We start from the raw sequence: 142001 nt of genomic DNA, 5'->3' as shown, positions 1-142001 counted from the left end.
TTTTATTTTCTAATACAAAAGTGAAGAGAATTGGCTAATCAATAAAATTTCAAAAATTACTTTCCTTTTCAATTTATTTTTTCGTACCGAATAAGATGAAGTATTTAAAATTTACTATCATTCCAATCATATCAACTAATTTATAAAAAAAATATTATTATTTCCTCCCCTCGTCACCTTTTCACTTCCCATTTCCTTTTATTGAACCAAATATAAGCTCGAGTCGACTATGAGAAACTTATTATGCAAAATGTTCAAAGCTTTAAGATTTAAATATAAAATTTTGAAAATATCTTATATGGTGTTTTATATCTTATAGCATGCTTTCTGGTACTTGGTATGTCTTTAGAAAAAAAAATAAATTTATAAGATCTAAAAATAAGATACTATGAATTTATAATTTCTTTTAAAAAAATAATAATAAGGGTTCCCAACATATTTTTAAAATTTTAATAAATTAGTATTTTTTAAAAATTAATTACAAAATTGCCATTAACGATATATTATAAGTCCTATAATTTTATTTTATCCCTCCACTGGAAGAACTTCCTTTTTAAAATAATAAGATCTAACATTTTATAAACTCAAAAAATATTATATAAGATGTATGAGTTTATAAGCTCCGTAATAGGGTTTTCATGTCTTTTGTATTTGACTCGTCGTATTTATTATAAAATTTATGGTTTTTGAAATAAAATTAAAAAAAAGTATAAATTTACAAGATGTTTTAAATAAATTCGGCCAAACAACCTCTTAGTATATGGTAAACTAGGCTTGTTAATGGTTAGGTATTACCCTACCCATACCCAAAAATAACTTTGAGATCCATACCCATAACCTACCAAATGGCTAAAAGACCCTATCCTACCCTACACCCATGAAATTAAATGAGTCGGTATTGGTAGGATTTGAATGCTAAAATATCCAGGGGTATGGATAATGGCTTAATACCCTAAAATACCTATAGGTACTGATATTGTCTAAGCCCAAAGATGTTCATTTATTCATTATTTAAAATTATTGCATTGATTAATTTTTAGTAAATCAATGGACTAAATGTATTTAATATTTAAAAAAATTAAATAGTATGCAATCATTTAATTACATATTTTATTTATATTGATTACGTATTTTGACCAAATATGTTAGAGTTTTTTATGTTGATTCCGTAATTGCTCAAATTATGATTAAATTAAGCAAAATTTAACTTGATATTTAGGAAATAAAAAAAATATGAATTAACTTAATTTAGTTACATTTGACTAATACATGGAATAAATAAAATTTATTTGAATTCAAATGATTAAAAATTCATCAAATCAAAGCTGAAAGTAAATACAAATTCAAATGATACAGAAGAGATCTGGATGAAAGTTAGATGTATTATACTTAATGTATTTATTTTTACCAACTCTTATGTCTTTATTTTTGTTTTGAACTAGTCTCGATTTCATAATAAATTAATTGGTCCATTATCTGGATAAGTTTAAAATTCTTATTTAAAATTTTATTAATATCGAGCCGTTATTTGGATAAAATCAAGTTTATTATTTAAATCTCTAAATTTGTACCTATTGAAATTTAAGTAATTAGTTTTAGTTTATTGACCGACGGGTCATGAAAATCCACTAATAAGTTAATTTAGTAACATATATTGTTTGACTTGAATGTAAATTTAAAATTTGAAAACTTATAATCTTTTAACCATATTGTAAAAAAAAAAAAGAAAAAAAAAAGAAGATGGGTCCCAAATGGGTAAGATCCAAGCTCTACCCTATTCTTTTGGGTATAAATTAGGTAAAATTGTATGGGTCTTTTATAGAGTAGGGTATGGGTAGAATATAAAAAATTATCATGAATATTTATTGAATTTGAATCCGAATAAAACAATACCTATCCATTAACACGCCTATGATAGACTTTACATCATTTATTATTATAAGTGTGGTTGGTTGGAACCAATCTAATTTGAAATGAAGCTTCCCATCTTCCAATTTTACCTAATCCTTGTTGCTATAAAGGCTAAATGTCATTGTCTTAACAAATATTAGCTCAGAGGAGTACTAAACATTTGGTCAAAGTAGGGTGAGCCAACGGATGTTCAACTTCCACTAACCAAATTGTCAAAATTACAAAATTCATCTTTTCTCTCTCTCTCTCCCCCCCCCCCCCCCCAATTTTGACGTAAGATCCCATAAAGTAGTATTATTTTATTTTCTTGTAAGGTTTAATACATTTACGTGTATATTCAAGTTCGAATATAATATTTCAGGTAGAAAATTTTAAATTCAAATTATTGAATTGTTCCTACTATGTACTATATGTGAGATTTTTTTAATGATCATAGATACACCACTGTGTTGAAAAGTTATCTTTCGAGAACAAGTGTAGGTTTTCTGACCTTACAAGAAAAGAAAATTGGATTGCATAACTTATTTGGTAGAGCAGGGATCTTGGGTATGTTTGCGATAGTTTCTGTTTTTTTTTGTGAAATTATGTTGTAGAGGAAGCTATAAGTTTATCTACAGTAAAAATTGAGTATGTTTGGAAACAAAATTGAAAAGTGAAAAACAAATGAAGTTAAGAGTATTTGTAATCAAAGTTTGATGTCTATACTATATATTAAAGAAAAGTACCTTTTTTATATCTTCAATTTTTTGTCTTTTTTTTTTTTTATACCCACCAACTTTTATATTTCCCCCACTATTTACAAATAGTAAAAAAATATTTTTTAAAATAGTTATTTATACTAACCAAAATGTATATGTGGAGTATAAAGTATGATTTTACCTTTTAAAAAAATATTATAATTTTTTATGAATTAAGTGAGTATAGTTTTTATAATTTTTCAGATTTTTTCAATCCACATTATCTGATTTTTTACAATTTTTTTGATTATTTAAAAAAGATTAAAAAGAACAAAGTTGGCATTTTCGGATTTCTATTCAATTTTTACATAATATAAACATCAAATTATAGATAATTTTTGAAGTAAAAAGTATTTATAATTATACCAAGAAAAGATCGTTGTGATTTATTTAGAAAGATTAAGGTTGATTTGGTCATTTTATCTCAATCGGTTGGTTGGTAGGGATTAACTTTGTCATTTGTGGTGCTCAGATTGGCGGTGCTTACATATATATTGACAAGTGACCCCCTCAACTTGACAAGAATCACAGCATAGCCCTCTTACCTACTACTACTATAGCTGTTGCTGCGATCCCCATTCCTTTCTTCCTCTGCCCATGGATATAAGAACACCAATGCCCATAGCCCAGATCTGATCCAACTTCAACTTCCCACAATTGATCACACCCATTGCACAAAAGGGAGCTCAGGTAGAAAAACAACTGTATTCACGCCACCCCATGTTCTCATTTCCCTTAGTTTTTTCAGTTTATATCAGCTTCTGTTGTGTGGATGTTCTTGGACAGTTGGATTTGTTTGAATTTTGAGCTGAATACTTGGGTATTTGAATTTTCTTTTTGATAAAGGGAGATGAAGGTTATCGAGAAGATCCGGGAGGCGACGGCTGCCAATGACAACCGGGTCGTGTTCTCTTTCGAGTTCTTCCCGCCCAAGACGGAGGATGGTGTTGACAACCTCTTCGAGAGAATGGAGCGGATGGTGGCGCACAATCCTACGTTCTGCGACATCACGTGGGGGGCTGGGGGGTCCACCGCGGATCTGACGCTGGAGATCGCCAACCGCATGCAGAATATGGTGTGCGTCGAGACTATGATGCATCTCACCTGCACCAACATGCCCATCGAGAAGATCGACCACGCCCTTGTGACAATCAAGTCTAATGGCATCCAGAATGTGCTCGCTCTCCGCGGTGACCCCCCTCACGGCCAGGACAAGTTCGTCCAGGTCGAGGGTGGTTTCGCCTGCGCTCTTGACCTCGTACGTATAGATTCAATTACATTTGCAGTTACATAGATGATGAAAGAATGAATCAATAAGTTCACATTTCGTGATCTGTGATATTGTTGCTGCTGTTGGTTAACAGGTCAAGCATATCCGTTCCAAATATGGAGACTACTTTGGCATTACTGTTGCCGGTTATCCAGGTTCGAGTTCTTTGTCTCTGTCTGGCTACAGAAGTGTATATATTATTGTTAATTCATTCTCGGTGCATAAAGTTTTACGTTGCAGTTGTTTCACTGTTAAGACTTATGGGTTTCTTTGCTTATTGCTAGCTGAGTCCCTGTTGGGTTACAGTTTGCTAAAGTTTTCTCTTGTTCCGGTACTAATTGTACTTGTCTATGATGCTTTTTATATGTGTTTGCTTCACATTTATTCTTGCTGTCAGTTGCATTGAATATCTCTGTGTCCTTTGTGGAATTATTAACCGTCCTGCTAGGATTCGATATTAATGGATCTTTTTATCATTTGTTTTCAGAGGGACATCCTGATGTTATTCAGGACGGTGGTGTGGCGCCGCCAGAGGCATATGAAAATGACCTTGCTTATCTGAAGAGAAAGGTCGTCTACTTCATCGAATTTAGTTCATCTAGAATTTTTCCTGTAATGGAAATGATTTGTCACGATTGTGTAAGTTCCATATGAAATGACATCAATTTGGGGCTGTTTCCTTTGTAGGTTGATGCTGGAGCTGATTTAATTGTAACTCAACTCTTCTATGACACTGATATCTTCCTCAAATTTGTTAATGACTGTCGTCAAATTGGAATAACCTGTCCCATCGTTCCTGGTATTATGCCCATTAATAATTTCAAGGGCTTCCTCCGCATGACTGGTTTCTGTAAAACTAAGGTTTGAGCAACACTGTCTTACTGTTTGTGGTATTTTTATGATTGTTTCATTCTTTTTCCTGATAAATATGTAATAGTAGTGGTTGCTATGTCCCGTTCATTTCTGGTTATGTAAGTCAAAGCTCCATTCCATTGTTTATAAGTATCTAATGTTTTATTGCAGATTCCACCAGAGATTATGGCTGCCTTGGAGGCTATCAAGGACAACGAAGAGGCTGTCAGGGCCTATGGAATTCACCTAGGAACAGAAATGTGCAAGAAAATTATGGCCAGTGGGATCAGAACTTTACATCTCTATACATTAAACATGGAGAAATCTGCATTGGCAATATTGATGGTTGGTTTTCCTAACTTAAGTTTTTTGGCTTCAGCACTCCCAATCTTTATGTCATTAGTTGAAATGAGAACAAGTTACTTATGTGGACTTGCAAAACAGAATCTTGGTCTGATTGAGGAGTCCAAAATTTCAAGGCCCTTGCCATGGAGACGTCCGGCGAATGTTTTCCGTGTAAAAGAAAATGTCCGTCCGATATTCTGGTAAGCAAATTTATCTTCAGATTTAGAATTTCAATTATTTTGGTTTTGCCTAAATTCTACTAAATAGACACCTTACTTATTTTGGTGAATTATGTTAGGGCTAATCGCCCTAAAAGCTATATCTCACGTACTGTTGGTTGGGACCAATACCCACATGGTCGATGGGGAGATTCTCGAAATGCATCATATGGAGCACTCGGTGATTATCAGGCATGCCTTCTAATGAACCCTAGTATTTTCCTGGCTGTCAATTATTGCAAAAAAGAATCTACTTTTCTTTGATTTTGCCTTTCTTCTTCAGTGGTGCAATAGACCATATCCTCACATTGACATCTTCTTGTTGTTCAGTGTCAATTTTGACAAATAAGAAGTCTGACTTTCAAAAAAGAAACGTTCGTTGAGATAGAGAATTAAGATGAGAAAACACTGAATTTTTTAGTCAGGTTTAGGTCTTATTCATTTTTTGTTTAATCTTTGCATAACCCTTTAGTTCTGTTAGCTATGACAAAAGCTTCCACCATGTTTGAACTCTGAAGTACAATAGTTCATGTCTGACACCATATATGAATTCTTCTAATTTCCAAACACGCCAAATATCTTGTTGGATATGTGTCATTATAGTGGCCATGTCTATAATGTGTTCCATATTGGCAAGTGAGCCAATTAAAAGTGAAAGGCTTGTAGTATGAATAATGAACTCGAGGACCTTTTTCTTTAGAATATGTTGTTTCGATATATAAAAGTCTATCACTTTATTCATAGGAAAATCTATAATGAACTGTTATGTTCAAGAAACATGAATATCACAAGAGATCAAACCTCGGCACTTGTCCTTCTGTGTCTGCTGACTAGCATTTAGCTTTAGCACATATAATTTTGTTAATTCAAACATAGAGTACTCTAGCCATGTCATATCTGAAAAAAGTTCAACAGAGCCCTTTGTCTGTATCTTTCAGGTCATGAAAGTGACAGCTTGAAAGATTGATCAATGAATGGTAATAGTGTCAATTTATTAATATTACCTACACAATTCACCAAAATTTTGGGACATTTGCAATTGGGAAAAATATAATGCTGAACATTTAGAAAATGGCACTTTAGATAATGCATATATTTGATTTCTTGCCTGTCAAAGGATTAATAAACCCACAGAATCATACGCTGATTTACCTTTCTTATCCTGTTGTGTCATTTAATTTGTGATGTTGCTTCATGCCTCGACTTCTGAAAAAATATCATTTAATTCACCGTTTGTGTGAATGTATCCTTATTCCCTTAAAGGAAAGGTGCAAAACTAAATGATTTAAATCCTGTAACTTCCTGGCAGTTCTTGAGACCACGTTCACGTGACAAGAAACTTCATGAGGAATGGGCTGTTCCTTTGAAAAACGTTGAAGATATTTATGAGGTATGCTTTTCTCTTACAGTTTATGCTAAGTTGAAAGATTATTTATGATCACAAATTCCAGTCCTTATGGAGTTTCCAATGCATCAGAACTTTATGAAATTCTGCCTTGGGAAACTTAGAACCAGTCCTTGGACTGAACTAGATGGGCTTCAACCAGAGACCAAAATCATTAGTGAACAGCTTGGTAATATTAACTTGAAAGGTTTTCTCACCATCAACAGCCAACCTGCTGTTAATGGAGCGAAGTCCGACTCTCCATCTGTTGGTAAGTGGAGAATTTTTACTGTGATTGGATGCTTTTGCAATTTCCGAAATTAATGTTATTTAACACGTACCTGTGAAGCCATGCACCTTATAAACATATTATTCTTCTTTCGTGGATTGTCATGGTGTGTGCATATTACCCGCAATCATATGCCAGTACATGTTTCATGTGCTTTTATTCTCCTTTATAAAGCAAGGAGTTGGTTGCTTGTTTCTCAACAAAATTAAGATGTTTTAACATGACTATGTTTTTATTCTGTGATATATAGCTGCCCAATGTACTTTCCTTAAGCTAATTGTCCGGGGACGTTAGGTGTAAGCATTTCCCCACCATCTTTTTTTGTTTTGTCATTACACAAACACAAGCATCATCATTCATGTTCTTCATGCACTATAACATGAAAAAAGGAACAAAAAACATCCATCCTTGCATTAAAGTGAGAGGTCATATGTGGATGTGTGACATGTACGAAGAAACAGCTACTTATTTCTTTGCCTCTGAATCTACAGGATGGGGAGGGCCAGGTGGGTATGTTTACCAGAAGGCTTACCTAGAATTCTTCTGTTCTCCGGAGAAGTTGAATGCTCTAGTTGATAAATGCAAAATCTTCCCATCTCTTACCTACATGGCCGTCAATAAAGAAGGAATTTGGAAATCTAATGTTAGCAACACCGATGTAAATGCGGTCACATGGGGAGTTTTCCCTGCAAATGAGATAATTCAACCTACCGTTGTTGATCCCCAGAGCTTTATGGTATGGAAGGACGAAGCATTTGAAATATGGTCTAGGGGATGGGCTAAACTCTACCCAGAAGATGATCCATCTAGAAAATTAATTGACGAGGTAGAAACTTTATATATATTGATGTCCCATTTCTTGGAAACATTTCAAGTATCCGTAGTTATATAGTCTTACGGTGTGGTGTATGTGCAGGTGCAGGGCAAGTATTACCTGGTCAGTTTAGTCGATAACGACTACGTCCATGGAGATTTGTTTGCTGTTTTTAAGGACATATGAAATGCTTTCATTGTTGTCTTGCTTTTCGATTTTGCTATTCTTGTTGTAATTTATTCAGCCATAATTTACTGCCATTTGGGATTTTGGAATTCCCTACTTATTATGCTCTAGCGGAACAAGATAAGAGTTGTCATTGTATTTGAATTATACAAAGCATGGGCAAAAATTCTTCAACGAATGTATGAATCGTGCTTTGTTTGGGCAACATGCTTTCCATTTTTTCATAGCCAATAGGTGTGTGTCTGTCTGAAAAGAAAATCGCTTGTATAGTTGATATTCTGACACTTGAGGTTTTATGTGTCAGCTGAAGCATGCTTTGGCAGTTAACAGTTGAAAAGGAGAAAAGCTATGTGTATAGTACATGCGACATACCAATGGGTTGGTTTCTGTTTTTCCAATACCGGAAAAAAGTACCTAACTGAATTAAGTGGTAGTAATGGTTTATGAGTATTTATGTAGTTTATAATGATCAGAAAATATAGTAAGTTATTGATTTGTATTTGGATGTAAAATATTTAATTATTTTTTTAGAAAATATCCTAAAATAAATCCAAGTGGGTGGGGGTAGAAAAGCTCGCGTGGGTCGCGTGTACTCTCTCTCAATTTAATATGTGAGGGACTGATCCCCACGCCTGTGCTTGTGCCACTCTCTTCATTCATCCTCTAAAATCTAACTAAATCAATTATTATTATTATTATTATTTAATAAAGTATTATAACACTCAACAAACCCCGTAACTTTTAATTCTTATTTTTTAAAAGTCCATTTCACCCTTACAAAAATTATTTTATGAAAATAAATAAATATATTTTTTTTTAAATTTCAAAATCTTTCTTTATTCGAGTTTTATCTAATTCTAGTGTCACTTGTTCATCGAGCTTTTTTATTTTTATAATCTCCAAGCTCACAATTCTTTAGTTTCAGTTGTTGGTCAAATTAAATAAAAAGAATTTGATGAATAAGTAAAATTAGAATTAAAAAAAAAGTTTGGACAAATGATGAGTTGGTATTTTAACAATAAAGAATAAGATGGGAAAATGTAAACTTTGTTTTATTCCATAAGCTAAAAAAACATTCAAGACTCTTCACCAATTACAATATTATAGAATTTATTTGAATAATTTTAAATTTTAAATTATTCAATTCTAAAGCTATTTTTTTATTCAAATATAAATATATTTTAAATTTATAAAAATTAAAGTATTTTGATGTTACTGTTTTGTCTCATTTTATGTAAATTATTATAATTAATATATTATTTTAAATTGTATTAATATATGAGATATTATTAAGAAACAAATGCGAAACCCCGCACAAGATGAACACTTTGTATCGCCTACCGCCGAATCGCTTTCGCGTAGCAGTTAAATAGAGAAAAAAAACAAGGGACCATCAACGCATTTAATACAAAAGATGGAGGGGTCTTTTGGTCATTCCATATCATTTGGTTGGTTGGTGGGATTTGGTGGTGATTGGATTTGTGGTGGGGTTAAATATGAATAGACAATTTAGTCCCTGATCGTTCACAGGAATACCCCTCGTATCTTACCTACTACTTTCCAAGTTCCTTTTCTTCTTCAATGCAAAGCTGATGGATATAAAAGTGCAGCAATGCTACGCCATAGATCTGAATCTACCTTCAACTTGCCCTAATTTCTGAGGGGAGGTGAATTATTTTATTGTCGGCATCCCCAAATTCCATTTTCCCTTTGTTTTTTTACTTTTTATCGAGGTTTCTAGTATATATATACAGATTCTTGGGCGATTGGGTTTGTTTGAATTCGACTGAATTCAGGGGTGGTTTGGTTTGGTTTCTTGGAGTAAAGGGAGATGAAGGTGATAGAGAAGATCCGGGAGGCTACGGCTGCCAACGACAGCCGGGCTGTGTTCTCTTTCGAGTTCTTCCCGCCCAAGACGGAGGATGGTGTCGACAACCTGTTCGAGAGAATGGAGCGGATGGTGGCGCACAACCCTTCCTTCTGCGATATCACATGGGGGGCTGGCGGGTCCACTGCGGATCTGACGCTGGAGATCGCCAACCGCATGCAGAACATGGTGTGCGTCGAGACTATGATGCACCTCACCTGCACCAACATGCCCGTCGAGAAGATCGACCACGCCCTTGAGACGATTAAGTCTAACGGCATTCAGAATGTGCTCGCTCTCCGCGGTGACCCCCCTCACGGCCAGGACAAGTTCGTCCAGGTCGAGGGTGGCTTTGCCTGCGCTCTAGACCTTGTATGTTTACATTGCAATTCTTATTATGATTAAACAGATGGATGAAAGAATGAATCAGTATATCCCGTTTTCCGGATCTGTGATATTGCTGCTGCTGCTGATTGTGTTGTTTGCAGGTCAAGCATATCCGTTCCAAATATGGAGACTACTTTGGGATTACTGTTGCTGGTTATCCAGGTGCCAATTCTTTGTTTGTTTGGCTGAACAAATGTATATATCCTTCTTGTTGTTCATTTTTGGCAGTTATTCCGCTGTTGAAACTTATGGGTTCTTGCTTAGTGATAGCTGAGTTTGCTATATATACTCATGTTTCAGTATCAATTGTACTTGTCTATGGTGCTACACACGTCTGTTTGCACCGTGTTAAATCTTATGTCAGTTTAACATTAGATATGTGTGTGTGCTCTGTGATATTGTTAACCATCTTGTTAGCTTTTGATCTTATTGGTGCCTTTCATCATTTATTCAGAGGGACATCCTGATGTTATTCAGGATGGAGTGGCACCTCCAGAGGCATATCAAAATGACCTCGCTTATCTCAAGAGAAAGGTCATCTATTTCTTCAGATGTAGTCTGTTAGTCATTTTACTATAATGAATTTGGGCTGTCATGATTGTACAAGTTTTCCCTTGAGTTAACACCAATCTGGCGGCTGTTTCCTCTGCAGGTTGATGCTGGTGCTGATTTAATTGTAACTCAACTCTTCTATGATACTGACATCTTCCTCAAATTTGTCAATGACTGTCGTCAAATTGGAATAACCGTTCCCATTGTTCCTGGCATCATGCCCATTAATAATTTCAAGGGCTTCCTCCGCATGACTGGTTTCTGCAAAACTAAGGTTTGAGCAAAGCGTGCCGTCTTAGATTGTTTTGTGAAAAAGTCATGTGGAGAACTATTTTGCATGTTTTGTTTTGGTAGTAGAATTTTCAGCTGAAGTCATAAAGCTTGCCTCTTTGCAAATATAAAACATTCAGGCATGAATGTTCAGAGTAAACTGCATCAAACTCATTTAGAACCTGTGCTGGTTATCTACTTTTCTTTTAGTTTCTTGCTTTCATCACTCCCCATTCTGCCAGTAATGATGTAAAATATTCTCGTGATATATATTCAGATGAAGCTAGAAGAGTCGTGGAACTGTCATCACCTTTTATCGAATAGTAGTGGCTGCGATGTCTCATTTGTTTCCGCTTATGCCATTCTAAGCTCCACTCAATTGTTAATATAACATCTAATGTTTTAATGTAGATTCCACCTGAGATTATGGCTGCACTGGAACCTATCAAGGATAATGAGGAGGCTGTCAGGGCCTATGGAATTCACCTAGGAACAGAAATGTGCAAGAAGATTATGGCCAGTGGAATCAGAACTTTACATCTCTACACATTAAACATGGAGAAATCTGCATTGGCAATATTGATGGTTGGTTTTCCTGACTTCAGTTTTTGTTGTTTCAGCACTCCAAATCTTTATGTGAACTAGGTGAAATGATAACATGATGCTTATATATACTTTCACATGCAGAATCTTGGGCTGGTCGAGGAGTCCAAAATTGCAAGGCCCTTGCCATGGAGACGTCCTGCAAATGTTTTCCGTGTAAAAGAAAATGTTCGTCCAATATTCTGGTAAGCAAAGTGTTTTTCATATTTAGAATTTTCAATCTTTTTGCCTCAATTCCATAAAATAGACACCTGATCTATTTTGGCAAATGATATCAGGGCTAATCGCCCTAAAAGCTATATCTCACGTACTGTTGGTTGGGACCAATACCCACATGGTCGATGGGGAGATTCTCGAAATGCATCATATGGAGCACTCAGTGATTATCAGGCATGTATTTTAATTTAACCTAGTTTTTCTTGATTGTCACTTTTTGCAAGAAAAATATACTTTTCTTTGCTTGACCTATGCTCTTTTGTTCCTTTATTCTTCCGTGGTGCAATAAACTTCCATATTCTCACATTGACATCTTCTTGTTGTTGAGCGGCTATTTTGAAAAGTGAATTGAGATGAGAAAATACTGATTTTTAATCAGGTTTAGGATTTATTAGTTTTTTTGTTTCTGTTCACAACTGCTAATGCTGTAAAATGCGAAAAAAGCTTCCACCATGTCTGAAGTATCATAGTTTGTGTTTGACCCATGCCTATTATCAACTATTAAGTTCAGGAAGCATGAGTATAACCAAAGATGAATTTGAATCTTAGCAATAATCGTTCTCTGTTTCTACTAATTGGCGTTTAAGCTTTAGCACGTTTAAGAGCATCAAAGTGGCAGCTTGAAAAATTGATCAGTGTGTGGCAATACTATTAACTTATTCATAATGACCTATATAATTGATAGAAAATGTGGGTAGCTACTAATTTTTCATTTGCAATTAGGGAAACATCAAATTCTGAAAAGTTCTGATATAAGGATTTGCCACTTAAAATATTTGCATATATTTTGAAATAAACCCACATAATTGTGTGCTGGATTTACCTTTCTCATTCTTGTTTGTCTTTCAAATCTCTGTGATCTTTCTTCATGCAATTTGGTGATTGTTGCTATCACCACTATGAAATTGGATCATTTGCTTCATAGTCTGTATAAATAATGTCCTTATTCCCTCAAAGGAGAGTTTCATATTAACGAGCTAGACCTTGTAACTTCTTGCCAGTTCTTGCGACCACGTTCACGTGACAAGAAACTTCATGAAGAATGGGCTGTTCCTTTGAAAAACGTAGAAGATATTTATGAGGTATGCTATTTCTCTTACAGCTTATGCTAACTTAGAAGATGTGGTGATCACAAATTCCAATCCTTATGGAGTTTTCAATAATGCATCAGAAATTTATGAAATTCTGCCTTGGGAAGCTTAGAACCAGTCCATGGACTGAACTAGATGGGCTTCAGCCAGAGACCAAAATCATTACTGAACAGCTTGGTAACATTAACTTGAAAGGTTTCCTCACTATCAACAGCCAACCAGCTGTTAATGGGGCGAAATCTGATTCTCCATCTGTTGGTAAGTGAATTATTTTTCTTTTCACTGTACTACATGCTTTTGCAATTTCTGGAATTAATAAAACGCCTTTACCTGCAAAGCTGTCCACTTATAGGCATAATGTTCTGGTTATAACTTTGGTTAGATCCTGCTGGTGTGTGCTTATTATCTGTATGGTTGTATGCCATTATGTGTACCATGTGTATCCATTTACCAAGGAAGATTTATTTCTTTTCATCTGAATCTGGTTTTACAGGATGGGGAGGGCCAGGTGGGTATGTTTACCAGAAGGCTTACCTAGAATTCTTCTGTTCTCCGGAGAAGTTGAATGCTCTAGTTGATAAATGCAAAATATTCCAATCTCTTACCTATATGGCCGTCAATAAAGAAGGAACTTGGAAGTCTAATATTAATAACACCGATGTGAATGCGGTCACATGGGGAGTTTTCCCTGCAAAGGAGATAATTCAACCTACCGTTGTCGATCCACAAAGCTTCATGGTATGGAAGGATGAAGCATTTGAAATATGGTCAAGGGGATGGGCTAAACTCTACCCAGAAGATGATCCATCCAGAAAATTACTTGAAGAGGTAACAAATCTACCTATGCTGATGTCCCGTTTCTTGGAAAGATTTGAAGTATCTGCAGTTGCATATATTTACTGTCTTGTGCTTATGCAGGTGCAGAGCAAGTATTACCTGGTCAGTTTAGTTGATAACGACTACGTCCATGGAGATCTGTTTGCTGTTTTCAAGGACATATGAAATGATTTCATCCACGTCTTGCTTTTCAATTCCTTATTCTTGTTGTAATGTAATCCAAAGGTTATGTATTATACTTTCCTGCCATGTAATAACGGTATCCCCCTTGGGATTTTGGCATTTCATAATTAAAATGTAAGCTAAGCATGAATTCTCGTTATGTTGGAACTTTATACGCCTAGGAATCTGTTTCTTCCAAGTGATTGCTACTGCATTAACCAAGATATCATGAGTTGTTTTAGCCAATTCACACTTTTCACTTATTTAAACTCTACCAAACCCTACCTTATGGCAGTCTGGCTGAAACTTCATAAGCACTCAAAATTACCATTTCTGCTTATCTAAAATAGATTAATAGAACCTAAATTCAAATAATCTTTTGCTCTGATTTAATTATCGACGGCTCTTGATAGATAGAATGCGAATCATTATTTTAAGGTTCTTGACTTCAATAACTAATACCTTATATAAATAAAGTTGAATATTTGGTCAGTTGTTTGTTGATTGCAAGTCCTGTCACAAGGCCCAAGTTAAACACCCAAGTCCAGTTCTGCATAGAAGATACCAACCACAGCTGAACTTATTTTTTGAATCTTTGAAGAAATAATACTCTTTCTAACCCCAAACAACAAAGCGTACGTTGTGGTAGAGAGGTGAAACTATGAAAAGTAAACAAACTTCTGTTCCTAATTTAACCCCAAGGGCACATTTCTATAGTAAAGATGAAAATGAAAGAAATCAGAAATCTGTGTGCTAACTTTTCTTCCATAAAATTCTTTCAACATACTTGTTTGTTGGTTTTAGCAGTAGCTTTTTTCCAGTTAAAATTTGAGTGAACATAAACTAATACCGGAGTTCGAGTAAACATAAACTAATACCCGAGTATGGGATTTGAAATACATCAGCCTTCACCTAATCACATGGGGAGGAAGAAGCAATTTGGCCTAACATAGCTTCAAGTGTATGCAAATCTCAAGCAAATTCCGCCCAAGTAATAGTAGTGAATCAGACATATTTGGCAATGAATCGCACAACAGGGAAGATGTGTGCACGCTCGTGTGTGTGTGTGTGTGTATTAATTCCAATTCTGAAAACAGCAAGCTGGTAAAATTTTGTTGGGAAAGTACAGACAAACGAATTGAAGGCCCTGCTCCTTCCAGGTGTACAGCAAAAATTACCACTTATACTGTAGGAAAAAGAAATATAAAAGAAAATTCAACGATTTCAGTTGATACCAACAAAGAGCTAGAAAAAAATATATATGTTGATTTTCATCAAAATACGAGATCAAACAACACGAAAACCATGAGGAATGAAGTAAAGTCAGTGGAGGAAACTGGTATAGTAGAAGATTTAATTAGCTCTAAGATCCTCCTGGAATCACAGCCCTTGTGCACATTCGGTTCTTCATCAGTAGTCATCTCCTCTTGATACCACTTCTTTGCAAGTTGGACGAAGTAAAATTGTATGCTCGAACTGAGATACATAGCTGCCCTTAACATCACAAAGAGGAGGGTATGGCTGCCAAAGTTTACACAACATAATATACATCAATTAGTAAAACTGTAAAGGAAATGAGTAGATAATATAGGCAAAAACTAAATTGCCATTCATGCTCACAGAAGATTCATGTGATTTACAACATTGACATCTGATGAAAATCCAATCTGAGTAACCAAGCACCAGTAGTGTCCCCTCATCATTATTTGTAACTTATGGGGAAAACATATATAAAAACACGCTAAGAAAACACCTAATCCATTTAAATCTTCAGAATTCAGAGAACATCTTCTGGTTGATGAAACGACAATAAGATCAAAGAACAGTGTCAAGTGCAAAAATATAAGAAATTTTCACTTACATGGTAATAGATCTATACTCTTCATGTCAGTCATAAATTATACAGCTACTATAAGAATTCAAGATCTACTGCCTGAATATTCTGTCTTGGGCATCACTAATTTAGCAAAACTAGATAACCCTGATGATTATGGAACAACAAGAAAGCTTTCATTGTGCTGAAATGTCAATCAGAAGTTTCAAGCCTTAATATGTTGGCTTTCATTCACCATTCTACCCTGAGACTGAAACTTTGACTTCTTTTGAAGTAAGATGATTTCTGGACCTCTACTCATGCCGGAAGCCAATTATTCTCTAGCATGAGCAAGTGAATTAAGCCGAAATTGTATGTCACAGTCAGAATGAGAAAGCCAGTGCCAATGGACACAATCCCTTGTCCTATACAGGGACAAAGGCTTATTCGTATTAATATTATTTTTATAAAAAAAAAAAAAAAGCGCAAGACCACCCCCACAATGGGGGGAATCGACAATTTACTGCGAGATGTCATCTCAGATGACAACTTGCAACTTTTCTTTTTTAATAAAATTATAGAATTCGTCATCTAGATGACAACTCGTATAATTTTTAAATTTAAAAAAAAAATGGCTGGAGTCATCATTTGAAATGACAACTCCAGGTCATTAAATGAGATACAACTTGGAGTCATTAATTTAAACAACTGTTAATGATATTAATATTAAACATAACAATAATATTTTTTTATTAAAAAATGTAATATATTATTAAAAATAATTAATTATTAAGCATTACTTAAGAATTAATTAGCATCAATTATTGCTTATAAATTAGTAAAAAAAATGTGAATTAGAGTCAGTAAATGAGGTAATGACTCCAAGATGTTACCTCATTTAACGACCTGGAATCGACATTTAAAATGCCGAGTCAAGCAGTTTTTTTTTAAGTATTAAAAATTATCAGAGAGTTGACGACTCGCAGACCCTTAGTCTTGCCTTTTCTTGTTTTATAATAATATCAATATAAATAAGCCCATAGGTAAGCGAAGCACCATGCTGGAGTTGCCCCATCACACCAACATGACAGCAGGAAATAAATAATATGACTTCACTTAATTCAGATCATTTGTTTCATTAAGTCAACATCTTTATCCAGCATAGCTACACTTCTAGAACTGCCTTGAGACCAAAGCCAGCTTATAGTTCACAGGCAGTGAACTATAAATCTTTGATACACTCATGTAATGACCTATCTACTTGTTTCACTTTCAACTTCAGGCCTCAATTTAAGAAAGGAAGGGAAGAAACATCCATTCTATTTCAAGCCAAGAATGCCTTAACGTAAGCTCAGTGCATTAATCCTGATTGACAGCCATGCATTTGAAAACAGTATCTAATCTTGAATTGTCATTTTTAGTTACAAGACAGCCTATCATGACATGAAATCAAGCCTGAGGAGTTGTCAGTTTCTCAATTCACTACTGATGTTTAGAATCTCAAGGCAACAATATATCTTTTTCCTTACTTTAGGAAACAACATCTGTTTTGTGCTTCTAAAACAATACACCACATAGACATACCTGAACAATGCCAGCATCACACAAATTCTTCAATGCCATCAAATATTTAGTTTCTCCAAGGCGATCGAGATAACGTCTGCAGAAAGCCAATGTAGAGAAATTTTTATTAATTGTTGCCAATAGTTGTTTCGCTCTGGGCAATCGCAGCGGGATGTGACCAACATCAAAATTCTTCATGTAATGGCTGCATTCTAGATCTTCTCTAACATATCCCTTCCCTGCACACCACAAGAGACAGGTAAATGTAACATGCATCCACCACAATAGATTCAAAAACTTCTCACTCAAGACTCAACAGAAAATGACATACCTGTCGATCCAAAAGTCTCGATTGCATAAAATTCACCCTCTTCCATTTTTGTTTGCTCGCCTCCTTTAACTATAGGAACAGATTTCCCCGCATGGATTTGATAGGGCCCGATACTATGCCCATTCAAATTTCTGATACTTTTAACTGTCAGAACAGCCAAACCATCCCGATCAATAGGATAACTTCAGCCAAAACGAGCGCATGAACAATAATAAAAAAGGCTACATCACTTCTAAGTACTTTTGACTAGATATTGCGTTATTTTGCAAGCTTCACATCTTTAACTGAGCAACTAAATTATCTATGTTTTGTTTCTTTCAAGCTCCAAGGAAATTATAACCAAGAAGCCCTTCAATTCTAGAAGTTGAAAAAGTAATTTTTTGTCTTATCTCCCACTACTGCAGGCTTATGGTCAAGCTTTCGAGTGAGAACAGGTGAAGAAAATGAGAAGACATCCTCCGCAACTGAACTTTATGAAATCCTGAATATCAGACAAGTTGCAGCATGATGATTCAATTTCATAGATGTCAACAAAATACCACCCCACGTCAACGGATCAAACAGATTGGCTTCACCAAATCAACTTTACATTCTAGCAGTGCCTCATTCCTCATATAGCAGTTAGCAGGTAAACATGCTGGCCGGAGTAAACAATAAGAAAGCAATGTATTCACCTAATTTAGTCCCTGATATTTGTTATTTGAAGTAAGAAAAGGTTGTGGCAACCAAACAAACTGGAACATCTGCTCCTCAAAAAAGTGATCTCAATCAAGTTGCGCATGTTGTCAGTGAAGTCTATACCTTGGAACACCTTGCCATTAATTTCAACCTCGTACGATTCCATCACCTCCTGGATTGCAGCACCAACATCACACAGGCGTACATCGATTCCAGCCTCCTGTTTTACAAAAACAACTTACGCTTAGCTCACTTCTTGTTACAAGAGATTTTACCAATGTAAGTTTACAATTCACTCTAAAATTGGTCATAAAATTTCATGCTTGTATAAACATGTCAGCAACTAACCTTAATTCCTGTATTCGTAGCCTCTCGTGAGGCCTCAAGCAGTGGATTGAACATGGGGTTGAACGCCACAGTAAATGCACAGTCCACAATATGCCCTGAAAATATAGTAGCAGCATCATAACCAAAATAGGAATACAAATTTAAAGAGCATAAATTGTCTTACAAAATCATCCCTCGACCTTAAACTAATGAAGATGCATTACCATCAATGTGAGTACCAAAGTCCAGTTTCATCACATCATCATACTGAAGCACAGTTTTATCGCCAGTATTTGGTGTCCAATGAGCAGCAACCCTGCAATAAGTACAGAAAGAAGGAAAAATTAAAAAAAAAAAATTATTGAAATGAAGAACATTCTTAAGCCTCAAAAACTAACACAGACAAACTAAACAAGATTAGAGTTCCCTATACCAGTTCAATGAGCATCCTGTAGGAAATGCAATGCCAGCTTGTAAACCATTTTCTGATATTAATTTACGAACTGTATTCTCCAAGGTCTCACAGAGGTCAGTCATCAGCATTCCAGGCTTCAAAATTTGCCTAATATACTTTCGAACCTATCAAGGAGGTGATTCAGAAGATGAAAAACTCTGATTTAGAACTAAAGATTGCTCATATTTCAATATGAGCACAAGAAACACTTGCATATGCTAAAAACTAAAGCTACCTGACGGTGGACTTCTGCTGCTTGGCGAACTGAATTATAAATTGGTTTTTCCAACCGCTCTAGTTCTCTTTTTTCCTCAGATGTAGTTCTCCACAAATTACTACAATGAATGATCATTTATAAAAACACCTCTTTTAGGTTTCCCACAATACCAAGCAAGAAGGAACTGTGTGAAAAATAAACACACACCTTCAATGTATTCAATGAAGAGCTCTGAATATCAGAACATAAATAGTATATGAATTTTAGTGATGATTGTAGCATATGAAAACGAAAAGGTGAGGCCAATCCAATTTAATAATGTTGATAGCACCCAGAGGAGAAGAGAAAAGAAAAGAAGAAAAGTAAAAAGGAGTTGTTCTCACTCTTGGTTAGTCTCCAGAAAAAGAAACGAAAAAGAATAAAACATTCATTGACTAGCGACAAACTTTCTCCACTGAGCCAAGAGTCATCTATTTAGATTCCTAGACATTTCAACTTTTCATATGCTATATATGCAATATTATTTTCTAAAAAGGTAATTCTTTTAATATCTTTCAAATTATGAAATGCATCCAGCATGTCTAACAGGGCCAAGCCACTGTGGGCCAGGGCTGTAGTTCCAAGTCCACAAAATCTTAGGACTCGGATCCTAGGCTTTGCCAAACCCGGCTGAACCAAACATACCCCCATCCCTCACTTTTTCCTTTTTCATCCTGACTGATAAAGAAATTAAATGATGTATGTGGTAAAACAACCACTGAAAGGTATATTTGATCTTAATCAGACATACTCATCCTTATACTGTTGAATTTCACCCTCTGGAAACTCGCCAGATGCAAAAAGCTCAGCTACAGGAATTGATGGCGGATCAGTCTGCTGAGGGGGTTCTTTTTTCTTCCTGCAAATTGGGAAAACAGTAGTTAAATATGAAATGATTTTAAAAGAACAATAAAAACATAACAAAGAAAAGGGGGAATATGTGAAAGGTTTTCATCTCACTTGCTTTTACTTTTCTTCTTCTTCTTCTTTGCTGCTTCTATAATGATGAACATGCAATCAATGTCAAGTATACACAAAACGGAAGTTAATACAAATCCTAGACAGAACTAGAAAAAAAATCCAAGAGCAGAAATGGTATGTACCACCCTTTAATCAATTTAATAGATGCAAATTAAAATAAGAGAATACAAATCACTCACCCTTGCAAAATCAAATAACATTCTCCTTCCGCCAAAAAAATTAAGTGTAGTTTTCAGTCCTATTTGTCCAAAAATGCTTGTCATCTACTATACAAATTACAAAACCTATATTTATGGAGAATGTAACTACTTTACCCTTCAATTCTAATTTTAAAAAAGGAGTCAAATCATTCTTGCCACAACACAATGCCGACAAATTTGGAAAAGATTTACAGGCGATCCAAGTCGAATTATTCTAATTAACAAGCTCTATCACAAGTCTATAATCTTTCCGAAGATATAAGTTTGAAAATACTCAAAAACAAATCATACAAAAAGGTCACATGATTGTCACAACACCAGACTTCAAAGGAAAAACACAACACACCTAGAAAACAAAAAACAAGTACAGACAGACCACCATTCAGAAAAAATAAATATCCAATGACCATTAGAATAAGGTTACCTTGGGGCTCATCCAAACTTAAGCCATCAACTTTACCCTCAACCTCTTCTTCTTGCACAACCTTACTGCTCGCTTCACTAGAAAGCTCCGGTCCTCCCACCTCCACACGAATATCAGTGGAAACCTCTTCCATCGTCGTACCAATCACCACTGCGCAAACAGCAAAAATATACACTACATATGGCCGTTCCTTTTACTGGCGAAAACAATTGACGCATGCAAAAAAAACGTGCATAAATACATAAAATAAAACTAGGGTTCATGTGACTTTAGGGTTTTGAGGAAACCTGAAACCATGAATCAGTTAAATTTACAGAAAACAAAAAATGGAAAAATCAAAAAAGACAAATTGTTTGAGGGAAGAGCATACAAACCTTACGAGCAGGAGCAGCTGATGGAGACTTCCAAGTTGGGGAGTTGCGACACGGAGAGCAGAGTGACGACACGGAGAGCGGAGTGGCGATTTCGTTCAGCTTTGAGTGTTTCCTCCGTTTCTTCTCTATTCTTTTATTTAAGTGTGAATTACACCGAAGACATTTATCGTCATTATAATATGATTATAATTATAAATACTAAAAGTTGCTCATTTAAAAATTATAACTTATATTACGAACTATTTGTAAAATTCTATATATTTAATTAAAATAATCACAAAATTTATAAATATATAGATGTATAAGTAAAGATACACACGCATCGAGTATATAATATAAGTTTTATTATATTTATTTAATTAAATAAAAAGAAAAACATAAATTAATATAATAAATTGACTTTGTTTGGATGTGTATTAAGATACATTATTAATTAAATTAATTAACTAAAAAGTATGATTATTGTGAAAAAGTTAGCTTAATTGAAAGTCATATTTTGCCAGCCAAAATAGTTATTATACGAGTCTCCCCTCATATTAATAGTATAAGTATACGTCCTGAACAAAAATAGAATAAAATATTGTTATATTTTAATGATAAAAGATCTCTTTTAAATTTTCTTTTAGAAAAATAAAAAATGATTCCTCGTCTCTTCCAAAATTTGAATTAGTAATTTATCTTTTATAAGAACAATATGCCACAGTTAAGTCACTTAATCAGGGCCAAGATATGTCCAAGGAATTCTTCCAACCTAAACGTAAACTTATATCATAAGACATTTTTTGTAATGAACAAAAAGGTAATAAAGGATGTAATTGTAATATTTTTAACAATTTCAATATTTCAATTAATAATAATTAGGAGTATTTGACTTAGATCACAGTCCTTCGTTGAATATATTTAATATTTATGGGGGTTATTCATAAATATCCTAAAAATAGTCCATTATTCTTAAAATCAATTAAAATTACAAAAAATAAATAAATAAAAATATGACAATACTCATGTGTTTTTTATTCTGATGGAGTATAATTGAATTCGACTCAACCTAGATACTCAAAATTAAGTTAAGTGATTATTGATCACTCGAAATCAAATGCCTAAAATCCTAACGTGAATCTATACACATTCAAATATTTTGAATCATTTATGTTTGGTAAGAGTAGTTATATTTATGATAGTCGATTTTAACTTTTTTGTTTTTAGCTTGGTATATGAACTCAAATTCAATATGATTAAAATGTTACAGGATTTAAATGAAGAGTGAAGTGGACAATTGTAACAAACGCTCTACCCCCTCGTTTATTGTCCAAGTTGAAATTGTAACAAATCATCACAGAAAAAGAATCAATTTATAAAACCTTAATGTGTGCTTATTCTACTAAATTATGTGTCATCCGAGTCCTTTGCGTTACCTTATACTAAAGTGAACATGTTAATAGCAACATTTTTAGTATATAATAATAAATTATATATCAAATACAAATCCTTTTGTTGAACAATTAAATTATGAATTTTTTGTAAAATATTTATATTTTTTTCTTTAAAAACAAGAAATTTCTCAAATTTTGTCATACTACTAATTTTCTTTTTTTAACTTAAAAACCTTTTGAATAGTGAAAATATCTCCATACATTATATTATGAAAGTTCTGCAATCCAACAATTTGTTTACAAGAACCCCTTTTTTTTTTTAAAGAACATAAATAGAATAATTCATAGAAATAGCAAATGCTATAAATACACTTAAATTTGTATTTAAAATGAATTAATCAATTTGATCCATCATATCTATTCCTAGCTTTATAAATATCTGAAGCGCATATTTTGTTTCATTCCAGTCCACAGGCAAAGAAGCCTGCAAAATCTAATTATGCGCCCTGCACATCACACGCAAATTATGCTCTATTAGACTTCACTTCATTAAGCACCATATCTAATACCTAGAGCCCTTGATAGAACATATGAGGATGAAATATGCAGATATTCTCCGCAGAGTTGTCAGCTCCATTCAACACTATAGGCAAGAAGGATTTTCAATTGTTCATTGATAATATATATAGCATAGAAGGATAAAAGTGGCATTAGAATCAGTAAAGCTAAGCTTCTAACACAAGCCCTCAAGACGATAGTTTCACCACCCCCACAACCATTTTTCTCGCATCCTTAAATCATACCCTTTTAACTTGAACAAAAGTTGAAATCAAGCTTGCGTTTTGATACTGCTATGAGCATACACATGATTTCAAACAAACATCAAAAAATAGTCTAAACAGTTGTTAAGTGACACCACCTGCAAAAAAACAAAGATACAGGTCCGATGTTATAAGGCGAGCTCTTTCAGTGCTTCTCCTAAAGACACTGGCGGGATAAAACGGGCAAGTGCAAGGACAAGCAACAATGGTATCTCATTCTTCAGCAGCACTGGCAGCACTTAAGTCCACATTAAGATCGAGAACCTGAGAAGTAACAGGAAAATATCACAATTATATTTCTGAAAATAATAACACTAAAATTTAGATGGGCATCTAATGGTGCTAAAAGAAGTATAAAAAATAATAGTAAACAATACAATCAGGGAAATTAAGATGGTAAATTGGTGGTTCTGAAAGAAATATTAGTTGTAATGGCGAGCAGTAGCCCCCTCATGAAACTTTCAGTGATGAATCATCCAATTGGTTCAAAGAAATAGGTCCTTCTCAAGTTAATAATGGTTTCCCTGAATTAACAATATCTTCGCCATCAAATCATCCATACAAATGTCCACAAAAGAGACCGCTCCTGGTTTTGGTCCCACAATGGAGCAGGAAGCAACGGACTAGTTTAAGGCTCCATTAATCCAGACAATATAGCCCGAATATCTATATCTGTAGCCACTTCCTCTAATACTACATTTCTCGCCTAACTGCTGTAAATTTGGCACACATGTGCCTTAAAATTCTATAAAGCCAAAAATTTAGTCACTACCGTTAATGACATGGTGCTGAGACATTTACACAACATAGACACTCTTCCTAGAAAGGTAGAAAAGTTAAGGAGACGCAGAAAAGGGCAAGTAACAGCTAGAAAAAAGATGGCCAGTAAACAAGCTGAAGCAAATAACTGGAGCCAAAACAGTAAAAAGAACTCCTGAATTTCTGGATAAGCTGGGTGCATCATTCCTAGTACCACAAGTCATTAATCATAAACCAACAAGAAGTTTCTAATGTAACACTATCACATGGAAGGATCAGATTAAAGACTTACAGTCTTAAAGATTTTAAAGTATTGAGAGGCAACACGCGGAAAGATATTTCACATCAGTAGTCAATTAGATAACACACATAATATTCGAACAAAGCCAAAATAGCCAACTATCTTCCAACTAATACTATCTGAAAGCATTGTTGTCAAAGAGAATGGGACATATGTGATCAAACAGCAACAAATAAAATTCCATTTTACAAGTTTATGTGCTGCTTGATTAGAAAAACATGGAATCTTCAGAGTCTCCATAATGGCCATTTACACCAAAATCTCATAAAACCCACACCAAGCAAGAAAGAAATAACTGGATAATTGCTGCCTCATAAATCTAATAATACGAATTTATTACTTTCAGTGTAGAAGCACTACAGCAAAAATTAAAAAATGCAAAATCCGACAGCAGAGTTACATCTCGAAATAAAGGAATGCAGTTCTCACCTTTCCAGTGATTGAGGTATACAGATTCAGCACATCCACGACGGTGGATTCAAAGTGAGTTGTGGCATCATAACTCTGTCATTAAGACTTGCATAAGAGCCTATCTAATAGGAAAGCATATATGGGATAAGAAATGTGAAAGAATATTAATTACAGAACTTACTGTTGATATAAAGCAATTGTCCTGACCAGGCTCATTGACTGGTTCATATCTGTCGTAAGTCTCAAAGAAAATCTCATCCACAGGACCAAGAAGGTCAATACCTGGCTTCAGTTCGGTCTCAGGGTTATCTGTTTCCGCTTCAGTCGAGACAAATGCAATAAATTTCCCCTTTGGAGCAACATTGTGAGAGTAAGAGCAGCAAAACAAATACCTGCAAAACCAATAAACTACATCAAATGTTAAGAAAATTTTGAGATGCGATCTTATGTTTAAGGTATTGCTGACAGGAGCAACACACATCACAACTGATAAGAGACATTACCCTGGCAAAAGCAAAATAAATGGAACAGTACAGTGAAGAAATAGAGTCAGTCATGAAACAACAACTAAATTCGCAGCTTGCTTCCAGATACCATTATCACCATTCCACTCTATACCTACCTTATTGCATCAATCCTACCTAAACTTCTCAACTCTTCTTGATAATGCAAGGATGCCAACTAGCTAGTTAAAATAAGTTTATTGGACACTTATCAAACAGTTGTTCAGATACATAATCTTATGATGTGAAGAAAATGGAGAAACCCATCTTTTTAAGAGCCTTTGCTCTCCCTCACCCTTTTCCCTCCTGTGGCGAATAGAAAAATATGGAGAAAGTGAGAACATTGTTACTGCAACCATCCAAGCCATTCTTTCTACATTTTCAATGTCAGGTATAAGCAGAGGGCCTCTGGCAGAAACATGAACCAGATTTTCCTAATTACCAAGGTCCGCCCTAAATACAATATATTTCAGGACACAAAAAATTTAATTAAAACCATGTAATCAAACTTACCATCAACAGCAAGAATAAGCATTTTCACAATTGAAATCTTAATATGCCACATAAAAACCAATTGCCTGATACTGATTTGACTTTAAATTGGTAATGTAGTCTACACAATCGCGGACTAGGCTGCTTCCTGCTTGATCACCTTTTTATCCCATAGAATAACTATTACATGCGGAACAGTTTTTACTGTTCCCATCTTCTGTATTGTCGCCCAAATTCAAAGTACAGTACCTATTTTGCAAGATCAGAGAGAAGTCACTCACATGTCTGATTTACGACCCAACTGCTTCTGAGGTAAAATAACTTGCACTGAGTGAGAATCGTTGGTGCTAGGAATTGGGTGGCTCATGATAGCAATAGCTCTAGCAACTTTACCAACCTTCTTAACCTGTAAAGCACCACATGTTATTGTTTACCATAAAAGCAAATGACTAATATAGGGAGAGACTTATAAAATAAAGATCTCAACTTTCCTGATCAGTATAATGTGCCTAGAGAAACAATAGCAATGGATACAATATCTATGACAGACAATATACATACATTGGGGTACAGAAAGACTTCTGAGTGCTTTTAAATATTGGACAAGTACATTAAGGATTTGTCACACTGTCACATTATGGAGTAGAATATGAAACATAATCCAATTCCATATTCAGAAAGAGAACTACCTTGTCGGGGAGGTAGGAAGGATCACATACAACTTTCTTGCACTTAGCTGTTTCCCCTTCCGATGTAACACCACAAGCCTTGCCGTCACCATCAAACTCTACCTGACATTTAACTAATCCATATCAGGGGCTTATTGCATTCTTTTACTTCAACAACCGGCAACAAAAATAGCAAGAACAGAACAGAAAACATGTCAGGATAACAAAAGAAAGCATACATAGACAGCTATTATAACTGATACCAAGAGCAACTACTTAGAATTGTTATTAATAATAACAGCCTAGTATAATGACTTACAAAAGATGAAATGAATAAAAGAAAGACAACAGAATGAGAAGAGAAAATAAGGGTAAATGTGTCCTATTTATTACCAAAGTAACTAGAGTCACTTCCCCTTTTGACTTGGGAGTGGTGACGCCCCCGAATTATAATCAAGAGTTCTAATGAAAAAAGTCCATCTCGTTATTCTGAGCCTAATCCTCTTTAGAAACACGTCGGACACTAGTGCATTCTTTTGCAAATGTTCTAGCACAAGAAACTGAAAGTACACACTTTATCTGGTACAAACTCAATTTGTTCGTATGGATGAGAATTATTTCTGCATATACACCAGATACAATTGAGAAAGGAAAAAAAGTGAGCATATCCGTAATATGTTATATCAAAGAGGAACCTTTATGCCTTTCTTTTTTTCCCTTTTTTTTGTGGGGGGTAGGAGGAGAGAGAGGAATGAACTTAATACCTTGCACTCGGGTTTGTTCAACATGTAGGTTCCACCATAGACAGCACTTAGACGAGCAAATGCCTGGTGTATGAATAGGACCACAACTTCAATCAGAACTGTAGTTTATTATTTAGTGGGTTTCTTTTATTTATTTATTTATTTTTTTTGGTGACAACAAGATACTGAAGGCCTTATGAATAAGTGAGTAAACAATTAAGCAAACATTTGATAATTAGAAGGCAGATGCATAGATGCTGAAGAAAGCACCAGACCTGGGGAAGCTCTCCAAGGCCATATAAAGGATAAATGTAAGGTGATCCTCCAGCAAAACGCAATAAGGACTCTGCATAGAGCTACAATCCAAAAGAAAATGTTTCAGTAAGGAACATCAGGAATCCCAAACACCATTGTCTCTTCCTAACAAGACGTACTGAAAGTAAACTGATGCTTGCGCAGAAAAAAGAAAAGTTTACCTTCATCCTTTTCACGGTATCCAATGCTGGTTCATCCAAGTAACGGTCATCTCTGTGAAGAGCTAATGCGTGACCAATAAAATCCACAGTATTGTCATCAAGACCATACTTTCTGTTGGATGTTCAAAATATTAGAACCGGGTAGCAGAGCAAGTTCAATTGGTTATGAGTCAACAATATAGGTAAACAAGAGCAACCAAAGTAATGTAGTTCTTCTTCGGTTGATATATATGGTTCAGCTAAACAGTATGTTATATTATCATCAATCCTTCTTAGCACGGATATCAAACTTCCTTGGGGGGCGGTCGCTCAAATTCCTTAGAAAGCAGAGATACTCATGCTGACAATTGACAAAATTACTTGGAAGGGGACACCCTATATACAGCCACAACTGTGGTGATATGCACATGGATTTGACACTATTTATACAGCCACAACTGAAGGTTCTGTTCTCATCCATTGCTCTGGATAAGCAAAAATATCAAAAGCAGCCACCACATATCCCGATCCATCTTAGTGAATCCTTTATTGACAAGTTTTCATTTACTGACACTGCAACTATTGTTCACAAGAGTATGTTCAAGATAGATCCAAGCATTAGTTCTTGAAAGTTGAAACCTAGATGCCTCTCATTCCAAATATTAATAATATATCAGATTTAATGGATTCTCTGAAACATATAAACAGAGAGGAAAATTATTTGAAATACAAAGAGGGCATACGCAATCAGCTGCCTTGTTGTAACTTTAGTCAAATCCATTCCTTCATGTGTTTTTGGTTCACTTTCATTGTAGTCTTGGACATAAATGAAAAATTTTCGGGCCCGTCGCTTTTCAAAGATGCCCATGAGAGGTGATTTCAGAGCCTCCATGTCAGTTGCAGGCACCTTGTGAACCTATTGCACAAAGTTTACCACAATATTCAGAGTGAATCAATATTTATTTGTCAACCAAGAAAACATGATGTTCAAAGAAAAAGGCAAAACATCAAAGCCAATGATAATACCTTTCCTTTGTTGTATACAAAGCTTCCATCAACAGCTTTGAAGTACAAGTACTTCGTAACATCAGTGTGAATGAGAACTCGCACAAGTTCACCATTTGCCATAATATACTGAGATGGGATTAAAGCAGTATTGTTACTAAACAACCATCAGGAGTGGAACCTTCTAAAGGACATCAAACAAGGTCTAAAATAAGTTAAATAACAAAACCTTAGGGATCATGTCGACATTATAATCTCTACTGGCACCTAAGTGAGCTGGAGGCTTATCACTTCCTCTAAACCTCTTCCACAGCTGAGCATAAAAGAGATATCCATCAAAACACAACATATACAAGGACTTGTTCAATATGAGTATTGGGGAGCTTAAGTCGCAGTTGATATCAGTCGCAAATAAAAGAAAGGAATACCTGGATAAGGTTGAGGGAAGTTGATTCACCACCATAATAATCATTGCGATCCATGTGTAGAACCTATTTCCAAAATGCATGACAAGGTCAAGCCAAAACAACTCTGAAGTAGAAATGTAACATCAGGGCAATGTCTAGAAAGAACAAAAGAAATAAAGGGAATCCTTTCCAATGCAGAATCCAAACAATTACATCACGCAGTGGCTGTTACAACAATTTTATACAAATATCAATCATAACTCTATTACTATGTTGACCCTGCTTGGTTTATGACAAATTAAGAGACTTCTTGGAGATGATAAAGAAACTAGTCATCAGACTTTTCAAGATATTAACGAGATAGTTAACTTATGAAGCATGATTGATATCACAATCACAAAAAGGAAGACAAGCATGCATAGACATAAGCAGATCACTTAAGACAGACATTTGTGATAGCAGGTTAGATATAAATTTGAAATGGTCGCAACACAAAATAATCTTGAACTGCACAATGGATGAAAGTGCAAAAGAAACAAGAATTCTGGACTGAGTATTACAATGACAAACAACCCATGGCAGCATAGACATAAGATACAGCCAGTGAGCATTATCCTTCATAGGCCCAAAACTGAAATATTCCCCTTGGACACAACTAAGAAACATGTATATCTATACCTTTTATATAATTGAAGAGCACACTTTTGGTTTCTCAATTTTTTGGTTTGTCACTTTATTTTAATTATTTTATTACCCTCCATCTCTCTCTCTCTCTTCTCAACTTCCACATCCCTATTTAAAATTTAAAAAAACGAAAACATCCACATTCCTTTTTCTTCTTTAATTTTTTTCAATAATTTTTCATGACTTTCTTATATTTTTTGTTTAATTTATCAATATATATTTTTAGAATTATAATGTTTTATTAAAATCTATACTTTATTATGCACACACATTTGAGTGTGTCACATCATCAACTAAAGACAAGCCTGACTTAGTATCATCATAAACCCCAAGATAATGCCAACTTGATAACAATTTCATACAAAATAAAGATGTTGCTTTACATCAAAATATTCCAATCAAAACTCACAAACATCAAACATGATCTGGTAAATAAATGATGAGTTTGACATCAAATGGGTCCTAGCTGATTCATGCAATCAAATGCGTAGAATCACTGAATAATTTGACGAAAAAAATAAACAAATCAGGATTCATTGCATACAAAAATGGGAAAATTCAAGATCACCCAGATCAAAAGAAAAAACAGCAAGCATTAGAACTAAATCGAGAAAAAAGAATAAAAGAGAAGACGAACAGAGGACCCATTCCAGCTAACCAAAAAACAGATGAATCAGAAGAATCCCATGCCATATCACCACAAACTCAAAAGGACATGAGAAACAAAAAATAAATCGCCGATCACAGAATACTTGAATTATCAACAGAACGAAAAAGAAAAGATCAACAATGAGGAAAACCTTAAGGCCATCGACGGATAGAAGACCGCTGAGGATGCACTCCTTGAGACCCGTCCCCAGCACTATAACATCGTACTCTTCATCCATCTTAATTGATGCCTCAACCGAAATTCACCAATCTAACAAAAACAAATAAATGATAAATATACCCACACAGATCAACCAGATCACCAAATGATTAGGGTTTTCTCCGGGAGAGTGAAGAATCCTTCTACGTGTGTCAATAAATGTGTCGAGCAATGTGTACAATGAGATTTGTCAGGCCTGTGTATGTATATATAGGCTGAAAACGCAGGACGAAATGAGAAATTGTGGAAATGGAAGATCATTGACAAAATTGCAATTTTAGTACCTTAATTTAGGGTCCCTTACAATTTCGACACCATAATTTTAAAATTAACTTCAAAATTATCACAACATAGCCTACTAACAAATTATTGCTAGTGAATTATGAAGTCCAAACATTTATAAATACTACCAATTTTTTACTATTTCAATAATAACTAATTAGATTTTTGGATAATTACTAATAATTGCGATAACCATTAAGTTCTGTAACAAATTTATCTTAATAACTAATCGGATTTTTTTAAATAAATAATACGAATATAAATTTGTCAAATCCCATGTGGCGTAATTGGAGCTCATTAAGATCGTCCGCGTCTATAAAATATGGAGCTTATGTGGTAGCTCCCATGTTTACATTTTACTATATAGATTTTTTTTATTTAATATATAATATATATTGCATGTACGAAATTATGTTCTTTATTTTATTTGATATAATATCTGGACGGACTAATTTGATTTTGAAAAAATAATATAGATAAAGGATTTAAAATAGCTTCATATTAATTTCAAAATGGGAGTTGAACGATTTGAATTTGTTTTAAATTGAAATTATCCATACAAATGGGAAAATATTATCATTAGGGATTTGAAAAAATATTTATTTTTAAATACATTGATCCAAATATAATGTAATGAATAATTCTATACATGTCTCGTAAATATATTATAATTGAAATATAAGATGCAATAAGATTTAAAAATAAGAAATCCATTACAAATAGACTATACTCTTCTAGTTTTTAGTTTTTAATTTTTAATTTTTGAAATAATAATTAAAGTGAAAATATTTTTGTTTAAATATATTATTGCAGAAATATGTTGATTTGATACCATAATTCAATATAAAATACAATATAATTAATTAACCCAAATATGTTATCATTTCACACGATAATTTATATAAAATTAAAGATCCATTTTCTACTGAAAATTGAAAATAAAGACACAAACAAACAAGCTAATGACACAAATTAAATGTACCCGACTACAACATACTTACAGGTAAATTACAACAAGTTTCGTTATGATTTGATATAACTATGATTACTCTATTTTATTTACCAAATTATCAATACATTTTGATGAAATTATATAATTATTTAACGGGTCAGAAATTATTAATTTTGATATTTCCGCCTCTTTATTTAAATTGAAAAATTATAAAAAAATAAAACAAAGTGAATGGTAATATTTAAAAAATTATAAAAAGATTGTGAATATAGTCTATAAAAAAAATTCAAAATACCTAAAAAAAACAGCTAAATCTTATAATTTATAATACACAATGAAATTTTGGTTAGTTCATAAAAAATATAATAAAAAAATAATAGAAATTAACGAGTCGGATTAGTGGATGAGCAAGTATATTAATTTTTCTAAACAACGAGAGAAAAATTATAATTATATCAAATATGAGGGGCTGGTTGTAATTTATCATTTTAATATAGCTTTTATATTGTTTTGCTCAATAATATAAATAGGCCTTTAATAAGGAACCAAAAGAAAAAGAAAACTGACTTTGGTTCTCCATCTACAAACTTTGCAAAGGCCGGCCTGACGGCGGGAAGCTGCCCAGAGAGAGAGAGAGAGAGAGAGATGAAATTCTGCGTCAAGGCATGGAGCAAGGGCGGAGGCCGGGCGGGCGTAATGCAGGTGGGAGGCTGTGCGATTGAAACTCCAGCTCTCCTACTGACTACCCGCAAGGGCCTGCCCAACTTCATCCCTCCCGACCTTCTCTCTTCTCTTCCTGACCCCGACTCTCGCCTCCTCCAATTCAGTCCTCTTCACTTGTACCTCCTCCTAACCATGTTTATTTTTATTGGTTGTTTTAGATTTGGTTGGGTGTTCAAGCTTTGAATATTGCTCTGTTGAGGTTTTTATGTTGCAGACTAGATGTTTGTGATTATGCCTAGCTGAGGCGTTATGGCGAGCAATTTTGTTACTTCGTACTGATTATTTTCCATTTTTGTGTTGGCTTTTTCAGTTCAGAAGGTATCTCGCTGAAAACGATATCCGAATTGGGGGGGCTGCACCAAATGCTTGGTTTGAAAGAACACGTGTTTGCTGCTGTCCCTCGGGATTCCATTATATCACTGCCGGAGTATCAGAGCGCTAACAAGATGGGAGCTTCTTTTGAGACTCCTTGTGGGCGCCTCCTGGTGAAACTATTTTTCCTATCTTATTGCAGTGTCATAAGTGGTGTAATGGTATGTGTAAATTGACCTTTTGATTTGAGTTATAACAGATAAAACCAGCACAGTACATGGAAATGATATCTTCCATGAAGCCCAACATGTGGGCCACGCTGGCAGACGAAGTTCCAGCATGGGTTTCTGAGAAGAGGAACAGAGCATCGGTTGATCGTACTGTCCGATGGCTTGATGAGTGCATAACGTCAAATGTTGTTACCAATGTACTCGCCACTTTCTTTCTTTATACATTTCTCCTTTCTTTTCTGATAGAAATTGTTTTCTCTGGATCTGGATTATGTTTCATTTCCAATAGAAAACCCCAAAAATGATGAGAAGTCCATACACGCAATCAGTTTAGTAACTCAACATTTAACTATGGTTATATTTACGTCCGCTCATACTTTTCTTGATTGAATCATAAGCTAGTTATGTTAACAATATCATGCCAAAATGTTGAATAAGGCACAACGTGAGTTTGGAGAATACATACCTCTTTTTAATGGTGAGGAAAATTTGATTTTCCCTAATTGAAGCTAATATACCACGATAACCTTAAACAAAACAGGGAATTCTTTAACATTGACCAACATCTTTTTAAATTATATATTACTGGGCAGTCTCCAGTTTCAAAATCTGTCTATACACGCCGGTCCGGTGGATGCACCAAGTTTAATTATTACTTTTTTATCTTCTTTTCCAAGCAGTAAGCAATTTGTACAAACCACTATTGGATGTGGTTTGTTTGATCTGAAATATTCAATGGTTCATGTTATTAAGTATGTCAGAAATTTTCAGTCTGGTGCCACATGCATTTTGTACGCTGCTAGTTACCAAGAAACAAAACCATCAAAACTATTCTGTGTCCCCATTAAAATATTAGTGGGTAATGAAGGAAATTTTGCATAAGGTCTTAACTGTTATATACTTTTCATTCATACAAGTATATGGGAATAGAAATGATACGCCATTTTTCCAAATCTAGCCTTCCATGTGCTCGTGCTACATTCCGCCTCTCTCCAGCCCCTCTCTTTGTAAGATTTTCGTCATGTCTACACTTCAAAAGGCTATGAGAGTGGTTCATGGGCGCATGGGGAAGTGGAAAACATTGACTAGGGCTCCTCTGCAATTAAGGAACTGATACATATTCCATGATATTGGTGAAATCTTTGGTTGTACTTGACTACTTGTGCCTCATGAGTTGTTTAGAAGCTTATTTTTGCATATACTAATTGCTAACGTGTAGACAGGTGGAGCTGTATTTGGATCCATTGTAGGAGGCTCTAAGATTGAGGAGCGGAAACGCTGTGCACAGGAAGTTGCTAAGCGAAATGTGTCAGGTGTTATAGCTATTACTTTTTGGGTCTTCTGACAAATTGAATATGGTGCCAATTTGTGAATTAGTTTCTCGCATAATTCGAGGTTCAAATGTTTGAAGCTACTTTCAGTTTAATTTCCATAGTAAGAGAATTTGTCAACTGAATTGCAAATAGGATGTGCTAGCAAATGTGAGGAAATGAAAGTATTTGGTCAGTTAATGTGAAAGTGAACCTATTTCTGGGATTGTTGATGTGATAGTTTTTGGTTTACACACTCCCAAAGCTTGGAAGAAATGCATTTTGAAAATGGACTTTTTTCAAATGAAAATGGGGGTCAGGGTGAACAAGGGTAGAATAACTTTCTGTGTATTTGAATTCCGTCATGTGTATTTCAAAAGATTTTCAGGATAAGCCACTTGAGATTAACTTAATATAAAAATATCTCACCTTTTGGTTTCTGAAGATATCAAAACTAGATAAGTATTGAAAATTGGGATCAATGTTGCTTTATCATCTTTATTTTTAATTTGTTTTGGGGGGCGGGGGTGGGGTGGGGGCATATGTCACATTTGGATTGTACATAGCGCAATAAATATATAATATGTATCTTAATGGATTCTAAGTACCATTTTGTGTCTAAAAACAGCATTTTCTTTATCCATCCTCAAGACTGATTGTGTTATGCAGGTTTCTGTATTGGTGGCTTTGGCCTTGGAGAGAGTATGGACGAACGCCCTGCTCTTCTCAACGCTATTACTGTAAGACTTATAATTTTTCAGTAGAAAGTCATTAGTCCCGTGGTGATATCTTCTTTGCATTACTGTTGTACGATTTAAAAGAAAGGCATTGCTTCACAAGAGAAGCGGTTTATGACATCTGTGAACCTCCGAGATTATGTATAGGATAAAAAGTCCATGTCATCAATAAATTTCCTCAAAGTCACGTATCATGTAAAAAATTAGGTGTTCCAGATTTTTGAGATCGAGAATTTCAAGAGAAAAATGGTGTAATTTGTAAAGGAAGCATTAAATTGGCAACTTCCATATTTAAGGCGTAGTATAGATTCAACTTTGCTCATGCATATATTTGTTCTTTTTGGTCTTTAGTTTCATTACTATCTCTTAATTCACTCTTATAATTTGATGCAATCTGGTTAAACTACTTCAAAAATCTATATGCATAGCCTTTTTCATCTTTGGTTCGTCTTGGGATTTCAAAAAAATATTAATATTTGTATATCCATGTATTAGTCTAGTGAAACTTCCTTGTTAAGCCTGTTCTATAGATGATGCTGTGCATTAGTACATTGAAAGTTACATGTATTATTGCAGGGAACTATAACGACTCTCTCTTCAACAGGGTTGTATATGTTAACTAGAGTTGCAAAGTTACACTTGGCTAAAAACATGGCTGCATCAGTAAATATTTGTTCTTTGGGTTTAGCAAGTTCCTACGGCAAAAATCCATGACATAACTTGAGGAATGGATGAATTGCATCCTTCGGTGGTTTACATATTAGATTTTAAATATATGTCTAGAAGGCAAAACCAAAAAACTGTTCATACATTGTTTCTGATATTAAAAGTGAAGTTAACTAGCAGTAAGACTGCACGAAAAGCAATTCCAAGCCCAGAAGCATTGTGTTTTAAGTGGTTCACAGAGTAACTGTTAAAGATGATTTTATTCGAAACTATTCTGATGAAGATTTGTAGAGGAACAGCCCTTGAAGAAAGTAAGGTTCTCTGGTTGACCATATTGCTTTGATGCAGGGTAGTATGACAGCCTAGTGATAAAGGGAAAAGTAAAATCTGCTAAGATATTCATATTGATCCTAATTGATAATTGATTTACTTCAAATGATGCTATTGTTATTTTAGTGACATTCTACTCTTATTAATGCATTTGTTTATCTGTATAAGTTGGCATATTCTTATGAGCTTAGTTATTTCTTTTCTTGTGACTTCAGGAAAGTTTACCAGAGGAAAAGCCACGCCAAATATGTGGTCTTGGACTTCCAGGTATTCACTAGTCTTATATTTACCATTTGTTTGCCTCTTTCCTTGAATCTCTCCATCTCAAAGTTTTGCAGCTTGAGTAGGTCCACAGGTTTGTATTTGATCCAACATATAAGACCAATGTTGTGTTTGATCCACCATATGGACTCTTACGCACCTGCTCTTTTGGTTATGATGAAATAATTTTTTGCATGGACCCACCTTTTCTAGTTTTTAGACCTTGACTGTCATTTTACAGCATTGATCTTCATCTGCTTAGCTATTCTGCAGAGGAAGTCTTGCAAGGTGTTGCTGCCGGCGTTGACCTATTTGACTCCACGTATGTATCGAAGCTTAGCAACACTATTACATCTCTCCTCTGCTCCCCCAAATTATGTTTTTATTTTATTTTATATATATGAATAATAATTTTGATATTAGTAATAATTCTCATCATCATTATTATTATATTTTAAGCAAAACTCTGAAATGATACAATGTTTCACAGATATATTTACCATCTCACACTAGGAGGCTTCGCACTTACATTTCCTTTGGATGATATTACAAAATGTTGTTCTGGTGATCAACTATGTGATGATGGTACAGATGGCACAAAGATCAATTTAAAAGCAACTGTTTACAGGTTAGTTTCTTTAATATCCTGTCTAAGTCTGAGCTGTCCTCACTATAGTTGACACGTGCTGCATGCTGAAACAAGTATTGCTACATCAAAGTCTACTTTGTTCTGAAACAAACATTTGGTGATATTATCTTATTTGCGTACGGTCCGTTGCCTCTTAATATACTATGAGGTCTGTACAATTATGGAACTTTATACGAGTGCTCAACTGTGGTGCAGGAAACAAGAACCTAACCTTTTATCTGGTTTAGAGTCCCACTAGATGAGTTTATTAGAAAGAGGCTTTCTCGAGGAGTGTCCCCAGTTATTGCTTTGTCCTGCTAGATTTTCCTGTTATTACTTATTCATCTACAGTATTCTTGTTGAAATTGATTGTTACCATTTAAAGATGCTTTTCATATTTCTTCTAATTTGTTTTTACAGGAAAGACACATCGCCAATTAAAGAGGGATGCAAGTGCTACACATGTCAGAATCACACAAAGGCGTACATAAACCACTTGTTTAACGTACACGAGATGTTGGCACAGATTCTATTAGAAATGTAAGTACTGACTCCTTGCCCACTGCAGTTGCATTATTTGCTGGTAATGTATTCCTAACATGATGTCTCTTCCATATATCCAGTCATAACACTCACCACTATCTGGGATTCTTCCATGTGGTAAGAGAAACAATAAAGAGAGGAACATTTCAGGAATTTCGCCAAAATTTTGTAGAAAGTAGGCGTGACCATATATTTGCTGTTGCTTTGGGTGCATGATTTTCACTGTTTGGATGCTGCTAATGCCTCCTTCCCTCCTGACAAAAGGAGGATAAAAGGCATATGGATTGACTGCTCAGTTGTTGTAATGTTGCACCAAGACAGTCTGCTGCCAAATGAATGATAAGTTGTAGTAGACAAGTCATGATTAGTTTGTCAGAGACTAGTAGTTGTAATTTATTCCAACCTGATTTCATTTTTGGATTGTACTAAGAATCAATTCTCTTTAGCCATTTAACTTTGTCAAAATGACAAAAGAGGTTGTATCTCCCGTGATTATGTCAAAAACAAGTCTTGCAACACTTACTTGGCAAGAATTTTGATATGTTATCTTATTGCTTCATAACTTTTACATTAATTGAAGACTGTTTTGCATTTGTTTAATTATATTTTATTTTATATTGATATCATATTCTCCATCATAGTGTGGTGCACACCAATTCAGGAAATCAGCTTCTGATAGTAAATTTTTTTCTGAAGATTTATTGCTGTATCAATAATCTTCAGTCTTTTCCATTTAGAGAGATTTTTCTTTTCTATATTCAATTGAGTATAAGTGTTTGACTAAATCATTTCTTATGTGACAACTGCAAGGACAATTGTAAGTCAAGAAATGCAAATAGGAAAACAATAAACTCCAACAGAGGACATCTTTTTTCTAGTCCGGTGATTTGATTCAGCTATATAATCCCATGCTGGCATTTCATTACATTTACTCATTTGTAATTGTACTTTAACTGCCACTTTCCAAGATATTATCAAGAGTATGTTGACTAGTAAAATATAACGATTCATGAGAAGAATGGCACTTGAAACTTTATTTAAAATCTTCGGCATGTGATTGTTTGTAAATTCAATCAGTCAGCAAAATTTTTATGATTCAACCACAACTGAAGGTATGCATATTTTTCCCAACACAAACCTGTCAACTAGGCAACTTCACAGGCAAAATTGATCACTCACAGGCCACAACTCATGGTTCACAAGCCCAGCCCAAGCTGACTTCATATCTCTCCTTTCTTTTATCTTTTCCATTTTTGTACGTGATTCAACACACCATGCCTGTTATGAAACACAAAAAAGATACTAAAGGGAATTCGCACCTCCAACGAGTGGTAAGCATTACTCAAGCCTCACTAAGACAACATTTAGCAGAAACTGCAAACAAAATTTATGAGAATTTAATCAAACACGCTGGGATACTTCCTCCCATCGTCTCTGGAACTATATGAAGACCTATTAGATATTACATGGCATGTATATATATAGGCTGTGAGCAAGGGGAAGCACACATAAAGCATGATTATCTTTGCTGGTTCCCTTGACAGCCACCACTGGAGCAGTATGCACACGAGTCTCACTGCTGGTTGAAGTGTGCATGCAGCCTTACATAAGTCTTCATTGACTCCGACTCCATTCAGTAACCATTTCTGTGAATTCCCTTCACTCTTAGTTATAACTTACCAGCTACTTAATTGTTTTTGGATCTTTGAATTGCAAGAGGACCTTCCACCTTTGTCCTTGTAAGCGTTTCTAGAAGTTATAACCTTCCTCCTACCACGGGCTGCTTGGATGGCTCGTTGTCTTTGTTTACTCAGACGCTTTACGAGTTCAGGGTCATCATTAGTCTGCTCATCTTCTTCAGAATCATGGGCACGGTTTACCTGTGTCTCATCCCCAGCATTATTCTCATGCTCAAGCCGGCTGTTTTCGTGGGGCTTATGTCCTTTTCCGCTATGTTCCTTTGAAGTATCTTGATCCATAATATATTGAAGGTTGTCCAAATTACCTTCAGGCAAATCATCTTCTCCCTGCAAATCCAACTTTTTCTTTCAAGAGAGAAAGATACAATTCTGAACATAGAAAATCGAAAACAAACCCGTGGAAAAAATTGTAAAGTAATTGATAACGACAGAATTAAGTCTGTAAGAGTGTTACACTTCTGTCATGAATCTGTAATAAATTTCTGAATTACACCTTTGGGGTTTGAATTTTTCGAATATAAAATGAAATTTGGTCCTATAAATAAACTCATCCAGCCTTGTTCTGAATGACACCACTGCCTAAGTTTGTGGCAGCTTGGGTGCTATTCATGCATTTTTTTGTGCTGTAGGTAGAATGTCTAACAAATAACCAAATAGCTTAGCATACAGGTGACCATAAGAAATAAGTAGATGCCAGCTGCAGATGACTAACTGTTAAAGAACACAAGGAGGGAAGCCTTTTGCCCAACCTACAAAAATTCTTTTCCTTTTCCTTGTAGATATTGTTAAGTTGAACTTTATTATGATCATCATCCTTAAGTATCATATTCACGGTTACTTTCCTTCTCTTTCTCACCTTCTCATTAGGACCAGAACCTCATATAGTTGAAAGGTACAATAGTTGACATCATGAGCTTGAGCTCTATAAGAGGATGATTATGGGTGGCGCTTAGTTACAGTTTTCAAAATTATAAAGTTCATTATTTCTGAAGCATCATTTCAATCCTGTCACGCATCAAGCAGAAAACAATATAAAGAGATGTGTACAATCTACAAATTTCAACTACGCCATGTAAAATGACAGTCTTTGAGGAAAAATGTATAAATGTTTACCTCTCTAACCAAACTCAAGGACTCAAAATTTTTTATACTGTCATCATTTGTCTGATCAACAATTGCTTGTTCATCTTCAGTTTCTTCAGAATCAGATCCCGGATCTTCCTCGGCATCCCCATCAACAAACTGCATGATAAAGATCAAAATAGAAGCCATTTCAGCAGCCAAAAACGGCATGCTTTAGCACCAAATTCCATGAAGCATGCCAATACTACCAGTGACAATTATACGACTCCAATTGAAAATGGTAGAGTTTGCGTAGTCACCAAAGAGCAAATATGGTTTATGGCATAGAATCACTACTAATAGAAAAGCTGCAAACAACCATAATTGGCTACAGAAATATATCATTTATATGAAAAGGTGAAACCTTAAATTTCAAATATCATACCTCAGGATTTTTTGACAGAAAATTTAACCTATTGTCTTAACAAAAAACTACAAGTAGAAATCGAATACCAATGATGACAATAGAAATGAAAATCTGAAATTAGCTGAGATAAGACTCAGTAAATATAGGGTGATACTAGTTCTAATCAATATAATTACTGAAGAAATGCCATGTGAAGTATATAGGTCAGAAATACCCAGAAGAAAATAATTTTCAATCATCCCCATCATAATAAATGGGTTGTCTCTGAAGTGGCTTGAAGGACCAAAGCTGGTTGAATGAAGCAGAAAAGAGCATGCAGAGTTCCAGCATTGACCTTGAACTTAGAACCGAAACCTATAGGACAACTATTAGACTAGCTAAGTTCTTCGAGCCTTATATGTTAAGCTATTCAGGGGAAAACATTCACATTGTAATTTAGATTAAGAAATCAAACAAAAGTACTAAAAGGAAAAAGGATACAGGAAGCAATGATATAGGTAAGTTAGCTGATTTAAACAGTATATCCCTTGCAATGGACTGCACATCTTCCATAAAGGTCTACTGAAGCACCATTTATTATTGATAAATCTCAGGAAGAAGGGCAACTGTATTGCATCAAACAAGATAGTTATAGGACAAGCAAGCCTTTAAGCTTTAACTTATGCAATGACTCTATACAGCAGCGTGGGAGATATTATAATAATGGATACTGTAGTCCGAAACATTGAAATTTAAATTGTATAGGATAAACATGTATTTTTGTTGCTACTTTATAGCAAAAAGCATTCTCTTAAGAGACACTTGACAGAGGAAAGACTAAAGTTGTACCTTCTCCATATCATCTTGATCCTTTCTAGTGAAACCACTTGCTTCAAGTTCCTTGTCCAGGAAACCAGAAGCTTTCTTTATGTCCGAGAACTGAGGCCTGCAATCTTCATCAGATTCGACTTCTGAATTGTCTTGTTCAACTTCATTTTCATCAGAATTGATGTTGAACCTAATTGAAATACCAAAATGATTTAGGACCATAATCATATTATGTACAGGGATGGAACTTGCATTTCATAATGAGGAATATATAAAGACCATGTTTGGATTCTAAGACGAATTTAACTCCAATTGTTTGAATACGATATATTTCTTTCTTCTCCTTTCTCTTCCTTTCTACTCCTATCTGTAAGCAAGAACTACATTGTACAAGATCAGAGAGAATATTATCCTTCTTAACCGAATACTTAACTCAGGGTTCACAAGGTGCAACCACTTGCAACAATATATTCAACATAATTACCAACTTATTAGGAATTAAAAATGTTTCTCTAAACCAAATTAATTTGTCAACCATATTGGTTGCACTAAGAAATATGATTCACAGCATAGCAACAAAAATCAAACAAGTCATTGCCTTTCGCCTGAGAAGATGGAAAGACCACAAAGACAAGCTTGATTAATAAGGTAGACCAAATTCTTTGCATTTCAGTCATCATTGGATGCTTACATGCATTACTGGATTCTATCAATTTAGAATGCACAACTATGATGGTGTTTGGATCAGCTTATAAGTTTTTCAAACTATCTTATAACATCTATCAAATCAGAATGCACAACTAAGATGGTGTTTGGGTCAGCTTATAAGCTTTTTAAATTATCTTATAACATATTTGAAGCTTATAAGATATTACAAAGTGTTTGGTAAACTTTTTTAGAAAAAGAGTTTATAAGTTGGTATCTTATCTTACCCAAACACTTCAAGAACTTGCTTTCAAAATAAAATTGGACATCTTATAAATCTTATAAGATGTATAAGCTTATAAGATCTTTTAGATAATCTTAGCCAAACACACTTTAAATGTTGGTGGGTCACAATGCCATTGAGCCAATACAACACATTTAACTGGTCATGCTTCTAAAAAGTTGCCAAATAACATGAGATAAAAATTGTACTATCTGAACAAAAAGAAAAGAGAAAATACTCATTTACTCATTTTTTCATGTTACCACTCAAGCATTGGTTTTGAAATAATCCACTAACCTCTTTCTAAAGAACTTAAAGATGCACTCAACATCACGATCAAAGTACCTGAAAATGAGGAAATTAGTTTCAGATATAGATAAAATGCCCATAAGAATGCACCGCAATCTTAGCATAAACAACTAGCATAAAAGGGTAGTGTGGATGGTGAGCATATCATACATCTTGGCGTTTCGATGAGAAACTGAAACCATTTGTGGAAAATCAATCATTGTAACCTTCTCATCGTCATCAATCTAGAAAAAGGAAAATAGGTAAAAGGAAATTAGATTCCATAATGCATGAAAAATTGTGTAAAACTGATGCCTTGAGAACAACAGAAAAAGTCTTAGCCAACAGAGAGGAGCATGTCTTAAGATACTGTAACAGTTCCAAAAAGCCAGGCAGACTGAGTATGATGAATCAACTACAATAAAATTCAAAAGAACAAAGGAATGTGCTATGAAAGTGCTTCAGTAGTGTACCATGATATTAAATTCATTGAAATCGCAGTGAATAAGTCCATGCTCTGCCAGGCGAACAATAAGACCAAGGATTGTTTCAAAGACTGTGTCTGGGTTTTGCAACTGCTTAACCTGCACACTGTATGAAGCAGGATCTTACATGCTGTGTGAATCCAAGCATCATGAAGACCTCAGTAGAAATGATTGGACAAGAGAAAACAAGTAGTTGTCATTCATTTTATTTCTCCCTTGGAGAGGTTGGTTTGGAAGGAGAAATCACAGAGAGACACATCACGCACCTAAGCAAATTAAGAATAAATGCTCCACACAACAAGTTCACATACGACACAGTCAATTCTACTTGGATAACCAGCAAAAACAAGAAACAATAATGATATTTTGTGATTCATGGGATGACATCTTCACCAGTTCTGTATCATCCCTACTGCCGAGCCACACTTAGCCATCTGAATGCATCAAACAGTCACTATGCAAGTGATTAGGTCCTAAAATAATATTAATTCACACCGCTGCAGTTGCCTGTCCTCATTCAAGAGTCAATTTCAGCCCCACTATATTTTGGTTTCAGGATTGTTTCAGATTATGCTCAAGCAATCACTAGTTCCAGTTTCGGAGACCACTACTCCAGAAAGCTACTGTCAACATCATTACAGATCTAGAGTATCTATAAAGCCTCTATCATCCACATCTTTCCGGAACAAACTTCACTACGCTAGTACTTTATCAGTCAACATCCACAGCAACTTGGTACAAGATCATATAATCCTTTAAGGTAATTTACAAAGTACAAACCAGCGCTCATGAATATTATTTCAAAATCAGAATTACCCTCTCAAGATTCTCATTCTCCTAGCTTATAGACCACGATTAGCAAATATAAAAAGGTATTTGTTCTTTGAAATGGTAATTTAGTAGCATCCATCACAATAATTCACTCGCCATACATCTATGTGGTCATTTTTTACTTAGAATGCGATGGAGTTACTATATACATGACAACAAAAACCTTCATTATATGGTAGCATACACAAGGCATTCGGTGCTTAACACTTACAGCGGATAACCTTGGATGAGTGACATGATGACACAATGCCGATTGCAATCCACGGCATGTGGAACAGGAAAACCGTGTTCATCCAAAGCCTGCCCAGGAGAAGCCAACCAAAATAAGACTAATTTGATGCAAGCAATAGCACTTTTTTTCTTACTTCCAACAATGCAAATAAGTTTCAACTAAAAGAATATCTAGAGTAATCAAACCTTCATAAATGCAAACTCCTTGAGAGCAGCAAGCCGTGACAAGTACAGCCAATTATAGCTACTACGGTGCCTCAAATAATCACGTTTAGACTTGACTGCCCTGAAAGATACCCTACCAAGCCTATGTAGCTTCATGGCAAGAACTGTGCCATCTTCCGTGGCAACCTCGAAAATATCTTGAAAACAGGATCATAAATAAGAATGATTTCCAGACTGAAAAAAATATATAAGAAAACATCAAAAAGGATGCAAGGCAATGATACCAGATTCCTTTCCCACACCAATTTGACGTCCAACCGCAGCAAAAACTCCACGGTTAACCAATGTCTTAATTGCAAGAAAGTCATAGCCCAAGTATGTTAGCCGGAAACCATCATCTACACCAAGTGTATGCTACATTCAGATTTATTCGAAGTATATAAACAGCAACCAAAAGAAAAGCTCAACTCAAAATCTGGGAATTATCAAGGAAATTTATTCATACATCTTTAGGAAAGGAATTAATTACGTGATCAAGAAATCACATTTTGAAACAAAGGACTTCCACCAAATTAATAAGAAAAAGTGCCCATTAAGCAATAACATATATGGTACTATTCTCAACAAAGATAGCAGCAAAAGTAACCTCCAACAGTTGCTTACAAACTACAAAGAACAGAGTAAGAGTTGAGAACTAACATTTGGAAGAATCATGATGCAAGAGCTTGTGCTTAAGCAAATTCTTCAAAACTTTATAGGTGCCACCATGCCTACATGTGAACGCATACAGAAGCTCGGCATATTTAACACAAGACTAAACTTAATCAGAAAACTAACGAAGTTAATAAATGAGAAATCAAATATGAACCAACCAATAACTCACCTGAGGGATGCAATTCTGTCAATCAACTCCGCCGGTACAATTTCATGCTAAACCCACCAATCACATTAAAAAAGAAACATATTTTATTTTCTTAGCAGTAAACAAAATCATGGTAGTAGATATTCTACTAGGAAAAACTGGGGAAAAAAAACACTTGTAGGAGAAAAGACACAAACATTCCGCATGCCCATCTCGACGGCGGTAAGAACCCTGAAATCATCTTTGGAGAGGTATCTCAGCGCGTCCACATCCAACTTCATCTTTTCTTTTCAATTTCACTTTCACAAAGCAACTAAACGCTATTCAGAGAAAATCAAGGAGAAGTCGACCTCAACGAACAACAGTGGGCCGAAGAATGCAGCGACACAACGGTGGCGGAGGCTGCGGGTAGAGAAGGGAGTGTGGTTGAGCGATATGCTTCTTTCTTTTAGTTTATATATATATATATTGAGGCTAATATCAAACATTATTGGGTTGAGATGGAAAACGGGCTTTGTGGTGTTATTATAATAACATTATGGATAGTTAGTTAAGAAAAATTGTTTAAAAAATGTTTAAAAAAAAAAAAAACATTACAGAAGTAGGTGTATTTGGAGAGTTTTAAAATTCTAGGTCTGAACGCGGTGCCGCAAAATTTAAATTAAAAAAAAAATTAAGAATTTTAGTTGAAATTAAAAAAAAAATATATTGTGAAAAATTTAATAATTCGAATCTTGGTGAAAATATTGACGAAAATGAGTAAACTTGGTCACGTTGGAATCGTCTGGATGAGATGATTCAAGCAGTGATGGTTTTAGACTGTGATTCCTGACGGCGGAGAAACGATCACAAATAATTTCAGCGCAAACGTTAACGGTGGAAACTGCAAATTTTCAAATCTCAAACAAATACTTGATGAAATTGAGCAAGACTAGTCTCGTTGGAATCGTCTGGACGAGAGGATCGAACGATAGTGGTCTCAATCCATGATTCATCCTGACAACGGAGAAATGGTGGCAAACAACTTCAATGCGAACATTGGCAGCGGAAAAACTTCAAATTTTCAAAATCTCAATAAATACTTGATGAAATTAAGCAAGGCTGATCTCTTTGGAATCATTTGGACGAGACGATTCGAACAGTGGTGGTTTCAGACTGTGATTCGTTCTGACGGTGGAGAAATGGCGGCAAACAACTTTTGCGCGAATTTCCGACGAAAAAATCTTCAAATTTTCATATCTCAACAAATACTTCATAAAATTTGAAATTGTTTGAGGAAAAATGTTCGTCTCATCAAGGGGAGTCGAATGATATATTTGACGATTAACAACTCAAAGTGACGATGCCGGAATTTTAAAAAGAAGTTGGCAGCGATTTATCACCAAACAAAGTAATATTGTTTTTTTAAAAATTTAGTCACCGCAGTTTAAAAAAACGGTGACTTGAACAAATTTATTTTTTTCTTTTAAAGTTAGTGGTACCGGTTTTGACATCGCGGTGCCACTCAAAATTTTAACAACTTCAATTCCACTTTATTTTTTTAATTATTCTTTTTACATTTTAAAAATAATTTCTCCTTAGTTAATATATAAGTATTTTATAATTTAAAAAATTAAATTTAGAATTCTTAATTTTAATTTTGTTCAATAAACAGATTGTGTTTTATTTTTTTTTACAATCTAATATTATTAGTAAAATTTAGGGTAATTACAACCACCCTTTTAAAATTTGATAAAATTATAAATATATTTTTATTATTTAAAAATTTATAAATACTCTCATAATTTATCATCCGTCTAATAACGATCCCATTTCGTTATATTTTCATCTAATTTAAGAATAACTGACCAAAATGCCCTTTTGAATCATAAATTATAATTTTATATATATTTTATAATTTTTTTAAATATTTTTATGAACTAATACTAAAAATTATTAATTTTACCCACCCTCAATTTTTTTTATATTTATTCTAATTTTTTTTTTAAAAAAAATCCAACAAAGATAAAATAATAATGTCAACTTCACCGTCTAGAAACTTCATAATTATTTTTCATTTGAGGAGAGGGGTACTTGTAATTTTTCAACAATAAAGAGGTATTCTTAATTTCCAGTCATAACTACATTGGCATCAAATTCATTAGGAACACTCTAAGAGCAACACACACCTAAGTTTTCCAGCTTTTTACCAGATAAAACCTCCAACACAAACTTTTACCACATCAAATATATTACAAATACTCAAAAGATCAAGAACTCTACTTGATTAACTATTCCAATTGCCAAAATTTGGACATGATTCAATGCCTTCGAAACGAGACATGTACTGAATAAGAGAAATTTTATGCTACTCATTTGAGCTGCCTAGGCGAGTCTACCAGCCATTGGACGTGTGAATGATGATGTCATAAAATGAAAAAATAACATCATCGTGTATCATCCCGGCGCAGTGGGAGTGGATATAAACTGATCCAGATATCCCAAAATTGTGGGCAAGTTCTATATCTAAGCATTCATCTAAGAACAAAAAATTGTAAGGCGGAGGAAGGAGGCAAATGAACGAGCCAGATTTCTGCAGCATCTATTCACGCGTTGTAATAGAGTGCTGACAAAAATATTAACAAGTCGCCTAGAAGAAGACCCACGATGTCAAAGACGAACTTTGGGGCAAATAATCCCCAGACCTGCATTGAATATTATGGAGGAATATTGTATTTTAGTAGCCAAACGGTATATGAATGTATTGATTCAAATGCAAGTAAAACGCTTAGGAGGATACCATCAAATGCCGCCTGTGAATTGTGACGCATAACATTGTGAATGTGACTGGTACGGCTGTGATGAATCCATAAATCAGATACACCTGAAAGACAATAGGAGATCTGTAATTTACGGCTCAGGACGCAGTAGAGAAGTTAGAAGTGAGAGTTGTTGGAAAGAAACGTACTTGACATAATCTCATTGAAAATACTTGTTTGTTCTGTCTTTGCGGATAACAGAATGCAACGAGGAGGGGAAGTCCGAATATAGGAAGAATGTGAGAGAAACCAAATGTGTCGATTGCCAGAAGGATTGCTTGACGAAAAAGGTTGAATTCATCAAATCTGAGATGGATAAGAATAGTAAGCTGATATGCAATGTCATGTTTCTTTGGCCTTGAAAGAGAAAGGCGAAGCAAGGGCCATTAGGCCCTCAAACCACAAATAAAGTGAAATAGGATGTTCTCACCCAATAAATGCGGCTGCATATCTGAGGCCATCAAAAGCACACCTGCATAAAGTAACTGGTAATTGAAAGCATCATCATAGAAAAAGAGGAAAACAGGAAAAAAAGCAAAAAACCAGTGATAGCTCATAAACCAACAGTACTAGCTTAGTCATTTCCTGAATTTACAAGATAGCTACAGCTACTAGAGCCTCCAAGAACAAATCAACGATCACAAAGAAGATCTATGACTTAAACAATGTGCTCAGACCTTGAAAATGGTGCAAAGCATCTTACCAATGACCTGTACTGAAGAACATGCAGACAGCCAGAAGGCTCCATTGGGTCACAGGAAGTACATAAGAGAGTGAAGATCTAGAAGACTCACTGCGAGTATCCTGTTCCAAGGCCATTAACCTAGTTAAGCACCAACCTACAGAGAAACAATCAAAGACAAACATATTGGTAACTGAAACAACAGAGACCTAAAATTGCCGGTCGTTATTTTTCAAGAAGAAATTATAGAGCGAAAACCCATCAAATACGGAAAAACATAAGAAATCAATGAAGGAAATGTAAAGAAAAGCTAAGGATCAAGGTTGGCTCAATTTTATTTGCAATAACAAGAAAAAATTACAAGGCAGAGCAAGCACCTCCAATTGATGATGCTAATGCAACCAAGGGACCTTGTTTTCCAGACAGAATAATGATCGTTGAACTCCAGGCAGATAACAAGGCCAACACTTTAGCAACCGTACATTCTTCCAAATTCTGAGCTCTCTCCCTAACAACCAGTTGACTTATTGCCAATAACGACAGTTGTAGAAGTCCAGCAGCATAGGTTACTCGAGGAATTATGTTTCCTTTTATCCCCTCAAGAAACGGGGGCAGACTAAACAGGCTACTATCTGAGGCCCAATGTAAAGGTATGAGCATATAATTACATAAAGTTACTGCAACCACATACTTCAAAATTCCCTGAGAGGAACAAGAAGCAGTGCTCTTGTACAGCAGACATGCAACCATAATAAGAGCTGATATAGGCAGGACTTCAGCAACATACATCCAGAGCTGAGAGTCATTGTCAATGCCCAGTGTCCTTGAAGGATCAACTTTCAAGAATAATGAATTCACAGCCTGCTTCAATTGCCCAAGTTCAATACTGATTCTGAGCATAGGAACCAAAAGACAAAGCCCAAGCGCCTGCAGGTTCCAACAAAAATTTTAGCAAATAGCTAATTGCTGCTGCTAGTTTCTATCAGCATCCACAACGAACACATCGGAAATTCAATATATTCATGAGCGATAGAAATCGCAAATGTCAAAGTACTCATAACAGAAACCTACTTCGAGTAACATTATCTTCTTTGCTATTGCACAACGTAGTTGATATATTGCAATTGTTGCCAAAAGAAAACTAGCCACTCGCCCTTCTTCTACTGCATCCCATAGTAATATGCATGAGGACAAACACCAAATAAATGAAAAAAAAGGATTAAAGATGTGTTCGTTAAGCCATGAAAGACAGTATCAGAATCAGATGGAGGACTTACAAATAAAACTGTTAGAAAGGAAACTGCAGGCACGTATCAGAACCAGAATACAAGCAAAAGTAACCCCAAAGAATTCCCTAGAATAGCGAGACAAACAAGATTGAAGTCCACATTGCTTGTCCAACCTCCTGATAAGAAATAGATGCAGATAGAGTGAACTTAACATAATGAAGAAGCCTAAACCCATCAGCTTCAAATTAAACTCAGTCCAGTTGGATCGCGCTAGAGCAGCAACACTTCCCAAAAATTTAGAGTACGCATCAAGTTGCTGTTTGACGACAGGTAAGGGTGCAAACGCCTTGTGACTTTTGTCCAGTGAAAAATTCTTTGAAGTGCTTGACCAAAGCTCCTGTGCTTCAGCATACAGCTTTGATACGTGCAGCAAGTCTTTCTCTGAAAATCCAATTAATGACAAAGATGAATAGACATCAATGTATTTCTTCACCTGCATAAGTAAATCCTGAGTTATAGAAAAAGGTGCAAGAACTTCAGATCTTCATAGTGGCTGAAGTTTATCTCCAAAACCATAGAACCAGCTCACAACTCCAGTTACAAGATATCTTAATTCTGAATCTACTTCTTGAAGGAGAATTGTAAATGTACTACTACTCAAACAAAAATGTCACAATCACATCCCCGTACAAAGAGCCTCCAAAGTCCATTTCCCAAGGATATGAAAAGCTCAGAAAGTACCAGAACCTTTCTTGGAAATGAAAATGGAAAAATCGTGCTTACTTGACTATGTTATTCCGATCACACAAGTAACTGCGAAATTTGCTCAAAGGGGGCGAAATATAAAATAGATGGGAAGACAAACTAAAAGATCACATGTTTACTCATCAAACAATAGCAAAACAAAGAGAATAAATGATCCCAAAAGCAGGTCGAAGATGATAAGGAAAACTTAATGGAAACTAGATACTATACCAGGTGGGATTGCCACCACATCACCTTCTACAATTATATTCATTTGTAACCCAGTTTTGCCTCTAAACCAAATTAATAGTTTTCTCATCGTCACTTCTGCCTCCAAATTCACAAGTTGAGATGGCTAATTACATAGGGCTAGTGAGTATGAAATGGGGGAAATTATTTAAAAAATGCAGGGAAAAAAAAATTAAGAAAATGGGGTTTTCTGAAAATGTTTAGAAAAGTAAGTGGCACCGCAGTGCCACAATTTATATTTTTTTAAAAAAAAAATTTATATGCCACCGCGGTGAACTGACCACGGTGGCTGCTTTTATTTATAAAAAAAAAATATTTAATTCGTGAATTGCAATTCACATTGTGAATTCCAATTACAATTAATATTTGTGAATTGGGCCAATTTGGCCCAATTCACAAATTATATATATATTTTTTATTTTTTAATAAATTAATTATATTTAATTATTTTTAAAATTACATTAATTTTTAAAATACAATGAAACATACAAATGTATTTTTCTATACAATTCTAAAAAAAATACAATGAACCATACTGATAAGTTTGCGACAATGTTGGAATCCTTCGATTGAAACTCGAGGCCAGAATTCAAAATTTAGAAAAAAATGCAAGTAATTCTTGTGATACTATAAATGTATAAATTATTATCTTATAAAAAAAATGAGCAATTTATTATTTTTTTTATTTTTTAGAATACAACAATTCATAAAACAATTTATTTTATATTTAAAATATATTATTTTTTAAATATAAAATAAATTACTTTATTTATTATTATATTTTAAAAAAAAAATAAAATTAAATTGCTAATTTTTTATATAAGATAATTTATAGTATCACAAGAATTACTTGTATTTTTTTCTAAATTTTGAATTCTGACCTCGAGTTTCGATCGAAGGATTCCAACACTGTCGCAAAACTTATCAGTATGGTTCATTGTATTTTTTTAGAATTGTATAGAAAAATATACACTATTAAATTTCTATGTTTCATTGTATTTTAAAAATTAATATAATTTTAAAAATTAATTAAATATAATTAATTTATTAAAAAAAATAATAAATTTGTGAATTGGGCCTATTTCACAAATATTAATTGTAATTGGAATTCACAATGTGAATTGCAATTCACAAATTAAATATATGTATATATTTTTTTTTTAAAGAAACTTTGTCACCGCGGTCAGTCATACAAATGTTTTTTTTTTAAAAATATAAATTGTGGCACTGTGGTGCCACTTACTTTTCTAAATATTTTCAAAAAACCCCATTTTCTTAATTTTTTTTTCCTGCATTTTTTAAATAATTTCCCCTATGAAATGCTACTCGTATCACTAAATACTATTGTAATACATGAACTAAATTATATGACAAGCACTAAGGATACAAGAATCATCATAATCAAATTAACTCAATGCACTTAGAGATGAATGGAACATATCACCGTATCAACGACAGATCTGAAGTCAATCTTTGGTGATAAATGAAAACATGCTCAAAATTGTTCTTCAATATAGAGGGGATCTGTTCCTGATACGGTGATAATGTTGCATTCAAGACTATGTGTCTAAGAGCTAGTACATATCATATTAGAACAGCATGAGACAGGTATAATAACTTTTTTGACAGAAATGAATTGAAATTGTTAATGCACTATTAACTACCACCTCATCTAAAAGCTTGAGTTGTAGAGTGGACACAAATTTTATTTATTTAGGTGATGTCTTCAACAGGCACTCTCATCCTAGCTGAATTCTTTTCCTTAAGCTAAGTGCATGTACTTTTTTAATGAATGGATGGTAGCAAGACCTGAACTCCTTTCTGAATACCGTTACCAACTATGAGTCCAATTGTGCTAACTAGCATTGATGTGCCATAGGACTGCACAAAGAGGCGCATGCTTTTTGTGGGCAAAAAATGGCAATTCTTGTTAACAAATTCTTCTTGATGTGATATAATAATCACTTAGCTCATAGCAACTTAATTACTGTCAGATACTTCTATGCTTAAATGAAACATATTTTACCAGTCCTTACAGTAATTGAATGACAACTATGCTTCACTTGGTGAAATTTCAAATGTTAATTTTGGGTTGTTATAAAACCTAATTACTTTAAGTCTGTGTGGACCAACTCCGTACCCAATTCAATTTGATTTTGCAGGTTCTTCTTTTTCAAATAAAACAATGTCCTAATGAGACAACTAAAACACAAAGAATGAAAAGCTGTATGCAACATTATCAAACTCTTAATAAGGAGAACATTTTTATTCTTACTGCATAGGCACCATGATGATTTATCATTTTATTGGAGAACAGAATCAACAAGTACCGCGGGAAGCAGAAACTTCATTATGTGGTGCGCATAAGCTAGAGGAGAACATGGTGCTATTCTCTTGTTATGGAAGAAAAAAAAAAAGATATTATCTTAATCAGAAAATGCCAGGCCTTTATACCAAAAAGAGGTAAAAATATAAGGAAACAAGAAAAGATGTACCTGCCAAGAATTAATACAGAGGACATTGACATAGTATTGCATCCAATTTTCAACTTCCAATGGACTGCTATCATCACCAGTGGTTGACTTTTCCTGATTCAATGTTCCACCAGCTAAGGAAAAGAGTTGAGAATTAACACGCCCAATACTGAAAATAGATGAGCATCATTAGAATTTCTTCACCCAAAAGACAAAATAAAAAAAATACAAAGCACAACAGTGCTCTAGAGAGCCAGTGGCATGCAGTTTTTTCCCATGAAGGATCTTTGCACGGAGGAAAAAAATGTGAAGCCCAATTTACAGAACGGATAGCCAAGAATTTTCTTAGATCAGAGTAGTCGAGAAGCATCAAGCAATGAACACCACAGAAACCAAGTGCGGCAAACTCAATTGATCATTACAGATTTGTGAAATGCCTCATCATAGTCCAGTTGTCTTGCATTATTGGCATTAATCACAAGCCATCCTCAATGCTCATCATGAGCATAAACTCATGCAATAAGCAATTGTCTTTTTTTTTTCTTTTCTTTTTATGTTAGGCTATTGTATTAGATTAACATTTTAAAAATAAATGTTGGTGAGAAACTGTAGGATCTCCATGATAACTATCAACAACATATAGGTAGGAGATGGAAAGGAAGAAGTACATGAACAAAAAGATGTCACTTTCTCCAATCTCAAAAATAATCTTTCCTTCTCCTGTTTCCATCAACTGGATGCAGAGCAGAAGGGAACACCACATTGGGAATGGGAGAAGATGGTATGACTTGGATGTTAGGCTCAGAATATGCACAAGTAGAGCAGCATTTATCAAATCTCTGAGTTATGTGCTTATATTTGAGAGTGGAAGTGGATTTAGAAGGGACAATAACTAGTGTGCAATGCCTAGTTTATTATCAATTATACAGACTGTATGAACTAAGTAGGCAAATTTGACCCAAAAGGGATTGATATGACCTGAGAAGTCGAAATCTTTGATCTTTAAAGACTCAAGAAATATTTTCTTCTTTTACACTCCCTTTTCCATCAAAGGGGAAACAACAAAGACTGCCAAATGAGATTCTAGACACCACCTTCCAACCATGTTTGGCTTCAAAGTACTTTTAGATCAATAGTTTTTCCAATACCGACTTCCAACCATGTTTTGCTTGAAAAATAATTTTAGACCAACAGTTTTTCCAATTGAAACTGACATGGACGGTTCTTTTTTATATAATCCACCATCCAAGTTATGTTGTTGTAATTTGTTACCCCCAGTTCTGGCAGTAGCATATCAGAATCTGAAAATTTGTTCCAGTTCTTGAACCACCCACATACTGGACTTAGTGTTCTAAACACAATTGTCTTGCATAACTTAATTTTCAATTTTATCCCAGGATCAACCTTACATCATGCATCCCTATTCTTCTATTCCGTGGTTCAACTGTTGGCATATATATTTTACTCAACTGGTAGCCAAAGAGAAGCTCCTTTACAGTGTAATTTTTACAGCTGATAGGTAGCCAACTCCAACAGCAATAAATGAAAGCTAAGCACTTTAGTGTTACAGTAATTCTTGACTAAAATACCTAAAAGTTAGTCAAATACCAATAACTACATTAGTTTGACACTCTGGGTACGTGTTCGGACCATAGGGCATGATAAAATGCTTATTAATATATATTCTTTTATTGAAATGAGTACTGGTATCGAGATAACAAAAACATGTTTCATCTCCACGAATATCTAGATATATTATTTTATGGAAATGAGTACCGGTTTCTCCTTCCCTATTCTCATATTTAAGTAGATTATAAGACCATCCTCATTTAGCTTATTACTTTCATGAATGGGATGTTGTCTCCGAGGTCAGAATCCCTTTTCCTACAAATCCCATGGTGCTTTTGCACAAGTTCACATAATATGGCTTAAGTGATCTGTTTCTGACCATGATGCTCAAAAGCGCAATATGGCTTGGAGTCTTGGACCTTCAGAAGTTGAACCTTTGATCTAAAATAAACAAGTTTCCTTCGACAAACATTTAGCTAAAGATGTTTATATGAAAGAAAAATCTATCTTCTCGTATATTTTTTGTTTCTTATTATAATTAAAGCAAAATATATACTCTAACAATTTCATTTCTCGACAAAGCAGTTCGGATGGTTCCTGAAAGTGAAAGATGATATGTTTTCCTCAAAAGGCTACACAAGCATGTCATTCTTTTAAAAAGAAAATGGGGGAAAATATCAGGGAAGAAGAATAAGATAAAGAAAAAGCCTTCAAAGGGTTCTTGTACTATGTACCTCCCAAAGGGAAAGGGAAGACCAAGCAGGGCGGACACAGTGGCAGCGAAATCAAGCTGCGAAGATAGGCTGGATTGAGTGGATTTCCAGAAAATCTCATGTTTAGAAAATCTAGAGCATCCAGTGGTGAGTCAAATTAACAGACCTGTGGAATAGAGTTAATGCAAATCCTCCTCCCATGCTGTGCATAACAACAGATCATATAGATAAGAAGGATGCCATATACTTGATGATAAGATGTTCACAAACATTGGTAATCAATATAGAACAAAGGCAAAAACATATTGTGCATCCAAAACATCTTATTGTAAGAGTTTGAAGAAAAGAATGACCAATGGACGTATTGACATCTATCATGATATTTGACTAGGATGTTTGGACCGACTTAATTAGAGAAAAGCATGTGAACGAAAGACCAACTTTTTATGCACTATATTTTTGTAGAAACAGAAAAACCCTAAAAAAGTGTAGACAGTGGCTAACATATTGTGTTGAAACTCATAAAATATCAGTGAGGTGAGATAACGTTCATACATCCTCTTCTTTTCTGTTCGACTGGTTGGTCAAGAATAATATTGGAGATGAAAGTTCTTTTCTTATTTTCTGAAACTGGGCAAGTGTTTCCTCCTTTAAGAGAGCAAAGAATCAAAAGGCCACCTTTATCTCGTTCAAAGAGAAAAACCACAGGGACATGGAGTTAAGTGGAGGGTTGTGTAGAACAATGATCTACGGGAACGTAGTATTTTTCTCCTTTTTGGTCTTATGTAGCTTTTTTGGTACTTCAAACTATTCCCGACACCCAAATTTTTTTTTCATAAGCTGATTACATGCATTCTATCAGTGTTGTGATATGATCAGTGGGCATACCATATCCAACTTGCAAGACGAGCTATCAGCTGCAGCAGGTGGTGGGAGCGGAGGCTTCTTTAAACTCAATGCAAAAATTGCTGTTTCCACCTACATAACATGCTTGTTGGTAAAAGTTGTTACAGCTATAATATATTCCTGGAAGAACTAAAGAGAGGCGGTACCTCCTCCGCAGCACCTCCCCCATGATCCCCATTGATGGTTTGCCCATGATCTCCCATAACAAGAAGCATTGTATTTTCATGTAAACCCCCAGGTCCACTTTGGCTCTCAAGCACTGAGACAACTTTCTGGAGTATTAGAAAAGTGACATGTCATTATAATAAAAGAAGAAAGAATTTTGCATACAAGGACTGTTTTACACAAAAATTCAGAATACATAAGGAGCATGCCTTATCCAAAATGATAGAGTAAAATCAGAAAAGGGGAAGCTGTTATTGGCATTTCTCCCACGGATCTAGTTGCTACTCTGTATTGGCAGAAGATTAAGTACCTCTATAATTTCATTGTACTGCTCCAATTTTTGTATCATTGGGGTAGAGTCGACACCAAATATATGGCCAGCATGATCCTGTGTCATATATACAAAATAAAAAACAAAAATTTTCCTGTTGCAACATATGCAATCAAATGCTGAGATTACAAGTTATTACATAAAAATGCTTTGGTATAATACATATACATACATATATATATATGCATGCCAAACAAGGTCTGGAAATAATGTCGGTCGGAAAAAGTGAATAGAGACAACAAAAGGTGGCACATCCTAAAACCTAATCAATCCACCTAATTGAGAAAGAAGAAAATATAAGTGCCATAAATGGAATTCAGTTGAACATGGTCTCCAACAGTTGAAGTGCCTCAGAAGTAAGCACCCAATGATATCAGGAGCAAATTCATACCAATTAACTAAGCCCCTGAATTCTACAAAATTCTGTTACTGCTACTGGCTTGATTTTTAACATACAGTAAAAACTGAATGTCCTCCACTCAAATCAAATTTTACAAGTTTGGCATTGGAAGTTTAGCTCATTTTTTTCTCAAACGAAACCATTTATAAAGATCAGGAGCCATTTTTCATGTACATACGGCCCTAAATGTTCTGGAACAGATGATAACTGGAGCTTTGACTTTGAGAGCAAATGTCTCTAGGACTGCTTTGCTTATCTTTGAATATCTTTACTAGTTTACCCTTCCAATTTGCAGATGCAGTACCCACTTCTACTTTTGGTACCCTTGAAGGTTTCTGACTCTCTCCTATATTTGGTTGGGCAAACTTCTATGACCGGTGGAAGCTGTTGAGGTGAGTTAAAAGGAACACATCCCTGCGTCCCAATAGTTCAATTGGAAATAGAACGGCAATATATTTATCCAAATCACAAACATGTTTTCTGCTTCATGAAGTAAAAGTACATGGTCTAAATAGCAAAAGGATGTCCTCATCAACTATGCTTTTAACAGCACCGACACTAGAAGAATGTTTAGCATGTGTTTTGGCCACTGGAATTCAGCAAGCAAATACTAATATCGATTTCTCCATTGCAAAGTCCAAAAATGGATGGTGGGACTTAGACGTGTTTCAAATCATGAATTTGATCAAAATCAGTACATCCAGAAAAATGTTGACTAGAGAAGCAGAAACATTTCTATTACTGATATGCACAATAGTGATCTTGATGTCATCAGAAACTCGGAGTGACGACTGAGATTGAAGAAATACAAGATATTTCTACAAGTTAACAGTTGAATATTATTTAGAGGGGTTATATGGAATCAACATTAAGCATAAAAATGTGACTTTGAGCAACTGTTTCTTAAGCTTGCAACTCTTAACCGAAAAGGGATTTCACATGTCAACTAAAATTAGTATGACAAGCTGGAAGATTTGATTTGAAGACATGATATGGTGGAAGAAATGGTCCTATGTGACTTCTTGCAAGGATATCAGAATTTTTAGGGACATCACTATATTATTGCTGCCGATAAAAATTCCTGGCTTAACTGCTACATTATGTTCAAGCGCTGAATATGGCTCAGTGTTGTTTCTTTTCACATAAGCAGTCCAAAATATGCAGCCCCACAATTCCTTAGAAAACCGCCAAGAGTGAGGACTGAACATTGGGTGCACATTTCAACTTGTAGCAAACAAGAAAAGAAAAGGATGATATGCTAACAATATTCATCCTTTGCTATATGAAAACCCAGTGCTGTAATCTGATGTTGATGACTATTCAGGCTACTGTAGCTTTCCTGGAAGGTTTCCTTTGATGCCAATATTCATTTAAGAGATATATAAAATTATAATTAAAAAAATAAGTATTTTCATATTTATTTCAATATTAATCGAGTTTTTTGCCACCATAGGTAGCAGATATGGCTCATTCCCTACAACTGGTCTCTGATTTTTCCAAACTCAGTTGAATATTTTCAAACAGTTGGATGTTCATATTTTCCCAAAAAGCAGACAAGCGAAAACATCCACTATTTCTCAGCACGGCTGAAGAAAGGTAAGTGCAATCAATCTCACGGGAGACAATAAAACAAGGAAACAGAGAAAAGTAAAAATAACAACAATAGTAATGATTATGATGATGATGACAAGAATAATAATAAGATAAGGCTTACAACACCCAGAAAATGTGCTATTAGCACATCCCAATCTTCTTCATACAGAGTGGGGAATAAGTTCATGATGCATCCGTTGTCTACCTGGACAAGAAAATTTCATGGAGAATTCAAGATCCAAGGAAAACAAAAAAAAATATGTGAAAACATTAGGAATTTCAGATAAAAGACCAACTTTATAGACAGGTATATCTCATCGTGATAACAATTATAAAGAACATATTTGAAAAGAAAGGCATACCGTATCAAGGTCTTTGACATTGAAAGACGGGAAGGGATAAGATCTGACGAAATGATGTGGAAACAATTGCAACCATGTGTCATCCCCCATCATCACCACCCGCTTTCCATTTTGAACCAACTATAAGCAAGATTATGAGTTATAATGTATCAAGAACCAACAGCAACAAGAAGAAGAAAACTAAACACCGGAAACTTTAAACACATTAACTAAGTATTAATAAGAAATAGGAGCAGACCTGATGTATCAAGTTATCTTCAACAATTGCTGGAGCACCAAAGCTGTTTCCTACATCAATGAACGTGGGAAGCCCACCAGTAGTCAGACCCTGCAAGAGAGTTTTATTAATTTATGGCACAAACATGCATCTAAAGTTAATTGAGGAAAACTGGATATCAATACTTTTGCTTAATGTATCAAATCAGGAGGTTTCCAATCTATATATGCAGTCCTCGACACAAACTTATGATTCGTGAACTGTTGTATAATAACCACATGGGACAAACATTATAAGTCTTAAGATAAGCAGCAAGCTTGCAAACAAGTAATGAAGGGATTCAGTTTCCAATGGAACATGAGACAGTAAAGACACTATTACAGCTTTGTTTGACTGAAGAGAGTCACATGGAGTGAAGAAAGCAAACAACCAATCTACTTCAATGTATGACATTCACACCGCTAGTGCTTCCATGACCAAGAATGAAGCTCCTGTACTGTATATTCAAGGAAACTCAGTAATACATTGGAGATTTTGTGGTTACTTTTGTTGTCAATGATTCTTTGGCTGGGTTTTTCTGAGCATTCTGCAGCTTTAAAATTTCATATTGATTGCAAAGAAGTTACAAATCAATCCAATATCATAAGCCAACACGTCTCCGAAAAAAAAAAAACAGTTTAGGCAGGCAACTACATCTTGCACAAGGGCAAAGGCAATCTTATCGTGCGTAACACACAGCAATCCTCTCTCACTGTCACCCATTTCATTAATCATCTTCTCCAACTCAGTCGACAGTTAGCAATTAGAATCCAGATGGTATAATTATACCTCCCAAGCATGCAGTACAATTTCATCTTCCAAAATATCACCCTCCACTAGAGGCAGGTCAACAAGTACCCATATATGCCAACACACAACTGAAAGAGGCCCAAATATAATAGTCCAGCACATTATAAATCTTTATCAGAGCAACACGTGCCAGCTAAGGTCTATAAGAGGAGTTCTCAGAGATTAGTTATTAGTTTGCTCAACCAAGCCGCCCATGTATCAATCTTCTTGATGTTTTATTCATGTGTCAAGAAAAATAAGAGAATAAATTTTTATGACTAGGAAAAACAGAATTTGGTGGGCTATATACATTAAGGGTAAATTACATGTAGACTACATGAGGTTTTCCCTAATTACAAATAACTAACAATTAGATTGAAACAATTAAAATTACCTTGAGATTTGTAATGCATTACAGGGTCAGTTGGAATAGTAAGGAAATATCCTCACTTTTTCCAACTGAAAAAAAAGAAAAAAGAAAAAGACATAAATAAACTTTAAGGAAATGATTAAAAGGCTCAACAAATGTGTTAATACCAGATGGAATTTTTGCCACTATCTCAATCATTCTCCTCTCGGTTTATTTCACTGGACAAAAGCACTCCAATTCTGGCTCCAAATCTCGTGAAGGACTGTTGGACAGAAGAGGCTATGTCCATCCTAACATTGTCCCGGCGGTTTTTCACTCGTTTGGAGCTTTTAGTTGGATCTAATTTCAACAAACATCAGAATAAACTCAAACCATCTGCAGTGTTGTTGATATCGGCTCAGTCTAAGCCGCCATTATCGCTTTCATCACCACTGATGGTTGTGCCTCTACCCCACTGTAAGCCACTGACATCCGCAATGGTTTTACTAGTTCTTTGCCTCAGATGCGTCCCAGGCCGTAGCCAAATATGGATGAGTCCTACTTCAGGAGAAATTATTTAGTGTCGGTGGACAAGTTACCATAACGGAGGATGAATTGGGTGTGGAGGAAGACAATGGAGAATTGGGGAGGAAGCAAAAGGGAGCAAGAGAAATACAGCTAGTCTTTACTCGTCTTCCCCATATTTCTCTCATAGATTAGACGGTAAAATTTCTCAAGTGATAGAATGTGTGAGTCTAAGGGTGGATGCTCTTATACATTGAGAATTGGAGGTTGGAGGACCAAGTGGAAGGGCATTTTGCATTGTCACTTGCCAAATCGAAGTTCAGCCCTTGAATGTTAAGACATGTGCTTAAGGTCAAAGAAGACATAGCTTGCTTTGCAATGATTAAGTGGTCCATGCTCTTCAGTTCAAATGAATTGAAGTTGCATAACTTGGAATTTTGATTTTGATTAAATTCAAATGGATTAGGAGTTCCATTTTCATTAGAATACAAAGTGCTTCATAGAGAAGACATGTAACGAATTGTAAGGAATGCTTAAAATTAGCATCTAAATATATAGAAAAATGCCAAACAGCTAAAGAAGTTTAGCTTGTAAAGTAGATTAAAATATAACATGTAACTACCTACATTTTGTAAAGTATTATATTTAGGTCAAAAGGGTATTTTCTCCAGTAAAAATGGTCACATGAAAGTAAAATCAATTCCCTTTGCTTGGAAGGGTAATTTACACACAAATTCTACCAGAACCCTATTAGGAATAAGATATAAGTAAGATGGAGCGAACCTCAAGGGAGGTAATTGTAATTTCTGGTCTAACAAAGATTTATTTGTAATTAGGACAAACCTTAGGGGTGTGGATGTAATCTACCTATATTTAATTGGCATGGATACATGGAACTGTGTCAACCGACAACCTTTGGTACAAACTCCATGTTTTATTTTAACGAATACCACCTAAACTAGTTGATTAACCTTATAGATCCTACTCCAATGTCAGACCAAAACCCATGGAAAGACACAAAGGTAAGGAGGGCATATAGACACACGAAATGCTAGGGCCTAGAGAGGAAGTTACTCCATGAGAATCACTAGATGAACAACTAGTGCTCCATATTGGACCCTAGCTTTTCACTAGATTTCAAAGTATTGAGCAATCCTTGTTCAATTAGCAATTCTGGATGCAATCTATTTTAACAAATACACGGAATTACTTTCTTCATATACTGAAACTTCCTAATGTAATCTTATTAGCATACAGAAATAGCCTACAAAGATTAGCAATGGTGCCTTTGTCTGTTACACTGAACTAATATAACTCATGAAGATCCTATAACTATAAGCGAGATTACTTTCTTTATATACTTAGATGTTCTGATATATTCTTATTCCTTAGCATATTTATGCAACCTATGAGATTCCGAATGGATTGAAGATGCACAGACACTAAATGCTAAGGCCTGTATTCAAATTAAGTCTTGTTAACCAAGCAACGAGGAGTCAATAGTTTGATCCTAGCCTTTGGTCAGCATTCGCAAAAAGCATTGAGCAGTTGCTCTTCAGTTTACAATTCTGGAAATACGCAGAATTACTTTCTTCATATACTGACACCTCCTAATATATCCTTATTACTTCACATACAAACATAACCTATGAAGACTCACACTAGTTCTCAGGAAGTATTGAACTCAATATAACAAAAACATGAGATGCTAGGGCCTAAACACCAAAATCTTACTAAGGATATTCAACCGACATTAGCAACAGTTTCTTTGTCTGTATTCTTTTCCGCTGCAATAGTGAATCACACTCAAGCCATTTTAACTTTTGCAAGTAGTTTTTGAACATGAGCAATTATTTGATCAAGCTCAAAGAGCAAGTTTGAGCACCCAATTCCAATATGACTTTCCTCACTCTAATCCAGACAAGAGACATGGAAAAATGCAATATAAGTTTATTTTGTTCCACATCTTATGACAGAGATGGTCTCTTCAAAGTCTAGGAGATCAAAGTTTGACTAATGCTCCTCTATTCTATGGTGTCTAAGTAGATTTTCATTGATTTTATATGGAAAAGTTCAATATTTATGAGCAACTACTATACCTACTGGAAAAGAGGACGCTGAAATTTCAATAACCTGATAAAGTACATGAAAGGTTGAAGTAGCCTCATCAAGTGAAGCATTCAAAGAAGATGCCCTGGAACGCCTGTAGAAAAATATGCAAGTCCACTTACTGCTTATGGAAAGAGTAACAAAATATTCACCTTTAGACGCTGCAAACTGGTGGTAGGGGGATCCGCTATAGCTTTGAAAATTCCAGCTGTAGATTGATTCTGACTAGCGAATTTGTGTATTGCTTGTAACTTATCCATCCATGGTTTCTTCTCTAGAAGAAATAACAGATATATTTAAGAGAACTGAAAATAGAAGATGAAGCAGTTGGACAAGACTACTCAAAAGCTACATATGCAAGTAAAAATGCATATTAATGTAGAGCATCAAATGAAAAGAAAACTAATTCAACGAATCAAAGTTACTTGCCTGCAAAAAATGCACTTGGAGCAACAAAATCAAACCTACAAAAAGAATAAATTATAAACACTCAATATAGACATAACCACAAACAGACCAACTAAAAGGTAAAATATTGCCAGAGACTAAATGCAAAAACTGGCCAACCTTAGAGCATCTAGAACAATGATAACAAGACGATCAACAGCCGGTTTGGTCCAACAACTTCCGTTGGCATTTTGATCAGGAGGAGGAGGGAAGCAGGGAGAGTCCGCAACATCGTTGCATTGACTATATTGGGAAAGCTCAGAGCGGGTGAGAAGGAAACCCCTAGTGAAAAGCAAAATGGACAAGCTGTGAAGCAGCATTATTCCCAGGGAAACTGCGATAGCCCATTTCCACCCACCCAAGTCCCCATTCCTCCCGGAAGCCCATTTTGCCGGCATTCCCATTTCAGCTCTTCCAAAACTATATAAAAAATAAAATAAAAGACAAAATTCAGACTCTAACAACGTTAATTTCGACAGCGTTTCGGTGATAAGTTCATCCACACGCAACCTGGTGAGCAATCTTCAATACAACGTGAAAGGGACTTCCTGAAAAATGAAACAGTACGCCTCTTGATCCAAGTACTATGATCATCAGCAAAATCGATGATATAGAATAGAATGAATCTGACTTGCAATTCTGGCTGTTCCGCGGCGTGGGTATGACTCACCGGCGTGGCGGCGGAACTGCGGCGGAGAGGTGGCGACGACCTGGTACAGACAGAACGATTGACGTACGGAAAATACTTACAACCCGAGTTCTAAATTCCCAATTAAGTCCTCTGAAAAAAAAAATTCCCAATTAAATTAAACCGCTCTAAAAATATAAAATTATATTTTTCTTGAAAAAAATTTAAGTTTATATTTACCATCTTTTCGAAAATTGGTCTTTTGCACATAACCCCTTTTAATTATTGTTTGAACAAAAAAATATCAGTATTAACAAAAAATTATATATATTTTAAATTTCACTTTTTATTTAATATTCATAAATAGAAAAATTGCATCTCACTCTATATATTTATTACATTTGTCTCCTTATAAATATAAAAATATAAGTATAAATATTGAATGAGACACAAAATTAAAGTTTATATAATTTTTGTTGACGTCAGCATTTTTCTTCCAAATCTAATTAAACAGGTCAGATGTAAATGGAGAATTTTCAAAAAGTGTATAAGTGTAATTTTTAATTTTTGGTGGGAAGTGTAATTTCATATTTTCAAATGGGATTTAAGTGTAATTAATCTTAATTATAAATACTCCCTATTTGTTTGAAAAATTACTAATACTCTTAGTTTTTTACGATTATATAATAACTAGCCCAATTAGCTAGTATTCATTAAGTTTTCAGCAACTTTTTATAAAAAGCAGAAAAAAAATGTCCTTATGATTTATTAATTATAATTTTTCATTTTTTAAAATTTAATAAAAAAATTATGGACTAATAAGTGCATAATTTTTTTCCTCCATCTTGCTCGATATTTTTTATATTTTATTGTTTTTAGTTTTTAAGAAATAGAATAAGGTTAAAATTAATAGTTTCGGACTTTGATTCATAAATTAAATAATTTCATCAAACATCGTAAAAAAAATAATAGTCTTATAAATAATAAGAAGATATTTATAATATTAAATCTCATGTGGACTTATTGTATAATAAATTGAGAATTTTTACAAAAACTTGAATTGAAATAATGAAACGATATTAGAATGAAAGCAAACGCTCCTTATTTAAATCAAGTTCTATTTTGAATACATCATAACATAATTGATAGTCTTGAATTTATAGATTTTCTTATTTAATCGGACTTTGCATATAAAAGAATAAGGGTAGCAACTATTTATAGGAGAAATGGAGTTGAAATTCCCAACCTGCCATTAATCAGCTTTTAAAACCGATGCTAAATCAGCAAAATTTACGTACTCGCTAACCGATGCTAAATCAACATATTCTCTAATTCAGTGACTAACAAATTTAAGGGAAAATGTAGGAATTAGTGTACATTTTATAACACTTTGTCTCCAGAAGTTTCAGCTAATAAAGGAGATAATCGCAACTTGTACAGAGTCCTTTCTTAATCCTGAAACCATACCCTTTAAACTCAAGGGAGGTCAGCTTTGACTTTGAGCATGGACACCAAACACATGATTCCAACAACCATTAAAACATACTCCAAACAAATTTCAAGTGACACCACCAGCAAGTTACAGGTAAAAGTTTATCTCCAATTTTACAAGGAAAGTTCTATCGGTGCTTGTCCTCGAGACATGGGCGAGTTTAGCAACAGACAACGATCTTTTCTCATTCTTCAGCAGCACTGGCCGCACTTAAATCCACATTAAGATCGAGAACCTGAAACACGGTCAGAATAAGAACAAGAAAAAGATTATAAATGTGAATGTTTTTGGAAGAATAGTGAATTCTAGGATTGATGGAATTTTGGTTGAATGTGTTGATGCAAATTAAGGGTCCATTAATCAAGAAAATGTTGCGTCCCCATGTCTGCAGACTTTCTATATTGGACTGAAAGCAGTTTGCAGTTGATTCAAGATATTATATTTCAGCCTAGGACATTAATATTCTATGTATAGCCTACATATTAGATACTAAAATTATGCAAAATGGTGCAAGAAACATCCTCAACTTTCCAATCTAACATCTCTCACCTTTCCAGTGATCAGGGTATACATATTCAGCACATCCATGACGGTGGACTCAAAGTGAGTGGTGGCGTCATAACTCTGTCGTATGGAGTTTAGGTAAGTACATATAAACTCACAAATGCATACATGATCGAGCACTGTAATCGGAATGGTATTCTCTAGAACTTACTGTTGATATGAAGCAATTGTCCAGAGAAGGCTCGTTGACTGGTTCATATCTGTCATAAGTGTCAAAGAAAATCTCATCCACGGGTCCAAGCAGATCAATCCCTGGCTTCAGTTCAGTCTCCGGGTGATCGGTTTCCGCTTCAGTTGAGACAAAAGCAATAAATTTTCCTTTTGGAGCAACATTGTGAGAATAAGAGCAACAAAACAAATACCTGCAAAACCAACAACTCAAAGTGATCTTAAGCATAATCATTTTTGAGTAGGGTAAAACACCTCAAAATCGGTAACAGGTAAACCATGCGTAGAAATGAAAAGGTACTGATCAGATCAGAGTCTATGGCCAAACCAAGTCATCCCACCCACCAGCTAAACTCCGACTTGCTTCCATGTACTATAATTCACCTATCTCTTTCTTTCTAGCATCTTGAATCATTCATTCCCAAGTTCTCAACTCTTCAATAAGAGGGTCTGGACCACCGATTGGAATTTTGAACAGAATCTATTATTCACTTAAATAATCTACTAAGATGTGACAACGCGGAAGCCACATTTCTAGGGGGCTTTGTTCCCAGCATTACACTTTTCTCTTGCAGCTCCAAATAGAAGGTAGGTGTGATAGAGCATATCGTGCTTCTGCAGCCTCCCATCCCATGCCATTCTTCATCATTGTCAACACCAATCAGACTTTGTGCATACAGATTCTTCTCAAACCACGCCATAGTAAGATCATCATATACGCAATTACTATCGTCAGAAATGATAAGCACTCAGTTTTTCATCCTTAGACCCCTTTCTCACCTAGAAACCAACATTCTAGGGAAACTCGCCCAATTAACACCTCCAATGAACCTATTTCACAGGTAACAAAAGCAATTCACAGTCTCTGGCCTTTTAACAATAATTATTTATGTACGATTTCACAAGAAGTTGCTCGCTCCATATCACCTTTTTAAGTAATAATTCTATTATTAAATTTTTTAGATAATCTGTACCGTCAACCAAGAACATGAAAATAATATATCCTTTTTGTAAGGCAAGTCAAGTTACACACATGTCAGATCTGCGGCCCAACTGTTTCTGAGGTAGAATAACTTGTGCTGAGTGTGAATCATTGGTGTTCGGAATTGGGTGGCTCATAATAGCAATGGCTCTAGCAACCTTGCCAACCTTCCTAACCTGTAATATATAGAGATATGTTTTAAAACAGAGACCTTGAATTTCATAATCAATAAAATGTGCCTGGAGAAACTATAAAAAAAATTAGCAACTGAAACAGCATATGACACATGCTATACATACGTTAAAGTACATAAACACTTCCAAAGTGCTTTTAAAATATTATGAGAACGTGAGTGATTTATTGCAGGATCAGTATAGACTGAATATGGAATAAATCCAACTCTGAATTGATGGAGAAAGAATTTACCTTGTTGGGAAGGTAGGAAGGATCACATACAACTTTTTTGCACTTGGCTGTTTCCCCCTCTGATGTAACACCACAGACTTGGCCTTCCTCATTAAACTCAACCTGACATTTGGCAACTTCATGTCAGGGCATACAAAATTACAATTATGATGACGCCTAGAACAAAAGAAGGACAAGGAAAAAACAGGACCGATAACACAACTAATATGAGTATCAAAAGCAAAGGGAAGCTTATGTTATCAGCAGCAGTTGCCATGAATGATAATGAAGACAACACTGAGAAAAATATAATAAGGGCAAATGTCCTACTTATTTGTTCAAACAATAACCATAGATCAATTCCCATTTAGATGGGGGTTTATTGACTACATCCCCTTATTCCATATTGCTATTTTCTTCCAAATGAAAGAAATTTTTTCCATTATTCTGAGCCTAATCTTCTTAGGAAACATCCAGAATACTTGCCACGTTCTAGCCAAAGTTATAGTCTTTTAGCACAAGAAAGTAGAAGAACATGCGTTATTCAATGAAAGCTCTACCAGTTAATAACCATTAAATTAAAGATGAATGTTTCTGCATATCCGCCCACAGTTCTCAACAAACAAAAACAAAGTTCATCTACATACAATCAATTTATGTGATATCAAAGTGAGAAACCTCTATCTCTTCCTTTTCTATTTTTAAGAGACGGAGAACTCTTTCATTTGGTGAGGTGGTGCTTTGAGGACAAGGGAGTAACAAACAAAGGCACGAATTTAATACCTTGCAGTCAGGTTTGTTCAACATGTAGGTCCCACCATATACAGCACTAAGCCGAGCAAATGCCTGGAGAAAATAAAAGAAATAAAGGATGGTATAACAAATGAATTGGCTGAGTGAACAATTAAACAAACATAATAGAGCAAGAAGAGACGGACCTGAGGAAGCTCTCCAAGGCCATACAACGGGTAGATGTATGGTGATCCTCCAGCAAAACGTGCTAAAGAATCTGCATAAAGCTACCATTCCGACAAAACAATGAGTCCATTATCCATGATCATCTGAGAACTAGAGAGACAGTAACCTAACACTTGCTTTGAAAAGGCAAAAAGACTTACCTTTATCCTTTTCACAGTGTCCAATGCTGGTTCATCCAAGTAACGGTCATCTCTGTGGAGAGCCAGTGCATGACCAATAAAATCCACAGTGTTGTCATCAAGACCATACTTCCTGTTGGGTTTCAAAATATTAATGTTATTAGGTTACCATTAACAAAGTGATACGCCAAATGTACGGGTAAACAAGAGCCATATCAAGACAATCTACTTTTTTCTTGAGAGATATATGGCTCAGCTCGACAGCAAGTCATATTACCATTTTTCTTTCTTCTAGCTAGGATATCAAACTCACCATTATAATGATGAACATGGATTTCACGTTATAAGCCTAAACTTCAGAAAAACAAACTCCCAACTTCCAGTGACCAATATCACAAAACAAATTTCCAAGTTCCTAGTGATGGTGTCGTCCGCATTCATGTTCCAGATAAGCAAAAACATTTGTCAATCCATCTCCGTCTTAAACCTCTATCTCTAAGTTCTTTGATACTAAGACTGCAACTATGCTTCCAGAAATATCTCCTAGATAACTCGAGCACGAGTGCATGAAAGCTTCTGAAACTTATAGGCGTACATACAATAGATCAAACATACTAGACTTTTTTCAAAGTATAAATCATTGACATGGAGGAAAAAAAAGGTTCAAAATGGCATACGCAATGAGTTCTCTAGTTGTAACTCTTGTCAAATCCAATCCCTCATGTGTTTTAGGATCGCATTCATTGTAATCTTGAACATAAATGAAGAACTTTCGGGCACGGCGCTTTTCAAAGATACCCATGAGAGGAGATTTGAGGGCCTCCATGTCAGTTGCAGGCACCTTATGAATCTGTGACGTTAAAGTTACCAAAAATTCAGAGTGAACCCATAATTATTGTGAACCTAAACCAAGAAAACCAACATCTGACCAAAGAGGTAGGAGGAACATAAAAGACAATGGCAATACCTTTCCTCTATTGTACACAAAGCTTCCATCAACAGCTTTGAAATATAAATATTTAGTGACATCAGTATGAATAAGGACCCGCACAAGTTCACCATTTGCCATAATATACTGAGATGGATGAAAGTAGCAATCATTAATCTCTGGATTAACATAGAAATAAAGAAAAAAAAATGGATTAAAACAGCACAGCAGCAGTGGAATTCTCTAGAAGACATCCAAAATCTTATTAAATACCTTTGGGATCATGTCAACATTATAATCCCTACTAGAACCCAAGTGAGCTGGAGGCTTATCACTTCCTCTAAATCGCTTCCAAAGCTGTGTGATTAAAAAGGATGTCCATTAACCCACAACATTATCCTACCTTTAATGCATGCCTTGGAGATATTTAAATAGCACTGGACATCTCTTTCAAGTTGAAAGAGAGGAATACCTGAATAAGATTGAGTGAAGTCGACTCCCCACCATAATAGTCATTACGGTCCATGTGCAGAACCTTTTCCAAAAGACAAGACAAGACAATGTCAATCCCAAACAACAGTCACATAGAATTTCAGGTCAACTAGGCAATATAGAATTAAAGGGAAATCTTATAAATCATAATAACACAAATAAAAATATGGCAGAGAGGCCTAAATAAGAGGTAGATAAAGCATCAATCAGGAACACCTGATGTGAGGAAAAACTAATTTCATGTCTTAGTTGTTCATGTCAAAAACTAGAAAATGGAAATATCACATTCTTCCAAGGAATGACATAAAAAAGGAGGAAAACACACACTGAAACATCTTATGCAGCTCACGCGTCTCAAGATTTCTTATACCCACAACTTGATAAAAACATAACAGAAATGGGATCAATGTGGGAAATAAATGAAAAGGTGGAGGATGATATCAATCTGGAGACCTCATTAAACATCTTAGTTTGGAGAATATCCACTTCTCAAACTAGCAATAAGGTATCTTACATATCAAGTATGACATATATATATCTCAGCAAATAAAACGCAGACTTAAGGTACCTGGTGCAAAACAAAAAATCTTATGGTAGGGAAAAAGATACAAAGTATAAATGACCTCAATACCAAATTTATAGAAACTGCACCAGGGATGAAAGCGCAAGAAACTCTTTACTCAAAGTATTGCAATGAAGAGTATAAGAAACTCTACACTCAAAAAGTATTGCATCAACGGAGGATGCTAAGATAGTGTATGCATAAGCATAACTCTAGGTCACTAGTACACAGCTATCCAACTTAATACCATGAGAAACACTTAATTCCAGATAACAAACCAATAGTCTGTGCAACAATTTGCAATGGATGAGCACAAGAAACTCTCAAAAAGTTTTGCAATAACAGAGGATGCTAGAAGTGAATGCATAACATTGAGTCAAACTCTGGTACTGATCTTGACATCATGACAGACTGAAGTCCAGATAATAAATTCATAGTCTGAATTCAAACCAAACCATTTAACATCAGTCCGTAACCAAGCAAATAATTCGAAATGAGTCCGAATTCAGCTGGAAACCCAGCTGATTCATAACAACCGAAAAAAGGAAGCAGAACTACAAGATCACTTCAACAAACTACAGAACTGATTGCACGCAAGATGGCGAACATTGAAGACCACCCAGATCAGAAAAACTGAATCCCGAGAAAAAGGGAATAACCCATTTCAGCTGACCAAAAATCAAACTAATAAATAAAGTCCACCCAACATCACAGCAAACTCAAAGGGCATAACTGAACAATTAAAAAAATCACTGATACAGAACACTTCAACTCTCAAACAAAAAAACGGCAACAACCTTAAGGCCATCGACGGATAGAAGACCGCTGAGGATGCATTCCTTGAGACCCGTCCCCAGCACTATCACGTCATACTCTTCATCCATCTCAGCTGAAACTTAAACAATCGCAGAGAAGGAGAGGGCGAAAAATGAGAAATTCAACCACACAGATCAACGATTTTAGGACTAGGGTTTTCTCCAGAAGTCAGAAGGGCTGAGATATTTCTTCTGTCTGTCTGAATACATAGACATACATATATACATCTGCTTTGATTCCTTTTCTAATTTATTACTATTTTAAGGAAAGAAAAAAAAAAAGAAAGAGAGAAAGATGGGAGAGAGAGAATGTGTATTGTCTGAGGAAAGCATAAGACCGAATAATTACACTGTCTACCCCTGAAATTTCATTTAATTACATATATATTCTTGACAGGACATATATTTCTTTGTAGTTTAGAAAAGTATATTCAGTATTTTTTATATTTATTTTAATCTAATAAATAAATTAGCCATAAATTATAAATTTTAGTGATATTAGCAAAAGAACGAATAAAAGTTCATATTTATATTTGATTGATTTAATACTAAATTATTATTGGTTATATAAATCTCTTTTTTATCAAATTACTCTAATAAGGGTGAAGATATACATTCTCACATGCATTACCTCGTCCGAAAAAATATAAGAGTGGCTTGATCATAAAATATTTATTTATTCCGCAATAAGTAAGTGACAACTCAATAGGAGGTAAATACGTATTTTTATTTTTTTTCTAACATAAAACATTTATTTGTTTTATCTATATTTTATTATTAAATGAGAGTATTCTTTTGGTGTCTCACTTAATTCTGGTCTGTCTTTTTTTTAAAAATTAAGTAATTACTGTAACTTCTACATTTATACTACATTACATTTTTGGTCCTATGAAGAAGGCACATTTTCTTATTAGTCTCGCGTTTTATGAATTTATGTTTTGGTCCCATTTTGTTAAAAAAAGTTTCCAAGTTAATCCTTCTCAATTTTTACCGTCAAATTTTAACGGCAGAACTGGTCAAACCTTAGTCTAATTAAATATAATATTTAAATATGTAAAGACAAAGTAATTTGACTAACCTTTAACCACTTCTGTTGTTAAAACTGATGGTAAAAATTGCGAATGACTAACTTAAATTTTTTTCAATAAAATGGGATCCAAACAGAAATCCCGTAAAGCACGGGACTAATAAGGAAATGTTATGGGACCAAAAAGGTAATTTAGCCTCTACAGTTATTATGGTTTTCCATAACTACCTTTTGGTACGAGAATAATTTGCTTCATTTTTCAAAACAAGGGATGATAATTTACTAATTCTTTTTTTATTGAAATTTTTTTTGCTCATTTCACATATCATATGAGAATAAATTACATTTGTCCAAATTTAATAATCCAATTTGTAAAAATATATTATTTTAATTCATTTTTAAAAATTATATATATACATAGAATGTGTTGCACTTACTGATCAGTATTATTGTTCATGAGATAGAACAGTATGGTCTAATTTACCTTTAAAGAGAAGAGTATACGGAACTGTAATTCACAACTTACCAATAACTTTTTATGTATTTATGGATATAAGCCCAATCACACTAAAAAAAATTTGATTAGTTTCTAACACTATAAATCACTGCATATCAAAAATCATAATAAATTGATGGGTATCGAATACACTAAAAATATTATCATACTAAAAATTTGTGAAATTGATGAGCAGGGTCGAATCCACATGAATTGATTTTAAATTGACTCCTTGAAGAGTAGAAATAAAATATAAATGAGGGGGTTTTGATTAAAAATCTAGATCTAAAATTAAATAGATGAAAAGAGTATTTCAAAGAAGAATAAATATTAAAAGGATATTCCAGTTAAAGACAGATGATATTTAATTCCACGGTTGATCATATATGCAAAAATGACAATCATTCATAATATATAAATTGGTTATGGCCATCGGTACAACCTAACGACCTTATATTTTCTTACCTTATTGATAGTCAAGGAACGTTTATTGACTAAATTCTTAATCAGTAAATAACATTGGGAACATCCTCAATATTTAATTTACCGACAACATTGAGAGCTATAAAATGTCAATTCTAACTAATAAATTCCTACGAGGATTTATTTAAGTTAGATTGTACATTCCCCATAATATAATCGAAAAATTCTACATAATCAATTATACTATGTCATCACTAGTTATTGAACTAAACAAACAATCACGGATTTATAAATTCAATTGGTTGGGCAAATATTCTTGACAATGAATAACAGTACCAATCATTCACAAATCAGATTATTTGTAATAAAAGCACAAAGAACAACACAAATACCAATATAAATGAAAATAAAAAATATAAATTAAATCTCACAATTCATTGAAATTAAGTATTCACAAAGTCTTTAACTGGAATTAATTTTTAACTCTACTCAGCATCAACAACTTTAACTTAATATTTTGGGAAGTAAACCAAAATAAATAAAATTATTTATTTCAAATGAAAAAACAAATACCAAATCTTTCTAAAGCCCATATATATGCAAATGGCCCATAACAAATTAACCCCCAATGGATTTGAAGTCCATCTCTGATGGGCTTCTGTTTGGGTCAAAGCCCAAGTTGGCCCAAACCACAATGAAGGTTTTGACCATACTGCCCTCCCCGGTAGCCACTCTTTGCAGTTGTTTTTCTCAACAACAAAAGGTCATTTATGACTTTTCACACCAATATAAAAATAAAATATCTTGGCACTAATAATTAAATAAAAACAAAAATAGTAAATAAAAAAGATGCTCTGTCCCTATCAATTATGTGTTACTTGGTGTGAGAGGAAAAGGTTCCTACATAAAAAATAAAAAAAAATAATAAAATCAAAGGACCCCACTTTTTTTTTTTTAATTTTTTAATTCATAAATAAATTAATTATAAAAAAGAAAATTAAAAAAATAAAATTATCCATTAAATTCAACATTTGAATTAAAAATACCCATGTAATAAAATAAAATAATTTTATTCCATATAGTTAAAAAAAATAATATTTGAACAATTCAATTATTAAGATATTTTTTTAATATTATTCCTTCAAAGTGTACTCCATACATAATAATTATTAAAATAGTAATGATTGGTGATGGTCAATGAATACATACATGACAAAAGGCAGACATGAAATTAATGAAAATACAGTATTCATACTTCTCTTGTGGGCCCCCTCAAAAATAAAAATAAAAATAAAAAAATACTTCACTAGAAAAAATTTAAAAATTTGATAATGAAATACTAAAAAGGGTAAAAAAAAAATGGGTTAAAATAGTTTCTTGAAACAAAATAATACTCACTTAACTTAGTCTTCGTTTGGTCCTATAATTGAGTAGTAAAAAATTACTTTTCGAATACGAATATATTTTTTTTTATATTATTTAACCCTTTTTCGATATTTATTCTTTTTGAATTAAATTTTATCCACGATATGTTTCGAAAGTTACAATTTTTAACTTTTAATTTTATTATAGTAATTATTTAGTGATTACTGATTATATCCGTTGAATAATTTTTATTTTTTTCATTAAACTAATATTGAGAAACTCCAATATGTATTTACATATTTGTTTTTATGAAATTATGAATTCGTAATAATTAATTATTTCATTATTATTATTTTTTATGATTTATTATGCAATCATCGGGTCAAAATGGACCTCAATATTGCAACTAGCTCGGAAATTATTATGATTTTTAATTACCCAAAAATGTGTTGTTTTTTTCTTATATTGGGATAGTTACGTTGTCTTCTCATAATGTTTGATGTAATTCTGTGAATTATAAAAAAATTATGTTTAATTATATCAAATATTAAAGAAAAGTGATGTAATTGTTCAGTTTATATTTGTAAATAGACGAGAGGTAACTTTACATGTTTATGATTAAATTCTCATACCATTTAATGCAAATTGAATTCTACTAATAAATATTGATGTGATATGAATAGACGTAGTAAGAGACGCAATAAATTCTCCATGACTTGAGCGTCGATTGCCGTAGTTCAGAATTCAATTATACGAGTCGAATTCAGCAATTCTATTTTATTACACACCCGACATACTTACGCAATCACCCGATTTAAACTTAAAAATCATCTATAGAAAATCTCGAGCTCAAGTTGTCGGACTATCCCGCTAAAAAATAATAATTTAATATTTCATAAATCTATGAAATTGAAAGAATTAGCCGCAAAACGGTGACGCATATGCAAATTACAGTGATTATCTCGGAATATGTATGAATGATTACCTTTATTTTCTATCTAGATATATAAATAAATGAAGAGGAATAAAGGAAATGAAAAAGAAAAAAATATAGATTTATGCATAAAAAAAATAAAAAAAGAAAAGGGTGATGAGAAATATAGCAACTTTGGTTAAATGGAAAACAGAAGAAAACAAAAGAGCTGAGGGGTGAGGACCATACACAGAAAGACAGAGACAACCACCAACATGGCTTCTCTCTCTACTTCTCTCCACTCATAATTATTTAGGTATTTTTCTCTCTCTACGTATAAAATTTTTATCTTTTTTTTTTTTTGTTGTTGTTTTCTTGAATGAAAATGGTTTTGGGAATTCTTCGTTTGATTGAAGTTCTGTTTCTTTCTTTAATTGTTGTTTCTTTCAATCTGTGGGAGTTGTGATGGATAAATTTTTGCCGGCTGTTTTGGGGTTTTCTTTTTCCTTTTATCATTTTGGTTGGGGGTTGCGTTTTGTGTTGTTGAGTTAATTCTGTTTTTTTATTGATGGATATGTTTTGATGTTTTATAGGGATTTGCAAGTGGATCGGTTTCTGCAATTTTTGCAGGTTTGGGGGTGAAGGGTTTTTGAGTTTTCTAATGATTGGGGAGATAGCAGAGATTTTTGCATGATTCGAGGTGCAAGGTCTCGAACTTTTACCGGATTCTTGATATTTTCTGGTGGGCTGTTGCTTTCCTGAAGGGTCTTCCATTTTTTGCATTTGGGTGGTATAAGTTGGGTCACTTTTTAAATGTGAAGAAGGGGTTTGATCTCTGAATTGCTCTAGTTTGTCCGGTTTGCTGGTGTGGTTTTTCTTGTTTTCCCTTATAAACTGGAAATTTGGTTGAGAGCCTATGAAGTAGGAAATTCTGAATTTGGATTTGTGACAATATTTCAGTGGCAGAAATTATCAGGGTTTTTTGGAAACTAGTGGAGTAAAAACAGATGTTCTTGGCCTGAGGTTTCTCTCTGACTGTAAAGGAATGGGTGACAGTTGGAAAAATTGAGTTTTTAAAAGTGTTTTTTGCTGCTTCAGTCGTCTTTGGTGTTTGGGACCAAGAATGGAAACAAAGAAAGTTCTTGTAATAGGAAGTGAAAGTGAGTCTGAAAGTGAAATTGAAAGCCAGAGCTTAGATGAGGTTAATATGGAAGAGCCTCACTGTTCTGAAATTGAAATGATGGAAATGGAAACTGCTGAGGATGAAATATCAAGGGCAAGCAATGAGAGTAAACATGGAACTGATATTGTAGCTTTTAGTTCCGAGAAGGGTGAGGGAGGAAGCGATGGAAATGTGGTTTTCTCAAGAGAAGCTCCGCTTGTTATTAAGGAAGATTCGACTATAAGTTCTTGTAGCTGTGGTGCTGAGAAACTTAAATCTAGATTGGCTGCTTCTAATTCTGAGCCTGGAAAAAATGGGAGGAAGCTCAGTCGACAAGATAGAATTGAGTTAGGTAGGTTGTTTCAGGGGGCTGTGAGTTCCCATGATTGGGAGCTTGCTGAGAGTCTGATTTTGTTGGCCGATCCTCAGACTCTAAATGATGCACTATGCATTTCTTTGGATTCAATCTGGTTCTTGAGCACACAGCAAGAATTATATGGAATTACTGGATTGATCAAGAAGATCATTGCTAATGGGGCCTATGACTTCACTCGAGCTGCACTTAGGACCTCATTTCTTGCATCTTGTGTTTCTGCTTGTCAGAGTCGGACGATGAGCCTTGCTGACACTGTTACCGTGATGGCTCAAAGGTATCAAACCTCCTCTTTTCACATTCATTCATATGTGCATGTACGTATATCTACAATATCGATTTTACTGGTGAACTATAGTTCTCTCTCTGTTTGCCCCCTTGACAGACATGTGGAATACAAGCCCTTTGTGTAGCTAGAGAATTTCTTTGTCCTTTTGTTATCATATGTTCTTGAATGAACATGTTGACATTTTCTGAATGAATTTGTTAGTGTGCCCTTAATGTTCTCTATCTGACAAACTGCCGGAAAAGGCATAGAAACTGCCTATTTTCATATTGGAATGGTAATCTTGTCTTCCTACTGTCCTACAAGTTGCGCATTGATATGAAAGTGCAAGGATTTCTATTACCACCCATTGCCAATTTAATACAGATCATTATTCATGTTTTAGATGTCTTTGCCTTGATTATATGCTCACTTTTGTTAACCTAAATGTAGGTTAAACCGTTAAATTGGTATTGCATTGTCGGTGCATATATGACTACTGCTGCATTGATGATGTTCCTGAATTCAGGCTAGATTGTGGATTTTCAGTTGTACAATTTAGAACAACGTTAGAATCTGATTAACTTTTGTAAAGTTTATATGTAACCTCAAAGCAAGGGCATGGAATGTTCCAAATATTGGGAAGCCTAATCTGCCTGTGCTCTTGCTCTCAAACCTTAACACTTGTGTAGTTGGACTCTCAAATTTAACTTGCCGTGCACAGATTGCAAAAGTAAATTTGAATTTCGTGCAATATGTCGTTCTGCTAGTTTTTTTCTGGCCTCTAACGAGTCCTAAGGATTCCCAACTTATGTGATCACCTTAGTTCCTTGTTCCGCACTCTTATGCTTAAAGACTGCCAATTTTTGCTCGAAATTTTCCTTCGTTCTCTAGTTTACCTAGCATCCTACCGTGCTTGTCTTGCAAGCTGGTAGGTGTACCACTTAAGTGCAACATGGTATTGCTGACAGGAAACATGGTAAATGTGATTGCATTCACTGAAAGGACAAATGTTTGTTAGTGTCTCACTAGTTAGAGTGTTGTACTCAACTCTTGGATACAGGCTGTTTCTTAATAATGATTACTGGAAAGACAAAGCCATTTCTTCCTTAGGATCCTTGTTTGCATATATATTCTGCAATTTGTCTGAAACCATCTGACATGGTTATATGTTGGCCCTTTTATGTTTCCTTGTTTGTTTGCTTTTCCTGCTATCTTTAGCTTCTCTCTTTGTTGGGCAGAAATCATAATTTTGTTCATTTTCTTACTTCCCATGGTGTAATGGAGGAGCATATGGAATATGACCTCCTCTAGGCTACATTTACATCTATGTTTTTGAGACTCAGGTTGTTCTGAAGCTTTTCCTTGCATTCCTTGTTACGCTTGGTACCGTTTCAGAAGTTTTTAGCATGTGTCCTGAGGAATTCCACCCTTTCCTCCTAGCAGGTTACATGAAAGGCTTCAGGAATGCAACGGAGACGAAGTCTTGAAGGCAGAAGCAGGTGCCAAGGTTCAGAAATTTACTGAGTGGGCTCTTAAATGTATAAGTTTCCATTCTCGCTGCCAGGGAAATCGGGACAGAGTGGGTCATAATTCTCCTGTTGAGATCCAACTACAGTTATCTGCTTTCAAGACCTTCCTCGATCTTGCAGGCAACCATCTTACTGGGAAGGATTTCACTGAAGCATTTGATGCGGCTTGCTTCCCACTTACGCTCTTCTCTAGTTCATTTGACCCTGGTTGGGCATCAGGTATATCAGCAACTGCAATCCAAGGATTGTTGGGCATGCTGGTTGAGGGTGGTGCAGACAATGTTAACCAGTGTTTCCTGGAGGCTTCACGGTTTGGGAGCACAGAACTTGTTCGTATTCTGTTGCAGGTAATCTAATTTTCATGTGCTACTGAGTAAGCAATGTTTTTGTGGACTGTTATTTATTGTTTTACCATTGTTTCATGGATCCTTGTCTTAAGAGATTACAACAGTTTCACTTTTCATTTTCCCGGGGCATATAATTGTTTGTGAAGGTAAACTGTCCTCTCAATTAAGATCTTCTGCCCAAGTTCTGGTTTCAGCCTCATTTCTATTCTCCATTTTCCAAAGTACTGTTTATAAAGTTCATTAAATAGATACTCTTGTGCGACCTTTTGACAAATTATTATGCATCTTCTCTCTCTCTCTCTCTTTCTCTTCTCATTCCCTTCCATATAAATTTTGTAGTTTCTCTTAAGCTTCTTCATCATAATACTTGGTTGTTACGTCAACCCACAGATTCCATAGTATTGATCTAGGTCCCTTCCACCGCAGTCCCTCACCAAACCTTGTTCATAGTCACACTAGAAGACTGTCAAATACACAGACCACCTTCTCCTATGTTTTACATACCAACCATTTGACATGCAATCTTTTCTCCCTTGCATAAGATAATTCTTGTTAGGATGTCAGTTTCTTATTGTATTTGATTGCTTAAGAATATTTTAGGTTTATGTTGACCTTTTGCATACTGATCGGGCTTGTTGATGCTCTTTACATTAAAATGCCAAAACTTGTAGATGTTGATGTCATGCCACTTGTTTGAAAAGGAATGTACCTCAGTGTGAGGACATATTTTTGCACTCTTGTGCTTCATGTCAGATGATTTTATGAATGAAATCATAGGGTCCGTGTGAAACACATTGCTAATTCCAGTTGTCATCTTGAGACTGCTAAACTGGAAACTAGAGAACCTTCAGTTTCAGTTTCATGTCAATTTTAGGATTGTAATATTATGTGGTCAAGTTCAGCATATTGCATGGCAAAATGATGCGTTTAGGTTTGAGCCACATGGCTGAGGCTCTGAGGGTCTTGTGTTCAATAACTCAGAAGTTTTTAATTCATTTCCATTTTTATGGAATTTGCTGGCGTCAACACAAATGCAAATGTTTGGAGATTACAATTATGCTTCATTTATTTAGCAGTTCAGTTTTCTTTATTGTTTAAATTTAATATGCCTGTTGTTGCTACATACTTTGCCATTTGTAATTGGCAATAGTCCTGCTTGTTTTCTTGGAATAGCTACTAGTTCACAATCATCAGGTTCCTTAGCTTCAATACCTTCAAGCTGGCCTTAATATTCCATCCCTTTGCGTGTCTAGGCCTAAGAGACCTTGCATCATCTTCACATTCCTTATTTCCTTATTATATTTACAGCTTTCCCTTTTGGCATTGGATGAATTAACCTAGCACATTTGCTTAATTGTTTTGGCTTTGGGATGTTAGATTGCTCAAAGGAACAGCTTGGATGTAGATGTTGACCTCGCATTGGGCTTTGCTTCACACTATGGTAAAATTGGCACCATGGAGTGTCTGGTGGAGGAGGGTAATGCTATGGCTTTCTTGGGTCCTTTAATGAGAGCTGCCGAGAGGGGTTGTATGCCAGTTGTTCAGTGGTTTGTCCAAAGGGGTTGCCGGGACATGGAACTTTGTCTTGCCCTCACAGCTGCCACGTCGAGCAGTCAAGTAGAGGTTGCAGCGTATCTCCTCCCTCATGTTCCTCACCATGTCCTTGCTGCCCTCAGCATCGAAATTCTCAAGGCTGCTGGCGAACGAAGCGGTGGGTCTCTCAATGGGGTAGCCTTCCTCCTCCACTCTGATTTCTTAGGGGATCCCGCCGCAACCTACGCCGTCGCCGACAGCATTGCTCGATCCGACGACGAGGCCGTTGCTCCTGAGCTCAAGTCTTTCCTCCGAGAGCACTGGTCTGAGGCAGCTTTCCTAGACGGACTGAGAGAAGGAGAAGCACATTTCTCAAACCTGGTGCGGATTCTAAAATGGGGCAACTCTCCAATCTGTCTACGGGATCTACCCGCCCCTCTGAGGGTGGCGGTGGCTTATCTGCCTCTGTATAGGGAGTGCGTCAAGGCAGGAGGCCGCCTTTTATCCCAGAGGCATCGAGGGCAGCTCGTGGAAGCAGCCAGGAGGCTTGGGGGACAGGTCCTGGACGAGCCGGGCCAAAAGAGAGAGTTACTGGCTGTCCTGGAACACCATCTGCCTCCGTTTTTCATCGGAGGTGTGGTTTAGTGCGATAGGAAGTGTAGATTTTTGAACATGAATCATCCTCTCCTGCTTTCTGCTCTGCGTCTTGCTCTCATGTTACAGAAAAAATGATAAATAATCAAAGTATTAGACATGTTGAAGTTGGTAGGTAAGTTAGCTAATGTGTTAGTGTTTCTCTGCCCTTTTGAATATATGGTGATGCAATCATGCGAATGGATGTGGCTGTAAGTAAACCCCTTACCTTATGTATCACAACACAAACTGTATCAAATGGTTGGCATTGCAATCTCATGAAAAATTATATGAATGGTGTGTGAAAGTACCAAACCATAAAGATTAAGTTACAGCCAGCAGCTATGAATTATATATATATATATATATGTATATATAATCTATTTCTTTTTTCTTTTTAAATTTAGACATTATTTGACAATTTTGGGGTTTAATTAGGGTGATATTGAAGAGTTTAATTTTCTGAAACCACCAATTTCATTAGCATATTTTATTGTTGATTGTGTTATTATATAATTTTTATTAAATTATTACGTCTTCTTTTAATTCATGTATTCATTATATATGATTTTTTTCCTTCCACTTTTCTTTTGAAAATAAAAAAGATATTTATCTCAAAATTTGACATACTTTCAAATTTTTGTTTGGCTGTAAACTCACCTTCTTCCACACAGTCAATTGATGGATTTGAGATTAAATCCTCTCATTTTGAATTGCATTTTGTGAAATATTGATAGATTTAACTTTTTATTATGATATTGAGGCATTTGAATTTTTCTAAATGATGGCTTAATTTAGTGATTAAATCTAAAATTTTATAAATAAGTTGGAGGTTATAGGGTTGAATTCACATATGAGTGTTTATCTCACTTAATACAAGTCTATTATAATATTAATTTATTGTACTATGAGTTTACTGATTGAATCAGTGCATTCGTCAATTTATTGATATGACGTAATATAATCACTGTTTCTTAAAAAAAAAAAAAAAAAAAAAACCTTTTGTCCAAATAGTATCCTCAAATTCAAATTCTTGCAGCATTCCCAAATCCACTCAAACTGCAGAAACAGAAATTTAAAAGAAACAGAAAATTGCAAAGCAAGAGAACTTAAGCTGGCTCAGACCTAACTTTCAAAAGGACATATGTATATATACTAATGAGAACATATACTAATTAGGTGAGATATTTGTAAGAAATAAAAGAACTCTGTAACAATTTTTCCTGTTCTTCACATTATAGAGAAAAAACCAAAATTATGTGAAGATTATCTCATCTCCACACCATTTACACATAAGTTGTGTCCCTGACATTAGAAGGCATGAAGGCCAAAATCATGAGGAGGGCCAGAATGCAGATGGGAAGCAGCAGTAGCAGAAACGGCGGAGGCGGCAGCGGTGGCAGCACCAGCGGCAGTATCAGCAGCGACACCGTCAGGCAGACGAGCAGAAACAACGACTCCAACGTGAAGTAACGGGACATCTTTCCACTGTGCCCTTGTGAGAAAGACCGGCAATGCTCTAATCTATGCTCTAATCTCTGTCCTTCCGCCATATGGACACTGCTCTTTCTTTGTTGGCGAGTGGCGGATTTTGCCATTCTTCCATCCATGATACTGCGCAAGTGCTGATCTTGGAGATCGATGTAACCCTTGGACAATGCTGATTTCGATCTTTGCTGCTTGACAGTCATTTCTAAACTTCCAAGATCTCAAACAAAATTGATCAATGCAGGCAGTCTTGTCTTGATAAACACAGAATGTGCAATCAGGTGCAATTCAAGAATCGTGTTTCAAACTTGATGGTTGAGGGGATTAGTATCTGAATTTCGTGCTGATTCTTGTATGCTTTTGAGTAAGATTAGCACACAGCAAAACTATTGAGAGTGAAATGAATCGATCTTTTTTTAGGTGTAGAAGAAGTTCCAAGAATCTACTAGGAACAGAGAGGCCTTAAGCAGCAAGTGAGAGGAGCTTCTATCTTGGCGGGATGAACTCAAAATTCAGTTCAATGCTATGTTATATATTCACAAATGCTGTCTACATTCAGTGCCAAAACCATAAGACGTCATCGCGGGAAATCCAACTGCAATTCAAGAAAAGGGAGAAATAGCAATATATCAGATCCAATTGCAGGAGAAAACAAAATTCTTGAATTTTGGTTACAGGAAAAGAGGGAAAAACCAAAAGTATATAGGGCTTGAAACATGTATAATGGTCAAAACAAAGACAGATCTTTACATTGTTTAAATATAGCAGATAGCATAGTTTCCATTTTAAGCCACCGCCATGATCTAATAATCCATCTTAAACAGGTAAAATAGATCACATTCAACATAAAGGCATAAAAGTAAACTGATTAGAGTACTCAAATAAACAACATCAATGGATGAAAGGAATAAAAAACTCATGATTAAACTATTTCACCAAGATTCATCACTGAGATTATGAACTTGACCAGGATTCATTAGCTAACCCCATAACAAACATACACACACATTTCCCCAAAGACAAAAACCAAAGCCCAGACAAGAAATCCAGCTAAAATCTTGGAGCAAGAGCAAGAAAGACGGACACACACACACAGAAACATATATACACACATACATATTCCCAGAGAAAGAAAAGCAAAAGCCCAGATACGAACTCCAGCTAAAATATTGGAGCAAGAGGAAGAAAGACACAAACACACTCACACACATATTATATATAAATCTGTTCCCAAAGAAAAAGGAAAAAAAAAAAAAAACCAAAGCCCAGATAAGAAATCCAGCTAAAATCTTGGAGTAGAGGAAGAAAGACAAACATACACACATACATAAGTTATAAGTATTCCCAAAAGTAAAAAAAAAAACAAAGTCCAGATAAGAAATCCAGTTAAATCTTGGAGCAAGAGGAAGAAAGACAGAAAATCCAATTGTATGTATGTATAATGTATATCTATACCTATATTGCTTGTAAAGCTGTTGCAAGTTTTGGAGGTGATGATGAGAATGCAAATTCAGCTTCCAAATGCCGCACCAAGAAACAAAACAATTACTTTGCATTTCACTCTTCTTCAATCCCGTTTTCCTCCTTTAGTTTCTCCTCTCTGATCAATATATATCCCTTAATTCTTTCTTCTCAAGACTTATTGTTTTCGCACCCCAAAAACTCAATCTTGGAAATGATGAAGAAAGGTGAGGAGGGATAGAGAATATAGCTCAAAAGAAGCAAAAGCACCAAGTATAACAAGAAAAACCCAAACTTGAAGGTTTCTTTTATATGCTGTGGTGGAAGAGTCTTTTTTGGTGTGAAGAAATGTGATTGAAAATGAAAAGAAGTGTGATGGGAATGGGGAGTGAAATGGGAAGGTTGTATTTCTGGTCTTGTTATGTCACTTGTGGTGGGGTTGGAGGCTCTTACCATCCAATATATGCACTGCCTTTTTCTTGCCTTATTTTAATGTGTTTGTGTGTGTATATATATACACACACACTTGTTCTAGATTACAAGAAACTCCCATATGAGAGAGAGAGAGAAGAAAAGAAAAGGGTTGGATTCAGTGAACGAGCAGAAAACAAGTGGGGGCCTCTTGCTGACAGTGAAATATTTGATGGTTGGATCAAGGAAAAAAAGATTATGAATTTGAAAAGGATGTCCTGGTTCTTCACCCCTGGACCTCTCTCTCTCTCTCTCTCTCTCTCATATCTTTCACTAAGAAAAGAAAAAAGTTATAAATAGCTTATGGGGAAGAGACTCTTCTAATTTTATCCAACTTGTTTTAAGTACTCTACCATGCAGCTATGATGCATGGATATATACTTTCATAAAAAAAAGTAGCTAATTATTATATTTTAAAATAAATAGTTTTAATAAATATTTATAGATCAACGATACACAAAGTTTGTTGTAGTGATTTTTGCTAATATCGCTAAAATATTTACTATAGCTAATAGTCATTGTCAATAATTTTCATAGTGAATAATATAAATTTTTGTTTAATTATAATTAATGATAATTATTTATCATAATTTTAGTCCATAATCAATAAAATTACTGTCAATAATAAAATTTCTTCTAGTGATATTAAATACTCAGATATAATATAATACTTATTATTAATTTTAGAAAATGTTTACAAAATTAATGGAAAGTATTAAAAAAAATCTCGCATACGATATATTCAAGATTATATTGTACATTCTAACTAATATCAATAAAATACAACTTATATGGTATAATATAATTATGAAAAAATAAATAAAAAGCATAGTTTATAATTTATTATTATTCTTACAATAGCATGCATTATGTATAAAACAATTTTGAAATATTTTATATCCTTTAGGCAAATGTATCTATATAGATATTGCAATTTTATATACGAATACAAAGTTTAGGATCAGTTTCAATGTTCATACATAAATTTTTGGGTAAATTACACTTGCCTCTATCATTGTTTGAAAAATTACAAATATCTCCCCTTAAATAAAAAATAATTATGTAACTCCTAGATGGTAAAGTGAACATTACTATTTACCCTTATTGAATTTTTTAAAAAAATAAACAAAGTATTTGAAAAAATGTAAAAAAAAATTAAGGGTGAGTAAAATAAATAATCTAGAGGGAATATTAGTTTATAAAAAAATTTAAAAAATTATAAAATATATATAAAATTATAATTTATAATTCAAAAGGGCATTTCGATCAGTTCATCACAAAAATTGAATGAAAATCTAACAAAATTGGCTCGTTGTTAGACGGACGTTAAACCAGGGGGATATTTGTAATTTTTTAAACAGTAATAGGTATTGTAATTATGTCAAATTTCAAAAGATTGACATTTTTGCCAATGCTTCTGGTCCCATCGCCAATCTTGACCACGTACTTGAGGAGCTTTATTGAAACTTTTTGTGTAACTTTCTAAATTTTATTCATGCAATTTAATCCCTTATTCTGAACTTAATCAACTCAAATCTTGTTCGTCGATTAAGTATATATATGTATATATATATATAGGTAAATTATGGATATCTGTTTTGAAATTTATTGTAATTACAAATATTCCATCATTATTTAAAAATTTATAAATAGCTTCCTCAAATAAAAAATAGCTATATGGCCTTTGGACGGTAAGGTGAAAATCAATACTTTACCCTTATTGAATATTTATTTTCAAAAAAAAAATTAAAAAATGAGGATGGGTGGAGTAAATGAGCTATAGAGCATATTAATTCAAAAAAATACTTTAATCTATCAAATATATAAATTATATTTATAATTTAAAAGGGTATTTTGGGTAGTTTGCCACATAAATTGGATAATAAACTAATAAAATAGGTTTGTTGGTAGACGGACATTAAAATTAGGGGAAGTTTTTAAACAATAAGGATGTATTTATAATTATGTCAAATCTTAGGAGATGTGACTGTAATTTATCCTATATAAATAATAGGGTCAATTGCACTTATATTCCATTTGAAAATGCAAAATTAAAATTCCCCCCTCCCCAAGGTATTGAGATTACGTTTGTACCCCCTTCGAAAACTCTCTATTTACATTTGACTCCCACCCATTGGAGTTTAAACGAAAATTGTTGATGTCAACAAAATAAATTACATAAAATTTTCAATTTTGCCCCTCATTTAACATTTCCATATATATTTTTGTACTTATAAAGAGATAGAATACAATATATATAAAGTCAAGTTAACCTTACTGCATTTTTTCCTTATAAATATAAATTATTACTTGAAAATATTAAAAAAAATTAAAAATTTATATAATTTTGTTGCTAACATCAACATTTTCGTCTAATCCCTAATGAAAGGGTTAACTAATAAATTTTTGAGGGATATAAGTGTGATTTTCAAAAAAAGTTTGGGGAAAAATACATTATCATATTTTGAAAGAAAATTGAAGTCAAATTAACCCTAAATAATATGAATATAATAAAGTGTAGGGGATGGGGTGATTACTATGATGTTGCACATACATGCATCCATTCATTGTGGGCATTGAATTCCACCTCAAATTCCACTTTTGGAAATGAATTTTGATGTACGTTTTTCATGTCACATGCCATATCTACTCTCTCATTTTGGAATTATTTCCGTGGAATTAATTTTGACAAAAACTTTTGGACCAACTACCCACATTTTGAGTCCCTTACAAAAAAAACTTGATTCTTGCATTTTCAACCTATGCCTACACAAATTTGAAGGTTACCTCAAAAAGTTCAGATTGTTTTGCAGGACAAAAATGAGGGGGTTTGACAATGATGTCTTTGTCTGGGTTAACACCACGATCATAAATTGTAATTTTAGTCTGGTAAGAAATGAGGGTTGTATTTTTGACTCGATACTTTACGAGATTAATATTTTTGGTCTCATAGGATTCATAATCGTTTCAAATGTGATCCCACGTACTGATTTTATGGGACCAAATCTGTTAGGTTTTGGGACCACACTTGCGACGTTTTTCTTATAGGCTCGTGCAGACTATGATGTTATTAGATTTTATATTTATTGGGTTCGATTGCCAAATATATTCATATATATATATATATATTGCCTTTTAAATGTAATGTCCCTTCTATTCTATTATGGTACCCTCATGAGGGGGTATTTGAATAAAATTTCACAATTGAATAGAATGTGTACTTATAATTACAACTACAACGTCAACTAAAGACGGTCAACTCGGACCCGCCCGGTATGGGACGGATTTTGTAACCTTAAGCGGATCTCGGTGTTTGGACCTAGGCCCGTCTCAATTATATATTATTTTTAATTTTGTATATTTTATATATACTCATATAAAATATTTTTGTACATATATAAAAAAAAATATGTATACTATTATACTTACATATTATACATAAACTTAATACTTTTATAAATTAAAATAATAAGATAAACATTTTAATGTTCATATAAGTAATACATATTCTAAGTTTTTTTAAATATTTAATGCCTAATGCACATATATATTTACAAAAAAAGAATAATCTTTCAATAATTATATTGTCTCATATTTATAAAATTATGGCAGTATTATTTTATAAAAAATATCAATCAGGTTTCTCGTATCTTATTCGATGGGTCTCAAGTTTTCTTGACAGATAAATCTTGAGTTTAGACAGATCGATCGCAAAACCATGCCTAATTTCAATAAACGTATATATTAGTAACTTTAAAAAATAAAAAAAAATATATAATTCGATTTAATTTCAAATGATGGCAATATAGTTTATCATATATATATATATAGAGAGATAGATGTAAGTAAGTGATGATGTAAATGGACGGTGGAGCTTAGCGAACAGCTATATATGATCCTGGGAATAAAATTGGGGAATTGATGAGCCCCTTTGACGTGCAACTTGTCAAAATTTTAATTCCTCGTACGGACAACCCACATCAATCAATTACACTATTATATTTATTATATATATATATATATATATATATGAAATAATTAATAAATATTCATGACGTCCTACAATCCACCAAAAACGAAAAATAATATTGTAAATATTAATATCCATATATAGCTTTCGTCTATCTATATTATATAGTAAGGGAGAATACCTTTTTAATGTCTTTTTTTTTTAGTTTGTTTTTTTAATATGTAATTTATTTATTTATTTTATTTATTAATCTAACTTCCCACTCTTTCACTATTTTTTGTAATTATTATTATAATTTTTTAATTTTAATGCATCTCTTTTGTCATTAATTTTCTTTTATAAATTTAAACATTAACTTATTATATTATATACACTTTATTAAATAATTATTCTGTTGAAAGCATCACCAAAGATGGAATTATTCTTTACATTACAAATGAATAGAATTTAAAAATTAAGATGAACTAAGATGATTAATCGCGATAAAAACAGATCGCTCTCAATAATATCTTGATAAGTTATGCTCGAGTTGCAAAGGGCAACTCTGTGGATCCCCATGCAGCGTTCTCTAATCCAGTTTCAATAGAAAAGGCTAACAATCATGAAGTGTAAGTCTTCAAGGCACTAGAGGTTGTTGCAAAAATAGAAGTTGTGCCGTGGACAAACCACTGCCTTCAAAGCGAAACTTCGGTGCTACCGCGGTGCAGCTAGCGTAAACCGTTCGCTCCTCAAGGTTGACACAGTTATAACCCTCTAACAAGCACACTCATGGTAGAGAGTTTGGACAAATGAACGAACTAAAGTCAGAAAAGAGGAGGAGGACGAGAGAGACCAGAGGAGAGCTCGAGAAACAGTAAAGGAGAGCTCGACAAAATTATGTGCTTTAATGAATTAGAAGTGAGGCTATTTATAGAAGAGCCAGCTCGATTGGTTGAGAAAAAAACGTAACAGGACATTTATCAGCAAGGCAAAAAATCGGCCAAGTGAGAAGGATTTTCCTCAACCTCAATGACTTGGTCTTCTTAAGAGTCCAAAATCGAGAAGAATGAGTAGTGTCAATGTAATTTTTCCAAAAAAGAATATAACCATGCGTGCCCAACTCAAATTGGGACGAGCAGGCATTCGTCTGTGGTAATTGGGACACCAGCTTCAACGACATTGTGGACATGACACCGCAACGAGTAGTTGGGTTTGAACAAGGAATGGCTGCAAGGATCACGACCATATTTCTCCTACCATTGTGCTCTTAAGAGAGTGAGCATGGCTAGGGAATCAGATCTCCTTGATCAATTACCCTTCCAGCCAGTAAAGGAAATTGCTGAAATGGAATCCATTTGGATATCCTCTCTCTCCGCTTGAGTCTCCATATCAGCCACATTACCCTTGGTAGTCTCCCCCCCCATATGCCGAGAGAAACGCAACTTGGGGACCTGTTACCTACACAAATACGCTTACTAGTATAATATTACAAAGATTGCTTGGGAAAAACCACATTGTTAATTAAATTTGTGAAGCCACAAGAAAGTCAACAGTCTCATTTATTTTATTTAATTAAGGTGATAAGCTATCAGATATCAATTGTGACATTTAAATTTTAAATTTTGTATATAAGTTATTAAATTATTCTAATCTCGCTAATACATCACATTAATTGCAGATGTGAATTTTGTGTCGTTTATTATAAGACGGCCAAGTGCCCTACGTCACCAACAAATTAGAAACTCGTACACATTATCAAATTCAAGATCTTCTCTCTATATCTAAACGTCTTTTAAAGACAAAATTATGTGGCTCCAGCCACATCATGTAATGCCTCGTGCCACATAACTCGATTACGTCACATGCTGCATCATTTGACGTTGTTTGTAGGGACATGGTCACGTACTTGCCAAAAACCCTCGTCTAAGGGCTAATAATGTTGGCAACTACGTTTTTAGTGAGAAACTTTTATAGGGCAAAATCATACAACTTTTCAAACATCGTATCGTATAATATAGTATTAAAAAATATTTAAAATACTAAAACTAATCCAATAAGTAATAATAAAAAAATGTTAGACAAGTCATTTAAATCGTCAAGCTTATATTAAGTCAACAATGTATAGGTGGGTCAATTTGTTTGCACATTTTCATGCATAATAATAATTGTGCCCCTTCACCAACTCAAAGCATAGGGCCTTTGCCCTCACAAAGTTGGCTCTAATACCAACACAATCAATCTTTCCAGATTCTCTTGTCAACTCCAAATTAATTGCAACATTTAATATAAGTTTTATCCGAATTTGCAATTTTATTCAATTTTCTATCCATATATTTTTTAATAATAATAATTGTTATATATATTATCACTTTCACTCTGAAAAAAAAATATTAAAATATTATTTTAGAAGTTGTGTATTTTAATGTTCTTTTTTATATCTCAATGCTTTTGTATGATCATACTCCTAGACCTGCGTGGTAAAGTCCCAATAATATTTTAAAAAATAAGAATTATTTTGTTGATTAATTAGTTACTGATGAATTAGATTTAATATAATCATTCATCTTGTCAATTAAATTCTAGGATATATTTATGTTTAATATATTATAAGTTCTAAATGATGAAATTCCTTACTACAATAATAACATTTTCATTTTCATAAATATATCTAATAGTGCGATGTAGAATAAGAGACATATGCATTTTAAAAGTATTAGATTAATAGAGATTCAAAATCGAATATTTGAAGTTCACCGGTCGATCGTAGAAGAGGCCACAAATTTTCACTTATGAAGAGTTATGTAGCGATCTACCTATGCATATGGCCGTCTTTCAAAGTAGAATCTAGCCCCGTCAGTTGCCCTCACTTCTACAGTCGTCACAATTTTGACCATTGTCCGAACATTTCTTTGAATCTTTATATTTTTCAGCCAATTTTGTTTATTTCTTATAATTTTTTCTGTATTTTTCGTCTAGGCCTAATATATTATCATATACTACGAGTATGTTTAGGTATTTTTGATCCGAATTTCATAACCTGTTGAGTATTCGAAAATCAGCCCGTTTTAAAACCCGTACGACTCTTTTCTTCAAAGTGCCCACAAATTCTATTCTACAAATTCATTTAAAAAACAGATTTTCGATCTTTTTTTTCAATATTGAGTATTTCAAGGATAAAAAATGAGTTCGGTCCCATCATAATATATTCAAACAAATCATAAAAAATGAACCTAAATCATAAAAATTAATAAACCATAGCATAATTAAAACAACTATATTACTATAGTTGTAGATTAATTAATTAATTAATGAGTTCAATTTGAAATAAAATTTTCCATCCATTAATGGTCAAAAAGAGAAATTTGAGAGAAGAGAAAGTCAAACTTTTGTCTGCTTTGGTTTATTATTATTATTATTTTGGTCATGGTTCAATCAATATTTCCAACTTATACTCCTCTCCACATACACTGCACACAGAAACCCATTAATTTCTTTGATGCATTGTATCACACAATTAATTAGCCTCTCTCTCTTTTTTGCACATTGCATGCACAATAAAAATTTCCATTTTTTCTAAATTTTTTTTTGCCTGATTTTATTAAGAATATCAAATGCATATCCATTATCGGATTTAAATTTAATAGGAATAATTAAATTTATACTCCTCATTTATAATTTATTTACACAAACCACTCGTATCTTTTGCGTGATTATAAAAATCATTCCTGTTAGTTAAAAATTAGGGATAGTTTGGTAATGTTGTTAACGTTTCTGGGGGTGATGTGCAATTTTTTTAAAATAAGGGTGCTTTATATTAGAGGTGGTAGACGAGTAGAGACAATTAGAGATTTTCCTCTGTTCATTAGCTCGCTAGCTTTTTTTTATTTTTTTATATATTTTTACTTTTATAATTTTTATATATTTTATTTCATATTCAATACTTTATCAATTTTATACTCAAAATTGACCATTATAATTATTAATCAATATCATATTTTTTAATTTTATTTTGGATAATAATAAATTATGATACTTTTATTTATACATTTAATCTTTATACAAAAATAAATTTAATCAACAACTTAGTAAATTATAATATTTTTTATAAAATATTTATTTAATATGACAAATATAAACTTTATGTTATATTTATATATATATATATTTGTATTGTGTTATACTTTTTTTAAAATTAACAAGTAATTCACTGATAATTTTTTTTATCTATTTCTGAGTTTTATATTTATATCAAGATACATACTTGTATTATGCAATCTATTTTATTACTTATAAACTTATGTTGAAATTTAGTGATTTCTATGAATTAATCTAAAAATAATAATAATAATAACAATAATGATGGTTGAATAATTTTAATTGTTTTTGTTATTATTTCATTATATATATATAATGAGATCAAAATGTTTAATCAACAATTATGATATTTTAAAATCTGGGCACCCTATTCATACCAAATTCAAATATATATAAGATTGTGTTCGTTAGATCATATCAGACAGTATGTTTTAAAATCACATAACCTGATTCAACGATACACCGTCTTGAATGATTACTCTTAGTACGGTATCTCGACATCCGTATATCCAATAAGTCTAAAACTTTACCAAATATATTTTTTTGTAAGTTCGATCATATTTAACGGTTTGATCTGAATTTTGATGGCTCGATTAACCCATGTTGTTCAATAATGTAAAATGATAGTTACATCAATATAATACTAATATTTATAAATATATAAATTTATTGCAAATTGTGAACATATATTAATCTCCATTATAAAATACTTTTATGTATTTCAATGCATTATTCCAGATTATGAATATTTTTCTATAATTTTAAATTATGCAATATGAATTTTTTTTGGTATATTTTACTAATTATATTACTACTAAACTAAGTAGTAGTTTATATTTTTATAAAATAATATGCATTATGCAATCTATTTTATTACTTATAAATTTATATAAAAATTTGGTGATTCCCATGATTTATTCTGATAATAATAATAAATTCGCTCAAGCTCGAGCTCACTAAAAAAGGTCGAGCTCGGTTCGGACTCGACTCGTTTACATTTTTAGTTTATATAAATGATGTTGACATTTTTTATGGATGTATGTGTAATTCTTAAAAAGATCGGAATAATTTGTGTAACATAGTGAAGATGTAATTATCACAATTTAAAATGTAGTTTATTAATTAACTACAAATTATTATATTTTTCATAAATCGAATTTCAATAAAAGAACTGACACGAACGTTCAATGAATCCCAATCCAAAAACCCTTGGTCATGAAGTGCCGACTTTACCACTTGAGTAAAAACCCGATTTACGTGAAAAGAGCCGTACACGAAGAAAAAACACGGAAGTTCTAGACTTTTATTTCTTGTTCATGCACTTTACATCTTCAAAAGTTATAATGAATGCATGCATGCCTAAAAGCACCGTCCTTCAAATTTGGCTGTAAAAAGGTGGATTAATTGCATTTTGCTCCCTCTAAAAGTACTAATAAACAAAAAATTTCTTGTTCACAAAATTTCTCCTTTGAACTTTTAAAAAAGAAGCTCATTGTTTCCGACATTTGAGATCATGCTGGCCTTTTTTTAAAAGTTCAGGGACTTATGTTTTATTTTTTTTTTTCGGGTAAATTACATTGATAGCCATTGAGGTTATGTCAAAATACACAAATACTCTTGTCTTTTGTAAAATTGCAGCTACACCCCCTGATGAGTGTTAGTGTAATATTTTATAGGGGTCTTTTGTAAAATTACAGCTATACTTCCTGAAGGGTGTTAGTGTAATATTTTTCAGGGGTGTTTGTGTAAGCTTCGCCTCTGAATAATAACCTCAGGGGGTGTATTTATGATTTTGCAAAAAGCATGAGATGTTTATGTATTTTAATCTAATTTCAGGGAGTATCGATATAATTTACCATTTTTCTTTTGTCTGTTTGTATTTTTACAAGAGGTTCTTTTGTATTTAACCCGTTAAGAGAAGATTTGTGTATCAAATTGGAAAAAATATTGAAGGGAAGGAAAATGTGATCATATGGACGGCAATGACTATACATAGTCTACAATTGACCTTTTCAAATTCAACAATATCCACTGGAAACAGTAACTTTGTGAAGGCATGTTTATTTCATTGTGCAGCAGACACTGCGCCAGGCCACCGGGCCAGGTCAGTACTCATGTAAATTGTGAATAGTTGAGGGGGTTGTTTGCAAACATTTCTACTTTTGTAGTGGAAAAAGGTTCGTGTTCCAGAAAAAAAAGTTTAATACTTGTATGTTATTTTTATCGATAACTTATAAAATTTGGTGCAGAGAAACTTATAACTTTTTTCACATATATGGCTTCACTTAAGTGGTAGGGAACTTAAACTCGGGCCCAAACCCACCCTGCCTGGAACTAGTTTTGAAGCCTTAAATGGGTCTTAGGGTGGATCCGGATTTTAATAGATTCGTCCTGATTTTTGTTTTATATATTCTTATATAAATTATATTTGTATATATATATAAAAATATGTATAATTTATTTATACTTTATATAATACATAAAAACTCAATATTTTATAAATTAAAATAATGATATAAATAATTTATAAACAATTTAATATTTATATAAGTAACACATATTCTAAAATTTTGATATTCGAATGCCTAAAACATGTATATATAAATTTACAACAAAAAAACTTTCAATAATATTATTGTTTCATATTTACAAAGTTATGGTGGTATTATTTTTAAATAGTATATATTTGTTAATTATTTTAAAATATTAATCAGCTCAATTGGCATTTCTAGTAAAATTTAAGTGGAATGGATCTTAAGTCCAACTTCATGAGAGGCGGGTTAAAAGCCGAGTTGGGATAGATTTTGGCCCTTTTGGGTCTTGAAAAATTAATTGGGTTGGGTTTCAATTATAACAAAACCTACTTTGAACCTTTAGCATTGTAATTCTTATGACCTACATGAGTTTATGATTTGTTCTTTCATTTGTTGCTAGAGAGCAAAGATGAACATCAAAGCAAAACCTAATGGTTCAAAGAAAATGGAATACAAATTCTTATAGCCACTACAATGAAATACCAAAACTACAAGTAAACATTGATAGGTAAATAACATAAACAAATGTTTGACATAAAAATTATTTTAGCATTCACGACAATACAAAATAAATGTTCAATCGGCAACAAAATATTAAATATCTATGCAACTGCAAGCTTATAAGTGTGTTGCAATACCCCCAAGAATAAGCCATATATTCAATAGAGATAGAGATGAATCTCCTTGGATTCGATAGGAAAGTTATCCCTTTGTAGCTGGAGTTCCCAAATTTTTGAAAAAATAATGTAAGTCTATGCTGAGGGCTCCAAAATTCTTATTAAGACGATTTTGGTGGTGGGGGGGGGGGGGATGATTTCATGTTTCTCAAGTTGGAGGTTAGCCCTTGGACATGATGCCTACAATCCACCCCCTGCAGTCGCCACGAAACTTATCCTCAAATTTTGGCCTTTAAGTGGGGTGGCAAGATCACCCATTTTTTGGGATTCAGTTTGAGGCCTCCCTTTATGGAATACTCTTTTATCTGCACGCATGCGGTTACTATAGGGATAAATGCGTTTCCAACTGGTCTGCTCTGTTGCCATGTATCCTAATTTTGATGACTAGAGCTTATTCAATTCTAAGGGGTCCCTCGACTAACGTGGCTAAAGGGATCTCATGTGGACGCCACCTGTATTTATTGGATGTGTTATCTGGTTTGGACTTCAATAGAATTAAGAGCCAACTAGTTTTTGCAAGTATCTAATGATAATAAAAGAAAAAAATAAAAGTTAATTTCCAAATGTATAAGAGAATTAATTTAAAATTAAATAGAGAGAGGAATAATTAGGTTTAATATAAAGAATATGTCTACTTAGAAAATAAAATTAGCCCAATATCAAATAAAAAAGCTCTTGGGCCCAACACCCACTAAAGGCCCATTCATAGTACTAGGTTTCCTAATTACAAAACCCTAATTTCTGCCGTGTTTCGCATTCTCCACCGGGAGACAGGCCAGAATCAATCAAAATGGCGATCTACAGGGTATGCATTTCGTGCTTTTGTGTTATTAATTTTTTGAAGGTCCAATGTGGTTGATTTTTCATTATTGTACGTTCAGTTCCGTCAGTACCAGGTGGTGGGGAGAGCTCTGCCGACGGAGACGGAGGAGCATCCTAAGATCTACCGCATGAAGCTTTGGGCTACCAATGAGGTTCGCGCCAAGTCCAAATTCTGGTATTATTATTTCCTTCTTTCCCCTTCTTTCGAACTCTGCCTTTTTGCTATTCAGGGATCCATTTCGATATGGCCTCTGATAGAGTGTGTAAGATCTTAAATACCTAAACTAAGCTTGTAAATGCTGATGTCAACTTATAGCTTGTTCGTGATTGGACTTCATTATGTCCCTCCGGAAATTATATTTGTGTGTACAATATTGTGATTTCACTGATTATAAGTTTGTACTAGTCGGACTATTATCGAATAGGTTGCTTAAGACTTAGGACCAACTTGATTGCACTTCTGACAAGCCGAATAGTCCAGTCCTAGAGCAGATCAGAATGTTTATGACTTGATAATTTAAATGATGCTAATCCCCCCTGACATTTTTCTTCTAAGAAATTTATACAGCTGATTATTGACTGGCTTGAAATAATGGAAACAATAAAAGTTTGCTTGTCAGCTTCGACCTCTGCGATTAAATTATTTCTAATCAAGTCAACCTAATAGAACGGAAACTCGGAGGCTCTAATTTTCTTCTATTAACAAACATTTTGCCTATAAAGTTTGGGTGCAAGATGATGTGTCTGCATTACAGAAAAGTGGACATAGTATTATAGCATTTCCTATTACATGTGTAAACATATTTGTGATCTATAAATATGTGGTCCTGTATCAATCCCATGTTCATTATAAGAGCTCCCAGTTTATTTCTCTGTCGCTCGAACCTGGTATGGGTATGAGATATCGGTTGACATCTATACTATGAATGTAAAAGTGTGCAACTTTTTCGACACGGAAATTGCATCAACAGGATCATTGACTGTTGATGTGCCAAGGAGCACTTTATTCATAATAGCAGTGCACTAATGTCACAATGCATCTTTGATGATTTATGTCAATTGACGCAAGAAGTCAGTCAAGTGTTTTGTTTTCAAAATGCAGTTCAAATTATACCCAAAAATTGATGTGAGTGCAGACGTCATATAGTTTCAGCAGAGGATTAGCAATTTTGAGTTTTATCGGGCATGCAAGTATCATTTTTGTTTAGGTTTGAAAATTGCAATTTTCTTTCCACCAGAAGGTTTCTTTGACATAGTAATCTCGAAAGAGGATCAAGTTTAGTGACACTTGTGTATAATTATCCTTAGGGAATTTTATGAGTTCCATGTTCCTTTTCCCATACCTATAGGGCTAATGGAAAAACATGGGGATTCTTGAGATTATGTTACTCTGCAACTATAAAAGAATGGATAGAGTATTTGGAAAAAGACAATTTATGGTTTTTAAATTTTCCTCCATCATACAAAATTGCCTATCCTTGTGTAATGTTGAAATATGGGGCTCAACTGAATATTTGATTGACAATATAATGGTATTTTGGTTTACTTCAATTTATAAAGGTATTTCTTGAGGAAGCTTAAGAAGGTGAAGAAGAGTAACGGTCAGATTCTTGCCATCAATGAGGTACGAGGTCTTGAACATTATTTAGAACTTTTGCCATCTACCTTGAAGACGTGATACTTTACCAATGTTTGTTCTGCTGGATGAATATATAAAAGCATATGATCTTATTGCACTATGATATTCATATTTTGGGCCAACTGGCGTAAAAACATATGGCGATAAACTTTTGTGGTTGTAGTTGCTGCACAGACTAAAGATACAGTCACAAAATTGCCGATGTCCATTTGTTGTGTTGATGGATATCGGTTCGACATAGTATATTATCAATTTTTGCTTGTTCTCTCCCTCTTCATCATCCTCATCCTCTTGAAACTGAGAAAATATTTGTTGTTTTCTTTGTTCTGGATTCTGCGTTTCTTCTATCTTCCGAATATTTGTGGCTACTTCTGCCAATGACCATGGGAACGATGCTTCACTCTGCATTTAGGTTGTTGCAATTTGAGATGGTCAGGATCCATATATTTTCTATTGTTTGACAGATCTTTGAGAAGAACCCAACCACAATTAAGAATTATGGGATCTGGCTGCGATACCAAAGTAGAACTGGTTATCACAACATGTACAAGGAGTATCGAGATACAACCCTGAATGGTGCTGTTGAGCAGATGTACACTGAGATGGCGTCTCGCCACAGGGTTCGTCATCATTGCATCCAAATCATCAAGACAGCCACTATTCCAGCTAAGCTTTGCAAGAGGGAGAGCACCAAGCAATTTCATGACTCAAAGATCAAGTTCCCATTGGTGTTCAGGAAGGTCAGGCCACCAACCAGGAAGCTCAAAACCACTTACAAAGCATCCAGGCCCAACTTGTTTATGTAAATTTGCATCTTTCAAGCTGAGTCATTATTTTTCTACTCTTTGAGGGGTTAAATATTATTGGGATCTTTATCATTTGTAGAATTTTAACGCTATTTTTGAGGGGCTCTAGCTGATTTTGAGCAGCAGCATAGATTGTTGGTTACTTCATGGACGCCAAGGTCCATGATTTATATTTGAATTTTGTTCTGATCATTACTGGAGATTCATTTTCTTGTTTTACAGCCAATCTTTTTGTTACCATAACTAAATTCTTAGTGCCATTTTATTCCCAAAATAAGCACTTTATTGTATTAACCTGATTAAAAAATGATAGTTTTTGGTTCGATCCAGTCAAAACATACATTTGGGCAAAAATATTGTTAATAATGAATGATTATCACATATCTTTTATTCCAAACTATGCATCAACATTTGAACTGTATATTTGCTGCTCTGTAAGTTTTTATCACTCTTTTGGTTCCTCCAACCAAAATTTTAATTTGACTCTGAAGTTTTTCATGAGAGATGAGAATTGGCAAGTACAAGGAGAGTTCCAAAAGGAGTCAGGAAAAACTCAAATTTTGGTTCATCTCCCTTTAAACTGCCATTATTATGGAAATTAGAGATATACTAGTTTTGGTGTTCAGATCGATAAATCAAAACTTTCGATTAATAAAAAATTTGGCACCTTAAATTGGCGTATCAAAATTTGAACCAAACAAGGCGGTTTGGTTCGATTATAATCAGACTTTTTTGGTTATTAATCGAATATTATAATTGGAGATAATTTGTTTTATTTTTTAAAATACGAAGTTAATTTGCTAATTTCATCAGCTAAATTGTATTTAATCAAAAAAAAAAAAAAGAAAAGAATAAAATCTAAGTAGAAAATGAACCCGCGAAATCAAACATGAGGAGAGTTTCACCGAGAAAAGAAAACACGCGAGTCTCTCTCATCCAATCACTCTCTTCTTTCTTCCAAACATATGAAGATCACTGGAAGAATAATTGATTTGACCACAAAAAATCTTCCTCTTTTATTGCATTTTCTTTTGACATCATTAGACTGTCTGAGGAATTTTTGTTGAACTGCGTATCATTTTTCTGTCCCTTTCTACGGTCCCAGTTTCTTGGAATTGAAAGAGGTCACATCACATTTCCCGTATCTGGGTTCTCTTCATTTTTTCAAGGGAGCATTCCCAGGTTTCTTTGTCAATTACTTTCCGATTTCATGTTGTTGTGGACGTATTGTTTACGACCATGTGCATGGAGTTACGTTGTATTGATTCGGGTTCATTTCTGTTGGTGTTTTTGAACAGAGAATCAGGTCTTCGAGTTTCTCCTGGGTTGCTATCTCTGGTAAGTGCAACTACATTTCTATCTTTCTTGGATTGAGATATCCGTAATTTGAGAATGGGTTTGCTGTTTACGATTTTTTGTTTCGGTTTCGGTTTTTGGGAGGTGAAATGGTAATCCTGTTCTACTGCTGCAAGCTTTTTTGATCATTTGGAATGTAATTGTCGCTAAAGTTGAGAACAATTTCACTAGTGATTGAAAATGGTGTTTGTTTTTCTTTTTTAGATGTTTAGAGCCATTAATGTACATTCATGTTTCCCTTTGCTGCGGAGCGTTGGGTGTAATGGTGTGATTAGTGACTAGGAAACTATGAGATGTTAATTTATAATCCAGAAGCCTAATTCTTGCTGTGAAGTAGTTAACCTATTCTAGGAACCCTAAATAGTTCAAAAGGAGCTCCTTGCGTACATTCTTTTCATAGGGATTGTGGGAAATCCTTGATCAGCTAAATTGAGCAGTACTTTTCCAGATTTTCTTTTGGGGCTTCTAAGAAAAATTACCCAACTTTTTTTCACAGGCAAATACATGAATATAATTACCGTTGATCATGGTGAAGAAAAGAAAGACTTCCTTCCTTCAGCAGATGCGCGCCATGGGCAAGATGAACATGCCGGGTTCGCTAGGTTAAAAAACAAGTTCATCTCAGAGGTACAGATTTCAGTTCAGTTTCATATTTCAGCAGAAACTAGCTCCAATGACATGTTTAGCTGCAAGAAAGCATCAGGTGTAACAAATTTAGCATGCAAACCACGTGTGGCACTAATACCAATTTATATAGGCTGAAATAATGTTGCTTAATCTTAAGGTTCCTGATTTTCTGTCTGGTATTATCTTGAGGTGCACATATTGTTGTTTGTGCCAGTGACTTATAAACTTTGTTAGGATTTAATGTCAACAAGCAAATCTTCTTCATTGAAGGAGACATATCTAATACATACCAAGTGTACACTTAACCTGTTACCTTGATGATGTCCTCGTACAATTTTCTGGACATCTTTTACTAGTGATGATACATAATCATCCAACCACAATCATGGTCATCTATTATTTACTGACCTCAAGGGTTTTGTTCTACATTGCTAGAAAATAAAAAGAAAAAGACAAAAACAAAGAAAAGCAAAAGAAAAAGGAAAGCAAAGTTTATCTTTTGATCTCGTGCTTTTCAAGTTTTATTTGTCCATCTGGCCAGAAATGCTGCTAATTTGAATGAGCTGTGAGTACAAGTATCCTCCCTAGTGACATTATGTACACTGAAAAAGAGAATCTGAATGACAGATGAATAGATGATAACAGACATGTATGAAATGTGTATTTTTTGGTTTGCAGTCTTTCCTGGCCAACCTTCCTAGCTCACTAGTTCTAGCATACCAAAGCTTTGGCGTGGTATATGGAGATCTGAGCACTTCACCACTTTATGTTTACAGCAGTACATTTAATGGGAAGTTGGAGAATCATCAGAATGCTGATGCAGTATTGGGGGTGTTTTCATTAATCTTTTGGACCTTAACACTGATTCCATTGCTCAAATATGTATTTATCATCCTGAGTGCCGATGATAATGGGGAAGGTACGCTGTAGAGGCTCTATGAGAAGATTATGATCAAACTTTTCTATCAGTGTCACCAACTATTCTATCATCTCAGGTGGGACAATTGCTCTTTACTCCTTGCTTTGTAGACATGTAAAAATCAGTTTACTTCCTAATCAACAATCAGCTGATGAGGAACTTTCGTCCTACAAATATGGTCCCTTGCGGCAGTCTTCATTATCTTTAGCATTGAGGAGATATCTTGAAAAACACAAAAAGTCACGGACAGCATTGTTGCTTGTAGTATTACTTGGGGCTGGCATGGTAATAGGTGATGGTGCAATTTCCCCTGCTATGTCAGGTAATGTTGAAATGGGCCTTCATTTATTAATGACTCTGCTTCATGGTGGTGAATCTGGTGATACCTCATTTACCAACTTTAAGACATGTTATGTTTTTCCAAATTTCATCCCACCTATGAGCTACTTTTCACTTCATTAAACTGGTATTTGCCATTTTTCACTTTATTCACATTTTTTCTTGGAGTTATTAGGGGTTTTTACTTATCCTGCATAAGTGAAGAAATGTATCATGAAACGTCACAAAAACGGTTCCTATTCCGGTTTGATTGTGTAATGCCCAATGTACAGCCCAAGATCTAAATAAGTTATTTCTGCGACCCTGTTTTTGGTTTGGTACTTGGGTAGCATTTGTTAGACCTTACACTGAGCCTTTGTAGAACAACTTATTTCAACTAGTGCCAGGTAATCATTTTAGATTTTTTAAATTGCAGTACTATCATCAATATCTGGGCTTACTTCTGCTGACACTAGATTGGCCAACGGTACATCTCCTGAATATTTTGTTTCTTTTCTTTTGACTACTTCAAGTATGTTACTTTCAGAGCCTGATCATGGGACAATCTTCTACCTGTAGGTGCAATAATGTCCCTTGCTTGCATCATATTGGTTGCCCTTTTTGCTTTGCAGCACTTTGGCACCAAAAGGGTTGGTTTCCTGTTTGCGCCAGTAGTTGTCCTCTGGTTGTTAACAATTTTTGCAGTGGGAGTGTATAATACAATATACTGGAACCCAGAAGTTATATTTGCTGTTTCTCCACATTATATTGTCAAATTCTTTCGTCAAACTGGTCGTGATGGATGGATTTCTCTCGGAGGGGTCCTTCTATGCATAACAGGTAAAAGTGAGTCTGATTGAGAGTTGTGTTTTCATCTTCATTTATGTGATTTGACCTGCAACCCCCCTTTTCTATTATTTGCTCTTAGTGGTGATGATGAATTGCTTGACTTTTGATTATAGTCGCTATGTTTGTGCATCATTAGGTACCGAGGCAATGTTCGCAGATCTTGGTCATTTCACTGCATGTTCAATTAGGGTAAGTCCATTTCTTTGTAGTTGTAGTTGAGTTCAATTTTTTTCCGCTCTTTGAAACTTGGACATCGATTAGTTGAAAGTGGCTATATCATTAGGTTGCAGTCTGACAATGAGATGCTATACTTGTAGTTTGAGGGTAGGTTTACGTGCCTTTTTATATTTTCTACAGCTGGGTCTTGAATTCTGAAATTTCATCCGATTGGAAGTGACAAACAAATACTAGTTGAAATTTTTTCATGTGTGAGGTAGACGAGAATCTAGTGTGTATACAGTTAGCAATCAGTTGTATAAATTGCTATATCGATCAGTGTCGGTAAACAACCCTTAGTATCATTTTGGTTTACCAATTTATATTGTATCAGCTCCCTGTTGCTATGTTGCTATTTCTGCCAGTGTTGGTAAGTAAACCATAGTTCCATGGTTTTGGGTTTATCAGCCGATATTGTTTTAACAGCCTTTCAGCTTCTTTCTAATCGACTTTGTTCTTTCTTCTTCTTTTTCTTTTTATTGGTGGGCGGTTTGGTATTCTGCAGATTGCATTTGTATTCATTGTATATCCTTGCTTAGTGGTGCAATATATGGGCCAAGCTGCTTATCTGTCAAAAAATATTTCTGCTATTCCAGTTGGCTTCTATGCTTCAATTCCTGGTTAGTTTTGCTTCCATTCAATTTGAGGTTTTTGTCCAAGTTATATTTCTCTGCCAACTTCGTCCTTCTGTGATAATGATATTGGCTTGTCTTGCAGATGCTGTAATTTGGCCTGTCTTCATTATTGCAACCCTTGCAGCTATAGTTGCCAGTCAGGCTATAATTTCAGCCACATTCTCTATTGTTAAGCAATGTCAAGGACTTGGTTGCTTCCCCCGAGTGAAGATTGTCCACACCTCAAAACAAATCCATGGGCGGGTCTATATACCAGAGATTAACTGGATGCTCATGATTCTTACTCTTGCTGTCGCTGTTGGCTTCCACGACACTAATAAGATAGGCAATGCTTATGGTAAGACAATGAATATGAAAAAGGTTGCATCTCAGCCTTTCCTTTCTGTTTTATTATGACAGGAAAGTATGTTAGTTAATGATCGTCTTGAAAACTATATGTCTTCCATGCACCATCTATTGTCTTCCCATAATAACAATCGTAGATATAGAGGATCTCTTACATCAGTATGGTTGAAAGATAATGGATGCAGTAGTATCTGGGACAAGATGCAATATTGTTGAATCTCAGGCCATAATGCACTGCGCAAAACAGAGAACTGTGCTTCCTGATAAGTGAAACAAATGTTCTCTTTTTGTTTTTGAGTATCCATCAAGTCACAGTATGCCCCATAATTGTGATATATCGAAGTCATATCTTTATGATCCTCCATTTTTCAATAGACGATGAGTGTAGACTGAAGTTTTGAGCTCCATGCTGCCTTACTTCCTCTTTGCCTACATATTCTCTCCCTTGAAGGTCCAAAGGAAATCAAGAGGAAAAACAAAATTTGTTATTTTCTGAAGTTCTGCTTACTCACATGTCTTTTCTGTATACTCTTATCAATTTTTCTGGTCCCTGTGTTCTACATTTAACCTCAAATTAATGTTCTCTCTGAAATTTTGGTAGTTGACCAAGTTTAAATGGCATATTGATTTTATTCATGTGGAGCTTATCAGTATTATTAATGGCCTGCCATGGCGTGCCATATTCAAGCCCCAGCCCCGTTGGACTGGGGCTTGAAATGCTGGGCTTTGCCCAGTGTGAATAAAGGCTGGGCTTTTTAGCCCAGCCTTTGATTCAGCTATTTTTTTTTTAAAAAAAAGGAAATCAATTAGAATTTCTTGCAAAAACGATTGGAATTAGGGCTTTAGTCCTTACGTTGCAAAGAAAGAAGAAAACACAGAGAAAAGCTACATCATCCTGATTGATGGACATTTTATATTTGTGTTTGTTTTATAATGATTATGTAGGATTTGTTTAATAATGTTGCATGTTTTGAACTCTTTTGTTTTTCCTAAAACTTATTATTTTGCAACTTTCTTTTATGGTGTGATGATTAAAATAATTTCTAGTGTTTATATTTAATTATTTGTGCATTATTGATGTGAATATATATTGATGTATGAAAATATAATTTATTACTGTATATGTACGCCGTGCTTTAAAAATGCGCACGCTGCGCTGTGGTTACATGGTGCGCCGTGCTCTATTAACAACTATGGAGCTTTTTGACTACTCTTTCTGGAAAACCGACACAAATTGCCGCATGTCATAATTACAGAGATGTATTAACACAGAGATTCCAAAGGCAAATACATGAGTTGTAGGTTGAAAATGAAAAAGATTGGTAGACAGGCTAACTAAACATGCGATTGTGTTTGAAGATATCCTAGACATCTTTGAGGCTGGAGGTTTATTAGGGCGCAGAGTGGACAATGGACATGAACACAAAGATAAATAGAAAAAAATTAAAAGGACTTTATCAGGAACCAGCACCAATACACAATTAATTGCACAACTACGAACAGTTTTGTAGGCCTTAATATATGCCATCCCAGTGCCCAACTCTAGATAAGATGCTGCGGATGCTCAAATCTAACTAGCATCTAAAATCATCACATGCAACGACTAGGAATTAATTCATTATCTTGTTTTGAGGATGAAAAAGTAAAGGAAAATTTCAGTTTGTTAGCAAACTTGCATATTGTTTCGACTACAAAGAACATTATGAATTTGATTGTATCATGTTGTGCTGAAGGAGTCCTGATATTGTGACCTGTTAATGTGTCTGCTAAGTATATAAGAAGCTGCTGGATATCTGGTTTCAGGTTAGTGTGGTGTGATTAAAAAAATTAAGATGCAAACTGTCCACAACTGCAGTTACTAAATTCTGTGGGTAAAGTGCTCCTTTAGTGCCTGTTGTGGAAACTGACTATTGTACTCATAGAAGTCACCTTTAAAATTTTGGTTGTGCTTTATATGTCTGTCCTTGACAAGAATGTCAGGGATTGTGATGGTAGGATATGTGAGATGCTTGGTACCATTTCTGGAAGTGAAAATATGACCTTTTCATGGAGCTAAAGAATCCTCAAGCGCTGGTTTCTTAAAGCTTACTGGGAATTCATTTAGCTTACTAGTGGTTATGCAGTCCTTGGGCAATCTCAACCTAGTGGGCTTCGGATTTAACTCACTTGACATGATTTATTTAATACGTAGATTAGAAAGTATAGGCAGAGAAAAGTATCTTAATTCTCAATCGTAGGATAAGAGAAAACGGTGATCGATATAGGCAGACAATAGTTATTTCATAACTCAACTGAAAGGCCAAGATTTTAAAATTTGCAGCCTTCTAGTTGCTGGCGTGTTGGAGAAAATGTAACTGTTCTAGAGGGGGGCCTCTTATAATATCTTACGGGAGTTGATCGTGGATCTTCTATCAACATTGGTTAAGCAATTTAACGTAAAATTAATATCAAGTAGTTTTAGATGAGTAGCATATATGTAATTTATCAACAGAAAAAGCTAAATGTTGAGGCATTTTATTTTCTGTTTCACCTTTTGCCTTTGTCCTTTTGGTTTAGAGTGTTCATCTATTTCAATAATTCTTTTTGGAATGATGCAACTGCTTAGACCAATTTTTCCTAATCAATGTCTTAAATTGTTTTGTTTCTGTTTTGCCAGGCCTAGCTGTCCTGTCCGTGATGTTGATTACGACTTTTCTCATGGCACTAGTGATGGTCTTTGTGTGGCAAAGGAGTGTAGCACTTGCTGTTGTTTTCTTCCTTTTCTCTTGGTTTATTGAAGGTGCTTACCTTTCAGCTGCATACATAAAAGTTCCTCAGGGAGGATGGGTCCCTCTTGCACTCTCTTTGATCTTTATGTTGATCATGTTTGTGTGGCACTATGGAACTTGCAAGAAATACAACTTTGATTTGCACAACAAGGTGCCTTTGAAATGGATACTTGGTCTAGGCCCCAGCCTTGGCATTGTTCGTGTTCCCGGGATAGGCCTCATATACTCAGAGCTGGCAACAGGAGTTCCACCAATCTTCTCGCATTTTGTGACGAATCTCCCCGCCTTTCATAATGTTTTGGTATTTGTTTGCGTGAAATCTGTTCCGGTGCCCCACGTCTCACCAGCTGAACGTTTCCTCATTGGCCGCATCTGCCCTCGACCTTATCGGATGTATCGATGCATTGCCAGATATGGATACAAGGACTTACATGGAGATGATGAGAATTTTGAGAACCTGCTGATTAAAAGTATAGCTGAGTTTATTCAAATGGAAGCGGTCGGGCTGGTCACGAGCCCAGAAATGGCTTATGATGGGCGGATGGCAGTCATAAGCTCCAAAACTGTTCAGTCCACCACGAGTCTGACCGTAACCGAAGGTGACGAAGATGGAGCAAGCCCTCCCATTCCAACCAGCAAATCTTCCACTCTACACAGTTTAAGAATGTCATACGAAGAAGAGAACCCACATCTGAGGCGGCGTCAACTGAGGTTTCAAATACCTCAATGTCCCACGATGGATCCAGCTGTAGCCGAAGAACTTTCAGACTTAATTCAGGCAAAAGAAGCAGGTGTTGCTTATATAATGGGGCACTCTTATGTTAAGGCTAGGAGGTCATCCTCATTTCTAAAGAAGCTCATCATCGATTTTGGTTACTCGTTTCTGCGCAAGAATTGCAGGGCTTCTGCTGTAGGCCTTCACATTCCTCAGATTAGCCTTATTGAAGTGGGGATGGTATACTACGTCTAGAAACTTTGTGGGAAACTCTCTTCTTCTGAGTTACTGGGATAAATTTCCAGTAGGATACCATATTACTTGAGTCAAAAAAACTCATCTTTCCCCTTTTCCCCCTTTTCTCTAAAAATGTTACAGGTCAAATGCACTCGTGTCTATACTCCCCCCCCCCCCCCCCCAAAAAAAAAAAAAAAAGAAAAAAAAAGTATATATTACTTTTATATAGAACGTCATAAGAATTCAATAAATTATTAATATTTTATCTTTACCATAGAAGATTATAAAAGTAATAACTAAAAAGTAGAGAAATTTGTTAGCTAATTGAAATGCTTTTGGTTGTAATACTAATATACTTTTTATAATATCTGCACACTGAAAAAATATACTTCTTTTAATTTCTCAATATTACATTTTTTTTTGTTGGTGTTCATGTTTAAACCATGTTATGTATATGGATTCATTCGAAGGCACAAATTTTATACAAAAATATATGCTTGTTTGGCATGTTCACTTGTTTTATTAATTTTCTTGATTGGAAGTGTCAATTTTTCTATGATAGTTATCTTTATGTATTTGTATGGATTAATTATGTCCTTGTGATCCCCAAGAAACTGCTGAATTTTAATTCTTTGTTTGCAATTTCAAGAAAATAAACCATCTTTATATTTGTTTAAAGGAATATAGAATTAGATGTACATAAAAATCTTGTATTTTTTGTACCTCTGGATGAAAAATAATTATTATAATAGAAAAGAAAAAAGTCTCATTCCCTCCTCAAGGCGAACCCCTTGCTCTAGCATCGTTGATCATTGTATACGCACTTTTCAGTTCAATGCAATTTGGTTTTCTGAATTCACGTGCGCAATTTACTGTTTTGTGATTTATTCCTCCCGACTCTGATATATTCGGCGCGCTGCATTAGTGCCGAGCGGAGGTATTGGCGGACGTAGTCAGCGGACTACTAGCCACACGACGCGCTGTGTGATAGGCGCCTCGTGAGAGGTGATAAAATTGAGATGCAAGTATAGAGATAATAAAAATATCACGTATTGTTTCTGTCTAGCAAACAAGTCCCACCATTAGTTAAAGTTTACGAAATTTGCTGATATTAATAAAAAATTTAAATAAAAATTTATATTTATCCTTAATTGACTTATTGCAGGTCAAACAAAAAGATTTTAACATTACTTAGGTGTACTGGATGGCGTTAAAATCCAATAATAGAAAGTAAACAGGCCTTATTTGAATATAAATCCACATCCCATCAAGGGAAACAGACTCTTTTCATAAAGATCTGATTCTGATCTTTGAATTGAAATGTGAACTCAGTAGCAAAAAAGATCACTGAAAGGCTTAACGTAGTGAATTGAAAAGTGTTATTTCTTTTTAATCCCTTGATTATTCTGCAGCTGCTAAAAGTGAAAGAATCATCTCTACATCTTTTAACTTACGAGAACAGCAAATTTTCAGAGGATGCTGCCATCTGGGATCACTGCATTCCTTATGACAACAACTATTCCTCCTGATATGATATAACCATTTGCTTCCATGTTCCCTTCTTGGACACTGTCCTTGTTTATAATCTGCACAAGAAGTGCACTTCATTTATGATGATTTACATGATTATACTCGCAACTTTTCGCACGTAGATGTACATCGAGATGGTGTTTTTTTCCGGAGAGTTTGATTTGAATGTTGTCAGCATGAAAACTAATAATGCAGGTGAGTCTTGGAACTTTACCATGACATTCTTGCCAATTCTTGCATTCTTGTCAATTATAGCTTGCCTTATGTGTGAGCCTTCCCCGATCCCGACAGGTATGCTGGTGGCTTCCCCTTCACTAATACCATTCTGCACAGAAAGAATTGAGTTCTTGAGGAGAGAAGGTTTTGAAGTTATGAAGATATGGTAAAGTCTTTGCTATAGTTTCAAGAAATTCTGATGAGCTGACTGGGAAATAATATACTTCGCTTACATGATGATAGGAATCAGAACCCAAAATGACCGAATCCTCAATCACAGCATCGTCGCCTATCCTTGTCCTCATACCGACTACTGTTCCTCTTATTCTGCATTTCTGTGTTTTAAAAGATTGAAACAGCAGAAATCATGGTAATGAGCTGAAACCGGTGTTGATGATCCAAGAACTGAGAAAAGGAAGTTCTGTTGTTTGTAAATAGCGTTCTTACGCATAGAATGCAACCATCTCCAATGACGGAATCTGTTATGACAGCATCAGTTACAAGACTTGGAGGCAAATGACGGGGCAATGTGTACATAGGAGAAGCTCTATCGTAGAAGCTGCTAATAAAAGATGAACTATGTGTTAGCTGGTCAGCTGCCAATTTAAATTCACAAAAGATTATGAAAAGTCTTAGTATCTTTCAGCCATCGTGCTGGAGTTACCGACTTGTATGCTTTGTTTGTCCTACGAATGGTTTCCATATTTGCGCGATAGTAAGCTGCTACGCTTCCCATATCCTCCCAATATCCATCAAATTGATAAGCCTGAACCTAGCAAATTTTTTAGAACAAAAAATTTCAAGAACACCGTTGTAATGCAAGGATTGTAAGTCTTGAGGAAGAAGTCTGTGATCAGAACAAGAAAAAGAAAATCTTACCTTCATTCCAAGAGAAATTGCACCTGGAATTACTTGACTTTTCAAGTCATTTGCAGTGGGAAAATGCTCTGTCAGGAGCTTTATCATGATATCTCTGTTAATAACATAGATCCCCATGCTGGGAAAATTATACTTCACATTTTCATCAAAGTTCTCCACCTGAAAAGAAAAGTTATATCTTCTTGAATGTTAGCTCAGTTTTTCCTCATAACTTTATCAGGTGAGGGACATCAAGAAAAACTCACTGATATGGACTTCAGAACGCCGGTTGTTTCTGGATTGTCTCTAAACTCAAGAACTTGATTTTCAGCATTTAGTTTGAATATCCCAAATCCTAAGTCCTCATCCTTTGTTTTACTAAACACTGAGACGGTAATATCAGCTTTGCTTTGCCGGTGGGCGTCTACAATTCTCTGGTAATCCATTTTATAAAGGTGGTGGCCGGGAAGAACCAAGAACTCGATAACTGGATGCTCTTCCAGCACCCACAAACACCTCCTAATAGCATCTGCAGTTCCCTATAAACAGCAAATCATTGAAGATAACACTAATTTCAAATGAGGTTCCAAATGTAAATCTAAGGAAAATGCCTAATCATGATAATGTCGTTTTTTTGGACATTTTGAACCTGAAACCAGCCATTGTCTTCCGGGCTCTGATATGCTGCAATAACCTCAACAAATCCCTCCTTTAAGAGACGTGCTCCGGAATAAGCTCTTGCAAGGTGAGAGTTCAGAGAGGTGGAGTTGAACTGTGTGAGTGCATATATCTTCGTTATGTCGCTGTTAATGCAGTTGCTCACAACGGCATCGATTAGTCTATAGTTTCCAGCTATAGGAATAGCGGCTTCTGATCTTCTCTTTGTCAACGGGTAGAGCCTTGAATGCGATGATCCATCTCCAAACACAATCGCTGCAACACTCTGACAGTAATAAACACTTCACAGTTCTTGAATCTCACATACCATAAAACACTCAGAAAACCATCACATTCTAACGAAACACACTAGAAAACGTCGAGATACACTACAAGAAGTAAGGCAATGTCAAGATGAGCTGATCTGATCACCTGGTTTGCTGGAGGGAACAGGGAATTCGAGCACTTGGGCTGCTGTGAATTCTTTATGAACAAACTCGGAGGAGACGTAGAGCCAAACTCCAATGCAGCCTTGAAATGTGGAAGCCTTAATTGAGGATACAATGAAGAAAACAGAGGCATGCTAACAAGAATTTAAACTGATCTTTTTTCTTGAATTGATGAATTTTGGTTTGTATTGGGAGATTTCTTCAACTTCTTCTCCTTCCATTATGTGTTTGGGAAGAATTTAATGAGGAAGATCAAAAGAGAATATTTAGGTTTCTTCTTCTTCATGGACACTAGAGAGGATCTTGTCTGACTGGCTAGTAGCTGTGATCAAACTGCTCATTCAAATATTACAATATATGATTGTGAGTCCCATGAAACAGTCTTTTAGTTTTCAATCTTAAAAGTTGAGACAACATATTCCTCCTAAACACATATTTTAGTTCTCCAAATTAGCATGTTTTTAAGCTTTTGTTCTAAGCTTCTCATGCCTTTTTCTCCCTTTATTCCATCACGGGAGATGCTTCTTGTTCCACATGCTGTATTGTTATTCTTAATCCAACCAAAGAAGGTCAACAAGGTAAGGCATAATGAGGCTTGTTTGTCTCAGTGATGCCACTCAAAAAGACCATATTAACCTTGACTTTATGCCCTTTTAGATTTAATGATACCTTTATGTTTTTGTCAAAATAGTGAAAGATTTGGTTTATTCCTACATTCATTGGTGCTTGACGACCGATTTTTATGGCCTAATGGGTTTATAGGTCTAAATGTTGCCACACCCATGATGTATATTTGAATTTTAAACCTGCGTCTGATTTATATATCAGTTTCACAGTGGTTAGACATTGATTTTTCACGATAGAAGGTTAGCTATAAGCACCTTGACACACGCACAAGGTGCATACACAATGTTCTCTAACAGAACCATGGAATGTCTCTCCTACTTTCTCATTTTTATACTAGAATAAAGGGTAAATTACAACAATCTTCCCCGAGATTTCGCAAAATTACTAGTTACCTTCATTGTTTGAAAAATTACAAATACCCATCTAATTTTAACGGCCATGTAATAACTAGCCGAATTCGTTAGTTTCCGTTAGTTTCCTCATCCATTTTTTATGATGAACTGACCAAATTATCCCAGTGGATTATGAATTTAATTTACTTATATTTTATTTTTTTGGAATTATTTTAGTGACTAATCTAACAATTTCTGTTAATATTTTTTCTCAAAATTTTTCATCCATCCTATCCGAATGTTTTATAATTATTCACTTTTTTTTTTAGAAAAATGAAAAAAGTAAAGCAAAGACAAAGTTGATAATTTCAACCTCCATCCAAAAATTACATAATCTAATCATACATCAGGGATATTAATAATTTTTGAAATAACAAGAGGGTAATCGTAATTATACTAAACCTTAAGGACCTCATTGCAATTTACCCTAAAAGAAATAAAAATAAAGAAGTGCTTCTTGTTCTCCAACTAAGATCCATGATGCCTTATTTAACGTGTTTAAATTGGTCCAAATCTTGGATAGATTAGTCCTTAATGTTGGAAGAGAAAGCAAAGAAAGCTTGAATTGGATTTTTAAGGTGCTGTTTGGAAGATGAGAATAGAGTGGGGATGAAGTTAAGAATTTACTCAGCTTTTTATGTCATACTAAACAATGACTTGATGTCATTTTAAAAGCATAATTTCTGTCTCTCAACCTTTAAAAATTATTTCTTTACATTTGTGATCTGTTCTAACTGTCATTACAACATTAATTAAGAATAAAAATGTGTTAAAACTAAAAGTGACTAAATTGCACCTACAAGCACTAAAAAAAATTAAATTTTAATTACACTATATATAATCACGGCTTAAAAATCGTAGTAAATCAATACTACATTAACCACGATTAAATAAAAAACTTTAATTTTATTAGGATTAATCAATATTCTTCATAGTTTTTAGTTATGGCCAAAATATTTGCCATGACCTAATATTTTGACTACACTTGCAAAAACAACGACCAACAATCGTTGCAAAGTAATAGTCGATTTATATTTATCATAATTTTTTTTTACTATAGTAACTAATTGTAGTAAAAATTCATAGTTTTTCTAGTAATGTTTGGAATCAAATGCAATTAGATGAAATTGCACCTCCATTTTTGTCTAATTGTGTACCCTATCAATAGAAATTTAAACATGTGTTTCATGTGAAGTTGAATATTAAATAAAAATTTGAACAAGGCCATGGGTATAAACTCTGACCGTGCATGTATTTTTTGATTTATTTTAATAGTAGTTGTTTGTTTGTTATAATAATAGCTGTGTTGCTAGTTATAAATATTTCATATTGATAAGTTGTACATTAATTTTTTATGATTGAAATTCCTAATATTACTGTAATTAATTTATTAAAAAAATTAACTAATATATGGCTAATAGGTATAAATAATGAACAGAAGAGGGTCCAATATTTCTTTTTCAAAATTCTTCTATTGTTAGATTGTAAGTTAGTGCTTTAATAAATTTGTTTATAAGTTAAGATCAACAAAAATTTCTAGTAAAATATATGAACATAAAAGTTATAAAAATATGAATTAGCAAAATTTTTACTATAATTTAGTTTAGAAAATTTTCTTGAAATATTATTGTGATGTATACTTTGCTTTAATGCATTAAATAATCCCAAATCAAGTAATTTCAAATGTTAAGAATTGATATATATATATATAAATATTTATAATATTACTATATTTTTTAATATAAATTAATTTACTGTTGATATTAATTTATATTAGAAAACATAGTAATATTATATATATATATATATGTATATATATATCAAGATCAAGTGCAACATCATATATATATGTAAAGACAAACCTTGTTTCCTACTTAAGTGTAGTTCTTTTCTTTTCGATTTTCTGATACATTTTTTGAACTTTATAACTGATCTATTTATTTAGTTTTTAAAATATGAACTTTATATCTTATTTATTATCTTTGCTTGAAACAAAGCATAGAAAGACAATGCAATAAAGCTATATTTATCTTATTTTCTACTTATTTTTTCTAAATCTCAACATATAAAATTAAATTTAGAGATTTTTGAAATTCGAAAATATTTATTGAATTCAAGTTTATTTTATTTAACTATAAAAATATGTATCGTTCTTTTTATTTGAATTTTTGTTCTTATTCAATTAAAGTCTGTATTTTAACAATTATTAAATTAAATGAATTTATCATAAAGAAATTAAGAGAGTATTCGGCTAAGTTTATGTAAAACATCTTATAAGCTCTCTCATCTTATAAGATATTTTAAGAGCTTATAATCTTATTTTAAAAACAAGCTCTTAAAGCATTCGGATAAAATGAGACGTTAAAGCTTATAAAATATTTTTACATCTTATAATAAGATTTAGAGTATTTGGCATGATAAACTCTTTATATTGGTAAAATGACAAAAAATACATGATACCATTATGATTAAGTAGTTAAATTACTTGCTACATTTTGTATATAAACTATTTTCAATCATATAGTTTATAATGCCTTGAATCTATATAATATCAATAACAATCTTATGAGAAGCGTAGAAACGGAATGTAGACACAAATAATGAGGACATTTTTGTCCTATGAAAAATTAATTTTATAGAGCTTATAAGATTATTTAAAAAAGTTGGGCGAATGTAATTTTTCTTTAAAAAGCTTATAAGATTCAAAACATCTTATTTTATGATCTTATAAGCTCTTTAAAAAACTAAAATTTGCCAAATAATTTTAGAGCTTAAAATATTATGAAACGCTTATAAGCTTAGCCAAACACCCACCAAATGGATAACTACAACTTAGAAAGAGTATGCCCTAAAAAGGAAAAAAAAAAATACATTAATTGCTCCTTTATCTTATCATTGATTCTTCTCATTTAGTATCAAAGTTTCTAGAGCTGACCTTCATGATAAGAAAATGATAACTAGTGAGTATTAAAATGATATTGTAAATTAAATAATTAATTGATATATTATATTTTCCATATTTAAATTGTTTTTTTTAATTATTAAGTGTGATACGGAGAATTATATATATAATTAGATAATATGTATTGTCTTTAAGTAACATGATTGACTCTGACGAATGCAATCTAGAAGCAAGTTCAGGTTCAAGAAGACAATGTATCGATGATTATTAGTGTAATTTGTTGCAATGAATAAAGCTCAAATCAATTCAGGTTTCATGAAAACAATGCAGAGGCTATTAGCACAACCCAAGCCCTCCATCAATGCAATAATCAACAATCAATCTTTGTAACCAATTTATAAACTCACTCAAGAAGATGATGGAGGGGACTTTTGGAGAGAAAGCAAGAAGAGAGGAAAAAAATACTCAAACTTTGTTCTTGTGTTTGCATTACTTTCATATCTTGTTTAATATCTAATTTTGGTTGTAACATCACAAATATCATGCATATGTAGAACAATCAACTTTAAACAACTATAATTTTATAGGTTATAATTAAGTTTTATCTCCATAAATAATTAGATAATGTTGTAATACAAAGTGTACATTGAGTGCTTTCGCTAGCCAAAAGTTATAGCTGATACAAATAGTACAACTTAAATATTTAAATCATACAATAGCCAAACAACTCAACGGTCATGTTTCGAATGTAATCACGTTAAGAGAACAATTATTGCGTTCGGATAAATAATTCAATCTCAAACTAGAATTTTTTTTTGTGAGAATCAAACTCATACTCTAGTACCGCTTGTTGGAACGATGGTGATAGAGCAACTCACATTTTTGAACTGTAAAACAACCAAAGTGCGATGTTTCAATTATGGTTCTATCATGAAAGCAATTGTTGCTATATGAGCCAACATCGATGATCTTCGTCTGGATTAAATGTGGTTTGGTATGTGTATTTAGCCCAGAAATAGTTCCAAATGTCCAAAATATCCCTTGGATTCACTTATATCAATCTACAAGACCAAACCCGTCAGAACAATACTGAAAAGCCCCTAGTTATTGGCCTCCTGTGGTTAAGGCCGTCGGGTGGTAAAAATGAGGAATGTGCTCATAAGAAATAGTAAAAATAGCTAAAAGTTGTACTTGGAACATAAATGATGTATATTGTAGATACGGACGAGTTCTATAATTACACACGGACCACTGACACATATTTGAACTTGTGACCATGCTCATGCATAGTCGGTTCAAATTGATTCAGAGTGATTATGCATTAGTCAAAAGATTAGGAGTTCAAATCTCACAATATTGCTTTCTGAAAAAAAACAAGAGAATTTCTCTTTTATTATCAAGAAAGAAACCCAATACAGATCCCCCAGCTTTTACAACATCCTTCGGAGATTTAATTAGACAAAACTCCACGAAATCAAACTGAAAACAGGGGTGTTACGTTAATGATAAGTTTATAACTAAGCATGGACAAGAAAGGCTCTAAAACATATGTCATCATGCTCCAATTGAAGCAACCAAGGGAACTTGGGTTGCTCCAAGATGAAAGGTACAACACAACAAAGCATTCCAACAAGATAGGTTGCAGGTGGAAGAGGAGCTGAAAGTCTCATCAGAACTTCAGATGATGCTCAAATAACGATGCCATCTCAATCTGCCAAAGGAACCAAACAACAATAAACATTAGCTAGCTAATCAAAATCAATGGACAGCAAAACAGAACAAGAAACATGAGCAAGCTTTATTTAAATCAATGTAGGAAACACTTGTGGAATGCATTATGTCTGCATGAATATAATTCCTAGCTAAGCTGGTAAAAAGTGGGCAGACTTTTCATTCTTTTCGGAACACTAATCCTCCAATATGTAGATGGTATTGTCTATAAACAATTTAAGCTTGGACAAAATTGGAGTTGGTAAGAATTTTCAGTTATGTACAGCCAAGAGAACTGTTAATATAGTTGAACTTTCAAGATAATCATTGGGGAAAAGGAAAGGATGAGAGAAGGTGTCGCGTATCATCTAACACAAAACTATTACGAGATATTCATTTGCCACTTCCTTTGCTTTTATTTTTCAATAACATTTGCCGGGCAAGTTTTGGCAGAAAGAACCATTCTCTTATTGAAATAAAATAACAAACCAGTTGCAACAAGACTTAACTCTCAACAGGATAATTAAATACGAACCAACTAATCAACTCCTCAAGTGAAAGAAAAAGCAAAGAAACTAGAAGAATATCTGGACATAAAATTATAGTCAACTTACAGCTGTCAGAGCTGCTTCAGCACCTTTGTTTCCCGACTTGCCACCAGCTCGATTCATTGCCTGCAATCAATGTGGCACAACTTTATATGGCAATCATGCTTGACAACAACAACAGAAAAAGAAAATAACTGTACATTATGGACATGCTTAAGTACCAAAGATAGCCGGCTTAAAAGTAAGAGGAAGAAGCATGTTTCCTTATAAAAAGTAGATTGAATAATAAAAAATAAATAGAATTGGCAACAAACAAGGATTCATATGAGAATTAAGGAATAATTGCTTTAATAATTTACCTGCTCCAAGTCATCACATGTTAAGACACCAAATATGCAAGGAACACCTAAAGATCATCAATAAAAAGGAGCACATCAGTCACAAATATTTGATCAGAACTATGCAGAATTGTTAGAACGACAAGATTTAAGAACATTTCAAAGAATTTGACAGAGAGTTACACAGCTACACAATTTATGAATCCTTGTGTGTTTCAAACAAACAAGATAAGGGCAACTGCTCTGAAAGTTATTAAACATATCTAATTTGCAACTTTAGTACTGCTACTTCATTACTCTTTTCTTGGGTAGAGTACAGTTCATTTCAAAATCCACATTCATCTGCAGAATATTATAAATGATACTACCTAATCTTCCTGTTGTTATTACTAACTAGGAAGTGGACATATGTGGACACAGAAATGATGTAGCTAATCAATCATCCAGGCAGAGAAACTCAGAAGTTCATGTCCAATAATGTCAAAGAAGTTTAAGTTACCAAACATCATTTATGGACAAAGAAAATACTGACAGGGTAAAAAAAAGAGGTAATTCGCATTCTCATATATCAGATTCGCTTCTTACATTTTCAAAAGAGTGAAAACATAAAGAAGCAATTGTCAAGGTAGATGATGAAAAATCCTTGACATAGCGTAACAAAAGAAATAAGAAACTATGTACTAATATCCCTTAATTCCATGCTGGATATCCACTGTGAGCAAGCCAGAGATGGAATTAGGCCCCTCGTAGTAGGGACACATCATAGTAACTCGTCCGCGCAAGCAAAGACTTAAAAGGAATTAGACTTCTAGCAGTTTTCACATTCCAAATTGACCAAGTAATAGCTGCTAGTACATCCATTTCAAAATTTAGCAACTTTATGCCCCCAAAAGTTTGTTCAGAGATTGTAAAGTAGGATGAACCAGATAGGAAGCAAGACTAATCAAAGCAGTTTTTCACCTGCTGATATCCAGTGGGAAAATAAATGAAGGTAATCTTTTTATATTGGTATAATTAGACTTCTTGCATACATAAGTTCATTCCACAGGACATAACTCACCTGACTGTAGACCTGCCGTTAGTACTCCAGAAGCGGCTGAATTGGCCACAGCATCATAGTGGGAGGTATCACCTCTAATCTACTGGTCAGAAAGGGTAAATAGGGAAGTCAGTTAGTAGTAATAAGCACACTGCAGATGTTCCAGGAGAAAAAAGTGCCATTAGAATTTGATAGCATCAGTGTCTGTGACAACTAGAGTTTAAGAACATATGTAAGATATAAAAGTGCATATGGGCAACAGAATACAAGAAAGCATACAGGGAGGGAGCAGTGGCTAAATAGAGAATAATAAAACAACCATGACATTTGGCATGAGAAGACAAAGCTTACCACAGCCCCAATACACAGGACTGCTTGATATTTTCGTGACTTCCCAAGCTTCTCAGCTACTAGGCCAATTTCAAAGCTACCTGGGACCCATACAACCTAGTGCAAGAGGATAAAGAAATACATGTTTAAGTATGACAGTTTGCGAAGCAAAAAAACTATGCGAAGAATGAAACTATCTTACTCCAAAATTTATCGTGGCATATTGACAATGACAAAAGTTCATTACAAATCCGAAAGGTCACCCTATCACTATCCATTTAACCAACATCACAAATTGTAAATAACCTCAATGAGCTAAAATTCATACTTTATACATTTATCTGCTTATTTCTTCTTATTTTGTTTGTTAGAGTTCTTTGTTAGGACACATTGAACTATGATGAATGACATACACAATTTTCACCTTCCAAATTATTTGCAGCTTTTTGGTTTTTCCACGGCTTTCATTGAATGGATCTCTGTGTTACTTTTCTGATCACACCCCCATTTCCCAGCCCATTCCCCACTTTCCCATGTATTGTGGTATTTTACGGGGAAGAGCTGCAAACCAGCTTTAATAAAGTTGTTAATGGACATAAAACTAGCAATGTTTTACTGGCTACACAAGTGAATCGTTAACCTTGCTTGAGAAGATGTTTGGTGGTCTATTTCGTAAAATGCTTGGTTGCCTGAAAAGCATCTAGAGAACATAACATCCTTCAGAATGAACTGGCACTCAGATCATTTATAATCTTCATTGTGAGGAGCGATAATCATAATCTGGCATACCAAAAAAATTACCAAATGGAAAAACAAAAAAAATATATTGGCAGTCGGGGGATACTAACATCGATATCTTCTTCTTTAACTGAGTATTTCTTGAAAGTATCCAAAGCTCCATCCAACAGAGGCCTGGTAATGATCTCATTGAAGCGAGCCACCACCTTCATAGCAAAATATATATCATGATTGTTATACCAAAAAGACCCTATTAAAGTTCACCAGGAATTCCCTGAAACCCACACTACCCAGGAAAGAGAAAAAGAAAAGAAGAAGAAGAAAGAAGATAAAGAAACAAAAGCAAGAAGACTAGGTTGTACTTGGGCACAAAGCTAACCCCATTTGATGTTTATAGCAACATTCATCAGCGTGTTAGGACTAAAAATTACATAGAAACTACACAAATTCCTAAATTGCATGCATGAGCAGAACATGTTCAAGCCTTTCAAGTGAACTGTCAGTTACAAAACTAAATAGCCAAATAACAAAATAGAATTAAAATGCCAAATGTAGACTAGGCACATTACAGACTATTGCAAACCGGAGGCCCTCAGCTGAGGTAAGCGAGCCAGTCAACTGTCGAACAGCGGAGGTCTGTGAAAGAAATTCCCTTTTCCTCGGCATCTCAGCCCAAAGTCCGAAACCTGTCAACAACATTGTTACATCAACAACATACACATAAATTGACACCCAAAAGGAGGTCAGAACCACTACCTAAAAAGAAACGACAAACATCAAGTCTTTGACAATTAATCATCTCCTACGAAAACTTCCATAACCAATTCGCCCCTGTTCCGTTCTCTCCCACACACATACACAAATGGGTCGTAACTCAACGGGGATATGGACAAGAATCAGATAAACTTTCAACCCCAGAAAGACGAAAATGAAAATAAAACCAACCTCGGTGAAGTTGTTGGAGTGGCGATGCGGAAAGTGGAGCAGCAGTGGCTGCTGCTAAATCTATACGTGCATTGTTTTTATCAGAAAAGGAGAAGCAGCAGTAGCGGGGTGCAGAAGGATGAAGATTTATGGGGGTAAGCGGTGAAGTACGAGGAAGAAGAGACGAATATGCGGCGAACGCAGCCATTTCTCTGAACTAGAAACTGATTGCTGCTTTTTCCCTACTTTTTTCTATGAGGATTTGGCCTTTGGAGGAGACGCCAATCTTGCCAAAGGGGATTTTGGTTCGTTGACCACTTAATTTAGGGTTTTAACTATATATATATATATATATTTAATCGCATACACTCAACTCACTAAATGTGTATTTTTCCTCAAAGGAAATTTAATTTAAAATTTATATTTTTATATCTAATGATCATAAATACTAATTTGATTGGCAAAATTGAGATTCCGTAATTTTAAAATTATGGGTTCGAATTCATTTAATGTATAGAATGTGTAGTTTTACTTTAATAGTAAATGTTGAGTATATGATTGTTATTATTGGTGGTAATTATTAAATATTAAATTAGCATTGAATGATTTATTTATTAAAAATGTAATATGATTTGAGCATAATATCAATATATATTGCAAGGTCCTAATAAAATATACTAATTATGTTTCATTATCAACTTTTAGATATTGTTAACTTCTAAATAGCAAAATGGTACCACTTCTTACACATATTCATCTAATAGGTATAGTCTTCTTATTCACTAATATATTACGTTACAACTTAATATTATACTTTTAGATATTAATATAAAAAGCAATAGATGTAAAAGAAATAATGTGCATTTAGGATTATTTAATTTTTTCAATACAACTTTTAATTTAATAAGACTGATAATCAGTATTCGCGATTAAATTTTGATATTTATTCGTTATTATATGTATAGATAAATAAATTTAAGTTTAGATTAATATTTTAATATTATTTCTATGTTATTTATTTAAAATTTCATAAATTAAAATACTCTTGAAGTTACTTTTAGCAAAGTAATTGGATTGAATTATTTTAATTGATTATATTGTTCATTTTCTAAAGTAGTTTAAAGCAATTAGGGCTAATAATATATATATATATATATATTTTAATATATAGTATTTTGATTTATTATTCAAAGGAGTACTTAAATAATACTTATATAAGAGAGTAGTTGTTATTTCACCAAGAAGAACAAATACTTACTTATTTTTACTTTAATTTATGGTATAAATTATGTTATTTATTTCGTATTTTTTATAGTCCTTTTATCCATAACTTTGGAATACCAATATATGGATATATTAACTACGCCTATAATATCATTTTATCAAATCCTAGCAAGGAAGATCCTGAATTTTCTATTTCAAATTCAATGCTAGATTTTCTATTGCATTTAATAAAAGATTAATTATACTTAAATCTCCTTTAATAAAAAAATATATAAATTTTAAATTTTGTCCCTCATTGAACATTATCATGTATAATTTTATACTTATAAAAAAATAAATATAATGTATATATATATAGAGAGAGAGGTAAGATTAACATCATTATATTTTTCCTTCATAAATACAAAATTATTACATGAAAACATTAAGATACAGGGTAAAATGTAAACTTTATGCAAATTTTTTGCTACCATTTTTCCTCTAAAACTTAACAAAAAAAGTCAGGTATAAATAATAAATTTTTGAAAGTGATGTAAATGTAATTTCATAATTTTTTTCAGAGAAAGTATAATTTCGCATTTTTAGAAGGGAACCAAGTGTAATAAACCCTTTAACAAATACACGTAATGTGTATAAAGTCTTTACTAAGTAAAATACATAGTGTAATTCGGTACACCTAGCGTATATATGTTAACTGGAATAGAAAATACAACACGATTTGAAATAAAATATTCGACCAGTTTCAACCAAATTGGATTTTCTATTTCAATTCTTATTGCATATTCTAACAAATCTGACATATGCACATCATGTCTGTAAAATCTTCCATGAAAGAAATACATAACTTAACTTTTGTACATCTAATCCATATATGGCAAATGAAATAAAAGATAGAACATGATTTGACATAGAAATGAAATAAAAGATAAAACATGATTTGAAAGTGAAGATTCTACCCCACTTTTCAGCTTTTCACTTGAAAAAAGCTAAAATAGGTGCTTGCAGTTTCAGCTCCTACTTACCAAACTCTTAAAGTAGTTACCTTCCTTCAAAAGCTGAAAGCAGATAAGCAAGTGCTGCTAACTGCTGCTAATATTCTGGTGAATAATGCAAATTTCATTACACAATATTAACCTGATTCCTGCAGACACCAACTTACAAAGAGTTGAGGAGTTTCAACCCCTGCTGATCTCATCAATGTGCAACAGGTGAACTCTAAAATGGTCCTCACTCTGTTGTGACAAAGAATCATACGACTGCACCAGACATATAGTAGGGTACTGGCTCTTCAAAGGTGCCAGCAAGCATCAAGTTAATTCCACCGTCTTTTGATTTCAACCCACCTGAGCTAATTCTCTAAATGTAATAGTGAAATATTTACCAGGAGTTGGGTGAAGTCTGATGAAATTAGCAATGGTAAATTAACACTTTTGATCACTTGACCAGCCTTCAACCGGAGGAAGAACCAATCGAGAAGAAACAACTCCATTTTTGTCGATAAACAGGAAAATCAATGAGTACAAAGAGTTTGAACGAGACAACCTGTTGGCCGCATCTGTTCTCTAATTTGCCATTTAGTTTGGATCTGATTTGAGATCTGAAGGAGTTGCTAACAAACCATTTCGCTTTAGGAAGCTTTTAAAGTCTCTGGCCAACTTGAGACATTTTCCGTGAAGTGAGGATGAATTCAGAGGTAGATTTACAAAATGTAGAAAGTGAAGGTCGCCGATGGATTGAGTGCCTCCAAAGTAGTCAAGAGCTTCCAGCTGTTCACTGGTATGCTTTTCAAAATATTCACTGCATCTCAAATCATGTGTCTTGCTTGTTCTGGACCAAACGAGCAACCGGATATATGTAGCCATACCTTGAATCAATTAGCCAAGTCTAGAAGCATGATACCATGATAGTCTCTTGGCCCAAGGACTTTGATTTGGCAACCAAGATATCGGAAATCCAAAAGTAGCACACCATCTCAAATACAGTATGGCAACAGCAAGATATGCTGAATCTTTGAAAACCTCGAGTATCTTTGATTCAGCTTCCAAGTCCTCATCAAAAATTAGATTCTCATACTCTAATCTGTGCTCTTCGAGAATATTGTCTTCTTCAGAAATCATTCTCATGCTCAAAACTTGCAAGGCTTCCATGGCAGTGCTATGGAAGCCATTGTTTGCATATGCCGCGAAAACATGACTGCAAGATGACGGATCAGGCTGGATTTTATCTTGATGCATCTGCTCAACAATCAGCTCAATCACATCGATTCTTCCCTGAAATTTTTTATTCACACAAGTATAGTTAATCAACCTGAATGTACATCCTAATTAAGTTATATAACTATGCGTCCAGTTGACATGGGACGGGGGATGTTGGACTAAAGATGAGTTCTCATTTTATCCATATCCACTTGTGGTAGCATTCTACATCTTTACCCTCTTGAGAATGCAACTGATACAAACATGCAAGGTTGTTTAGGACTTACAGAACTTCAGAAGGCTCTCTTTGTCTTCTGCTTAACCCTTAATAGACACACAAAAAAAAGACACACACAAATGTCTAGTTGGTTTTTTTTTCCCTGTTGCTTTTCTTTTTCCTTTTGTTTTTTTGTGTTTCACAAATTGTGAACGGCTCGATGGAAAGACCAGACAACCCAAATGAAAAACGACCAGGATGCTTAACATGCCCATTTATCAAAACAGACATAGAACCCTTTTCTACAACTAATTGACTTTGAAAATCTACAATAACTTCTCTAAGTCAGTGATGAGCAAGGCTGAAAGACTCTGGAAGAAAAAAAGGGATTTGTTTGATTCTGTTGGCAGGATTATGGGCTTTAAAATGGTAATTTGTCTGAAAGGGAGATTCTGAAATGAGCTTACAAATTGTGAGAATCATCCTGCCAGTGCTCTCTCAGTAGGGATTGCAGGGAGTTCCTCAAGATCCTTGGAGTGTTTAATCATATAAATTATAATCTCCTAGAAAGGGAAGTTCATGCTCAGACTGATTAGCAAAGAGGGTGATGGTCCATCCCCTCCTCTTCAAGTTGTATGACTACTCTTACTTAGAGCAGATATTATATAGCATTATGTATATAAGCATGAGGGAGTGGCCTTACGAGCCAATTAATGCAACAAAAGAGCGTCATATCCAATTCTGGGAGAAATTTCTGAACAAAACAACAGAAGTGATTGGAGTGCTATTTTGTATGTGATGGTTTTCTTCTTTAGCTAGAGGCTCTTCTTTACTTCTATATGGTAGCATTCTTGAAGTCCCAAACTATTTGAGGACAGTTAATTACCTTTTCACTAGCTGCTTGAAGAATAGTGTTATACAACACCAGATCAGGTTGAATCCCTTCTGAGATCGCCTGATGGAGTAGTTTCAAGGCCTCATCAAAGTCTTCAAATTTCAGCAAGATCTGACACAAAACAAATGACTTCCTAAGAAACTCTGAAATTAATAATTTCTATTTCCATTCACAAAACGCTTATGCAATAGCCAATAGTACAAAATGCTTGGAGGAAGGACGTTGAATGCCAGATCTGTAGATGCACTTCAGCAAAATCTAAATTGGTATCAACTGTAAAAAGAAGAGAATAGATTTTTCCAAATAAAGTGCAGCCCAGTCCAAGCAGAAAGGGTGAGGCAGCACAATATTAACAAACATCAACTCGAACTTGAAGAAAAAAAATCAGACCAATATCACTTATTTTTTGAGACTATGTGACAAAAGAAGCTTTAAAACAGGAGGCTTTGATGTCCTCTGGATTTAAGAACATGAATTTTGACTTATGGGTCTGCATGCCTTTCTGTGGATCAATGAAGCAGAACGTTTCGTTCAAACTCAGAGAGTCTTAGAGAATACCTTTATGAGGGATGTATAAGTCACAGCTGTTGGATAGAAACCCTCACGGATCATCATCGATATCAGGGCACAAGCAGATCTATAACATTTTATTATACTACAGCAGTCAATCATGATATCATAACTGGCTGCAGTTGGTGAGACTCCACAAGAAATCATACTCCTGAATATCTTAATTGCCACATGACTCTAAACAGAAAAAGATATTTCAGTAGTCTGAAAGTGAGAATGTAGAACAAATACAAAGGAGTATAATAAAAAACATGAAATACTTACTTCTTTAGCCTCAACAAGCGAATGCAAAACAGTGTTATAAATATGTGCTCCCACATGAGTGCTTCTGTGTAAAAACTGGTCCTCTGCAGCACTCAAGTACTGAATCAGTTCCTTTGTCATTCCTTCCATCCCAAGAGCTTTCAGCTGCCAAAAAAAGAAAGGAGAAAATGGCTTGCCGTTCCATTAAAGCCAGCAAGATTAAAGTGTTCAAAACTAGATCCCATGACTTTTAGAACTGGCATTAGATTGATAATTTATTCCAAATCTGAAAATGTAAACGTAAAAGTTTCTAACCATCTGACATGATGCCCAGAAAACTAACTTTTCACAATACAAATAGAATACGGCAATTACCAAGAGAATTATATAGCTGATTGAATGCTTATCATGATGAGGAACATCATCTGAATACCAGTTTCAAATCAATGTTTTCACATTACTCTAAGTCACTGCTAATCATGAAGCACTTACAAGGTTTTGCATTGATAACTGACTGTGTTGGATGCCATTTCTCATCATATCCATTTCTATTGCATTTATCCTTTTAGCAGCATCAAACTGTGATAGCATATTTCCATCTTCATAAGGCGCATTGACATTGCCAAATAATGAAAACAGTCGTTCATATGTTCTGACATCGGGCAGAATCTTTAAATGTTTCATTTTAGCTAATACCCGAACAGCTCGTTCAGGTTTGTCCTGCAAGATTATAAGCACATGCATTATTATAGGGCAGAATTTTACCATCTATTGGTAGAAACCTCCATACGAGAGAATGAATGCTGGAAATAAGTCTGAGTACCAAGGAAAACATGAAAAACTGAATGTCCTATAATTCCTCCAATGCTGGAGTTTCACTTTCCTGAAATTCCAGATGCTCTAGTAGGACCAACAATTATATTTACTAACACCAAAAAATGAGGAAGAATCTGAATTTTGTGAGTGATTACAGAAAATTTGATAAACATGATCTACACACCAATATCATTGTAGCCAATCAGTCATGTTGAACTCTTTAGTCAACTCATTTTCAGAGTTGAGTGATCTAATGCAAAACAAGATATTGATACAGTTGCAATCGGCCCTCACCAGAATATCACATGCTTCAAGGAATGCATTGAAAGGGTAAGTGTGATGACATTTTGATATCTGAGACAAGAATGTCTCAGCCAAATCCAGTTCTAAACCCCTGCTGCAGCTGACTGATAAGGCTGCAAGAGTTGAATCATGAAGCTTCATATTTTTCTGTTGCATAACTTTTAGCTGCAATAGATGAAACAGTTCATTAATTATTGTGTTCGCAGACGCAAAGAATCAGTCTAAACTTTGGAGATCTTATCTTACCATTTCCATGCCATCATGGAAACCCTTCACAGAAACCAATGCTCTTATGAAGCCATTATATGTACTGCATGACGGTTCCAAGCCAAGATTTTGCATCTGAGTAAAAGAGAACATGTATTTATGAGAATTGTACGTTTACAATACCATCTTTTCTATTTCCTTTTTTCCATTGTCTCATTGGTTTGTCTATTTCTTTTGTCATCATCATCATTCATTACATCTGTTCTCGCTTATTCTCAGTGAACAAATTCTTCCTTTTCTTCTGTTTTTTGCTGGGGTTGGAAGAGGTTTTGAAATTTCAAGCTCACTCATTGTAGGAAGTATAAAAGTGTACTTAATAGTATTTCTGACAGCCACTGAATAAATTTCCCTCTATGTTCCCTTTTCCCCCAAAAAAACATGCTATAAAAAACATTTTACATAACTCATTTTCTTAAACATTTTCTTTTTCAGAAAGATAACTTCCACTTGCCGGAGAAAACATGGAAGAGTCCTAGATTTCAGAGAACAAACTTGAGGTACCTGTAACATTAATTGCTCAGCCAACAGAACATTTTGTGAATTAGCACAAGTATGAATCAAGTCACCAAAGGAGCACCTCAATAGTTTCACAACTGGTTCAGAGATGGGCTGTTTTGACAAACTGAATCCATCTGCCTCAACTTTTTTTGCTTCCATGCCAAATTTAAACCCCTTAATTGAGTACTTCTCATCACAATATCCAGCAACAGAAGGTATAGAAGTACAATTATTCTTTGCATATCCATTCAAAGTCAACTCATTACGGCAAGGGATAGGAATGTCCAACATCAAATCAGACAACCTTCCTTCAGCATTTTTGGTGAGTCTAAATTTCTGCTGTAAAGCCATGGCTATCATTTGCTGTAAGGCCACATAAGCAGAATCTAAATCTCTCAACCTTGTGAAGGACCATATAAACTTCCTGAGAGTTATAATTCCAAGAGTATGGCAGTTGATATACTCCTTCCAAATATCACGGACTGCTGAGAGGTCCTGCCGCACGACTGCAAGCTGAGAAAACACAATTTAGAAGGAATATTTGTGCAATGCACAACTTAATAACACTTCAAGCTCATAACTTTAATTTGTTTCTCCTTCCTTTAACATTTCAAAACCCATACTGTCCTCACTTTGGTACATTGTCTTCAATGAAAGTTGGTAGCATAGTACTGATCACAGCTTCAGTAACTTGTCTTAATCAAAATAACTTTTTGCTCTCCAAGTTTCTAAATCTTCATATATTCAGTGAACAAGAATCCACTCTTCAGGCATATACTTCAGTCCTTCATGCACCATGTAGAGCCAATATATTAATTTTTCTTCATAAGTAATCAATACTTATAGTGTACCTATCCCATATACTAAGCTACAAATGCAATATACTGACAAGACATTTTTCCTGCTGTCACTTCATATGACTGTTCAAACATATACATTCTCTAAGATAAATCACATTTAACTTTCTAATTATGGTCAATGGTCTAGATTTTTTTTAATAATTCTATGACCACTGCATTCTATTATCTACAAGAGAGACATTGCTTGCTGCAGCAAGGATTCTAAAAGTTATCAAATAACATGTTTGACACCTACATCCCCTCCCAAAGAACTAGTAACATAACACAAGCTTGAAACAAAGTAGCATAACAATTCACAGGGAGAGAAATAATGGATACAATTTCATTTGTTAAGTCGCATTGAAGATATGTACAGAATATACACTAAATTCATGGTATTTACAGAACTATTGTCAATACAAGAAATCCAGTAGAGAGAAAATACAAGTTAGGATTATGGTAAAGTTCAGCCAATGAGCTTATTTGTAGAATAAGCAACACCTAAGAGAAAGCATAAGCAACTATCAGGAGAAAATTTTAGAAAACAAGAGGTTCGTGGATATCTTTTGCCAAAACAAACTTCCCTTGCACACATAGGTGCTGCAAAGCTATATCAACTAAAACTTTTTCCCTGAAACAAAATAGTGAATCCAAAGAAAATGCACATATAAAATAACTAAGTAATTCAATGAAAAAAGTAACAATATAAGTTCAAAATAGCAACACAAACTCGGTAGCGGACTCTACTGGTCTGTGCTCAGTTCTTTAGAACAATTGCAAGCAATAGTCAAGGTAATGGAAGACATGTTGCATACCTTGAGAAGAAGGAAGTAAGTTATAGCATTTTTTCCCACCCCCTGCTGCTCCATCAAATGCAAGCATTCACTAGCGTGATTTAAGCTATTCACTTGAACGCAGGCTTCCAACAAATTGTTGTATACCGGCAATGTAGGATAGATGTCTGAGTTTTCTGTTTGAATAATATTGAATGCCTGATGAAAAGTATACCAGAAGATATTATCCAGCTCATGGCCAAAGTAATGAGAAAATGCACAACAAACTGAAAATCTAAGAGTGGAGGCTTCAAGGCGTTCAAAGATAAATACCTAAATAAGACAAGAGGGAGATGATTGCAATCACTGTTGATTCAATGACAAGATTGTTCATCCTTTACGGAACCGATATTTAAAAATGGAGTAACTTATCAATCATGCTTTGCAGAGTAATTTGTTTATGATCCAAAATTGTACTGTTTGTAAGCAAAAGTATGAGAGAAATATTAGGTTCTGTCCCATGGGGCATTTTGCCTGTGAATGTATGTCGAGTGGCTGAACGATAGTTCAAAATGAGCATAAGAGTAGTTCATTAACCAATTTCTCCTAGCAACTTGGAATCTTAAGGGCAATCTAACTTTAACTTCCCGGGGAAAGAGTCCTCTTATCTATCTTTTCCGGCACTCAAAGGCAAACCCATACAGATACAATGTGTATATACATATTTTTATCAGAGTAAGTGACAAAATCTCGTACATCCTAATCAATAGAAGCCAAAAACTGCCAAATGACTTTTCATGAGGCCTATATAAAACCATCATAAAGGACATGAGATTACAGCAAACGAGTAGGCTGTGTTAATACCTCCTTTAAATAACCGCCTTTACATAGAGCTCGAATTGTAAGAAAATAACATTTGCCATTCAATTCAACATCCTTTTCCTCCATAAGTTTCCATGTCTCCATCACAAACTGCAAAGAATCGGAGCATCCAGTTCAGTATTTTTTTTTGCCAACTAATCATTGCCTCTTGCTGGGCCTCCGCTCCTCCACTTCCACACACACAAAAGCACACACAATTTTTGGCAACAGAGTATGACAATTTTTCAGGTAATACAAGTGGCTAAAATGATGGAGGTACACATCAACCACGATTTGTTAGAGGAAAAAAAAACCCACAAAATCTTTGAAAAGGAAAAAAGGAGTTGAGGACGGCCTATAGAAAGCAAATCCATAGAGAATACTTACCAATGGATCAGGTGTTCTTGCACAATACTGAAGTATAGAAATGAAATCCGCAGCTTGCAATGCTTGGCCTTCCCTGCCAAGCTCAGACAGCAGATGAGAAGCTCTAGTTCTCTCCCCCAAATGAAGCGCATTAACAATTTCGTCTTGCATTGGCCTCACAATTGGCTCCCTTAGCCATGATCCTTCACCACCAAGATTTTCCAACAATAAGTATCTTTTTACAACTTATCTACTTTTCATACGTAAATTTTCAATAAATTTCTGTTTTTGTGTGCGTACACACTCACTCAACAGACATATACTCTTTATAAGACTGAGGAAATTAATACACACACATGTGTGCAGTAGTGTGAAAGTTAAGTTAAAGCAGCAGTTACCATTAGAAGTTGCTAAAGATCGCCACGCTTCAACAAAGCCAGCTGAACTCTTTCGCCCCTATTAATGATCTCACAAAGTTATCCAATGTGGACATGAAATGCTCCGTTTACCTCAACAATGTCAAAGTGATTAAAAAAAAAAACTGTAGCGCTAAAAACTTCTAAATACCCAAATAAGCTCAAAACATTTTTCTTCAGATAACAAAAAATAGAATTTGTCAAAATTTCAAGCTTCCATTTTTCAAATTGAACCCCGTAGAATTGATAAAAGGAAAAAATTCCAATAAATTCTAAACTACATCAACAACATTTCCCCTAAAAATGAAGAGCAAAATATACCACCAAAAATTACTCACGGTTTCTGATGCTTTCCATTCCCAGAACGAATTTCTCATCGGTTTAAGGCGTACAGCTAACCTGTAGAAAACCGCATAGAAAGAACATGAAAAAAAAATTGCGAAAATAAAATCGCCTTTTTCTGAATAACTCCGCCAGTAGCCGGGCCAGATGCGTCAGACTCACCTCATCATTGTTATCGCCGGAGCTCCTCTCGCCACTGCGGCAGTGACCACCTCCTCTGCAGGAAGATCTCTAGTTAACCAGCAGTTGGGCTCGGTCTCAAATTATATCACCCTCCCTGGGCTTGTCCTGAGAATGTCATTTGAGTCCAATTCAAATCCCACTACGCTCAGCCCAGACACAAATTTGTTTAAACTTAACCACCTGAAATTAATTCATTGAATATTTCATTCAATATTTTAGCTCAAACACTTGCTATAATTTGTTTAATATGTCTATTATATTGATTGTCATAAAGTTTAAAAATTTTCTATTTATGTTTATTGCTTTAGAATTTGATAAAATAAACTGAAATATTGCAAAGTATACAAAGCTGAAGTAACTTACTGTTACCATTTTTTTGGAAAGAGTATATAATTTTAGTTGTAATTTTTCACATATAAAATTCAGTATGATATAGCTAATTAAGGGTGAATAGCAATTTATCCCTTTGTGATATTGAACATGAACACATTATTCCTTTATGAAAAAAATATAACAATCTATGCTCCTATATTTTTTAAAATGAAACAATTTACCTTCTTATACAGGGAGGTAAATTGCTTCATTTTAAAAATAATAGGAAAATAAATTGTTGTATTTTAAAAAATACAAGGAGGTAAATCACTATTTATTTTTTCATAAGGGGGTAATTTGTTCATTTGCAATATCACAAGGGGTTGCTTGCATTTTTCCCAGCTAATTAATCTAATTCTATTTTAATTTTTCAGAACCACAACAGTTACTTCAATCCGTTATTTCCAGTACCCAATTCAAAAGTTTAAATATTGAAATCGTTTTATCAAGACATGATTTGATATTTATCGTAATTTTATCTCCTCGAACAATAATGTTAAATAATTCTCATCCGATATCAGTACCTTTTAGCTATAAAAGTATGATTCGTTAACTCCTACCATTATATGAATCTAGATTAATTTCTCGTCCGTCAAAGGAGCGAGGGCCTCCCTCTTCCCTGTTTCACCTCCATGAAGGAGTTTAAGAATAATACCAAATAATCGTTTATTTTTAGTGATTTTTATACCTTTTTAGAAACTGTACCAAACAACTGCCACGTTCTCCAAGACAGACTTCAATATGGGTTCCGAAGTTGCTATTAGGGTATATTTTGTAAGGTGAATTTCGAGCTTTGAAAAATTTTGCGTCTGCATTTGAGAATATGATGAATGTTTAGTATTATTTTTTAAATATTCTGAAGGATTTTAATATTATTTAAAAAAGATGGACTTTGGGTTGGGTTCAGATGAGTCCAAATATTGTTTTCCAAACATTTTGTGCTCCTCTTTTAAGTCAACCCAAAAATTTAATCAAACATTGCGCAACTTTGTCCAGTCATTACCAATATAATGTAATCATAACATCTGTATCGATCATATTTGAAAAATGTATATAATATATATTAGTAAAATCATAAATCTAACTCGTTTCAGATCAAGTTCTATTCTTCAAAGTTTTCTTATCCCCCCATCCCACACACCCCCTACACATGCACCTACCCACGTACACAATCAAGATTTAAATTCAAATCTTTTAAAAAATAATTTAAGATCCAAACTATTGAGCTGTCCTGTCAAATGCAAGTTATATTCAAAATAAAAAATATATAAAAGTCAGGAAAGAAAAAGGAAGGTGGGGATAAAACCCAAAAGGGCCCCTGGGAAGCTGGATCTTACAAGGCAAAATTTATGACATGCATTATTGTAATTGGTTTGCAAAATATCTGAGGGTATTAGATATTTCAAGCACAATTATGGGCTGGGTGTATAATTTTATGCCATGGGTGGATTTGTGAAAACTATCACCCTATAAAGTCTACTTTTAGTGTTATGAAGTGGATAATGTCAACTGTCAAGCAAGTCTTGACATTTGCAAGTAATATATTAGTAATTTAGATTGAGCTGGATATCTAACCGTCTAATTTAATCTAGTTAACGGGACATTAAAGACTTTGCGACCAAATTTAGGTCTTTAATTTTATTATGAAATTACATGTTTTTTTTTAAAAAATTGTGAATATAATTATAAATTATTAGCTAGCTTGTACTCTAAATTTGGTCTTATTCACATATATTTTATTTTTGAAAAAGATTACCAATTAAAATTTGGAATAGGGTAAATTACAAAAGATTTTTTTTAAAATTTTTTTTCATAATTATAATTACCCCATCATTGTATGAAAAATCACAAATTTCGTGGAATTAACGGCTATTTAAGAAATACAACCTTACAATGGGCTATCACGGGGTAATTGTTAGAGGACTATTAATTTCAGAAGAGTATTCATAATTTTTTAAATAATAAATATGTATTTGTAACTATATTAGAAATCTGTTTTAACTTATCTTTTGAAATATGTTGGCCAATTAACTTTTCAGAAGTAATTGTTTTTCCCCTCAAAGGTATAGAATTGACTACAGTGAAATTAGAATGCGTGCCCAAAAAATTACCAAAATAAGGTAATTGCAAGATATAATATTTACGTGGTACGGAAAAGTCTCATTACGTTTACGATTGCTCAGAATTAATAATTTTTCACAAGTATAATTTTGAACGAGTTCTAATTGATAAAAAGTCACCAGCCAATATACTAAGACGCCTATAAAGCATAAGTATTCTATTTGAATGTAATATTAGGTCAGACTCCACAAAAACACGTTGACGGTTCCCATTTACCTACTTTAATGAACCCTTCTTAGTTGAAAATTGATTCATCAGTCTTACGAGATCATTTAAAATGGGAAAAAATACAATCAACCTTCTTGTGGTACTCCAAATGAGCAAATTACTCTTTTATAAAAAAAAAAAGACAATTTACCTCCCTAGGTTTTTCAAAATGCACCAATTTATCCCTCCGTGTTTTTCAAAATGAAGCAATTTAACTCCTTAGATATGGAGATAAATTGCTTTATTTTAAAAAAAATATAGAAGTATAAATTGTTATTATTTTTTTTATAAAGAGATAGTTTGCTTATTTATAAAATTATATGAAAATAAATTGCGACAAACCCATTTAAAATGTTGAAGAATTACATATGTTCAAGCAAGGTTTATTCTCGAGGATATTCTTCGGATCTGGTCCATGTATACATACAAATATGTATATATATATATATATATAAATGTCTGCAGTCTGCTGCTTCGGACCAGACAGTCTTAGCGTATTCATACATCGGTTGTCTTAGTTTCATCTTCCTGATCTTGATGAAATATCAATGGCTGCCATGAATTTGTTTGTTGATTGTCATCTAATCATCATCTTCCCCTGCAAACCGCTCAAAGTTTGTGATTAGATGATCATCAACAAACATCTTCCTAGTAGTTCGGATGATCCTCTTTTTCAATCTTCATTGTGTAATAATCTGTGTTCTTTCTACTATCCATTCGGGCTCACTTCAGCCCATATCGAGGTTTAGTTTATTTGGCGAAGTTGAAGTTCCGTCTTGAGTTCAAATCCCATCCGTATGCCGGTGTTGTTTTACGGGCTTGGTGATTAGCTGTACAAATTTGGTGTTGATTACTGATATATTGATTGTTGCCGTCGTTGAAAATTCAGATTTATGATGTAATTATGATCAATTCACTTTATTTCAAGAGACCTACCTGCCGGTATCTTGGAATTTAAAGTCGCATTTGAATTCAAAAATTTGAAATGATGGATTCCAAAATTTTAACAAAATATCTCTCGAATTTCTTCGGATAGTTTTAAATTTAAAGGATCTCAAATCCTTCCATTCTATGAACTATATTTCGTTGTATATTTTCCGTCGATCTCACTAAAATTGACTTAGGTATAAGAGGAATTTTGTTGGAGCCCATCCAACAAGCCTAACGATGTATTATTTCATCTTAGGTAAGTAATAGACATATGAGAGGCATGTACGCTCCTGGGCAAGGTAGTAGGCCAGCAATTAATCACTTTGTACACTTGCTAATTATTATTAAACTCATAATCTACTTTGAAAATATTAGGTCTATGATACTTTCCGTTCCTGCATGTTTGATTCGAATGGAATTTAATACTAAAAAAGTAATTGTGGAATAAAATGTTAGGTATAGGTTATTTCATTTAAAATATTTGGACAGTTTAGGATATTAAAATAGAAAAATGAATTAAAGTTTCTAGAAATGTTTGGTATATTGAATTGCATTATAAATTAATACATATATATTCTCTTTTTACCGTGGTAAAGATATACTATAAAAAACTATGTCAATAATTAAAAAAAATTAGAAAGGAGAGTGAATTTATTGTTAATTTACCGACGATTAATTTAGCAAGGGCTAAGAATTTTAAGTTCTTAAGATTTCAAAATTAATATTAAAAATAAAATATTAGAAAGAAATTTTAATATTGCAAAACATTCTTTGCAGAACGTTCATCTCAAAATTTTACCAACATATTTTTGTTAGTGAAATTTCTAGCAAAGCCAGTAACAAAAAATTTGACGCTAAAAATCATCGATAAATTATATTTTGCTATCTGAATTATGACCATTTTTATACTTTAGCATCAAAACTTTTTTTTTGTGTTAACTTTATATCTCAACTTCACAAAATTTTGCACTTTGTCATTTACAACTGTTTTTCAATAAAAAAAAATTTGTCGAAAAAATATTACATATAGTGCACATGTGATACTTAAGGGTTACTGATGTATTATTTTTCACGTATACATAGCATGTGATGTTTTTCCGACTGAAAGATCAACAAAAAATGGTTATACTCTTAGAAATGGTGACCAGAAAGTCAATTGGATTGGCGGTTTTGGGAACCATTTAGCGATCTTTATGAATGTCATATTATCTTGATGAATGTAGTAAGCATTAATATGTGGCACCATGTATTTGTTGTGCTTACTATTTACGTTGAACGAGATTTTTACGTCACAATAAATGCCCACAGACCAATTGAATAACCCATGTAGTTGGGCTGCGCATTGGATGGCAGTTATGAAACCAACTTCTGAGGGTTGGTCTAAAACGTTCCAAGTCGAGGACTTGAGACTGGGCATCGAGAGTCCTATAGAGACTTGCACTACGTATTACATTCTTGAATGAGTGTCGTGTTTCATTGACGACAGACATGAGGTGTTTATGCAATTTTAGTGGATTAGTTGACAAGGTTGTTAACTGATTGAACTGACTCGCGGGAATCATCATATGAAAGCTTTGGAGACTTGGTTAGTATGACTTGTACTCCCGGATCCGATAGTACAGGATTAGTCTTTGAAATTGAGGAATCATGGCAGTCGCATACATATGAGGACTATATCTTGGATCTGGCAAGAGATGACTGTGTCTTCAATGTGGTCATTATAAGCCTTTTTTTCAGTGTAGCCGGATTATGAATTGAGAACGGTGGGTTTCAAGATAAAATCCTTCCTCTATCAGTATATGATAGATATATCTCTTATATGCTCTGAGACGGTTTAGACTATCTAAATCTATGGCTATAGCGATTGGTCGAATAGAAATGATTTTCTTTGTCGATCAATAGAGTAAAACATCTCAAGTACTTAGCATAGTTGCCTGGTCCAGGATGGGAACTGACGCCCAATTCTATGCCCTAGACTAAGGGCGGGAGATGATCTACGGAAGAATCATACCTGTATGAAACTCGAGAGCCTAAATATTCACGCCAACATTCACCTAGTTTTTAGTGCCAACAGTTGCTAGACACCCACCCATGGTGACGGGCGTTCTCGATTAATGGTTAATTAAAAATAATTAATTAAATTAGAGATTTAATTAATTATTTGTATTGGACACAATCCTCAAGTTCTAGCTGAGGGTGAACCTCAAGAGTCACACACAAATCACTGTGGAATTGGTGGAATTAATTTAAAATTAACTCGAGAAGAAACGAATTAATTTAATTGGATTAAATTAATTCAAGAAAAATATATGAATGATTGGATCATTTATTTAATAATCCATTTGATAGATGACTCAAGAATTAATTAATTAATTTTGGGCTTAACACCTTTAAATTAATTGGATTAATTTATTAGGTTTGACTTAATTAATTGATTGGATCAATTAATTAGTGTTTGAGCTTAAATTTATTTAATTGAATTAAATGAATCTTTGGACTTTGTTGGACTAAAATTAATTTAATTATTGTCTAATGGACATTGGTTGGGCTTGATTTAATTTGATTAAATCAAGCCTGGTGCATACTTGAAGTCCAAACCCATTTGAGGGAGGTTGGAGCAAGTTAAGAAGGAGTTGATACTCCTCACCATGATGAACATACTCCTCACCTATGCATGTGTGTGTATAGGTTGCCTTGGAGGTAAACTTGGTAGTTATTGAATTTTGATTTCAATTGTATGTAATATATAAAACTACACACATATCCTGCATAACCAACACATGAGCCACGAAATTTGTTGAATTTCTCTCTAAAAAATATTCTCCTTTTTGTTCTATATTGAATTGGATTCAAGTTAGAATATAAAACAATCCAAAAGTACTAAACAATAGTGTTAGTTGGGAGTTGTTTTTCTTCTTGTTCTCGCTTTTAGTCATTTTCTCAAATTTTGTTACTCTTTTGATAGAAAAAAGCATGTATTCGTTCACTTTTCAGCCACTTTTCGTCATGTACTTAGCACTTTCAATCCAATTAGTTACGAAATTCTTGTCAATGGTCCTATAAATCACAAATATATCACTTCTAATTCTTGTATTAGATTCCATTAGTACTCTGAATAACATATGACTATATGTTAAGTATGCACATTTTCTATCAAAATACTACAAATTTGATGAAAGAATAAAAAATGATAATTTTTATAATTTACAGGACTATTAACGGAAATCTCGTGAACAATGAAATAAAAATTACACTAACTCTAAAATACAAGATGAAAAATGCAATTCCCCCTATAGATTAGTGTACTTTAAACAACCATCATTTTCTTGTGCAAAATTTTCTATAAGCTTATGACCACTTGTTAGAAAGTCTTTGAAGTTGTGTTTTGCACGATTCTTTTTTATGTAATATAAAAGGATATTTTTATGTAATATTTATCCTAATGCTATTAAAGTACAACAATGTCTAATAATACTCAAATAATTAATGTGATTTATATACTCAAAGTCATCAAGGAATATCAAGAATTTGAAAAAAAAAAAAAAAAAAGTCGCCCTTTTACGATAGAAGTAGTTAATAGTATGCGTAGTGGTGTAAGGCCTCAATGCTTCATAGCGTTCATATGTGTGGAGCCGATTTGTTTACCAGGAAGTTTCATATTCTAACTTTTTTGTATGCATAATTTCCTCGCTCGGACTAGTGGTAGCCACGAACTGCGAGTAGGGATCTAACGAGAAGTCTCATTTTTTAACCCCATTATGTACAAAATTCGTCCAGAATAGCAGCAACTACGAATTGCGATCAGAGATCATTAGTCTGGAGCCCAAAGGACTGAGTTAGGTAGACTTTGTGGGAAAAGAATAAAAATGAAAAAGTTAACAAGCCATAAGGACGAGGGCGACTTACTCCATACGTAGAAAATAAGTATATAAACAAAGAGTACTATTTTCTAACAAATGAGGAGCACTATTTTCTTACATCTATTTAAATCTAGTCAATAACGTTGAAAGTGCCATCCTGACATATTTTATAAGCGTGAAATATACCTCGTCACATGCATTAACCTGTAAAGATTATAAGGGTAGTTTGGTCAAGAAAAAAATTATTTGACATGCAATGAGTCAATCAGGGTTAAATATAAATTTTCATTTTCTTTTTCCTAATATCAACAAATTTGATAAATTTTGACTAATAGAGGAATCTATTTGTTAGACAAAAATAAACGTTAAGGGTACTAAATGTAATTTTTCACATTGCATGATATCTATATATAATTACGCACCTCAGAGGAAAGCGGTGTACTTATCCCTGATAATTATATAGTGACAATATTAAAATTTTTGTAATTTAATATATATTTTTAGTGACAGTTTTAATGTTACTATTTGATATTTTATCACTAATATTATATTTTATTGTAGTGATAACTGATCTTCTGTCGCCAATAATCAGTACCTAACCACGTGCAAACAAACACCCAGATCAGGATGTACGTTTAGCCCCATCAAGTTTCAAAAATTTGAACCCACATCATGGATGTAGCTCTACGTTAACCAGTAAATCACAAAATGATTTATTCCTGGAGTTTTGATCTGTCACTTAATTTTGATCTGTCATTTATTTTTAAAATTTTAAATTAATTAT

The 142001-nt window shown here is 34.1% G+C and overlaps 15 protein-coding genes across 23 annotated transcripts; 6 read left to right on the top strand and 9 right to left on the bottom strand.

Moving 5' to 3' along the window:
* The first annotated feature begins 3180 nt into the window (after positions 1–3180).
* Positions 3181–8211, top strand: LOC105158843 (putative methylenetetrahydrofolate reductase (NADH)). The gene is made up of 12 exons (XM_011075734.2): positions 3181–3338; positions 3495–3906; positions 4013–4073; positions 4406–4488; positions 4606–4779; positions 4942–5115; positions 5215–5315; positions 5414–5525; positions 6643–6723; positions 6811–6988; positions 7498–7832; positions 7923–8211. The coding sequence occupies exons 2-12, from the start codon at positions 3499–3501 to the stop codon at positions 8004–8006; spliced, it is 1791 nt and encodes a 596-aa protein (XP_011074036.1). The 5' UTR covers positions 3181–3338; positions 3495–3498; the 3' UTR covers positions 8007–8211.
* Positions 8212–9531: 1320 nt separating this feature from the next.
* LOC105158842 (putative methylenetetrahydrofolate reductase (NADH)) lies at positions 9532–14151 on the top strand. Its single transcript, XM_011075732.3, has 12 exons — positions 9532–9673; positions 9761–10245; positions 10362–10422; positions 10715–10794; positions 10913–11086; positions 11494–11667; positions 11770–11870; positions 11964–12075; positions 12903–12983; positions 13073–13250; positions 13486–13820; positions 13911–14151. Exons 2-12 carry the CDS (start codon positions 9838–9840, stop codon positions 13992–13994), a joined length of 1788 nt encoding a protein of 595 aa, XP_011074034.1. The 5' UTR covers positions 9532–9673; positions 9761–9837; the 3' UTR covers positions 13995–14151.
* Positions 14152–15076: 925 nt separating this feature from the next.
* On the bottom strand, positions 15077–21552 carry MAP2B (methionine aminopeptidase 2B). Its single transcript, XM_011075730.3, has 12 exons — positions 21393–21552; positions 21019–21168; positions 20374–20410; positions 20165–20272; positions 19393–19492; positions 19137–19282; positions 18928–19019; positions 18725–18819; positions 18500–18596; positions 17699–17842; positions 17389–17606; positions 15077–15512 (listed from the first exon to the last, which is right to left on the bottom strand). Exons 2-12 carry the CDS (start codon positions 21149–21151, stop codon positions 15402–15404), a joined length of 1281 nt encoding a protein of 426 aa, XP_011074032.1. The 5' UTR covers positions 21152–21168; positions 21393–21552; the 3' UTR covers positions 15077–15401.
* Positions 21553–23413: 1861 nt separating this feature from the next.
* LOC105158839 (guanosine nucleotide diphosphate dissociation inhibitor 2) lies at positions 23414–31076 on the bottom strand. The gene is made up of 13 exons (XM_011075729.3): positions 30815–31076; positions 29352–29414; positions 29153–29236; positions 28945–29052; positions 28662–28834; positions 27940–28051; positions 27739–27819; positions 27485–27547; positions 26742–26843; positions 26334–26458; positions 25239–25449; positions 25076–25150; positions 23414–23850 (listed from the first exon to the last, which is right to left on the bottom strand). The coding sequence occupies exons 1-13, from the start codon at positions 30899–30901 to the stop codon at positions 23800–23802; spliced, it is 1335 nt and encodes a 444-aa protein (XP_011074031.1). The 5' UTR covers positions 30902–31076; the 3' UTR covers positions 23414–23799.
* Positions 31077–32660: 1584 nt separating this feature from the next.
* LOC105158838 (uncharacterized) lies at positions 32661–38430 on the top strand. Its single transcript, XM_011075728.3, has 10 exons — positions 32661–32955; positions 33150–33324; positions 33411–33578; positions 34601–34694; positions 35361–35431; positions 36640–36691; positions 36959–37007; positions 37176–37313; positions 37734–37853; positions 37937–38430. The coding sequence occupies exons 1-10, from the start codon at positions 32762–32764 to the stop codon at positions 38070–38072; spliced, it is 1197 nt and encodes a 398-aa protein (XP_011074030.1). The 5' UTR covers positions 32661–32761; the 3' UTR covers positions 38073–38430.
* Positions 38431–39168: 738 nt separating this feature from the next.
* Positions 39169–46108, bottom strand: LOC105158837 (serine/threonine-protein kinase rio2). The gene is made up of 12 exons (XM_011075727.3): positions 45840–46108; positions 45664–45710; positions 45480–45550; positions 45065–45178; positions 44802–44977; positions 44596–44684; positions 43542–43659; positions 43240–43313; positions 43078–43125; positions 41874–42042; positions 40670–40798; positions 39169–39883 (listed from the first exon to the last, which is right to left on the bottom strand). The coding sequence occupies exons 1-12, from the start codon at positions 45921–45923 to the stop codon at positions 39533–39535; spliced, it is 1470 nt and encodes a 489-aa protein (XP_011074029.1). The 5' UTR covers positions 45924–46108; the 3' UTR covers positions 39169–39532.
* A 1781-nt stretch (positions 46109–47889) lies between these two features.
* LOC105158836 (Alkaline-phosphatase-like family protein) lies at positions 47890–65116 on the bottom strand. Of its 4 annotated transcripts, none has more exons than XM_011075723.3 (22): positions 64964–65116; positions 64843–64880; positions 64453–64752; positions 64315–64349; positions 64038–64159; positions 60096–60185; positions 59858–59977; positions 59617–59700; positions 57482–57559; positions 57153–57278; positions 56989–57078; positions 56267–56302; positions 56122–56177; positions 53840–53987; positions 50400–50844; positions 50194–50285; positions 49500–50049; positions 49144–49279; positions 48871–48912; positions 48590–48746; positions 48422–48505; positions 47890–48326 (listed from the first exon to the last, which is right to left on the bottom strand). In XM_011075723.3, exons 3-22 carry the CDS (start codon positions 64734–64736, stop codon positions 48228–48230), a joined length of 2874 nt encoding a protein of 957 aa, XP_011074025.1. In that variant the 5' UTR covers positions 64737–64752; positions 64843–64880; positions 64964–65116; the 3' UTR covers positions 47890–48227. The 4 variants fall into 4 exon arrangements, 3 of the variants coding, with proteins under 3 accessions (XP_011074025.1, XP_011074026.1, XP_088734808.1); XM_011075724.3 differs by having other exon boundaries at positions 65003–65105; XM_088878682.1 differs by having other exon boundaries at positions 64843–65113.
* Positions 65117–66320: 1204 nt separating this feature from the next.
* LOC105158835 (guanosine nucleotide diphosphate dissociation inhibitor 2) lies at positions 66321–72700 on the bottom strand. The gene is made up of 13 exons (XM_011075721.3): positions 72448–72700; positions 71069–71131; positions 70870–70953; positions 70636–70743; positions 70346–70518; positions 69690–69801; positions 69510–69590; positions 69355–69417; positions 68593–68694; positions 68218–68342; positions 67168–67378; positions 67002–67076; positions 66321–66687 (listed from the first exon to the last, which is right to left on the bottom strand). Exons 1-13 carry the CDS (start codon positions 72532–72534, stop codon positions 66637–66639), a joined length of 1335 nt encoding a protein of 444 aa, XP_011074023.1. The 5' UTR covers positions 72535–72700; the 3' UTR covers positions 66321–66636.
* A 4155-nt stretch (positions 72701–76855) lies between these two features.
* LOC105158834 (ankyrin repeat protein SKIP35) lies at positions 76856–82739 on the top strand. 2 transcript variants are annotated; one of them, XM_011075718.3, is made up of 4 exons: positions 76856–77005; positions 77283–78501; positions 79936–80368; positions 81746–82739. In XM_011075718.3, exons 2-4 carry the CDS (start codon positions 77813–77815, stop codon positions 82544–82546), a joined length of 1923 nt encoding a protein of 640 aa, XP_011074020.1. In that variant the 5' UTR covers positions 76856–77005; positions 77283–77812; the 3' UTR covers positions 82547–82739. The 2 variants fall into 2 exon arrangements, with proteins under 2 accessions (XP_011074020.1, XP_011074021.1); XM_011075719.3 differs by lacking the exon at positions 76856–77005 and adding an exon at positions 77083–77104.
* Positions 82740–83660: 921 nt separating this feature from the next.
* LOC110011742 (protein AUXIN-REGULATED GENE INVOLVED IN ORGAN SIZE-like) lies at positions 83661–85981 on the bottom strand. The gene is made up of 2 exons (XM_088878220.1): positions 85478–85981; positions 83661–84617 (listed from the first exon to the last, which is right to left on the bottom strand). The coding sequence occupies exon 2, from the start codon at positions 84223–84225 to the stop codon at positions 83821–83823; it is 405 nt and encodes a 134-aa protein (XP_088734346.1). The 5' UTR covers positions 84226–84617; positions 85478–85981; the 3' UTR covers positions 83661–83820.
* An 11877-nt stretch (positions 85982–97858) lies between these two features.
* On the top strand, positions 97859–100668 carry LOC105158832 (large ribosomal subunit protein eL20y). The gene is made up of 4 exons (XM_011075716.3): positions 97859–98014; positions 98091–98206; positions 99592–99655; positions 100135–100668. The coding sequence occupies exons 1-4, from the start codon at positions 98000–98002 to the stop codon at positions 100474–100476; spliced, it is 537 nt and encodes a 178-aa protein (XP_011074018.1). The 5' UTR covers positions 97859–97999; the 3' UTR covers positions 100477–100668.
* A 702-nt stretch (positions 100669–101370) lies between these two features.
* Positions 101371–109594, top strand: LOC105158831 (potassium transporter 4). Its single transcript, XM_011075715.3, has 11 exons — positions 101371–101658; positions 101775–101814; positions 102329–102459; positions 103138–103378; positions 103455–103700; positions 104133–104183; positions 104276–104536; positions 104682–104734; positions 105267–105381; positions 105479–105733; positions 108398–109594. Exons 3-11 carry the CDS (start codon positions 102337–102339, stop codon positions 109477–109479), a joined length of 2427 nt encoding a protein of 808 aa, XP_011074017.1. The 5' UTR covers positions 101371–101658; positions 101775–101814; positions 102329–102336; the 3' UTR covers positions 109480–109594.
* Positions 109595–110745: 1151 nt separating this feature from the next.
* On the bottom strand, positions 110746–113547 carry APS2 (ADP-glucose pyrophosphorylase small subunit 2). Of its 4 annotated transcripts, none has more exons than XM_088879011.1 (9): positions 113155–113547; positions 112715–113008; positions 112332–112604; positions 112087–112245; positions 111876–111973; positions 111655–111769; positions 111441–111542; positions 111206–111316; positions 110746–111047 (listed from the first exon to the last, which is right to left on the bottom strand). In XM_088879011.1, exons 1-9 carry the CDS (start codon positions 113302–113304, stop codon positions 110931–110933), a joined length of 1419 nt encoding a protein of 472 aa, XP_088735137.1. In that variant the 5' UTR covers positions 113305–113547; the 3' UTR covers positions 110746–110930. The 4 variants fall into 4 exon arrangements, with proteins under 4 accessions (XP_088735137.1, XP_088735138.1, XP_088735136.1 ...); XM_088879012.1 differs by having other exon boundaries at positions 111655–111766; positions 113155–113544; XM_088879010.1 differs by having other exon boundaries at positions 111876–111979; positions 113155–113543.
* A 4905-nt stretch (positions 113548–118452) lies between these two features.
* COS1 (6,7-dimethyl-8-ribityllumazine synthase / DMRL synthase / lumazine synthase / riboflavin synthase) lies at positions 118453–123047 on the bottom strand. The gene is made up of 8 exons (XM_011075714.3): positions 122741–123047; positions 122369–122481; positions 121906–122001; positions 121079–121174; positions 120749–120827; positions 119710–119756; positions 119417–119476; positions 118453–118803 (listed from the first exon to the last, which is right to left on the bottom strand). Exons 1-8 carry the CDS (start codon positions 122925–122927, stop codon positions 118762–118764), a joined length of 720 nt encoding a protein of 239 aa, XP_011074016.1. The 5' UTR covers positions 122928–123047; the 3' UTR covers positions 118453–118761.
* A 1636-nt stretch (positions 123048–124683) lies between these two features.
* Positions 124684–133862, bottom strand: LOC105158829 (Tetratricopeptide repeat (TPR)-like superfamily protein). Of its 2 annotated transcripts, XM_011075712.3 has the most exons (14): positions 133707–133862; positions 133541–133601; positions 133185–133242; positions 132808–132989; positions 132424–132531; positions 131602–131778; positions 129951–130460; positions 129429–129524; positions 129174–129347; positions 128556–128783; positions 128085–128228; positions 127809–127997; positions 127242–127361; positions 124684–126213 (listed from the first exon to the last, which is right to left on the bottom strand). In XM_011075712.3, exons 1-14 carry the CDS (start codon positions 133712–133714, stop codon positions 125818–125820), a joined length of 2451 nt encoding a protein of 816 aa, XP_011074014.1. In that variant the 5' UTR covers positions 133715–133862; the 3' UTR covers positions 124684–125817. The 2 variants fall into 2 exon arrangements, with proteins under 2 accessions (XP_011074014.1, XP_088735046.1); XM_088878920.1 differs by lacking the exon at positions 132424–132531.
* Positions 133863–142001: the final 8139 nt, after the last annotated feature.

Source organism: Sesamum indicum, linkage group LG3, assembly GCF_026168435.1.
Source record: "Sesamum indicum cultivar Baizhima isolate 11 linkage group LG3, ASM2616843v1, whole genome shotgun sequence".
NCBI classification, from domain to species: domain Eukaryota; kingdom Viridiplantae; phylum Streptophyta; class Magnoliopsida; order Lamiales; family Pedaliaceae; genus Sesamum; species Sesamum indicum.
The sequence above is the reverse complement of the archived record's forward strand: the minus strand, read 5'-3'. Positions and strand labels throughout refer to the sequence as shown.

Excerpts from the sequence above, each read along its gene's own strand:
- LOC105158839 (XM_011075729.3), bottom strand. The coding sequence starts at position 30,901 with ATGGATGAAGAGTACGATGTTATAGTGCTGGGGACGGGTCTCAAGGAG. Across the intron at positions 29,237-29,351 it reads CTTCCCTCAACCTTATCCAG|CTGTGGAAGAGGTTTAGAGG; the intron begins GTATTCCTTTCT and ends TTTTATGCTCAG. Across the intron at positions 28,835-28,944 it reads TTGTATACAACAAAGGAAAG|GTTCACAAGGTGCCTGCAAC; the intron begins GTATTATCATTG and ends TTTGTGCAATAG.
- APS2 (XM_088879010.1), bottom strand. The coding sequence starts at position 113,304 with ATGCCTCTGTTTTCTTCATTGTATCCTCAATTAAGGCTTCCACATTTC. Across the intron at positions 112,605-112,714 it reads AAGACAATGGCTGGTTTCAG|GGAACTGCAGATGCTATTAG; the intron begins GTTCAAAATGTC and ends TGCTGTTTATAG. Across the intron at positions 111,048-111,205 it reads GAATTGGCAAGAATGTCATG|ATTATAAACAAGGACAGTGT; the intron begins GTAAAGTTCCAA and ends CTTCTTGTGCAG.
- LOC110011742 (XM_088878220.1), bottom strand. The coding sequence starts at position 84,225 with ATGACTGTCAAGCAGCAAAGATCGAAATCAGCATTGTCCAAGGGTTAC.
- LOC105158837 (XM_011075727.3), bottom strand. The coding sequence starts at position 45,923 with ATGAAGTTGGATGTGGACGCGCTGAGATACCTCTCCAAAGATGATTTC. Across the intron at positions 45,711-45,839 it reads TCGAGATGGGCATGCGGAAT|CATGAAATTGTACCGGCGGA; the intron begins GTTTGTGTCTTT and ends TGGTGGGTTTAG. Across the intron at positions 45,551-45,663 it reads GACAGAATTGCATCCCTCAG|GCATGGTGGCACCTATAAAG; the intron begins GTGAGTTATTGG and ends GTTCACATGTAG.
- LOC105158836 (XM_011075723.3), bottom strand. The coding sequence starts at position 64,736 with ATGGGAATGCCGGCAAAATGGGCTTCCGGGAGGAATGGGGACTTGGGT. Across the intron at positions 64,350-64,452 it reads ATTGTTCTAGATGCTCTAAG|GTTTGATTTTGTTGCTCCAA; the intron begins GTTGGCCAGTTT and ends TTCTTTTTGTAG. Across the intron at positions 53,988-56,121 it reads CTTCCCTTTCCCTTTGGGAG|TATTGGGCGTGTTAATTCTC; the intron begins GTACATAGTACA and ends ATCTATTTTCAG.
- MAP2B (XM_011075730.3), bottom strand. The coding sequence starts at position 21,151 with ATGGAAGAGGTTTCCACTGATATTCGTGTGGAGGTGGGAGGACCGGAG. Across the intron at positions 19,493-20,164 it reads ATTCAACAGTATAAGGATGA|TAATTTGTGGAGAACTACAT; the intron begins GTATGTCTGATT and ends CATTCATTGTAG. Across the intron at positions 17,843-18,499 it reads TAATGGCAAGGTGTTCCAAG|TTAAAAGTATCAGAAATTTG; the intron begins GTATAGACTTCA and ends CTGTTCTGACAG.
- LOC105158835 (XM_011075721.3), bottom strand. The coding sequence starts at position 72,534 with ATGGATGAAGAGTATGACGTGATAGTGCTGGGGACGGGTCTCAAGGAA. Across the intron at positions 70,519-70,635 it reads TTGTGTACAATAGAGGAAAG|ATTCATAAGGTGCCTGCAAC; the intron begins GTATTGCCATTG and ends TTAACGTCACAG. Across the intron at positions 69,418-69,509 it reads GCCTTGGAGAGCTTCCTCAG|GCATTTGCTCGGCTTAGTGC; the intron begins GTCCGTCTCTTC and ends TATTTTCTCCAG.
- COS1 (XM_011075714.3), bottom strand. The coding sequence starts at position 122,927 with ATGGCTGCGTTCGCCGCATATTCGTCTCTTCTTCCTCGTACTTCACCG. Across the intron at positions 121,175-121,905 it reads TTAAAGAAGAAGATATCGAT|GTTGTATGGGTCCCAGGTAG; the intron begins GTTAGTATCCCC and ends CTCTTGCACTAG. Across the intron at positions 118,804-119,416 it reads CTGAAGCAGCTCTGACAGCT|ATTGAGATGGCATCGTTATT; the intron begins GTAAGTTGACTA and ends TTCCTTTGGCAG.
- LOC105158831 (XM_011075715.3), top strand. The coding sequence starts at position 102,337 with ATGAATATAATTACCGTTGATCATGGTGAAGAAAAGAAAGACTTCCTT. Across the intron at positions 104,537-104,681 it reads GGTCCTTCTATGCATAACAG|GTACCGAGGCAATGTTCGCA; the intron begins GTAAAAGTGAGT and ends GTGCATCATTAG. Across the intron at positions 105,382-105,478 it reads CTTCTATGCTTCAATTCCTG|ATGCTGTAATTTGGCCTGTC; the intron begins GTTAGTTTTGCT and ends CTTGTCTTGCAG.
- LOC105158832 (XM_011075716.3), top strand. Across the intron at positions 98,207-99,591 it reads CGCGCCAAGTCCAAATTCTG|GTATTTCTTGAGGAAGCTTA; the intron begins GTATTATTATTT and ends CAATTTATAAAG. Across the intron at positions 99,656-100,134 it reads AGATTCTTGCCATCAATGAG|ATCTTTGAGAAGAACCCAAC; the intron begins GTACGAGGTCTT and ends ATTGTTTGACAG.
- LOC105158834 (XM_011075718.3), top strand. The coding sequence starts at position 77,813 with ATGGAAACAAAGAAAGTTCTTGTAATAGGAAGTGAAAGTGAGTCTGAA. Across the intron at positions 78,502-79,935 it reads GTTACCGTGATGGCTCAAAG|GTTACATGAAAGGCTTCAGG; the intron begins GTATCAAACCTC and ends TCCTCCTAGCAG. Across the intron at positions 80,369-81,745 it reads TTGTTCGTATTCTGTTGCAG|ATTGCTCAAAGGAACAGCTT; the intron begins GTAATCTAATTT and ends TTGGGATGTTAG.
- LOC105158838 (XM_011075728.3), top strand. The coding sequence starts at position 32,762 with ATGAAATTCTGCGTCAAGGCATGGAGCAAGGGCGGAGGCCGGGCGGGC. Across the intron at positions 33,325-33,410 it reads CTCCTTGTGGGCGCCTCCTG|ATAAAACCAGCACAGTACAT; the intron begins GTGAAACTATTT and ends GAGTTATAACAG. Across the intron at positions 33,579-34,600 it reads CGTCAAATGTTGTTACCAAT|ACAGGTGGAGCTGTATTTGG; the intron begins GTACTCGCCACT and ends GCTAACGTGTAG.
- LOC105158843 (XM_011075734.2), top strand. The coding sequence starts at position 3,499 with ATGAAGGTTATCGAGAAGATCCGGGAGGCGACGGCTGCCAATGACAAC. Across the intron at positions 4,780-4,941 it reads CTGGTTTCTGTAAAACTAAG|ATTCCACCAGAGATTATGGC; the intron begins GTTTGAGCAACA and ends GTTTTATTGCAG. Across the intron at positions 5,526-6,642 it reads GAGCACTCGGTGATTATCAG|TTCTTGAGACCACGTTCACG; the intron begins GCATGCCTTCTA and ends ACTTCCTGGCAG.
- LOC105158829 (XM_011075712.3), bottom strand. Across the intron at positions 133,243-133,540 it reads AATGGAAAGCATCAGAAACC|GGGCGAAAGAGTTCAGCTGG; the intron begins GTGAGTAATTTT and ends GATCATTAATAG. Across the intron at positions 130,461-131,601 it reads CTTACTTCCTTCTTCTCAAG|CTTGCAGTCGTGCGGCAGGA; the intron begins GTATGCAACATG and ends GTGTTTTCTCAG.
- LOC105158842 (XM_011075732.3), top strand. The coding sequence starts at position 9,838 with ATGAAGGTGATAGAGAAGATCCGGGAGGCTACGGCTGCCAACGACAGC. Across the intron at positions 10,246-10,361 it reads TTGCCTGCGCTCTAGACCTT|GTCAAGCATATCCGTTCCAA; the intron begins GTATGTTTACAT and ends TGTTGTTTGCAG. Across the intron at positions 13,821-13,910 it reads CCAGAAAATTACTTGAAGAG|GTGCAGAGCAAGTATTACCT; the intron begins GTAACAAATCTA and ends GTGCTTATGCAG.